Raw genomic sequence first — 128,101 nt, forward strand, 5'->3', positions numbered from 1 at the left:
GAATATTAAAACATAAATACCCATCACAAAAATCTAACTAAATCAAGCAACACTACAATGTCATCAAAAATACTGTTGTGCTCAATATTTGAACTTGCTAGAGCTAAATTAGACACAGAATTCAAGAAGTTAAAGTTGCCAAGCTTTGGCCAGCTACTTCCTGTTCAATTCCTCCTCATCAGTCACAGCGAGCACCTCTGGAACGTGTACTCATCACTCCAACACCGCCGTGTAAGCACTAAACTATTATTATTCCCGCCAATGCTGCCCCACTGGTTTAGCAGCTAGTGGGACATTCTTCCAGCGCCAGCAGCCTGCCAGCTCCTGACGGGCTCACGCACAGCTTCTGAGCACTGTACTCTCAAGTGGGAAGAGAAGAGAGATATCCCATCTTCTGGGATGCACAGCATTCATAAAAATACTCAGGTCTAAATTACTACACAGTTTCACATACTAGTAAACATTTATAACAGAGGCCAGTTTTTGCTCATGTATTCAAATTAGAAGTCTTACTATCACATTGTATTTAGTATTTACAGAAAAAAAAAGGGATTTTTCACGTAACAAAAAAGACTTGAGTTTGTCATCTGACTAGATTTACTTCTGCCAAAAAGTTATGAAGTATGTGCTGATTTTCTACTTTTGCTTTGATTTATAAGACATTCTTAGCACACTGGCACACATGTAAAAGTTGTTCAGGATAAGACTCTTACTTGTTTTGAACTTAAGTTTATAAAAGTTAAACATTTTCTAAACTATGCTTTTATCCAAACATAGTATGCTTGGGCTAACAAATACTTCTTGAAAGTCAAGACAAGAAGTCAGTTATCTTGACAGAAAAAGCTGCATTTAGGCTTCAGATTTTTTTTGTTCATTATAGTACGTGTACCAAGCCAGTAGAGAGTACTGTCATATCTCTATCCACTTTTTTCCTTTCATAGTGAATTATAGTGAAAACATGAAATCTCTCCCACAGAATTTAGCTTACTCATAAATTTATCTCATATAAAACATTAAAAATCCTGCATTAAAACTATTAGCTCTACCTTACCTCAAGGGCTGTGTATAGTAAAGATATCTATTCATCCCCAGCAAGGAAAGTATCATCTAGATCTTATAAAGAACTGGTTAGTTCAATTACCAGCCACTGCCAGCCACAGATATATGGCCTAAGATAGTGAAAACAATGACACAGGCTCACATGAATAATAGTACAACTCTGGCTGCCTTTGGATTTCTACTCTATCACAGAGAGGACAGAAACCTGCATAATTCAGATTTGTTAGAACTTTAAAGATGAGGATTTATCTGAAACCTTCATCAGGTTTCATCCCAAATACAGGAGATAAGAGCCTGGCTATGCTCAATTTCCATCAGATGTGAAAGAAGTGGGTATTGAGCTATTCATCAGGAACCAGACAGCCAATTTCACATGAATAGACTTATCACCTGCAGGACTGTCACATATATTGTATTTAAAATACACCTCTGTGGAATATTTATAGGCCTCTCAGCCTCTTTTTTAATTCTTCATCTCATATACACCCTTTAAGTTACACAAGGACTATAACGCCTGATGAGTTCCACTCTGAAACTGCAAATGATACATATTCATTCAGAGCTTTAGAAAGGTGCCAACATTTTTTCGGTCTTTTCTGCTGTTATTTACTATTTGCATAAGAAGTCATAGTAAAAATCAGACTCCATTATTCTAGACATTTGATAAATACACAACCCAAGCCACTGCAGCCTGGGAGCGATTACTCAGTAAAGTAATGACACAGACAAAAGGTGTGAGAAAAAGATTTCTTATTGTTTAAACTGAAGACAGACAAGGTTGCCTCCCGTTGAATAAGTTAAGGAATCCAGCCTCAAATCAGAAGAATCCCACGAGGTTAACTCAGAATATATCTACACAGCTGGGTGAAGCAGACGTGTGTGTTCAATGTGTCTGAGTTTAAATCAGCCAGGCAAAAAGCAGTTCGCAAGCCATGCCACTGTGTTAGTTAGGTGCTGCGTCTGCACATTTGTCCTTTCAGGCTGAATATGTGAGCTTATTCTCAGTGATGTAAAAAAACAATCAATCAATCAGCCCAATCAATCAACCTGCCTCTACAGAATGTGATGATAGTGTGAGCTCTCTGTGCCTACACTAGCTATACTAGCCCATCTATGTTGCTTCCATACAGAAGGTACCTTGCTCCTAGACAACTTCTAACCGAGGAAAACTACACATGCATAAATTTCTACCCCTTCTTGCAACCTAGTCTGAACAGGTGAGAATACAGAGCTAACACCAAAGGTAACATGAGGGCTGCCATTTCAGCAGGTCCACTAAATTATCTAGTGTTACTGTCAAACATATTTAGGAAAAACAAACTTGACAATTTCTTCCTCTTCACCAAGTACACAAATATTCTTCAAATAGAAAGAGGGTAAGGTAGATATCCTTTCTTTTCCATTCCTATTTTCTCCCCTGCTGCTTCAGCTTTTGCACATAGCTGAGAGGTCACGAAGAGGCCGCGACAGAGGACAACAGGTAAGTTCCAGCATGTATCTACAGGTGTCCCCTTACACCATAGAGGATGAACTATTTGTACTTTATATTGTTTTGAATTGTCAAAACACTCTCCTTGAAGACAGAGATGGCACTATGATGTTATAGACTCTTGTTAGTAATCATATGGTTTGGTTTTATGCCAAACATGCTTATACTGTCCCAAAATTCTAAATATACGTTCTGTCAGAAGAATTACCGGTTACTCGCTAAATGATTCATAAATGGCACAGGATTCTCAGCCAAGGGTAGGAAAACGTGTCAGCACTGCTAGTCACAGAGTACCTCCCTGGCTGTTGTGGAATGTTCACCATGAAATACCAACTGGTGGTTTCAAGGAATTAAAATTATGGAAACCAAAAGAAACAGATCAGTAAAACCTTCTGGAAGTCAAAGAATAAGAAACTATAGACACTTCTCACAAAAATCCACAGGTTCACAATGACACTTGGAATTACCTTGTACTTCTCAACGCCGAGTCTCTGCAAGTCCTTAGTTTTCACATTATTCTACTATCAGACATTATCAGCAGTGTGCCTTTGTGACAATGGAGGCTACCTGTACATCTCCAGTACAAGAAAAGTGTACAAAATGGTGTGAGTACAGAGAAGAGCTACCAAGATGCTAGGTCCTGGGGTACGAGGTACAACGAGCACCTGGAAGAGTAGAAACTGGCTACCTAACAGGAACCAACCTCTCCTCGGAGGTGCACAGTCTTCACAGAGAACTTGTGGAGCCTCTGTCCATGCAGATACTCAACACTTGACTAGACAAAGACCTGAGCAACACAATCTAACTTTGGGGCGGGATCTAACATTGTAGTTGGCTCTGCTTTCAGTGGGGAGTTGGTCGAAATGAGCTCCAGAGGTTTCTTCCAACCTAAATCAAACTATTTTGTATCTATGGTATAATGAGCATACTTCTAGTTTCCTGCCAGAAAAAAATCCACAACCTCCTCACTTCCTAAAAAGCAACCTCTCCTCACAACTCCACTGATACTAGAGGTTCCTCTCCCGCTTTCTTAGCATTAATTAGAAGTCATCTGTGACTCTACATGAGCCCTGGGAGACTGTGTTATGGCACCTGCTGCCAGCCACAGAAGAAGGGACAAATGGAAAATGATGGTTACCACCAGGCCATACCACTTATATTTTTCTGCTCATCTGTTTATAGCCTGATCAGGCTCTGTGAGCTTGGGCACTGATCCTCACCGATTTGAATGGCATCGGACAGCATTCCTGACCTACAGCCTTGCCTCAACAGCAGCACCACAGCTGTAGCACCACCAACAGTCCAAAATACTCAAGAGAAAATATGATAGTAGCTTACAAAGATGAAATAGCAACTATAAAAAAGTCGGTTAAAGGATGTACTGTGGCCCCTCTGTCTGCCTACAGTTCTTAAAGTACTTATGGAGTGACTTTTAATGGTAAAAGGAGCACTGTAATCAGCATGAAGTATCCTTAAAGAGGAAAAACATTTCTTTTTTTGTCAAAATAGCAGTTGTGCTTCTGGTGTCAGGCCTACTTGAAACATGGGATTTGGGGAATTCATTGAACACGTCTCTCATAAATTTTCAGAGTTCAGGAGGTTCTTTTAAAACTTAGTTTGGTTGGCTTTATACCTGTAAATTCTAGATGAATAAAGGATTCACATAGTAAAAAAGTACTGTTTTATCCAACTAATATTCTTTAATTTTCATTTCAGAATTTCCAAGCACAGTTGAAAAGTGAGGCTGATGAAAAATGACAGTACTTCTGCACACTTGGGAATGAAGGATATGGACAAGATGATAATTTCTTTCCTTTAAATGAATACTATGCTTTTTTGCAGAGGGCACCAAAGGAGACAATTAATCCCTTATATTGATCAGTCTTTGCCTGTCTTTCCCTTCTTGTCTTCAAGGAGCACTGAATGATGAAATATTTGATGATAGATTGTGTTAGCTCACAGTACGTGGCTGCATGAACAAACATGCATGAGAAAGAAACCTGTACAGCAGAAAGTTTGCTAGGTGTAAGAAATGACCAATGTAAGAATAGTATATACACTATTGTCAGATATATTCCATGCACGCAAACCACTGACGAATTTTTTTCTGCCTGTTTTGAAAGCTGAAGAAGAGATTTTTATCCCTTGCACAGGAAACTCTGATTATAGAGCAGCTCCTCATGTTCTCATTCTCTTTTAAAATGCAAAGGAAGAACTTCCTATTTTTAACAGTTCCCCATCTTTCCCACTATAAGATTCTGTTTCCAGCAGCCTTTAACTTTCCTAAGCATTGTCATTTTGGCTATAATTCTGCAAATCAGACCCTAGGTCAAGTAGTCTCCTCTTGCCTTTCTCCTGCTTCCCCTGTTCTCTCTCCATAATCACCCGTGAAAGGATTGGTTTCCACGACTTTCTCATGACTTGCCCAGCTTTACCCAGGAAACACAGCAGAAGTAGGGATCAGCCCTAGTTCCTTGAAAACTCTTAACCACGATCAACTGAATTAACACTGAAATTCTGCAGAAAATGAGTCTTCAAAAGCAGATTGCTTGTGAACAAAGAACATGCCTTTAAGTTGCACATGAAAAATCAGAACATAGTTTTTGAAGCCTGTGACTGACTTTGCACTGTAGCATCTCCTGCATAGAAGTATCAGCCTGTGGACTCCCTCTTAGCAGGTAACACGGACGGAATTCAGCTGCTAAAATTCAGATGTTGGAGGCGTCACCTTCAGGCGACTTTTACAGTCAATGAGAAAAGACTGGCACTTCTAAGATGCAATTCATTTCGCCTGTTTTAGACACTTGCTTTAGGGTGAGATGAATTGCACACCAGACGTGCCTATTTGCCCTCCTTGATTATAAAGGGAATAATTAGTTCAGACGTAGATATCTGAAATTAGAGGATATGTATCCCACCTTGTACTTGTATATGAAGTAAGTCAAACTAATTATATTCACCGTTTCAATAACAGACATTAATTTCTGTCCACAAATGTTGTCCTGCCTATGCCCTGAGGCCATCACAGGTACAATAAAGCATCACTCTTCTGTTTGCTGCATGCAAGCAGGAACCCACTAGTGAATGAAGGCTGAACTGCTTGATGCAAATCTTGAGAGGATGGAAAGGGAGGGAAAGATGGGACAGAGAGTTGTAGGAACAAGGGAATGTGACAAGGAGAAAAGGAAGAGATGAGATAGCAGTGTTAAGAAAGAACAGAGTGTGAAAACTGCTGTTTTCACTTTCAGACAAATATTACTCACTGACTTGGTATGCATTCAATACTTAACATTGTTTTTGGCACTCCATGCATGATTAAGTGCCAACTGTATGAACCTGCATTCAATATGAATTTTTTGTTTGTGCACCTTCCTGGATGGTTTTCACAACAGTGTTTTATAATAATAATTTCTCAAAATACCTTTATATTTTTACCTGTCACCATTTCAAAGTGTGGATCTGACACACTAAAACCAAAGGTGTCAAGACTGGCACCCAGTTTGAGTAGGCTAGAACCTGCTTTTTCACAACGGTCCTTGTTTTAATAGACATTTAACTATTCAGTACAGAACTCCTATCACTTCAATGGTACTGAGCACTACTCTGGATCAGATTCACCAGATTCACACTGTCCCTCCAAAATAAACATGAAACAACGGTACTAGCACCCAAAAAAATAAGAAAAAAATCCTTAGCTGGGAACGGCATGCGTCCATTGACTCACTTTATTTTTTAAGATAATTTTTTCTAATTTAAGGGAAAAAACATGAATAAAGAAAGTCAGCAATTCTACACCACAGAAGTCGGGAATGAGATCCCACTCCTCTCTACCAGGATCTACCTTTCCACTGACATCCAAGCAGGCTGATCAGGAAGGCACCAGCAGTCCTGCTGGTTCAGATTTTTTAGACTGTCATTTGATTTTTAAAAGGACAAAATGAAAAGGACAGCATTCTTCATACTGGTGTTTTCACAGCCACCAAACCTGTAAAATCAGCCACACAGAAACAGCAGCTGATGTTAAACTCACACAGGAGAGACAGACTACTACTTTCATGGCACAGATGTCATTATGTAGGATTTCACAGGATGGTATTTTTTACCTCTTAAGAATGCAAACAAAGTAAGTGAATGTTTTAGCATGCCATGGCTCTTATCTTAGTATCTTTCTAGAAACATATTTTTTTAATAAGCACTGATTTCCTCATTAGGTCACAGTATAGATAAAGTTTGAGCAAAAAACATTCTGCATTTAATTATTTGATCATGATAGTTTAAAAGAACTTCTTTCCACTATAAAACAAAATTAATCTAATAAATGTTATTCCTAAGGTATTATGCTTACATTACAGAGTATCAAGAATTATACTGCAAACATAATTACCCTTTTCCATTTCCACCCCCCCATAAAGTAAGTACAACAAGGAACACTTGTAGACATCCACATTCAATCTTGCAAAGAACACAGGTGAATTTTTCCATTTTTTCTTTCAACCAGACAACGCACAAATGTAAACTTACACACATAAAGTACAGAGTTGAGCATTCGTATTTTACTATTTAACACAGCTGACTGTACGACAGTTTTCTACATTTTGCTCTTGTCAATCAATCAAGCTACTAATATTCTGTATTATTATAAGCTCTGTCTTTCACAGGGTGAAACATTTGTTCTTCATCTTTCTGCAAAATGTGCTGTTACATGGGGGCTGTGAAGCACGGTTCCTTCACGTCCTCTAATACAGAAGTCAAAGAAGAGTAACTTAAAGAATATGAAAGTAGGGAAGAGATATCAGATCTTGGTCTCACCGTCACTTTCTGTACTCGCAACACGTTTCTTCATATTCAACATATCTCCTGAATGTGTGTGGTCCTCTCCGAGAGAAGGTATAATTATTCCACAGACTAACTTTCCTTGGATGTAGCCTAATGCTGTTTCCCTTTGCTTATTTTCATGATATTACTGAACCCTAATTTATTGTTTCCCTGCCAAATCGTTGTAGAATAATGGTCACATAGGTTTCTTTGCCTTCATGTATTTAGTATGTCGATGAAGATGAGCCGAGTTAAATTTAATCAAGGGAGAGGAAAATACTAAATACAAGGATTGTTGCTGATGGTAGCAGTCCTAGCATGCTCAATACCAAGGCCAACACCAAATTATCAGTGTTTCTTGAAACTGAGGAAGTAATAAGCAGCAAAAATTTTTTCATGGTGATTACATTGACACATTTTGGGCAACAATCTAGCTACTGTCATGTATGTGTTAGCCAACTTGTAACTGGACTGAAGTAACTTGTCTGGTCTTGACCATCAAATACCAAAAGCTCCAGATTCAGAGAGTAGTGCACATTGTCAGAAAGACTGCTAAACAATCACACCCCAAAGATATACAATTTTCTTAGTCCTCCTGTACTCAACTTCCTGCTTCAAAGTTCAAATCCAAGTCACCATCTTAATTTTTAAATTGCCCTTGGGTAGAGATCATTCCATGTCCAAGACATGAAAACTTCATAGGGACAGGACTTCCAAGTGACCAAGTAAAAATTGATTTCTTAATATGTTGCAGTTTTCTACAGCATGGTGACAACTGTCATTCTTTTTCATTCTTCTCTTTCACTGTACCTTCTTCTGTGTAGAGGCTCCAATTTGTATCTATTATCTCCGGGAAAGAGACTCTACAACTTTCTGCTGGAAAAGGAGACCAGAGGAGTTCATCTGGCTTCCCTGATTTAACCCCAGGCACCCATGAACAGAGGCCATACAACACAAACTTCATGGAGGCAGAATGCACACTTGTAGCCTCAAGTCTAAAGGAGTTGGGCTGCTTGTTTGATTTTTATGGTAAGATTTTTTTATGCCATATTGACTACTGCTCTTCAAGATAAGTAACTAACAGCAAGGAAAAGTATTGGCCACCTGAAAAAATAACACAAGAATAGCAAAACAGTTCATCAGATAATTTTTAAACTGGAGTATCATATAAATAGGTGTCTTCAAACTGCCAGCTGTCATGCTAGTTATGTGCCATCCATGTCTCTCTCATAGCAAAAGCCATGGCCATTTATTAAGCATCTCAAATTTTCAAACTCATCACTGTTGAAAGTATACTTTTATTTGACCTACACAGCATTCTTGCAACCATGCATTAAGCCTACCATCCATGTAATAAAAATTAAATACTTCAAACAATGTCTTTTGAGAAATGCTACCATAATCTTCAACATATTAAAAAAATATGTGTGTATTAACGGCTTTTTTTATTCCATTTTTTAAAAAATGAGGGTGGCAGAAAGCTACACAAACAAGAGAAGTTTATGCCCTCGGAACATGACCGACTGCAGTTAATGATGGTGACATACACATGTATTTCCATGTGCTGAAGCACAAGCTTAACCTGTTATCAATAGTAGAAGTATTGGTTCTCTGACCAAAAAGCAAAAAATCAGTATTTTGTAAAAGGACTTACAAACCTATTATTTCACAAGCCTTGCAATTATGAGACTTCACTTGTATTTTAGGCACGGAACTTGATAACAAATTTATGCAGCAAAAACATCCTCCCATTTTTTCAGGTGTAAGAACTGAACCCCAAATCCCACACAGCATTTCTGTTTTGGTTTGGCACTGCAGACCTAGCAAGGTATTTGGAAGAAAAAAGATCTCACATCTAGATTAATGACTTATCCCCCTTTTCTTGCCATTCATTTGACCACATGTACACACTCTCTTCAGTTTTTGGCCCCCTCATCACAAAAGAGATGTTGATAACCTGGGGCAAGTTGAGCCCCAAGATGCTCAGGGGCTGGAGCACTTGCCCTGAGAGGAGAGGCTAGGGGAGCAGGGCCAGTTCAGCATGGGGAAGAGGTGACCTCGGAAAGGACCTAACACGGGCCTGCCAATATGCACGTGAGGGTCACCAAGAAGAGCCAAGAGGCTCTCCAGTACTACACAGCAGGAACAGAAGAGGCCATAAATTTAAAGACGAGATGTTCCAACCTCGTATCAGGAGAAACTTTCTCACACGTAGGCACTGACGCAGCTTGCCCAGAGTTGTTGTGCACTCTCTGTTTTTGGAAGATTTCAAAACTCCACTGGACACAGTCCTGAGCCACCAGGGTCTGAACTCGGAGCCAATCATGCTTGGGGCTCCCTCCCAACCTGAGCTACACTATGATCCCCTTCTGTTTTATCTGGCTTTTGGAAGGCAGAAGAGGGGTCTGTTCTGGTTGAGGTCACCTGCAGCATCACCCTGAGCTTGGCCACTCAACAGCATTGTGAAACACATAATTTCTTGGTTTAATAGTTCTGAAAAGCACACTTCATTTTCTTTTTCCTATAAATATGTAAATATAAGGTCTTCTTTTTTTCTTTTATAAAACATGTTGGTGTTTAAAGTTTTCAATAATACATTTCAATACCATATACAGACATCATTAGACTATACTTTAGTCAAGTTCATACAGCTATATGATGTCTATTTTTAGGCGAGTACTAGCATTTTCTGTATAACTAACATATATATGAGCACACAGAAACACTTTCTGTAACTTAAGATTTCTCAGTCTGAACCAAACACCTGAGAAACCAATAACTCACAACGTACTTTCTTAAATCCAGGTAGCACTGACATCTTCTTGTTGCCTGGGTCTCGCTGTTCAAATCTGAGCAGTATTAACCAAGCCGATTCCTGATGTCACCCCAAGTTCACCATACCCTGCTGTGAATTACCTTCACGCCAAAAGGCTCTACTGCTCGGCAACCCCACAGTCTCCCTGAGTTTCCCCATGCTGCGGCCACAGGCTGTCAACAGCCCCCGAGGAATGCCTGTGTCCTCAAGAACCTACAAGCCAGCGTGAATTAGATGGTCATTACTCATGGCAGACTTCGAAGCACACTGCGGAGCAACAGCTATAGGGAGTATTGTAGAAAAGCGGTGTCAAGCCCTTCTCTCCCTCCTTTCCTACGTCCAGGAAAAGTGAGCGCTGAGCAAGCCCGTTGCTACAGAAGAGTAACAGCTATTCACAGACACCAGCCACACTTCAGGAAGCTCTTCTGGGCCAGGAAAGCCTCCGTGTGCTGCGGGCACGGGGTGACTGTTACTTATTCACACAGGCACGGCTGTTTGTCAACACCGCTCAGGCGCCGCTCTGCCAGAAGGCTGGGGCCAACGCTGGACGTGAAGACGGCTGCGGGACACCCGCCTCCCTCCTCAGGAGAAAAAAAACCCTGACCTCCAGCCGTGTCCTGCCCGCCGGCCCCAGGCACCGCGGCTCCCACCGGGTCCCCCCCGCCGCCCGCTCTCCCGCCCCCCGCAGCCGCTCGTGGGGAGGGGGCGCGGGGGTCGCGCTTACCGCGGGTCCCGGGAGCCGAGGGAGGAGGCGGGCGGAGGAGTCCAGGCCGGAGGGGCACCGCCGCCGTCCCCCCGGGGGTGCTGCTCCTTCCTCTTCGGGCGCCAGTGGGGGAACGCGGAGCGCCGCTTGGGCGCGGCGGCGGCGGAGGGGCGGCGGCGGGGGGGGGCGGCCGCCCCCTCGGGCTCCGAGTCCTCCGACTCGCTGCGGCCGAAGAGGCGCTGGAAGCGGCCGCGCCGCGCCATGCCGGGCTCCGCGGGGCTGTGGGCGGCGGCGGTGCCCTCCCGCCGGCAGCCGGGGCAGGAGCGGCCGCGGGGGGAGTGCGGCGCGGCCGGCGGGAGCTGCTCGGAGCGGGGAGCTCCCGGCGGTGGCGGGCGTTCGGTGAGCATGGACGGGGCGGCGGTGGCCCGCCTCGGTGTATGCGTTTAAGAAGGCGATTCCCTCCCTCCCTCCCTGCCCACCGCCGGCCGCGTCGGTCCCTCCCCGCCGAGGGAGCAGGCTCCCCGCCGGTCGCACAGGAAGGGAGCGGCCCGCGTGTGATCCGTGCCCAGGGTGCGCATTAGGGGCCATTATCTTGTTGTTGTTTTCTAACAACCCTCAGGTGCTCTCCGCGCCCCGGACACTTGTGCAAGTGGCGGGGAACGGCTGCGCGCCCGCCCGCACCGCGCCGGGGCAGCGCCGGGGACGCCGCGTCCCCCCCCCCCCCCCCCCGCCAGCCTCCCCCCGGCCCGCCCGCCGCCCTCCCGCAGAGCCGAGGGGGGTCTTCAGGACCCAGCACTCCCCAAACCCTGCAGAGCTGCTTTTTGTCCCGGTGCCCGCGACATTAATTAATTAGCTGTTTATCCCTCTCCCTGGGAATAAATTGGCCTCAACCGTCCTGCCGGTTCTTTATTCCGCCGCGGAGGGCCGAGCAAGTGACTTCGTGGGGAGGCAGAGCCGTCCCCGGGGGAAGGGCCAGGCTGGGGCATGCACCTCTGCCGGCTAGCAACGGGGAGGATCGTGTCAGGTCGTATCGTGACCAGCCCCCGCCAGGGCGTGGTGGTCCCACGGGTGCCCCGGTGCTTTTAGGAATCTTCTCAAGTGACCCCGAGGTTTTCTCCAGGTTTCCTTAGGAGACTTGCTGTTCTGCGCTGCAGGATACCGTCTGTCCTAAATTGTAACTAACCAGCACGCGTTTGTCTGGTATAAGTAGGTTTTAGGGTGTTTTGTTTGTTCTGGTTTTGCTTGCTACTGATGGGACACGGAAGTTATAATCGTATGCTAAAAATGCTAACATGAGATAATAAAAATGTCTGTGTGCTGGAAAAAACTTTAAATTCGCTGTTAGAAAATTGTCATAATTGGCCGATGATTGACAAACAGTACATAAATTGAGATGGACATAAATTAATGCTGAGGTTTTGACCGCAGGACAAGGATAAGATCAAGGCAGGGGCAGATGACGTACAGAAGGGATTTGGCTGGGCAGCACAGCCCCACCTATACTACTGTTCTACCCAAAGCAGTATGTACACCTGGATGGGGGGCAAATTCAGTTGTTTTCCTGAGTAGTACTTAATTTACTTGGCTAGTGATTAACTAAAGAGATTAACCTATGAAGAACGTGATTTTTTCCAAAATTAAAATAGGTGATGAGTACTATATAATATGTGTCATGACAAAATTGGGCACAACCGGAAAGGTAGACAGTTATACCCTCAGGAAATGCATACGGGATCAAGAAGAAATGTCAGTTTCAGTTAAGCAATTTATCTAAGTGTGGGAATCATAAAATCACAGAATCACAGAATACTTGAGGTGGGAAGGGACCTCTGGATGTGGTCTAGTGCAGGCCCCCTGCTCAGGCAGGGTCGGAAGAGCAGATTAGTCAGAACCATGTCCAGTTGAGTTTGAAGTACCTCCAAGGACAGAGACGGGAGACCTGATGATGAAAGGTAGTACGCTGTCCTTGCTGGATGGTTAAGAAGAAAGAAGGAGGCCTCTTTGCTATACCTGGATAGGATTTTTGGACACTGACTATACACTGTAAAGATCAAACTAGCTACACCTCTCCTCTTATTTTAGCCTAAAATTATTCCTATTTCCTTGACTAGAGATCCACAACTGGCATAACCATGGAATTTTATAACATTCACTGATGAAGAAGGCAGATAAATGTATTACTTAGTATTTGTACTACATTTCCGTTTAGGTCTCAGTTATAATTGGGATTCTGTTGTGCTGGAGCAAAGCAGCAAATTGGTGTTGGTGAGCCACTTCAGCTAAACAGCACTGGGGAGAAAGGAGTCTGGGTCACTGCAGTCACGGTGTCTCCTTTCTCTGCCACTGTACCCACTAGGCACCCAGAGTTCTCTGCAGGCCAGACAGCCAAGGGTATATTCAGCAGACCTGTGCTACTTCATTCCACAGCAAAAAAAAAGACATGTATGGCCTGAAAACATGTAGTTTAAATCACAGAACAGAAAAAAAGGAGAAGTACAAGGCTTGCATCTTTTCAAATCCTTTTAGATAATCTTGGCAGGGTCTGGATCAGCATTAGCATCATAGAGTACCTAGAAAACATGCAGAGTTAAGTATCTCTCTGGAGTGACACAGATAAGAAATAAGCCTGCAACATCAACTTTGAGGTATCCAGCATTTATACTTCAGTACTAACATATACTACAATATCCTGATACACAACAGTAGGTGAAGGGGATTTGGTTGATAATACTTGTTCAAACTTTGGCCAAAATTAAAGTCTGGGTGTTAAATATGGCAGTATCAGAACAACACGTGATCTCGATCCAAATAGGTTTGTCGAGGCTCATTACTTGTAATAGTACTTGTTCTTAGGCTTATTTAGAAAATTTGGACCTTTTCTTTCAGGAAAGGCATTTTCCAGACCATTACTTATGATAGAAATTCATTAGACTTAGCCATTTAGGAAACTTTAAATGATGGTCATGTTTATGGCAGCAGTCCTGACACATGCAACAGAACAAGTCAGTCTAGCTTTTTATCTGAACCAACACAGTTTTGCAACAGTTCATAGTAACTCATATCACAGAAAGATATTATGCAACAAATCATCCTTCTCCTGTTTGGTTTCATTCCAATATGGTGAAAAAGAAGATGATTTGGTATCTAGATTAGACTTTATCATATTCAATATCCACCTAGCTTGACTGTACACTGTATGTGAGATTTACAAAAAAACCCCAGATACATGCTCATTCCAAAATTAGAATTACAATGAGAATCAGACAAATGTAGACTCAAAATTTGTGAAGCTGTTACAGAAACTAAGTATCACACAAGTTGAGATAACACTACTTATTCAAATCATTGATCCTCCCTTTTTATTGTTTCAAAACAGAAACACTGTTCTAATATAAAACTGTTCCAATAGATGGCACGATATAGATGAAAAAACAATCTAAAGCCCAGAAGCAAATGATAAAAATAGGAATGGTCTATAATCAACTTTGTCACCAAGTGTTTTATCTTCTTTTCTAATACAATAGAGGTTTGAAATTTCCTACAGAAACAGTACATGCAAGTGAACATTTGAGATTCAGGTAGTTCACTGTCAGAATATATGAAGAGTGGTTTGGATTCCCACACTTGGAGCTAGTGATAAAAGAGCAATAAAGTACTCAGGGGCCAAAATCCTGCCTGTGTCCCACATAAAACATGCAAGACCCAAACTATGGACCTGAAATCCCACATTCATTTGACACCTAACCCTATGGGCACCTAAATTCCAGGGGTGCCTCCCTGTTTGCCTTGGAAGTGCCCCAGGTACTTAGGGATTCACCTCTTCACATGCCCAGAACTGCCTCAGTCTTCAGCCTTAATTCAGGAATGTCCTACGTACAAGGGGATGTTCTACCTCACAGTCATATCACCACTGTTGTTTTCTTTCTGGCCCAACAAGACTAGAGGTTCCCTGGCTACACCTGAAAAGAGGAGTGAGTCCCACTCCATGCTTTGAAAAAAGGGCATAAATGCATGTCCTCAGTAAATTATCAGACATAGTGGGATGAGGGTTATAATTCCCAGTGGTTAAGGACAGCCTGGAACCAAAAATGGAAAATTCAACTAAATATTATGACCAGGGAAAGCCAAGGCTAGGAACTAAATTAGCTCAGGAATATCCCAGCCAAAACTGCAGCCACAGCAATAGGTAGGAAGCCAGAGAAGCCAAGAGATCTTTAAAACAAATAGCAGGGCAAACCACATAAAGGTCAGCAGGTCCATGTCACAGAGAAGGGCTTTGGAAAAATAGCAAGCAGAAATCAAATGAGACTAGGACTAAGGAATCTGGAAGCGAGAAGCAGGAATTTCAGCTTCAACCAAGAAATAAATTTGGAAGCCAAGAAGAATTCGTGGGATTGCCTTGCATACCTTGTAGGTGGGGAAAAACATCAATCAGGCTCAAAGGGCAATCTTCACTTAGTCAATGTTATTGGCGTGCCAGTTGCCATGACTTACCCTGGTCTGTCTGGCGGCCGTATGGCTGGATTGCCTGGGGGATGCACGGGTGAGCACACAGGCGCTGGAGCTGAAGAAGATGGAGGCACTTCAGGCTGTGGGAGACATTTTGGAGTGGGCATGAATTTACATAACCTCATGCTCTGAATTTCTTCTTGCTTGTACACACTGCATGATTACTTCAGGCAGTACTTTAGCTTTGTGTGTTGGATGCTTTTGGTCTAATTTCAAGGTATCTCATTCCCATCATGTTCCAATTTGGGATTTTTGGCATTTAGCTCCATCTGTGAGCTGGTACCTCTGTTGAAAGCATGCAATGCCCATCTCTTAGGTGATAGTTATTTATTAGATCAAGTCAAAAACGCATGTGATCCTGATCAGGGTCAAGATTTCACCTTCATTCTTCTGATAGTTTTGGCTTAATTTGTAATCCGGTTATTCATGGATAGTTCTGCTGAACCCATTGATACTCTTAGTGAGATTTTTATTCCTTAAACTGAGTAGTCCACAGCAGATAGGAGTGGATAGAATTTGTAATGGGAAATCAGCATATTCATTTATTCAATCCAATATTAACATGATTTCTTATTCTTATTGTTGCTGTAAAATGCAAACAATTTATCTGAGCCTTTGAGTCACATATATATTCACATAGATGGAAGGTGTCATATAGACCCCCCTGGTATCTACCTCCTATCAGCTACTCAAGGAAGAGTTCTGCAACCCATCTTTGGGCATTTAAAGAGGCTTTTGCATTAGAATCCTACAGGTCAAGGGAAGGAAACAAAATAAGTCATGTATGTAGTTCATGGGGTTGTGTAACTTCAGTGCTTACCCATTAAAAGTGTCCTACAATGTGGCCAAGGTGTAGCATGTCATCTTTAACTAACATGGAGTTTTACAGTGCTATCCACAGCCATCCTTTTTTTTTTTTAAATGTAGAAGTGAACTACTTCTGCATTAGTTACTACCTCCATATAATACTCTCACTAATAGTGAGAGTGCTCTGTTTGATTTTAATGCCAAGTAGGCACAGCCCATGAGTCCAGGCAGATGGCCAAATAGATTTCAGTTATGAAATGTTCAGGAGTTCCCAGTGTAGGACATCACTTTTATTCTTGGTAATACAACTTTGGCAGTCGTTTTCATTCCTTCTCCAACCAGTTCATAAAAAAATACTGTCCCACAGAAAACATTTCTTTCAGGGGTTTCCTTCTCTGTTACCTGCTAAGTGCAATCCAATGTTACTTTTCTCTTAATGATAACTACCTTTCATTGAAGTGCAGTGTCAGTACAAAACCAGGATAACATGTATATCCCGCTTAAGTCTTGCTCTGAATACCTAAATATTGTATTCTTCTGCCCCCCTGTAAAAGATTAATTTTTCCTCTGTACATTTTTCATCTCATAGTTTCTTCAAAGCTTTCAATCTTTTGACTTGCCAGTTTGCATAAAGAGTTTACATAAAGATTCTGTGCCTGGTCTCAAGCTGAACACTAAAATCTGTAAAACACTCTGTGTATGCTGTGTTTTTTCATATGAGCTCTGTTAATGTCAACATTGGTTCACTATGGCATTTGTTTGGTATCTGAGGTTTTTCAATAAGTAGTTTTTTCCTTCCTGAAACTGTAACGGGGAGATAAAATAGCTATGAGAAAACAGACTCTATAACTAGACTGAAACAAATGCTGTAGATGCTACTGGGAGGAAAGAACATTCCACATTGTGGCAAATTTTCTTTTTCTTTCTCATGTTAGTGGTTCTGTAGACTGACAGAAACTGAGTGGGAGGTGGGAGATGCTGCTTCTCAAGAGAGCAAGATGCCATTGATTAGCAGCATCGTGCTGTTCTGTGCATCGGGAGCTCCAAGCTCCTCTGGAGTTTGATTTAAAAAAAATAAAATAAAAAAATGTTAGTTCTAGCACTCTGCTAACCTGTAGTCACACAGTCACAATTTAAAGGTATACTAGTAAGACCATAAATCACTGCAATTAAAAAAATACAAAAATTAACAAAATATTGAGGCATTAAGAGTATGATACTGGCAAATTGTTAGTTTACTGCTTAATATCAAGATGTGCTCATGTTTTCCTGAGCGCATGTAGCTCTGCTGAAATGTGTATATTTAGAAGATAATTTTTTATGGCTTTGTTTCTCTTTTCCTTTCCAGTTTTCCGCCAATTAGTGTGTATAGTACTGCTACAGTATTATGGTTGCCCAAAAGCTAGGCTATATTTCATGTTCTTACTTTGCATCCTGATCTAAATTTTAATTATTCTCAAGGCTGAAATGAATTTGGAAACCTGTCACCTTAGAGAATAATTTTTAGTTTAATTTTGACTAAATAAGCAATGCCGTTCTATTGTATTTTCCTCTTATTCTCATAGAAATCTATCAGCTTACTCTTTTAGTTTTTAAGAAGGAAAGCAGAAAGTACCATGACATTTAAAAATAATTATTTTATAGAGATTCCAAGTATATTACTTTATCAGTAGCCCTGGAAATTAAATACATAATTATTGGTTGTTTATTATTATTTATAGTGACTAACAGAGGAGCTGGGAAATGTACAAGCATGCAGGAAGGCAGGTCTCTATCTTCAGCAATTTACAGTCTAAAACCAAAATGCTCAAGATTGAAGCGTAAGCACAACTGAATAAATTGCTATGGGATATGAGTGTCCTGTGACAAATCCAAGAGCTATCCAGTCTTCTGTAACCTAGTTAGGTGCTAAAGAATCTGCAATTAAATATTAAGCTGACCAGATGTAATTAAAAGCGTAACTGTTCCTATATATCTGCAGATAATACAGGAGCATGACTAGGAAATTGAAACTGTCTGTTCATAGTTATGTTTACCAGTCACTTCTTCCTCCTGCCTCCTGTATATTACAAAGCCCTTTCGTCTGCGTGAAGACCCTGTGAAATCCATCAGCCGGCACCGCTCTGTGCAGCCATCAGCTCTGTCCTCTTCTCAGATGAATCTAAGCCTTGCACAGTTGAAGGTTATCCAAAAGAGAAGGTGTTGAAACAGTCTGATGAAGCAAACCAGTTATCGGGAGTCCCGGGGAGTAGAAGCATGAAGTGGCAGAGCTGTCTGTCAGCATTTGCTTTTCCCATGATAACCAGTTGCGATCCCAGAGAATAAGGATGTAATATTTAAAACAAGCACAGAGAATGACTGTGAGAGTGCAGGTCAGTGAATTTCTACCGTCAATAAACAATAATTAGGGAGTTATCTACTAGCTGGTCTACAAAAAAGTAGATGAAGGAGCATGAGTAAGCTGAAATTTATTCAGGCTTTATAACCATGCCCTTCCCAATTGGTTATCAAGGAAACTATATACTTATGGGTTGAGAGAAAAACAGTTGTCATAGACCAACAGAAAGAATAAGAATAATCAATGTGAGATGAAACAAGCAATGGACTTCCTTAAACATCTCTAATTAGACTGTTCTTACTTAAAATATTTATTGATGAACTATGATATGTAGCAAGGCAGTAAAATCTACATGGGATAGAAAGTTATGGGGGATAGAGAAGTTCATGGGGAACTTCAAGGGTATCCAACAAAAATCCCAAACTGTCTGGAACCGGTGCCATAAGGATGAAGTAATGGGTAACAGTGGCTGAGACTCCCTTCTCTAGGGGCCAGAGCACCCACCTGCATGTCAGACCTGCTGTCAGGAAGCTGAATGCTTGTCCTGGGCCACCAATGTGGGACACTGCAGAAGGATTAATGGGGTCTTTGGACTATTGCTATCTATTCCTGTCTTTGCACTATTACTATCTGTTTCTGCTGACCCATCTGGCCACAAGTGTTGCTGCCAAAAGAGACCTTGAGCAGATCAAAGATGATTGCTGTGCTCTAATCTGTGGTAAAGGGCCCAAGGTGGTGTTCCTTTTCAATCCTACTGGTCGAGGAGATGGGCTCAATAGGAGAGGATATATCTTGCAGATCAAAGCCAGTGTGGCTGCTGTCACAGGCAGGGCCTTTGGCTTTTATGCCCATGGACTGTCTTCTGGGAGCAAGGACTGGTGGGGAGTGACAGCACCCGCGTGAGAAAGAGAGGCAAGAGCATCTTTCCCAACAGTCTTGCTAATCTATTGAGAAAGGCTTTTAGGCAGGTTCATCAGGGTATGGAGATCAAAGCCTAAAAAGAAGTGGAGAAACAGGTTGAATTTAATATGCTAAGGGAAGTGAGGAAGGTATGTAGCAGAGTAAAGACCTGGACTTTAGGGGAGTGGACTTCATCTTGGTCAGGCAATGGGTAGGCAGGAATCCCTGGGGAGCCAAGAAAGAAAAAAGATCCTATTAGAGCTGACTTTCAAATAAAATCTCTTTGAATCACAAGAATGGTCCATTGTGACTGCACAAGAAGATGGGCAGATATAGCAGGAGGCCAGGTTGGCTGAAGAGGGAATTTCTAGCTGAGCGCAGACTCAGAAAGGAAGTACGCAGAAAGTGGAAGCAGGAACAGGATACCAGGAAATCTAGCGGCATCACCCAGGCATGCAAGAATCAAATTAGGAAAGCCACGCGTGGCTGGGGTTGAAACCACCAAGGAATGTGGAGGGCAATGAGAAGGGCTTCTACAGGTAAGCAGCCTCACAAGGAAGACGAAGGAAAACGTAAGCTCGCTGCTAAATAGTGCAGGCAAGCTAGAAAGGGCCTAGTGACAAACCATGTGGAAAAGGCTGAAATACTTAATGCCTTATTTGCCTTTTTTTTCACTGACAAGCCTGGGTCTCTGCGCCTAGGAGCAAACTAGGGGGGAATGAGGTACTGCCCACTGTAGAGGAGGATCAAGTTAGGGAGAATTTAAGTAATTCTGGACATGGGATAAGATGAGATGCATCCACAGAAGTTGAGATGGCTGATGTCTTTATGAGGCTGCTTTGAAATTATCTTTGAAAGGCTGTGGCATCTGAGGAAAGTCCCCGGTTGCTGGTAAAAGACAAATGTTACACAAATATTTTAAAAAGCCAAGAAGGAAGACCTACAACCTGGTCATCTCCTGGCAAAATTAAGGAACAAGTCCTCCCCATTTCAGGCACATGGAGGACAGAAGGATGACTGGAATCAGCCAGAAGAGTTTTATCAAGGTCAAATCATCCTTGACCAACCTAATTGCCTTCTATCATGAAATGGCTGGCTCTGTGGTTGAGAGTTACAGATATAGCCTACCTGAAGCAAGACTTTCAATACAGTCTTTCATAGTATACTGGTAGCTAACTGAGGAGATGTGGACTGGATTAGTAGACTGCAAGGTGGGTGAAAAACTAGCTGGACTGCTGTACTCAGAGAGTAATGGTTAATGGTTCAAGGTCTAACTGGAAGCTGGTTACTAGTGGTGTTTCTCCAGCATCAGTACTAGGGCCAGTGCCATTTAACATTTTTATCATTGACCTGGACAATAAGCTGGAACGCACACTTGTTGGGTTTTTGGATGATACAAACTGCGGGGGGAGTGGTTGATATGCTGGAGAGCTGTGCTGCCATTCACCGTGATCCCAGCAAAGGAGAGGAATGAGCCAGTGGAAAAATCATGGAGTTAACAGAGGCAAATGCAAACTCCTGTGCAGTGAAGGCAAAGCATATACTAGGCTGTGTTAGACACAGTGCAGCCAGTAACTCAAGGGAAGTGATTGTTTCCCCCAACTCAGCACTGGAGGGGCCACTGGTAATTATACTTCCCATGGAATCAGAAAGACTTCAGGATTTTTAGTTTTTTCCCCATCAACACTAACATCCATCCTCCTATTTTATATGCATTGTGTGCTTTTTTTTTCGTGGGAAGTCTGAATGGTTTAACAACTAGCTCATAAAACAGTTGTGCAAATACAATAAAGAGAAAAAAAAAGAAGAACTCACATCCAATATTGATTTTAAATTCACTAAAAAGTCTTTGTAAATTTAAACTTCCTTATGTACTTCATTAATGGAGAAACAAAGATATACCAGAGCTACAGAACTGGAGTTGTCAAGACTTTATTACTACAAAAAGATCAAAGTGAGTTTGGAATCACTGAGAAAAATTCTTTCCCTGGGTAAAACTGCTGAAGATGATCCAGTCATACCACAAAAAATGATTTTGTCTGGAATAGAGAAATCCTATATTTTATTACAAATCAGAAGTATTTCCTTTCAGAAAACTAAGAAAGAAACTGTGGTCTGGGCCGTTATGGTCAGACGTAATAGACACACATCATTAGGTTTACTGAGAATAGAAAATGACTTTTCTGAAGCCATGGTGACTTGCATGGGCAGGGAATCTGGCCTGCTGTACCTACGCCACACTTATCACTGTTACCCATGAACCCACATGATATTTGATACTTTATTGCAATAGTATGTCAGGTTTCATAAGTTAGCCAATAGACTGGGTTGTAATGAATATGTGTAGATGACAGTGTCTAACTCAGATGCTTGAAATTATGCAATGAAAGGATTTTAATATAAAGCTGTACAGGAAGAAATCTTCTTACCAAGGTATAAAAGATTACTTGTCAATAAACACATGGGTGCTTAGTGTCTTCTTGTACCGAGGACTGGACTGCTCTTATCTCAGAAGCTGACACCCCAACAGCATTAACAGGAGGTTTCCATTCAGATTAAGGGTGAAACGTCTTCTTGCCTAAAAATAAACAACCTAAAGGCTCTTCCAATAGCCAAACAGCACAGGATTATTACATTATCCTCCTTATATTTTTGTTTTACTTCCTGGCCATGCTATGATTCAGCACTTTAGTGGTGATCCTTGGTCATAAACGGCTAAATTTACGTATCAAACATAGATGTATCCTGTCACATACCGAGATAGTACTGATAAAGCCATTAACCTTTCTTTGTTAAATTATTCCCAAAAGAAAAAGTGGGAATCACTGGGAATCATCATTCTACTGCCTTTTGAATAGCAGGCACTCCTCTTTGATAAGTGACACTAAGTATTACTTAGTTAACATGCAGGGGGTAAAAATCTAGCTAAGTGAACAAATGGCTGTTGGCACTATTAATTCTTAAAAAAGAAAGCTTATGATCTGATTTATGTTCATAAGAAATCTCCATACATACATATTGCGAATTTTTTAAAATGGTATTTCCCCCCTCCTCACTAAGACCAAGGTGTCTTAATGGGGCTACGACAAAGTAGCAAACACAAGAAATTTTGTTCAAGGTAAATAATAAGCAGCAGACTTAGAACTAGGAGTTCCTAATGTCCAGTCACTTGTTTTAGCAATAAAAGATTATTTTGATAGTCTGAAAAATGACTTAGGAATTTTAAGCTAGACTTAAAATAGGAAGTCAGCAAAGTAAACCAGAGTTAACTACTGTGAGAGAAAAAAATTGACAGCTGTCAGCACACTTCAGTTATTTAGACAAGAAAGAGTTTAAAAACAGTCTAAAATATTTCCATACCTCTTCACCTGTTATAGTAGTCAGATCTTAGTAGGTGAAGAGGGCGTTAAAGGAGAAGTATATCCAGGTAAGAGTGATTTTTTTGCTTCCACAAAAATATAAATTAAAATTGTATCTAGAAAACATTAAGTGCCATCACACGGTACTTGTATTTGGTAATATTTCCAGACAGGTCTTGGATGAATGAATCAGCTTCTCATGTAATTAATCTAATTAATTCTTCACTGTGAGTAGGCAACAATGAACCATTTAGCTAGATATAAATAGCAGCATTATGAGTTTCATTTGACTCTTACTGTTGGATATTAAAAGGTGTACATTAATGATTCTCACAATCTGCTTTTGTTTACATATTCAAAAGACAATCGCTAAGAAATTAAAGCAAAATATGTTTTGCTTTCTGATGAAGACTGTTAGGGAAATGAAGGGAAAACATTGGTAGTGATTGCTGATCAGTTCCTAATAAAGCAACACTGAAATAATTTAAGTTTCACATATCTTCGTGTGTTTTGTCATTGATTTAACGGAGTCAGGATTTTACACAAAGAGGACCCGGGCCTGAATAAAAGGAATTTTTTGTCCGCCTGGCAGAGTTCTTTGTTGTACATATGAATGACTTATTTTGTGTTTATGTACGTGCTGTGAAGTACCAGTTCTATGAAAGCAGCATTAAATTTGTTCCATCTGATCAAATAAATGAATATTAGTTATCCCAGTATAGCAAAATATACAGGGAAATACTATTTCACATTTTATTTCAGGTGACTTTTCAGCAACCAAATGTTGGCATTATTTGCCTTCACCAACATGATCTAACTTTGTAGCTACTTCTGCTTTGAGAAGGGGTGTTGGCCTAGAGGTCAGAGAAGGACTCCAAAGGTCCCTTCCAACCTAAATTATACAGTGGTTCTGTTTACAAATTGTCATCTCCACTACCATTACACAAAAACATAACTGCCCACAAATATGTAAACCATCTGTTCCACTTCTCTCATTTCTGTTAGAATTAATGCATCTTTAATTATAATCTTGTTCTTTACAAGCATCTTCACATTCCATATGTACTCGCTAACAGGTATTTTGATTGGGGTGCCATTAGGCAATGACTCACTGAGTGTTGTCTGATGATGACATTCAAAATGGGGGAATACTGCTTGAGGATCTTTGGAATTGGAAATATGTTTGTTGAGCTTTTCCCCTTCCAATTTAGATTGGTCCATTCTGCTGAGTGATGATGCAACTTAAAGCATTAGATAACAATGTGGAAAACAATATGCCAAAGAAGGTAATTCCTTTTATATTGTACCTGTTTTGACATTCCATCCTAGCAATTACTTTTAATGTTTGGATTCAGATTCATTATTTATGGTCATATCAATAGCAAAGTTGGCATATACTTCAGATTTACTTTATTTGTTCAGTAGTTACACTATATCTCATGCATTTACCCACAACTGAGTTCCTCTCCTCAGTAGCAGAGCCTCATTTGCCTATAGAACTATTGTCTTTATAATCTCACACAGATTTTACAATGTATCTTGCTGCATCTGTGTCTAGTAATTATATCAGCAGTTTGCTAGGATGTTTAAATAGGAAGATACTCTAAATAGCAAGTTATCTCACTTACTTCTAACTTACTGTGCTTTATTCTCTATTTAGCATCTAGTATCTAGATCCAGCAAAAGACTTGGGCACTTGATGGTGTTCAATTTTCAGCCTATGGAATGGAATCCATATGCCTGAGTCAGGTGCCGATGTTCTTTATATTACACATGAGAAAATAATGCAAAAGTAAATGTTCCATCTGTTTGGTAGTTGTTATTAGTAATCCACAGAATGCTGATTACACAGTGTAGCTGGCCAATGGTGTGCTTCAAGAGCTGTAGTGGTAGAGGTTAAGTAAAATCTCAGGAGGCAAGCGCAGGCAGTGGGGAGAATGGGTCACATCCTCAGTATATACACACTATTAGTATTAGTGCTAATAGCAGTGCTGGCAGACTTCTTCCTGATCATGAGGAAAAATCAGTGGGAGCAGTTGTGCCAGTGGATGTTTCTGGGCCCTTTTCTTTTCGATACAAGCTGACATTATCTTTAGTGATGCTGCTACAATGATCAGTCAAACTCTTCACGCTACTGAAACAACCTTTTCCTGTAGAAGGTCATAGGTGTAAAGGGCAAAGAATAAACATGTGGCTCTCCTCGATTCTTGTAGGGAAATCCATATGTGCAAAGCTTTCTGAAAGTCTGTATATCTTGTAACCAGGGCAAAGTACTTCTTTTTGCAGTGGTGCTGGCAACTCACAGCAGCTCCACTAGTCGATGCATCCTCATCAGACTGGTTTCAACAGACCTGTAACATCATTAAGGGGGTTCCTTGCAGAAATCTGTAGAGAAGCCTGGAACGATGACCAGTGCTTGTGGGATGGATGCCTTTGTAATTGTGGGATCAGTTCCACACAGATCTCCATGGAAGTGTCCTTCTGCATCCAGAAGTTTCTGCCATTCCAGGTCTGCAAGACAGTCATTTCCACACCACCCACACTAGTTAAACTGTTTTAAGTGCACAGGGAATACTTCTGGAGGAACCCCTCCCCTTCCATCACCTCAGTGTTAGCATGCCCTTTAGAGGTGCTGCCCAATTCGTGCACCCAAGGCAAATGTAAGTTGCCTATATTCAGGAGCATAAGGGAACTGGTCACTTGAGAGCCTAAAGCCCTTGCAATATGGCATGTGCTATGTGCCGCCTTTCCCTATGCTTTGGGGTAGACCATACCAAATATGAAGTTTACTCCAGGTTTATACCAGTTGACTTGTTTTTTGAATTAATGTGTCACAAAAATCCTTGGAGAGAATATAGGGAAAATTTCACTGTGTACGTCCCAAATCACAGAAGTGCCACAGCTAAACTTCTTGCTTATAGAGCATTAACAAAACAAGTTCTTTGTTCAAATAATTTATAATAGGGCTTGTGTTCAGAATATTATGTTTTATCAAAAAGAGGCTATCATGACAAGCTTATTTAAACTGGAAAAAAATAAAACAAGGTGTTCAGATTTCTCTAATCTTTCAGATGACTGAAAAAAATACTAGAACTCCCCAAATCGTACGGTTGAATCAGCAGCGTACAAATTCATTAAAATGCCAGTCTGGGTAAGACCCACAAAAAGTCAGGAGTAACTGCAGTTAGTGCTTGAATTCTTTACGGTACCTTCGGCGGCAGTGGCCACTGCGTGACATCTGGTGGCCACAAGCCAGCATAGCAAGAACATCGCACTACTGAAATTGCAGTGCGTGCTACCTACATCAGGTAAAACCACATTTTATCAGTTTTCTTTCAAATTTTAACTGCCAAAATACCCGTTGTAATAATTTTGCCATGGTTGCACGTCTTGCCACAGAAGTTTTGACAAATGCTGATGTGTGACACATACTAGCAAGGAAGCTCTGACACAGATCTTCCTTGGAATTATGGCATTCCCTCCCACCTGAAAAGTGCTGACCTTCCTGTTGCTCCTACAGTCGTAGAACATCGAGATGGGGATTTGCAGAGTGACAGAATTGCAGGAGATGTTCTTTAAAATGCAGAGGTGGAATTTACTGTGAACTTGCACCCATTGGGCGGATAAAAACTGATGCAGAACGATGCTGGGGTATGTAAGAGATGACCCTGGAGGCAGCACATACTTCTCACCCTCCTGTGATCATGGTATAAAATCACGGTGTATAAAACTTACTACATAAAGAACAGGAAAAGAGAACAATCGGGTAAGAGAGCACAGAAAGCTTAAGTGGCTAGATTGCGGTCAAAACCCTCAGAAGAGCATTTAGACCCGTGACCGCCCAAAGCTTCCAGAATTGAAGCCTCCCCGGCGTCTGAGCGCTGGCAGAAGCGCGGCCTAACGGCTGAGCGACTCCGCTGACGCCTCAGGAGCGGGCCCGGGCCCAGGCCCAGGCCCGGTCACACCTGCAGCCCAGCGACCCCTCGCCTCCGGCCCTGCCGCCGCTGCTGCTCCAACAGAGCCCTCGGGGAACGTCACCAGCCGCCTCCTCGCTGCGGGGCGGCTGCGGGACCGACTCCTTCCCGCCCACAGACCTCAAACCCACCACGCCCCCGCCGCGGGCCACGCCCCCGCCGGCCGGTGTCCGCTCCGCTTTCGGCTTCCGGCGCCGTCCAGGGCCGGAGCGGGGAGGGGGGGCGCCGGAGCTTGCCCGGCGGGAGGCGGGCGGAAGCCGCGTGGCGGACAGCGCGTGCGCCTGGGGGCGGGGCGAGGCCACGGCGGGGGCGGGGCCGCGCTGTAGTTCCTGCCTGGCGCGCCCCACCCTCCGTGCGCGGGCAGGTCGCGCGGGTCGCGACTGAGGTAACGGCTGTCCCCCGCCCCGTCGGCTGGGCTGCCCGGGGCGGGCCCGACCCGACCTCCCTTCGCGGGACGCCGCTCGCCCCCGGCGGGTTGGGGCCAGGGCGGGGCGGGTCAGGGCAGGGCAGAGCAGAGCCGCTGCGGCCCGCCCCCCGGCCTTGCCGTTGCTCGGGGAGAGCACGCCGGGGGCCACCGCCGTGCGGCGGTGCGCCGCCGATTCATCTCGGGCGGCCGCCGGGGAGGGAGGGAAACAGGCAGACCCCGCGGGGCCTGGCTGGGCCGCTGCTGCAGGCGCGCAGGGCGGCCGCCGCCCCGAGCCTGCTGGTGGGCGTCAGGCCAGCGGGGCTGGCGGGGCGCCCCGAGCCTCAGCGCGGCGGTGGGCGATGCTGGGGCCCGTCCTCGGGCCTCCGTGACCCCCCCCCCCTCCTCGGGCCGGCCCGCGGCCCTGTCGGCGAGAGACCTGCTCGCTTCGTCGTCCCCGCTGCTGCCCGTCCTGCTGCTCGTCTGCGGACACCGGCTCTGCTGGGTGCCCCTGGGTCCGGGGCCGCTCGCCCGCGGTAAAGCCGGGGCCTCGCGAGGATGTGGGAGCAGCGGGACGACTACAGGGCGGTAACGGGAAAGGTCCCTTTTCCTCTGCGGTTGGGGCGTGATGCAGGCTTGGAAAATGCTCATTTACTCGTTATCCACCGTGTTTTTGTAGTTGGGAAAGTGTTAACTTGGAGGCTTTAACTCATCCCGTTCCTTGTTCAAACTGATGCATTTAATGTCTCGGTGACAGTGTCGATCATGCTTGCAGGAGCTTAGGGGAGAACCTTTAACAAGGTGTATTTTATTTGCTGTCGTGTTGAGTTGTTTCTTTTCGGGGGAGTGGGGTTACAGTTCTAGCTGAAGAAACAAGCTGATCTACATGTGCTTCACTATCCATTGGAAGAATGACAGATGACAAAGATGTACTTCGAGATGTGTGGTTTGGACGAATACCAACCTGTTTCACCCTTTATCAGGATGAGATAACTGAAAGGGAAGCTGAACCTTACTATGTGAGTATAATGAAGGTAGTCACAGATAGTCCAATGCCATAGTTATGATAGTTTCCTTCATTGTCATAATGTGTGCTGCTACATGTTGTGGAAAAAAACAACCCTTTTTTCTTATTCCTGGTACTTTCTGAAAGTAAACTGTATGACCACGCTGTGTGATTCATCTCTCTTCACAGCAGGTTCAAAACTTTAAGCTTATTTCAGCAGTGAGATAAACTTATCACAGATAATTAAGATCTTAAAAAAATTACGAAAAAGTCAGTAAGTAGGTAAAAGGAGGAGACTTTACATGTACTCATGGTGAGTTTGTGTGGTCTTAGATAATGACCAGAAGAAGGAAGAGAACTTTTGTGTTAGCTTGCTACAGAAATAACTTCAGTCAGAGCTTTATACAGTCTTAAACACTCAGATCAGTTTATGCCACCCGTGTGGCATAAACTTGTAATGAACACTGGCTCTGGTGTTTCTGCTCATGGAGTTTTTCTGCTCGTTTTCTTGAAATGTTAGCAGCCAAGAGATATCTAGCTCAGATGTAGGAAAAGCAGCTATAATGTCTTAACAGTACAGTGCCTGAACTGGATTGTTAGCTGATGATAAAAATGAGGGTGATGGATATATTTGAGTTGTAAATTGGAAGTGCCATCTGTAATAATGTGCTGTTTGTTTATAGCGTGCTCAGCAGTTTTCATCCTTTCAGCACCTAATAGACATTTGATTGATAGAGAATGTTAGTTGATTCAGCGAAACTTAAATTTGAAATGTAACAAGTGTGTGGGAGGAAAATCTTGTACTATGAGTTTTTACATGATTCTGAATCCTTAAATCTTGTTGTATCCCGTTCTACTCTTTTTGCAAATATTACTGGATAGAAATACTTTTTTTTGTTCTGTGTTTAATAGCATCCCTGTGTCATCAGTTTATGATTTACGTGTGTGTTCAGTGGGTTTTTGAAACCTAACAAAGCATTAATGCTTTTCGTTCAGTGGTGATAGTGCTCATCTTTCTGTGCTTTAGTTTCGCCGCTGGTAAAACAGGAGCACTTGTCCTGCATGTGGTTGACCTATTGCCAAATGCATTTGAGCTATCTAGAAGTCTCAGACTTTAAATGTTATATATTTTTTTATATATGTGATTAAAATATATATGTATATATTGTATAAGTGTTACATGAAAGGTATGAGTTTAAGTATAGAGACATGTAGTTTTGATCTGTTTAACATCGGCATGAAAACCCTGAAACCATGTTATTTTTGTAGTGTGGCCAACTTTCTAAGCCAAGGAGATAGTTTTAAGCAGGTAGGTTTTCTTTTATTTACTCTGCTTAAAGTGTACATAAAAATTCTCAAGACTAAATTCTCTATTTCTGCAAAATCTAGTTATTCATAGATCACAATGCTAAAATTTTAGCTTCTTCCTTTTTCAGGTTGTGTTTGAGCTGATAATATAGCTCTGCTTCTTGAAGGGACCCAGGATTTATAATAGTAAAAGGTAGAATAGCAATCAAGGTTTTAAATCATGGTTTCAGAGTGCATCTACATTAATATTTTTGTTCAGATCTGGAGTGCATTTTTGAAGCAAGTCTTCATCCTTTCCACTTACTGTGCCCAGGTTTGCATCATACAGCAGTCTTAGAGCCCACAAGCTGAATCATTTTCACATGAAGCTGAAGCAGAAGCACTTCAGCTGCTAATGGACATGTAGTGTATGGGATCAAACTGGAGCTAAATAGAAGTAAAAACCATCAAAACTGCCAAAACTGAAGTAAAAAATGTATATGTAGTGAACACTTCCAGCCTTTGACACCAAATGTTCAGCTTTACACGTCTCTTCTTATCACACCTCCGTACTTGTTAATATAGATATAACCTCTGTATTCCCGACTGCCTTCCCTAAATGGGAAGGCTGCATGGGAAGGAAATACTGGCATTGTTATGTTAAGAGGGGAAGAAAGCTTCTGCTCTGAGGAACTTGCTTTATGAAGCTGGAGGAAGACATCGACCTGGAGGGTGAGGGGTTAGAAAAACAATCCAGAATCTGTGTGATGGATTTCAGTTTGCTGTGAGTGCTGTGGCAGGAGACCCTTGTCTGTTAGATGTATTAGCACAGCACAGGAGTGATGCGTGTGTGTATCACATTATGGCACTGCATAGGGGTAGCAGAGCTAATTTAAAATGAGCTTGTCTGTCGTTTTGGAAAGAGGAGTGACATCAAGACTAAGCAGCTCAGGTGAAGCACTGTCCTGTTTCTTCCTGTAGTCAAGTCAGGTGGGTCTCCGCAGAGTTACACTGGAAATGGTGTACACATCTTATACATCATTCTTAGAATGATACTCTGCCCAAGGGACTAGCCTCTGCTGAGCCACTCTTCAAGCTTCCTCAGTGTCAGAAGCGTTGTTCTGTTCTGTCCATAATAGTGAGCAACATGAAGCCATTACAGATTAGGATGCTTTGTTTCTTCATCCTGGATGCATTGGTGATCAAATCAGTTCAGTTGTTGTTAAATCTGGAATATTTTCTGTTTTATAATGTTTTGCATGTAAAATGGCGTTTTGTTCTGCAACAAAACCCATGGACGTAGCGGGAGAGGTACTGTTTTTACACAAAGATATATTGCAAGCATTTAACTTGGGCATTAGGAATTTCTTGCATTTCATTTAACCTCTATGGAAAGCATTTCTGGTTATTACAATTAAATACAATAAACAATATGCAAAAGGAAGTTGTTGCAGTTTGTGTAATTTTGGAGGTAGCATGTTCTAACCTAGTAGGATTAATTCTGCCTACATATATTTGGAGATTTTTGTTTCCTTAATTTAATGAGGACAACTCTTAATCTTATTAGTTTACTTTTTTCCCCTGATGGTTTTGTATAGCTATATTGGTTTAAGCTGTGCATATATGAATTGTGTGCATGTTTTTCACAATTTCTTTCAAAGCTAAGATTAGAAATCCTACCAAAAGCAATTAATTGTTTTTGTGTCTCGTTTTTAATCAAGAGCATGTAATCCTTGATTTTTAAAAGGATTAGGTAATTATATTGGGTATGGCCATTGACTTATGAATTAAGATATGAATTCTAAGGTTTTTTTAACTTTCTCATATGGTAATTTTGTAATTGTTAACACTGAGTGATTTGTTTATTTGGTCTTTATTACTGTTGCAATGGTCAGTCTGATCACAACAGGTCATGAACATCTACTTGGCTTTATACCATGTACTCTGAGTGGTTTGGGGAGTCCATGCCAGTTGCTTCTTCCTACCAAGTGGGAGAAGACTTACACAACTGGTTGCTGGAGGGAAAGGCACCCAGCCTCACTTAACATTTCAGGAATCCTTACTCAGTCTTGACGCTTACAAGCAATTCACCCACTGACTGCTTTAGACTTCTCTTGAATCTTCATCTGAGTCTCTCCTTTTCTAGGGGACAAGACAGATGTAGGCTTTCAGAGCCACAAAGCTCAACTGGAAGGTGGGGTTTTCATTCAGGTTTCTTTGTTACGCAGCACAGTGAGTGGCAAGCATTATATTTGCCATTGATCAGTGGGCAGCATGGCAGAGTCAGTTGCCAGACAACTTGAATCAAAACTGGGATTCTCCTCTGTTTATTTCTGTGTTACATCATGTACTTTGCTATTAGTTATTTTCTCTTGTACACTATTGAAATTCATAACTGTTGAATCTGTGTTAAATATGTACTCAGTCTATTCATTAAAAACATTGATACTACCTTGTCTGCATATTTGCCCATGCAGTACTGTAGGTCATTTAATTTATGATGGACATTCTGTCTTTTAGCATATTATGTAGTGATTTATCAGTCCTACATTCAGGTTGCAGTTGTTACATTGCTATATTAGTTAGATGTGTTTGATTTTTCATAGTGTTGTTCTAACCTTTAGCACAGAGTCTGCTGATACAAGGTTATTTGTTTAAAAAAAAAAAAAAAAAAGGCAATTGAGCAAATCTGGCCTAGTGGAATGAGTTTAACTTGGATTAGTGTGTCTCTCTTATCTCTGAATCACAGCCATTCATTCCCAGCATCTAGAAATAGGGTAACCAAAGGGTGAAAGGGTATAGCCTCAGTGGCCTGCATGGACTGGTTTAGGAGTCAGTAGCAAAAGTGTTTGTGGGAGAGGTGTCGTTCTGGTGAACACGGCTTTGCCTAAAAGGAAGGCTGCTTGCCACATGGCTAAAGTATTGGGAGAAGCTTGTGAGTGTCTAATAGTCTAGAAGGTGAACTGCTATGTCGAATTCTGGTTTTCATATAGAGGCCTCTGTAAAACAATTAACATGATTCTGCTGTCAGAGATATTAACTAAAGCCCAGCATATCATAGAATAGTTTTGGTTGGAAGGGACCTTTAAAGATCTTCTAGTCCAATCCTTGTATAGTTAAATATATTAAGGTTTTTTTTAATATATATATTTTTTTAGTACCTTTCCTCTGGAAATACTCAATAACAGCGTTTTAAAAATATAGGATTTTGGAGTAAAAATGTTTTGCGTCAACTGGCGTCTTTTACTGAGTGTAGACAACTAGTGGAGAAGGGATATTAAAAGGGGTAACAAAATGAAAATGTCTTTAAACTATATTTTTAAAGGTCTCACTTAACAGATTAATTATCCTAGAGATTTACAAGTATACTAAAAGCTGGAAAAGTGATAGAATTGGATCCTTTCACGTCACCTGTGGAAGGGGAAGAGTGTAGCAAGGTAGAATCACAGAATCAACCAGGTTGGAAGAGACCTCTGGGATCATCGAGTCCAACCGTTGCCCTGACACCACCAGGTCAACTAGACCATGGCACTAAGTGCCATGTCCAGTCTTTTCTTAAACACATCCAGAGATGGTGACTCCACCACCTCCCTGGGCAGCCCGTTCCAATGTCTAATAACCCCTTCTGAAAAGAAATTCTTCCTGATGTCCAACCTGAACCTCCCCTGGCGAAGCTTGAGGCTGTGTCCTCTTGTCCTATCACTAGTTGCCTGGGAGAAGAGGCCGACTCCCACTTCACTACAACCTCCCTTCAGGTAGTTGTAGACTGCAATAAGGTCACCTCTGAGCCTCCTCTTCTCCAGGCTAAACAACCCCAGCTCCCTCAGCCGTTCCTCGTAGGTCAGACCCTCCAGACCCTTCACCAGCTTGGTCGCCCTCCTCTGGACTCGCTCCAACACCTCAACATCTTTCTTGAAGTGCAGGGCCCAGAACTGGACACAGTATTCAAGGTGCGGCCTCACCAGTGCTGAGTACAGAGGGACAATAACTGCCCTAGACCGGCTGGCTACACTATTCCTAATAGAGGCCAGGATGCCATTGGCCTTCTTGGCCACCTGGGCACACTGCTGGCTCATGTTTAGCCGGCTGTCGATCAGCACCCCCAGGTCTCTTTCCACCGGGCCGCTTTCTAACCACTCTTCCCCCAGCCTGTAGCGCTGCATGGGGTTGTTGTGGTCAAAGTGTAAGACCCGGCACTTGTTTTTGTTGAACCTCATGCCATTGGTCTCGGCCCATCTATCTAACCTGTCCAAATCCCTCTGAAGGGCCTTCCTACCCTCCAGCAGATCGACACTGCCACCCAGCTTGGTGTCATCTGCAAATTTGCTGAGGGTGCACTCAATCCCTACGTCTAGATCATCTATAAAGATATTGAACTGCGGGAAGACCAAAAGAAGAGTTCAGTAGGTGCTGCTGATGCTCAGCATCTCTGAAAAACAGGCAGTCCCTGTTAACCTAATTAACTGTTGGATTTTGTACTCCAAAGAGGCCCATTGGGAATGCTGGCCACGTTTTGTTAAACTCAGTTAAATGCTGTTTGGTTATTGTCTGTGGTCCCTAATTGTGTTGAAATAGAAACTGTGTTGTTCTTCCACACTACAAACTAAAGTAAAATATTTTACAGAAGTTAGTTATGCAGTTTAAAGGGTTATGTCAAACACTGTTGCAGGTTACGTCAAACACTGTTGCAATCAATAATGCTTTAGTATATTTATCAATTCCTGCTTGGCTGTGCCACATGCAGCATGCGAAAATTGGCTTTTGTAGCAGTGCAAATGGGTCTCTTATCAGAGTATATCAGCATTAATTTAACTGCAAATATCACACAGAAATAATATGGAATTATTACCAAAAATACTTGGGTTTGATTGAAAGAGCCTGGACTATATTGTCTCAAGAACAATCAGTGTAGATATGCGGAATTAGGTTAATAAAGGAAAAGACTATATTGTCATTCAAGTCATTGGCATACCAAACAATTCTCATTTGAGTGTGTACATGACTTCATTGAATTTATTAAGATTGTTCACCTTTTAAAATTGAAGGCTGTGTTTAATTACCTTGCTGAATTAGACTCTATGACAGCAGGTAGAAACAATATGATGATGGTAATAAAAGCAACAGATGGAAAAAGAAAGCCATGTGGTACATAAAAGATCAAGTGTTAACTGACTTGATGACTGTGGTAGTGGTGAGTCTTGATCTTTTGCAGCTTTATATAATTCTAAGATTTAGTTGTTTCACAGGTGTATGCAGATTAGTAACCTAATGCAGCATTATCTGAAAGACAAATCAATTCTCTTTCATAAGAACTTGCTCTTGATTTGCTCTCCATACTTCTTCCTTGTAAATCTGATATTTATAAGTAAATTCTAGTATCACGGCCAAAATATTATCTAATTTATATATCAAAGTGTGGTCTAATTGTTGGAGAGATTCTGGAAGAATGTTGCAGCAGAGATCAAGTTTTCTGTCAGGCAGAATATATCCTTACATAGTTTGAGATGTCTGTACCATAGACATACACTTAAGGCTTTGCATTATCCATATACTATAAAGAAAATACATTAAGAAACCACAATGGTTATGAGGAAGACTGGAAAACAAATGTTTCTCTTTCTCTAAATATGCAAAATATAATTTATTTCTATTTATTCCTTAGACTCATCTATTTTATTAATAATTAGGAAATGAAAATAACTTTGCAGGATGAATAAAATTAATTTAAAATGTCTGCTCCAAACCTAGTGTTACTTTACAAGGAAGTTAATCTTTTCTCATTTGGATACTGAAAGGCATTGTTCATTAAAGCTTACGGGCTGATTCATCTTAAATAAATGTGTTGTACAGTCGTCAGTCAGTACACTGATGCAGTCTGCTTAACCACTTTTACTAGCAATGAGATTTAAAAAAAAAAAAAAGGGGGTGGGCCGTGCAAATAAAAATAACATGTCATTCTGTTTTGGATAGTGCATAACATTACACTTGAGAAAAAAAGATAGTATACCAGAAAGCTGTAAGGTGTCTTGTTTCAACTGATAAAATATTGACAATTTCTTTCTGATTTTAGTAGCTGGGCAAAGGTAAAATAGTGGAAGAATCATAATAGGCTTGACTAACACGTTGAATTGGCAAACCCAGCGCAAAGAAAATGGAAGTTGCCATCTATTGAAAATACAAAACACACTTGGAAACCAAACCCTTAAGCAGCTAGTTTTCTTTTTTTTTTTTTTTAATTTTGTGGAAATTTCCATTTTGAAATAATAGGTGATACAGAGTTGCTCATAAGAAGTTAGATCGCGTTCCTATCTGTTCATGTGAAAAAGATTAAAAACTTCATTCTTTGGCCTGATTAAATACAGAATAGCAACAATTAAATTCCACTCTTCTGTCTCCCACCACATCGAAAGAATCAAGAACTTATGTTTTTACTATTTTTGTTTGTATTTGTGGATATTGGATACTGCTATTCTGCATCTTCTGAGTACATAATTTTATAGCCTTTCATTGACCATTAATAAGTAAACTGTCTAAAAGACATCTTACCTTAAAGAGGGGAAAAAAAGAATGCTGACTGAATTTTGGTTATGAAAATGCATACTTGTTACAGATTTTTATTAATTTAGTGAATTTTATGTATACTTAAAGCTTCTGTAATTTTTTCCTTTCAGTTGCTTTTGCCAAGGATAAGCTACTTGACACTGGTAACAGACAAAGTGAAGAAACACTTTCAGAAAGTTATGAGACAAGAGGAAGTTAGTGAAATATGGTTTGAATATGAAGGTACACCACTGAAATGGTGAGTTTATTTAACTTTGTACCTTTACTCAATTTATCATGTAAAGAGTTATCAAGTTCAGCACAGTGTTAGTACTTTTCCTAAACTAATCACTCCATTGGGTTTCTAAGACTGCAAAAGAGGAGGAGGGTAAGAAAAGTGTGTTGTTTGGGAAAAACAGAAGAAGGTTTAATGCTGAATGTATTTTAGATTATTCTGCAGGTACTTACTATATGTATAAGGCAGAGGTTGTGCTGCATTTATTGTTTTTGTTCTAGTTACTGTAATACGAAACGCCTGTGTTTTTTGCTTTACTGTTTCTTGCAGTAGAATCACCAAATAAATTTCGGCTTTGTTTAGCTTCTTCTGCCTTCTTAAAAGACGCCTAATAACACAGATAGGAAGTATTCTTTCTGGAGTCTGAATGCAAATAGGATATATGCTTAAAGATGATAAAACATGTGCATAACTGTCACTTCTCACTGTGCTTGCACTGTAAAACAGATAATCCAATACTGATGCACAGGCTCCTGTTGAATTCAATTAGTTCAACTGTCTTGAACTAATTGTTGTTGATACTATGTTTGTTCTGTCATATGGTCTATTAAGTGTTGTGTTTTTTTTTTTTTCAGAGAGGTTGAGGAATCAGACTGCTATTGTTTCATTTACTTAGTTTTCATACTGTTCATCAGATTTTTTTCTTTCTGCCATAGTTTTAAAGAAAACATTTTGAGAGCTGCAATGTTTGCTAGCTCTGTATAGATAGCATCAGCTCTCCAGAAAGTATTTAGTCGTTTGAATGCTGAAGAGATTTTATATCTCTATTTCCTGTATCATAATAGGAAAGAAAACTACCAGTGACTGTTTTAGCTTTCTGAACCTGGATTGTCTTGTGATTAGCAAGCATCACATCATGGAGTCCCTCTAGACTTGGTGATGCAGTAGATCTGTTCTAGTCTTTTGTTTCTTTGAGACCAACCTAGTGTAAACCTTGAAAATATGTAAATGGAAAAGCATGAAAACTAGCTTTTTTTCATTTTTTCAAAACTGTCTGGTAAAACCAGCTTTAGACATCTATTGAAATTATCTGGAATTTAACAATAATTGATTTCTTGGAGTGCCATAGTGACCATAGTCATGATGGATACTGCCTAAATAAACAGCAAGGCACCAAGTTTGTCCCAGTGTGTTCATAATTTTAGGTAGATAATGGGAGGAAACTTTGTAAGTTTTCACTGTTTTTTACTTCAACCAAAAATAGATCTGTATTTTCTGTAAGTTTTCAAATACCATCATGTTTAAACTAGAATTTAAAAAAAAATTAAATTATAGAATATAGGTATAGAGTAAAAATATAAATTATAGTTCTAAAATTAAGTGAAGAGTTAGTAAACTGATTAAACATTGAAATGAAAATGAATAGTGTAATTATGATGTGATAATTAAGGTTCTGATCTTTCAGGAAATCTAAGCATATTTTGCCAGGAACAGCTCCACTGATTTCAGAGGAATTGCTTTTCTAAGGAAAATGCTATCTGCAAAGCATTATTTTAAGAGAATGGTAATCCCCTAAATAGGCTGAAGCTTGTTCCAGGGAAGACCCAAATACCAGAACTGAGAATTAGATTGAGCTAGTAGTTTGTAGAGAAAGAATAGCAAGCATTCATGCGTAATCCTTTTAAGTATAACTTCTGCATTCAGAATGAAATAGAACTTGCTAGTAATATTGCTTATTCTAATTACTTTCTTTGCACTGTGAGGTCATATTTCTTAGTCTTGTGCGGTTTCATACCTGATTGGGATGTAGTTCATCTCCTTTCAGCTGCAGCTCTTCTGTTTTCCAGTGAGATTTTGGAGGAAGTCTGAAACATAGTTTCAACTTGATGGTCTGCAGCACTCAGACCAAGCTCCTGAAGGAGGATGCGGCTCTCCATATCTGGAGAGTGCCTGGGGCCTCCCACTGAGGTTGTTGGGGCAGGGGAAGATGGTCTCCTTGCCTGCAAGAGGTGTGTGCTGGGGGAGGGTCTGTGTCACCAAGTTAAGGAGCTGCAGGAAAAGGTCATCAGACTGTGCAGCATCAGAGACTACAAAAGGAAATTAATCAAATTTTCTCAGAGACCCTTCAGTCACAGGAGCCTAAACTTACAACTACATTGAAGGAGATGCAGGCACAGTCTGTGATTGTTGGATTGGAAAATAGTCTTCTAAGATATGGAAGGACTGGAAGCTTGTGACTTTGGCAACAGGAGGAAGACTTCTACTCCACCTGAATTTCTGTAACTACAGGATAGGTTCAGTGCTCTGGCTGCAGGTGAGGAACTGAAAGCTCTGTCTGATGATGTATCTGAGGTGGATGAGCCTGAACTGTGCAGGGATACCAGGAGGAAGTGGCGAGTGAAATCAGAGGTCTGTATTCTGCTTGCTGTCCTTTATCAGTCTCTCCAGGACCTTGAACTCTGCCATTTCATGGTCACTACAGCCAAAGCTGTGACTGATGATCACATCCAGAACTATTTTATCTTGTTAGTGAGTAACAGCTTCAGCTGCAGATGAGTTCTGGTCTGTCCAATGCCTGTATCAAGAAATCTTGACTACCTGTGTCCCGCCAGGTTGCTTTTTCAGCAGATGTCAGACATTAATAAGAACGAGGGTCTGTGATGCAGAAACTTCAAGTTGTTTAAAGAAGACTTCATCTATTTCCTCACCTGGATTGCATGATCTGTAACAAACTCAGTGATATTGCTCTTGCTAGTCTCTCCTCTGACCCTGAACCACAAAATCTCAACCAACCTGTTGTCTGTCCCATTAAGTTTCATACATCTAAGCTGCTCCCTCACACGGAAGACAATGCTCTTCCCTCATCTCCCTTGTCTGTCTTTCCTGAGCGGCTTGCATCCATCCATCCACAACAGCATTCCAGTTGTGCAAGCTGTCTCACCCTATCTCAGGTAGCCCAGCACTGTCACAGTTATGCCACTGCATGTGGTGCTCTAGTTTCTCCTGCTTGTTTCCCAAGCTGTGTACATTTGTGTACATATGCATGTGGTAGACTGTCTTCTACCCTCTTTTATCATTTTGAGATCTCCCTTGTAGCTGTCACCTTTCACCACTTGCTTTCCACCCGTGTCCTTTAATTTCTACTTGTCTGTGGGTTGTTATTAACACCTCTGTTTATGGTCTAAAGCTCTTCTCACCAGGCTGGCCAACCTGAAGGCAAAGATACTTTTGCCCCATTTAGGTGAATTCCATCTCACTCTAGCAGTCCTTTATCCCCAAAGAGTGTCCTGTGGCTGTAAAAGCCAAGTCCTTGTTATCATAGCAGCTGCACAACCAGTTATTGACCTGCAGTTATTGAGCAGCATTTATGCCTCTCTGAGCCTTTCTCCTTCAATGGCGAAATTGTGGAGATGCCACCTTGCCCCTGGAGCTGTATAGTCACTCTTGATACACTCAAGGGTTCCCTCATGGCCCTTACAATTTGTGCACATGTAGTTGAACAGCAAGGGCTGATAATCCAAGCACAGGACAAACCTTGCCAGTCTGTCTGCAACTTCTTAACAAGCAGCAAACCTCCACAAGCGAGACTGGCAGATGGGGGAAGGCTCTATCCCCTGTAGGAGGGAGTCTCCTACCGCTATGACTGCTTCCTCTTGGTGTGAATGTGCCGTTCAGGCTGCTCTGATGCTTCCTCGGAGCTTTCAGCCCCTTGTCCACCATTGGGGCAGTAACTGCAGACGGAGGGAACCTGCCTTCTCATGCCAGAGGTTGCAAGACTCCAGTCTTCTCCATCTTGTGAGTCTCCATTCAGCACTTGAATGACTGCAGGCTTTCTTTCTGTGCAGCTGGGAGTTCAGGCTCTCATCTCTGCCAGGTCTCAGTGAAGATGCCAGCAAACTCTTTATCTTCCCTGATGTTGTGCAGCCCACTGACATCTTGCAGCTCCTTAACTTGGTGACATAGCTCCTCCACTAACATACACGTCTTCTAGGCAAGGACACTGCTGCTGCTTTCCCCAGCCCTCAGGAGAGGTCCCAAGCTCTCCTGGTAGCTTGAGACCTGGAGAGCTGCATTCTTTCTCAGCTCTGCCTGAGTGAAGGCCTCTGATGTGCAAGGCGTGGTTTCTTCAGCAGATAGTAGGGGGTGACACCCTATAGCTTGTTACCATCCTATTTGAGCACTTGCACATGGCCTTCAGCAGAGTTTCTGTCCCTTTTCTGTGGATTGTGCTCTAGCCCTGGTAGTTGCAAGGTGTCTCTCTGGTATGAACTGGATGGATGCTTGACCCTTCCTAATCAGGAATCAGTATAAGCCAAAAAAAGCTTGTTTGATCAGGCATAGGTGACGTATTGTTTGAAAATGCTAGAGTTTGCTTAAGACCTCTAAAAAAAATTTATTTCTTACTGAATACTAAAGGAAAAGCTGAAACTATTTTCCGATGCAGCCAAAATTTCCCTCAATGAGACATTTGTTCATAGAAATACCTAAACACCAGATTTTGGCCACTTGATGCGCTTAGTACCCCAAACAGTTCTGGAGTACAGGATTTTTTTGTCCTGGATTTAACAGTTCATGTGACAAGTCTTACTGAATTATTGCAGTCAATTATTCTGGTCTGAAAACAACCTACCAACTCATGGTGTCACTTTCTGTCCTGGGTTCAGAAGGAAGTTGTTAGAAAAGTAGTAATTAATTTTCCTTCCTGTCCATCTGTCACTTTCAAAAGGATTTTAAGTACTTCATGTGGTGTTTTCCAGGACTTCTCTTGCACTCTGAATCCACCTTCTGTATAATAAAAGCAGTAATAAATTTACAATGGCTGGAAGTCAAGGTGCTGTTACACTTTTATAGATTGAAGACTTTCCAGAACCCATCATTATTTTAGTAACTTGTAAAAAAGGATTTGTGGTCTCTTAGACATTTTCTCTTTGATATTTTTCTCATTATTTCCTTTGAGAAAGTTCTGCACAGTCTGGCTGTCCTTGGCTTCCTCTCTAGTTAAGACCAGTTTGATTTCAACAATTGAATAATATTTTTTCAAAATGATACATTTCTGGGCTGGATGTTTCCCTTAGCTGTTGTTCTGCTTGTTTTCTCTGTTCTTTTGGGGGGGGCAAATCTTTAAAGGCTCTCTTGTTGTTTGGGTTTTTTTTGTTTTTTAATTTTCCTGGTTACTGTAGGTGCTAGAGAGCAATTACCTATTTCTTTAATTGCAATGCCTGTGTTTCAAATAGAAGTTCAGAAACAGCATTGCAGCAGTACCACTGGAAGCAAGATATTTAATGAGGGAATACTGGCTTATAGCACAAGGTGGATACATGCTTAAGAGTGGAGTGAGGGAATGTTGGGGGGTTTTTATTCCATATACAGATTGACAAGTCCTATTTTCTTCTCAGCTTCTCTCTTTGTGCCTCCCTTAATTCTCTATCCTGGTTAAGAAACCAGTCTTTATTATGAAGGAAATATAAAGAATAGCTTTAGTATTGTTATATGGAGTGCTATTGTTTCCAGACTCTTAAAAAATGCTTGTAGCTATATCTTAAAAGTAAGTGAAACACGGCATTATGTACAGGCATTACTTAAGGCTTCTATTAGCTTCAGATTAAATGCTAGCATGTGAGAAATGGAATTTGAAGCAGGTCATGTCTTATATCTCAGGATTGCTTTGCTCCTGTTGGGAACTTTACTCTTAGTGGAAGGCTGCACTTCTGAATAGAAAACGATTTCTCTCATGATATACTGTCTTCACCAATCTCGTGTGTTCTGCTGTGGAACAAAATGAATTTAGGGCTGGCCTCCTGCAAAATAAAAACCATATATCAACTGTGCAAAGCACAAGGATTTCGCTGAAGAAAGCTTGAATACATGAACTTTATTTTGTAATCTGCACTGGGTAGAAAATATAGAGGTAGGCCAAGAACTGATGCTTTTTTTTTTTTGTAGCTATCTGTTTTGTTGTATAAATTGAAAGTAATGGAAAGTCATTGTTCGTGTTCATTTAATTATCAAAGGAAATTTGTTTTTTGTTAATTAGCTCACCTGGAAAACTACTTTTTCATGGAACTCTTGCTGAATCCCTGTTGAAGTATTCAAGATATGATTGGCAGTAATAAAGTTAGTGGTAAAAACTTCAGCATTAGCAGTGAATCAAGATAAAGCTGGATATGCATTATCTGTATACTTTATTGCCTTTGTCAGGGAAACACAGTTCTAGATACTTTCTTGATCTTCTTCCTTTTAAGAAGTTACAAATGCAGTAGGTAAGTTGAAGAATTGCAGTACTGTTTTGTGAGTTTTGTTGTTTTTTTGCTGTTGTGAAATGGCTTTGTCTTAGCTTTGGGGTTAGCTCACCCGTAGAGGGTGCTAGAGCACTGCTGCGGGAGAGTTTAGCAGGTCAGGAAATTGGCTTGGCACAGGTGCTTTTAGAGCAGTGAGCTCAGTACTGCTCTCAGGACTTTCAAAACTTATGTACGTGCTTGGCTCTTTGTCCTCTGATCAGTCCCATTTAATTCAGTGGAACTAATGAGTTTACAGTTATCTGTGTGCTTATCTCTTTGTAGGATGAAAAGCTAGTAAGGCTCTTTTTAGTTAAGATTTTTGAAAGATAAGAGAACAGAGCTTGGGGTGCTGGATGCAAAAAAAGAATTTTATCAAAATCTTGCTAGTGTCTGCTTGTGAGAAAATTGCAGAAAGACCTTTTTAGAGTGCCTGTGGAAGTTTTGTCTATGTGATATGTATTCCTTATATTGTTGGAGGCTGTATCCTCTAATGAATTTAGAGGAGACAAAGCTGTAAGACAGAAGTGAGTATTTGGAGGAAGCAGCTTCTTTGTGTAACTCCTTTAATTCAGAATACCACTGAAATACAAAACTTCAGGTTTTTTTCTCCCCTTCCGTTCTTCTTAATTTGATAGTAAAGATATAGAGTTCATCTTGATCTATCCTTTCAGCCCTTTTACAGATATGTCACTTTTTAACTTTACTATTTATTCTCCACAATGACATCAGGCAGTTGGGAGAGGGAAGAGATGTTAAGGGTCAATGTGTTATAAACTCATGGCGTTTAAATATCTGAAAGCGTGTATACTTTTCTGTCAGACCAGCTATTCCTACAGTTATTAAGATTCTTTACTGAACATACTGTTTTGAAGGATTCCACAGAGCAGCTGTAGGCCACTTAATGCTGTTGCAAAACTAGCAGTGTTTTGTGGACACAGTTTGGAGACGACTGGTTTAGATACTGAACATGTAAATTCCAGACTTGATCCTGCCAGAAACTGTCAGTCATTTATACCTGCCTATATAACTTTTCTGAATAAGCAGTAATGAATGTTAATTGTGTGAGTCAAACAGCTAATTTTTTTTCATGTAAATACAGGTATGTTAACTGTTATATGTAAAATTAAATGCACAGCTCTTATGTTCATGTAATATCTCTTTATTTTTAGGCATTACCCAATTGGTTTGCTGTTTGATCTTCATGCATCAAATACAGCCCTTCCTTGGAGCATCACAGTGCATTTCAAGGTAAAATTGAAATACACCCTCAGTTAAGAACAAGTGAGTGTGGGATTATATGAAATTTAGAAGCTAGGAAAAGGTTTCATCATTACGTTATAAATAAGTGAATGGTATGACTGGAAGGGGAGAATGTTAATTTTTTGGGAATCATCTAAAGTTTTCTGTAAACCTACAGCTGTTTTCCATGAGATTGTGTGTGCTTTCACATAATCTTCCTTTGAAAATGGTTCTATTATAATCTGAAAATCCAAAATCGTTTTACAAGATAAGTTATGAGACTATGTCAGTGCAATTGAGTGGCTATAAGGGAAGAATTTTCTATAATGTTTTTAATTCAGTCAGCTTGAGTTGGCTGAAGGTTGGGAAGATTGAGAAGTGCTCATCCTTTTGGGCACATGAGCATGGATATGAGATACTGTAGAAATCCTTCAAGTCAGGGAATGCTGTTGTACTTTATGTGGGTCCCCTTTAGAGAACTGAGTGAAATGAGTTTGGTCTTGTGACAGCTTGGTCACAGGAGAGACATTAGTTTGATTACACTTTGTAAAACCATTAGGTATGACTTCATAGCACTACTGATCTTTGCTCAGAAGAGTACTTGTGCAGAGTTAGCTTTGGTATAGGATTCTTTCGTACTCTGAAATGAATTGAGAGGGTAATCCCAGTTATGTTTTGAAGTCAAAATCACAACTAGAAATCAGGGTATTTAACTTTGAAACTTTAATTTCTCCATTGCAAAAGAAACAATGCAATAGGAAAACTGATCCAAAGGAAAATACTGGGTTAATAGACTTGACATTAGTGTGTGAGATTTGAGGTGAAATGAAAAGCATATTGGGAAGCAGTTGTGTTGAATGTTTTCATTCGAACAATTCTTCTCTTGAAGGTGTTTTAGAAAAGGTCTTGCTAATAGAAGTAGCCTGATTATTTTTGGAAATGTGCACTGAAATCATACATTCTTATGATATGTATTTCCACATGTTGAAACTTTTAAAATGACTGACTGAATGAATCTGAAGATGGGGATGTTTTTGAAACCATTGTAATTGCTACAGTTCTGTCTGGTATATGTCAGAGCTGGGACATAGAAACTTCCAGAGTGTTTTGAAGAAACTGTAGGGTGTCTAGTTTCATAAATCATGATTTAATTGTTACACATTCTGAGAGCTCTGGGAGATTAACAGTGGTAGTGTGTGGATGTTGCCATCCCAAAGTAGAGACGTTTTGAGAAATAAGTTGCAGCACCCCAGTGCTTCTCAATTTCATGTAGTAATGTAAACTGACTTTAATGTCCTTATATTGCTGCTTGCCAGAAGATCAGCTAGTTTAAGTTTGTCTCACAGGTATACATTAAAGATCAGCAGAAATAATTCACGGCTAAGGCAGTATTATTTTAAAAGCTGACATAATTTAGTTTGTAAAATATAACATGTTGGATTAAGCACCTGCTTAATCTCCCTTTCTGTTTTTGATGTAATCTGAAAGTTTATTTAAATAAACCCCTCTTAATCCTTAAAGTAAAAACATAACTGAAATATATCAAAGTATGTCAAAATATTGAAGACATTTTCATGTGTTACAGTTTCTTACAGCTGAATATTTAGGTGTGGGATTCCTGCCTGGATTATTTTTGTCATTTCTATGTAGTTATTTGTCAAAGAGCCACAATTTTTATTTGGCTTAATTGAACAGTATTAGATTTTTCTGGGGTTTAACTTGTGCTGTCATGGCTTTCTCCTTTCTTTTACCAAAGCATGCAGTCAATAAGAGATCTTGAACATCTTTAAAAAGTGGGTTTTAACTTTTTTTTCTCTACATCAGTTTTCTCTGTTTAAAGTTAAAAACATGAAAAAAGGTTATTTCAGTTCAGCAGAAGTTTGAAAGTTGACAGAAACTTGTAATTGTCCTCCTGTGTGTTATATGCAGACCAAATAACAAACACTTATTCTTTGCAGTGAAGAAACAGTTTATTCATTTGTACTTCTGGTATGCAATAAAATAACATGAATTTGTATCTCTAGTAAAGTTGAAATACAGTTACCTTAAATAGTCATAGAAGGACGAGCTTGGACAGAGTCCTAAGGTCTCAATCATAAGAAGCTGTAGTCTGGGAAGTTGCTTTTGTTACCCAGGTATGGCTTTATGGAGAGGAGGGAAACTCTTATCCCATCGGTTAATCTCATCTCATGCTACTTTGTGGCATGCTTAGCGCTATTCATGTTCTCAGCATGGTAACCAACTCTCCAGATTTTGGGCAGGAGATAGGAGGTGGCGAACTACTCTGGAAGTGGTAGCAGGAGGGGAAATTTGGTTGTGCCAGGGGAAAGGCTAACATTTTCCCCTCTACTGAAGCAGTTATCTGCTGGTGCCTGCCTTTCCACCCATGACCTGATGTAGAGGAGAGACTGCATCTGTTTTTGCATAACAACAGCTGTTGTCTAGCGCTTTTCAGCTCAAAATCGGGTCAGGTGGAGTGAAAATGAAGTACGTTTCCATGTAGCATATGGATAAATTGTAGAACTTCTAGGAGACATTGTGGAAGCCAGAAGTATAAATGAGGGTTTTTTAAAATTAATCTTTTTGAAAAAAGACCACTGATGGTAACTAAACACAAATATATGGATGCTCCCTCTGCCACTCTAGATGTTCCTTATGGTTTTAATGCTCTATTATTGGTGTAATTTTGTGTAAATGTAGCCTAATGCAACTAGACTGTCACAGTATAAATAAATGTTTTGTGAACTAGAACTGATAGATAAATATGGGTGGAATGGAGTTACGAAACCAGACGGTTGAAATTACCTGTGATAGTTTTGGAACAGTTTTATGTGAGAGGTCATTTAGTGCTCCTGTCTGTGCAGATGATACCTACTTCTTTATGACCAAGTTTATGCTGCAAGTGTCTGCTGGTATGTAAAACAAAACCAGTACTACTATCAGAGTCAACCCTTAACTTCTTTCAAAGACACAGAACATGGAGGGAGTAAGACATCACCAATAAGAGTACGTTAATTAAAGCTGCTTATGAGGTCTGTTAAAACTTTCTGTAAATCTCATAGTTGTATAGCCAGGGGTGGATACCAGCTTGTTTACAGTTGTCTCTTTAGGGAACTGAATAAAGTTATTTACATTTGATGACCATTTCCTTAAGTAGAAAGTAGGCAAGTAGAATGAAAAAAAAAAAAAAAATAAAACTAGAAGCATACATGTTCTATATTCAAATATAAAACTTATTATTCTGTGCCCTAGTGTATAAATCAGTGGGGATGCCATATTTTCTGTTGGTAATCTCATGTAGGTGAAACTGTTTCATATGCCTCTTGTAGATGCAGCAGTGTTGTTTACTAAGTTATCACTTTCATGTTTAGGTTTTTCAGCTTCTATTCACAGTACTCCATAGAAATGTGTCAGTATTTTTCTTCTAAAGAAAAGAGGCAACAGTGTTGAGACTGTAGGAGTGTCTTCCAGTGTTTCACAGTGTTATCCTTTACAAGCTAGGAAAATGAATCATGCCACACCTTTACTACTGTGGCTAGATTCTTTCCACTAGCTTAGCTAGCTTTGACCAGTTTTAGGTATCTCCTTGCTATACTGCAGACCACACTGTATGTTCTCTGGAACACATCCCCAGGGAGTGACATTCCCTGTAATTTGAAATTCATTGGAGGAAAGTCAGCAGTGAGATGTCTACCTATAGAAAGACAGGAATGTCCAAAAAAGGCCCTGCTGTTCAATGTATTTTGACATATGTGTAACACAGCAGTTGTTGTAACAAACCATTTTCATAAATTTAGCTAAAACTTCAGCTTTTAACTGTGAAAGTCAGTTTCTAGGTTCCTATATTACTTGGCATTAGGCACATTCCACTGTTTTGTCTTGTTTTGAGGGATGCCAGTGTCTCACTTTGAATTCTTGCATTTAAAGAACTTTTTTGAAGTATGCTATTTCTGACTGTTCTTTTCTTCTGGATTGGTTACCAGACTTCACTTTTTTATTTGAGCAAGTAAGTTAAACTTCTGAAAGTATTTTACGGGCCTATACAGATGTCTGCTGGCGAGTAACAATCCCAGTAATGTGTTCCATTCGTCTGGGGCCCAATTATGCTGAGACACTCAGCTTTGTAGGGGAGAAAGGGAGTAAGGTCTGCCCTAGAACTTTCCTTTTTGTTCTGTCCTCTTTGATGTCTTTATACTTGGCCATCCTCATATGAGAGAACAAGCTTTATTTCTGACCTTAGGTTTCTAGTCAGCTCTACACAGATCAGTCCTAAGTAACAATAGCACTCCCTTGGCAAGTTCAACACCAAACCATATATGCTTTGGTGGAAAAGATAGTAGTAGTCTTCTCTTTCCTTTATACTCCCATTTTTGGAAGATAGTCATCCTTTTGATCCACAGTTTCTAGAGTCTGGTTTCATTGTCATAAGGAGGAATCGTGATATGAAATTCCATTATTTAATTTCCAACTCTTTTCAAGAACCTAATGAGGAGGGAACTATCATTCATGTCCTCAGAATTTCCTTCAGGTAAGGCAATCCCCAGCTCCCTTTCATATTGCCAACTGTTAGCAGTTGTTGGATGTTTTGAGTTCCTATAGTTTGAAGCAGTCTTCACTATTTTTTTCCTGGGTTTATGTGGAGGAGGGAAGGTGTGCATTTTTCCAGCATTATATTGCTCCTACTGTGACATGTTAACTATGTTGTAAAAACCTTTGAAAAATATCCTGTATGTATGTACTTGTATTTCCAAAATGGTTTTGCAGTCCCTCACAAAAGCTTTTTTAAACAGCTGATTTGTAATGGGTTAAGAGGAAAGGTCCTATTGTGGAGTAACAGATGAGAACAAAAGTGTAAAAATACATGGCAAGCTCTTGTTATGAAGGGGGATACTCCTGATGCCACTCTGGTTTGGCTCTGGGGTTTGCACTGTTCAGCATGGTCATAAGCAACTGTGAAAAGATTAATAAGGAGGGGATAAAACATGCTGGCTTTTTAAACCTTTGAAAACTAAAGACAATGAATTTGTGATACTGAATGCTTGTATTATTGTAAAATGGCAGGTGAATACTAAGTGTTGATAAAAGAAAAATTGGAGGAAGAACAACCCTAACTTTATACCTATACATTGCTGAACTTCTGATTAGTTACCTTCCAAAGAGATCTTTTTTGTACCTGAGACTTACTACAGTAATTCCTTAATAAATTAATTAGGAAAGGTAGTTGTCGTTCACTGAGGGGACAAAAGATACCTGAGGAGTGGCAACTGTGCATCCGCAACGCTGAAGGCTGTGTGCCCACTAACCAAATAAAAGGGGTATAGAATCAAGTCACATGGGGTAGCAATAGGCACATGTATTAGGTAAAGGTGGAGCTGACAAGTATTTCCAGTATCTCTAAGGAAAAATGTTTGTAAGTGGCATATATGCTGTAGTTCATATATGTGGATGATGATACTTGAAAGAAAGATTTTTTTCAAAGGCCTGTGTAGAAATGACTGCTAAACTGCCATTGAGAGTCAATATGAATTGAGTGCTTGTCACTTCCTTCTCCCCTTTTCTCCTGCTCATTTGAATTGAATGTCTGCTTGAAAACATATTAAAACTCTTCATTTCCTGAATTTTGGATATAAGGGCCTAAATACATCCACTGATGTATTTAAATGTATTTATCCAGTTGAAGTTGGGTGATTTAGAGTAATTTCTGTTTTTTCACTGTAAAACCTTTCTTGTCAGCAGAGTGAGAGAATGGTTGTTACCTTCTTCTGTAAGTAGAAGATTCCAGTGTGCTTCTTTTGTATAAATATAAACCTGATTAAAATTATCATTTATTCTTCGTCTTCTGAGGTGTGTGAATCATTTATTTCTCTTGATCTGTCTTTTCTCTTTGTAGAATTTTCCAGAAAAGGATCTTCTACACTGCCATTCTAAGGATGTGATTGAAGCTCATTTTATGGCTTGTATAAAAGAAGCAGATGCTTTAAAGCACAAAAGTCAAGTCATCAATGAGATGCAAAAAAAGGATCATAAGCAGCTGTGGATGGGATTGCAGAATGGTAAATACAATGCATGAAGTATTAATTATAGTGAGGTCTAGCATGCTAATAAATAATTTCTTAAAATTTTAGTCATGATACAGGATATGAAATGTCATTGTTCTGCACAATTTTAGTCTAATGTCACAGAAAAGATCTGTTTTTTAAAAAAAGTCACCATTTATGTGATAATCCAAATGTGGCTTGAGTTATGCAAGGAACTAAATTGGGTCATAACTCTGTTTTAACAAACCAAAACTAGCAACAAAACAAAATAAATAGATAAATATTATCTAATGTACTTTTGTGCAACTGATGGTCTTTATTTGGGAGACACCTGGGTTGTGTTGTTCAGTATCACTGTCTTGGACTGTAAAGTAAAAAAGTTGTCTCCTCTAGTTTATGCTTAAGGATTGTCACTGATAAACAATACAGGTAAACTTTAAAAAAAGTTTCCCAGTAAATCAATCATTTTACTTTTCCCTCTGCCAAATTTATTTTTTTCGTTGCTGATATTACCGTGGCTTTCACAAAGATTTCTGCATAGAAAAGTATTGACTTGAAAAAGTCAGCAAAATAATTCAGAACAGGATGTTCTAAAATAATTGGTGTTTTTACTTGCACAGATGGCATGAATCTATATTGCAGTGCAAAATATGACTTCTTTTGTTTTTAGTGTTGCCTCTTATCATGGTTCTTAGAGGCCTGTAAGTTGAAAAGCTTTGTAAGTATTTCAGAAACTGCTATCTGGAGTGGGTGGTAACGCCACTTTCGATGCATTTTCCTCATCTCCTGAAGCTGTCGTTATATTATTACTGGTAAATTTATTTTACGGAAGCTGTAAGCACGAAGGTGTTTGTTCTGTGTCGAGATACAAAAACGCTTAGAATTAACATCTTCCTATATGTTTATAAGGAAAATTAAATTAAACGGGAGAAGCTTTGAATGCAAGAAGGCTTGAGGCATGTGTTTGCTTTAGACGGTGAGGTTCCAGATTAGTGTGGGTTTAATATGTTTATTTAATGAGTGCATGGGTTTCCTAATTTTTTTTATTGTTTCGTGGTACTGCCTTTCATATTAAAGGTATTCCTATAATAATTTCAAAGGTTGAGTGCTTATTAGAAACTCTGGTTTCTACTTTTTATTTAATTGGGGGAGAGTTAGAAATTGAGGTATTATCTTAATTTGCCATTTGAGTGGTAAGTTCTTGAGGGATGCAGTACATACCTGCAAAATTTATCAGGTAAGAAATTGCACTTTATCTGGATCAATTGGAAGTACTTCTTGAGAGATTCTTTTTGTATAGATATTAGCCAGCAAACTGCTAATATATTCACTTTTGTGGATTAGCAGTAAATAAAGAGTTCTGGTCTGCTGGAAGCCAGAATTGGTATAAAACCAGATGTTTCCCTAGAGCTGACATTGTTACAAGTCAATTTAAACTGCAATTTTAATAATTCTGTGAAAAAAAAGTATTCTGCTGTAATACTGCTTGTCTTGCAAGCAGTCTAGTTTCAGAGAAGCAAAATGCTGTGCCAGCATAATTTTGTTTTCTGTTCCAAGAATTACTAGCTTTATTGCAAAAAGAAATCCTGTCACCTAGTCCCAGTGCTCATGTGTTCCCAGCAGTGCACTTCATGTGCTCTTTTTATTAACACTTTTTAAAATTAAAACTAAAAGACCTTTAACATGAGTTATGAGTATAATAATGGCAGGAGAGTTGACTACACAATGAAATGGTGTGAGTTAACCAGAAGTTATAGAACCTTGATACCCTCAATATGTAAGGTAAGAGAACAGATATGCGGTGTGTTCTTTCTGTGCTCATCTTAGGCACTATCTTTTAGTTGGTTGTTTGTGTAAGAGTATCTTCAGTTGTAGGGAAACCAGAATTTTACTGTTTTGCTTTATAATGTTAAGAACAGAGGTTGCCTAGCAAGGTTGATTTCAAGAAAGTTTCAGTGCACTTACTGACAAATCGCACCTGTGGAATCTGACACCTAAATGAGAAGATTAAACAATCTTTTGAATACTTTCAAATGCTAATTTTAATTTCTCAGCTCTTCATAAAAGAGAAACAAGAAAAGCTTGTGAAACCAAGAAAACTCTTTTTAAGCATGTTGTATCTTTCAGTATGTTTTTATAGGCTTTCATTTGAGATGTAATAATTTTAAACCTCTTTGTGAAACAGAATGAATGACCACAAAAAAGAAAAGAAAGTAGCATTTGTGATAACTGCCTTGTAAGTAATGATACATCTGCAGTCTTGTCTTTTTTTTTTTTCTGTGAAACTTCAAAAATTTATCTTCAGTTCTTAAATATAGGAAGCATCATTTGTTTAACAAGTGGTAGCAATACTTACAGGATATGTATTAAACTTATGTTTTTGGGGAAAAAAATCCAAATTTGATTGTTTGGAGAAATGTGACTACCAATTGCAAGTGTAATTTGGTATAAATGTTTCTGCTGAGAAGGAAGTACTTGAACAGGTAGCATGAGAAACTTTTCAGTTTTCGGGGAAGAGGCGTAATAGTGAAGTTGTGGCAAAATCTTGTGCTGGTAACAGCTGGTAGGTATTCATAACAACCTTTACATCCCTCCTCCCACCATTTCTGGTTTTGTGTTAATCTGCTACCAGATCAGGAAGGTAAACATACTTTTTTGTCTATTGCTTGTGCTGTGGTTTTACTTGTTCTTCAGACTTAGCCAATTTTTGTTCATAAACCAGGTATTTCTTAGCTAGAACACTTATTTGGGACGGGTACATCTGTGTTGCCCTAATTTTGACCAGTGTCATGGATGTCTGACTGTGGTAGGGAAGTGATAAAGGCAGGCTCTATAGCTATGACCTCTGTTCCTTTGTAAGAGTTGTTAAAATTCTTTCGTCAGAATTGGTGGAAAATGTTACTACTGTTCTTGCTTTAATAGTGTTATGGCCATTTTTATTATGGATAAAGAGGATTTTCCAGTGGGTGTTTTTTTTCTTCTTGCCTTTTGTGTGGAAAAATAAAGGCTTTCAGCTTTGAAACATTAAGACTCTGTGGGCCTAGTGATGACTCAGGATCAAACAAATGAAATCTCAACTGTTTTTAGGGGGAGAGCTATATTTTTTTGCATGGTTCAAAGAATTAATATCTATAGCTTCAGCATATAATGGTTCTGATAAAGGAGGGTTTTTAGATTCAACACAGCTGCTTTTCATCAGTTGTGGAGAGACATAAGCAACCATACCCTGGAATTTTCACAGGCGTCCTTTATAACCGGTGAAGACTAGACTTGGTATTTCTGATACATGAGTGGGGGAAATAAACAGTAAAAACTCATGGCCATTTTTTAAGGCTTCTTTATATATTATAAAATATGAAGTCATTATTTTACTGAAAATGTTATGGAAAAAGAATGTAATGCTCATTCATACTGTAGGGCTTACCAAAAGTCCTGGCCATATTGAAGTGCTCTTATTAAAGGAGAAAAATCCTGCAAACATGCAGAATATGCAGTATTTTATCTTTTAACACATGTGATCCCTTTCTTGTCTTACTGACAGAATTAGGCCTATGCTTTCTTGCATTTCTTTCTAAATCATATCTAAACCAGTCCTGGGTTTTTGAGGGGCAGAAGTCGTGGGTTTTTTGGGTTATCACATTCCTGTTTAGAAACGTTTGAACTGCCAAAAAGGAATAGTGTCGTACATGATCAGCATCTCTTTTGTGTTGTGTACACACGGCCCACTCATGTTTGATATGTATGTTTCTCCTCTTTGTAGAAAACTGGTGGGAGCAATGCAGTTCTTTACCTCAGTCCGAGATGAAATATAGCCATCTTCCAGACTTCCTGCTGAGGCAGGTGTGCCTTTCATCTTCAGCCCGAATCACAGACAAACTGGTTCTATACCTTTACTGCTCCCCTCTTCTGTAGTTTTTTCAGATATTTGGTAGACTTGGATTCAGATTGAGAGAATCTTTGACTGTGTTTCTCTAAATCTATTTTAATTAGGTGTAAGTGATGCAGAACCTTTATTTTTTTGCTGCCTTTTGCTTTCCTTCTTTCCATTCAAAATATGTCATTTCCTGAAAGATGTGTAAGGTCTAACTAAAGTTTGAAATAAACTATCTCTAAAAAAACGGACTTCGTTTTTAAAATGAACTTTCTTTAGTTGTTGAAGGTTTTTTGCTTTGCAGTTTGAAATGGTTCTAAATTACCTTCTGATAGTAAACTCCTGAATTTTTGACAGATGCATTAATATAAAGGTTCCTTAACTTTTAAGAAAAGCTGTATTGTAGAAAAAAGCATCGTACAGGGAAAGCAAAGTCAGTTAGGTAGTTATATGGAGATATGCTCCTCTATTTTCATGTATATAAACAGAGCATAATCAGAGGCAAAGAAGGTATTAAAGTATCCAGGCTATCTAGACTTGGGCAGAGAACTGGAGGATGGGTAAAATTGTCAGGAGTCGTTTTCCCTTTGACTTACTCAAGGAAATCTGTAACAAGCCCTGCTGCTCTGTTCCTGTACAACCTGTGGGTTATACGTTTCAAAAATGGATTATAGATTTTTGCTTAATAGTCATCAGAGCTTTCTTTTTAGCTTAAGTGACAGTACCTACTGAGATCACCTGCTTTTAGGCTACATAGAAAGCTTAAATTTGGTAGTATGTATGCATTTTTGTATAAGAATAAAGGAAAGAAAGTAGTCCATCTTGATGATTTTCTTCCCCTGAACCTTTTCCACATAAAATGATGACCTAGAAATGAAGGGGGGTAGCGTTAAGGAAACACTGTACTTAAAGTGAAACTTCTGTTTTGTGAGTACATTTAGTAAGTGAAAAGAATGTTGGTAAGGTATGGCTCCCTTGTGGATATTGAAAGAAAATGGGGGGAAGGCCTTTTGGGATCTGGCAGATAATCTGATGAGTGAAATGCTGCTTTGTCATACGGTTTTCAAAATGTCCTGTTAACCAGCAAAACTTAAGCAATATGCTTTTATTTCTTTATCTTCAGAACACTATTTTGCTATAAAAACTAATGGATAAATTACAGCATAAAAGTAAATGTGTTAAATACACTGATCTGAAACCTAACTGTACAGTATTAGGGGAGGAATCCCCCTTTGTACTTGGGTTGCATCTGTATTTATAGTATGGCTTATGAGTTAATATTTTTTTAAACTAGAATTTACAGCTATCTATACAAAAGAAAGTTTCTCCTAATTGTTCTCTGGTTGTAAACACCGCTGTTGGAAATTTGTTATAGTGCATATAGGCAAGCTGAGTTGAATTGATTTAATTCATTTGCGCTATAATAGTACTAAAAAGGGAGTGACAGTCCTAGGTAGCCAACCCTGAGGCCCATACCACTGTGCTTGACTATTATTGGTACTTGAGCTAGTTAGCATGACATTTACTTTTGCGGTAATTCCATGTCTTATTTAGCATGGACAGGCCAAGTAAAGCCTATTTGTTCTTTATTTTACAATCTCTACTGCTTTCCTGTGGTATTATATGGTAACATGCCAGCTGAATGCGAATTTGGAGGATATGTAAGATTAACAGGCACATCATGCAGTGGAGATATTTCAGGTAATGACTGTTGTCTAATTACAAGGCAAAATTATGATTACTTCAGATATGCACATTCACGTTGAATGTTGTTACTTTGCTATCTATGACGTGAAGAATATTTCCACATATTTTTATTGCTAGCTTCTGTCACTTACATTAAGTCAAAACAGTTCTAAGGTCCTATCTCTTCATATCCGATAATTACTCTTGCCTGAAGATAGTCTGAGAAGACTAATAAACTTGTGTGCCCTCTTCAGTTGTGGATTCATATTGTATACCATGATCTGTCAAAATACCCAAGTAACCTAAGCGTTTAATAGCAAGAATAATTTAACTGTGGATGGTGGTAATGTGTAAAATAGAAAAGAAAAAAAAATCTTATGTTTTAATGATGCCATACCAGTATTTTAAACTGTGTTCTCAAAAAGACTGGCACTGAACTGTAGTAGTCAGCGAGAGTCAAATATGTATCGGACTCTTCCTGAAGCCCTTGATAATCATAATCATCTGAGTTTTTATTGTACAAGAATAAGAATGGTGAGTTTAGATGGCTAAAGTCCTATAGAGACAGGTTTTTAAATAGCTGAGAAATGAGAGTAACCAGCTGTGAATACTGTTTCTCAATAGCACAGTACAGTTAGTTTTGAAGTGTTTAAAATTTTTGTCTTTCATTAACAAAGCTGCTTCATGCTTGAGGCATACCACACAAAACGGAGAAAATTCCTGCTTTGGGCTGAGACCAATGGCATGAAGTTCAACAAGGCCAAGTGCTGGGTCCTACACTTAGGCCACAACAACCCCATACAGCGCTACAGGCTGGGGGAAGAGTGGTTGGAAAGTGGCCCAGTGGAAAAGGACCTAGGGATATTGGTGGACAGCCGGCTGAGCCAGCAGTGTGCCCAGGTGGCCAAGAAGGCCAACAACATCCTGGCTTCAATTAGGAATAGTGTGGCCAGCAGGACTAGGGAATTAATTGTCCCCCTGTACTTGGCACTGGTGAGGCCACACCTGGAGTACTGTGTCCAGTTCTGGGCCCCGCACTTCAAGAAAGATGTTGAGGTGTTGGAGTGAGTCCAGAGGAGGGCAACAAAGCTGGTGAAGGGTCTAGAGGGTATGTCCTATGAGGAGCGGCTGAGGGAGCTGGGATTGTTTAGCCTAGAGAAGAGGCTGAGGGGAGACCTTATAGCTCTCTACAACTACCTGAAAGGAGGTTGTAGCAGGGCGGTGGTCGGCCTCTTCTCCCAGGCAGCTAGCAACAAGACTAGAGGACATAGCCTCAAGCTGTACCAGGGGAGGTTCAGGTTAGACATTAGGAAAAATTTCTTCACAGAAAGGGTCATTAGACATTGGAATGGGCTACCCAGGGAGGTGGTGGAGTCACCATCCCTGGAGGTCTTTAAGAAAAGACTAGACGTGGCGCTTAGTGCCATAGTCTAGTTGACACAGTGGTGTTAGGTCAAACGTTGGACTCTATGATCCCAGAGGTCTCTTCCAACCTAGTTGATTCTGTGATTCTGTGAAAATTAACTTTTTATAAAATTGGTTAAAATTGCTCGCCAGTCAGTAAAACTATGTATGCATGTAGAGTCTTAGACAGTCTTAGTGCTTGTTAGAGCATGAGTCAGTAGAAAATATACTTTCTTTAATGTTAAGAAAATACACTTTGTATCCTTGACTTGCAGCTGTAGCTCTCTGTACAGTACAGTTTATTTGATTATATGTATGTGTTTGATTAAACCCTTAGTGGGTTTATTTATGACTAAAGGAAAAAGTTGGTGGGAGCGGTTGATAGACTGGAGGGCAGATCTGCCATTCAGAGGGACCGTGACAAGCTGGAGCAGTAGGCAAGCAGGAGCCTCTTGGAGCTCACAGATGCAAGTGCAAAGTGGTGCACTAGGGACAGGAAAAGCCCAAGACATCGGGGCAGGCTAGGGACTGACTGGGAAGCAGCTTTGTGGAAGTGGGTAGTGGTGAACAAGAAGCTGAAAGAAAAGTCTGGCGTGTGGTGTTGCAGAAATGAAGATTAACCAGGGAGCTGCTTTAGCCCTTGTGTCCCTCAGAATAGAGCCCGATGGTGAGTAACTCTTCCCCTCGGCTCAGCGCTTGTAAAGCTGCGTGGGGAATGCTGTGTCCTCTTTGGGACCTCAGGACAAAAGAAATGTGAGCAAACAGAAGAATCCAGCAGACTGCTGCTAGGATGATTAAGGGGCTGGAGCATATGCTATATTAGAAGAGAGTGGGGGAACTGCGTTGTTTAGCCTGAAGTCAAGGAGGCTGAAGATGGATCTAATAGCTCCTTTCTGTTACCTAAAAGGAAGGCTTGTAGAGCAGATGGAGTCAGACTCCTCTCAAACATGCCTCCGTTGGTGGTGGAATTGGGCAATTACAAAAAAAAAAGTTACAAGTTGCAGTAGAAACAGCTGATGGGATATTAGGAGAGTGAAAGTGGTTGAGTGGAAACCTGTGGAGGTGGTCAAAACTTGACTGGGCATGGCCTTGAGCAAACTGATTTAACTCTGTGTAGACAGCTCTTTTTTTTGGGCAGGAGCTTTCGTTCTAAAGCTTGCCCTCCAAAGGCACTTCTGATCCAAAGTTTTTCTATGGTTCTGATATGTGAGTTGAAGAGTCTTTGGTCTCTTAGTCAGTGCTATGGTTGGTTCTGCCCAAGTACTCCTAGCTGTGCATCATTTCTGTGGTTCATATTGTTATTAGACAGTGGTGAACCACTGAGAATAGACAAAAGTTTTGTGTTTTTTAAACTCAAGGATTGGACACATCTTTATGCAAGCTGCAGATTGGTATTGCTTGCATAGAGCTAGAGATACAATTCAATTCCAAGCATTTTTTTTTAATTTATACAACTAGGTGGCTTTAAGAAGAAACCATGAATAGTCCAGACAAAAAATCGTGCGTATATGCTACCCTGAGGGCTATGCCTGTTTGTTCACTTTTTTACTTTCTAAAAAGATACTGGAAAATAAAAGCATGAAGTAATGAATTACCATTTCCTTTTTGAATTTGAACAATCTTTCCCTTGTTTTTGCATTAATTCTTTCTGTTATTTAAACCCTCTCTGCAGTCTTCTTGAAATATATCCAGTTCTGGAGTCAGTATTCTGATAGCAGTTGCATCAGTGTCAAATACAGAAACAAAATACTTATTATTAAGATATTTCTGTTGATAAGTTTAAAGATTAGGGTGGGTCGTCTTAGTTCTTATGCCCACTGTTCTGCAGTGGGAACTCCATTTTAACTGGCCATACACTGTGACCACTGTGTCTTGTTGCAAGTTACTTGTAGATATAATTTCTCATTCTGTGATAATTGGCCATATTTGTGTGTGCTGCTTTAAAGCTATGCTGCATTGAAATGCATATGTTGATTGAAAGCACTCGAGCAGTGCCCTTTGCCATCTTGGTGATCCATCCTGGTTACCATTTTCGTAGAGTCAAGGTGGGTGGAAGAGACGCATTTAATGTCAAGATCCACGTGAAATTTCAAGTTGTTTGAAGCGTGACAGTGCTTCGAGTTTCAGAGAATGACTGTAAGACACTAGCACGAATGAAACTGATTTTTCTGGTTATCTGAAGATCATTGCCCCCAGGTCTCAACCTGAGAAAGAGGCCCAGCCTTGAAAATTTCAGCCTGGACTACTCCTTAGTTAAAACTGCGTAATATTAGAAGGTTCAGCAGTTACTGTCTGTTAACAAGCAGCTACGACTGGAGTTACTAAAAACTTTTTAACAGTTATAAATTTGGATTAACTTCAGTGATTGCTAAAGGGTCTCTGGTCTTGCTTAATGGAGGAAGTTACAATTCTCGAAGTGTTTGCCTGTAACAGTCTTTTTGTAAACTGTTTTAAAGGATGCTTTAAAAGCATGAACTATTTCAGTGATAGATTTCTGAACATTAAATGCATAATGTGGAACGCTCTATTTGTTAATTTATGTTTGAGGTTTAATTTGTTGCTTGCTTAATTTGTGTATTCTGGATGACATGATGTTCTTGTAATTTTGCCAACTCTTACTGTTTCTAGATATGTAAATATATAGCTGTCTTTAGATTCTGTGCATCTCTATTGTACTGAGGGCTAATAATGTCTATCTGGTGTTTGGGCATGCAGTGACTGCATTTCTAATGAATGAATATTTATAAATAAAAGTGACTTAGCTGATAGATTTTTTTCAACTGGATCTCTCCTCCATTATTTGGTTATTAACTTTCTGATCTTTGACGTAAAATACAGGGAGAAAAGTTTTTTTTATATTTCACTTTAGGCAAAGTTATATAACAACCATCCTCTCTTGTTTAAGAAATATGCTTAGTAGTATCTGAAACTTTTATACTGTCACTAATCTTGATTCTGTTTGAATCTTATTGCCATTAATTTAAATATTGTTATTTAGATATGAACATCTGCCTTTTGCAAGTACTGGTTTTTGCTAATACAGAAACTTTTAACACATCGGTCAAGCACTTTCTTAAAAACAGGTTGTGGAAAACAAAAGTAATCAGATTTGACTGTTACAGCAGTTTAGATATCATGTAGACTGCATAAGCTTTTCAGGAGGGAGGGAGAAGAGTGTGTAAAGTGCTTTTGCTGATAGGTAGAGAACTCTTCCTTGTTTACTGGCTTGATGAACACTCAGTTTTGTTTTGATTGTCAGACTTCTGGCCAGCACCTTCTGTCTTTAAGGTCTGTCTAGCCAAAGCACTAATTATTCTTATAGCTCATTGTAGCATTGATAGCTTTCTTAAGTCGGTTTTGCATAAATAGGAGGTACTGACAGCCAAAAATGGGAGAATGATGAATTCTTTCACTTACATTTTCAAGGGGATTGGGGGGGAGGGTGTTGGGCAGTGTTGCGTTTTTTGTTTGTTTGTTTTAAGCTTTGAGTCTTCAGGGTTCTGCGAAAGCAGTTATTTTGGGATTCTGTATTTTGGAGCTTTAGGATTCTGGCATTCAGCCAATGCTCCTGATGATAATAAAAGCTCTTGCCAGGTCATATATACCAGTATGCAAACTGGATAGCCTTTTCCTGCTGCTTGCTTTAAAAATTTGTGTTCATTTTCTTACACCCAACTCAGTTTCCTGTAGTAAAAATATTGTATCCATGAAAAGATGTTTGGAGGACACCAATATAAGATTGAGGATGAATTAGCTTAGATGTCTTCAGACAGTGCTGCACACACAGTGGAGATGTGTCTTAAGATGTCTGACTCCATTATGTCTAGCTAATTTACTAGAAAGTTTTTAATTCACCGGGATATGGGGTGGATTGACAGAACATGATTACAAAATGCAATGTTTGTCATTCAGCTGTTGCAGATTTATTGCTGTTATATTTAGAAACTACAGAAGCTATTAAAAATTTAAACATCTTGATAAAACAATAGATTGTCTTGAGCATTGTCTGAGTGTTCAGGGAATAATCTGAGAAGTATAAATTTGTAAATTTACCTGCCTTGAATAAGATTACCTGCATGATTTCTGGGAGGTGAGGAAGCTGGAATGAAGAACAGAAGTGAGTTAGCTATACATTACTACTGTTTAACTTTTTTTGTCCTTCAAAGATTCACTTGTTTGCCATGTATGCCACAAGGGATAATATACTTAAGCTCCTACCGTAAGTCTGTTACTTGTTCAGAATTTCCTAGAAAAGAGTCATAGAATGGTTTGGGTTGGAAGGGTCCTTAAAGATCATCTAGTTCCAACCCCCCTGCCACAGGCAGGGACACCTTCCCACTAGACCAGGTTACTCAAAGCCCCATCCAACCTGGCCTTAAACACTGCCAGCGAGGGGGCATCCACAGCTTCACTGGGCAACCTGTGCCAGTGTCTCACTACTCTCATAGTAAAGAATTTCTTCCTAATATCTAATCTGAATCTACCCTCTTTCAGTTCAAAACCATTACCCCTTGTCCTATCACTACATGCCCTTGTAAAGAGTCTTTCTCCAGCTTTCCTGTAGGCCCCCTTCAGGTACTGGAAGGCTGCTAGAAGGTCTCCCCGGAGCCTTCTCTTCTCCAGGCTGAAGAGCCCCAACTCTCTCAGCCTGTTTTCTTGTTCTTCTGATCCATAAGATGTGTTGCTCATCTCTGAATTTTGAAGACAGTAAGCTGTTTACCCAGCTTTCCTAGTTACTGTAATATGAGCATTAAACAAGTAAAAGAAATTAATAATTGTTTTATTTTTGTTCAGGTAGGATGTCTCCAAATATGTAGATTCCTTATTTAAGAGTCTACTGAAGCTCACTAGCTTAAGTAGGTCTTGATTGTTTTGTTTTGTGTATCACCATAGTTTTATCAACAGAGTTTATAATCACAAATGGTAATTGAAGTATAAATCAATTAATGCCTACTGTAGGATGCCTGTCCACACAATCTGTAGTGAAAGCTGTAAGCCATTCTCAACGCTGTCTCCAAGAATGAGGGAAGTATGCTAAATCTTCACCTTCCCACTGACTGAGTTCATGAGGAGGATGCAGTCGTTCTGTGTGTCAGACATTGTGAGAGTAAACCTCTGGCTCTGCAGGCTGGGGTTCCCAAATGCAGGCTTGCTTGGGTACAGTCAGCTCCAGGGTCATCACTGTTACTGCCACCTGCTGACCTTCCCAGCCGGTGAGCTATGGGGCCGTGCCCTGCTATGGGGTAGCACCCTGCATCCAGACAGCTAGCTCCTCAGCTGGGGCAGGTGCCTTCGAGGTGGTGCTGACTGCAGCTCAGGTAAATGCTTGTCAAGAGGCACTTGCTGCTAATCAGGAAACAAGGGTGTGGAAGTACTTTCTGAGATAAGTATCAGGAAATGCTCCTACAGGATACCTGGCAGGAGTTTTACAGTTTCTTGGAAATTCCTGCCTTGTGTCACATTCAATCAGGAAAAACAACATGCTATAAACCCTGCAATGTCTATTACCTATGTCCTTTAGTGCACTGACAGGCATCTGTGCTGTATGCTGGAGTGAAGCAAATCTCAGACTTTCTTAATTTTTTGCAATTGCTTTAATTGTTATCAGCAGTTTTGGAAGCAGGAATAACCTTTGTTCAGTGACTAGATTCCTGAATTTTACCTTGCTTCAGGGGGGCTGAATTCTGTAACGGTTGTATCGCCAGGCTTCTTGGGACTCAGCTGAACGTTGCGCCAAGGAGAGAAAATCGGAGACTCTGTGTTCCATCTGAAAAAGTGTCCACTGTGTTTAGTGTTTTGGAGAGTTAGGACCTGGAAGGAAATTTATCCCTTGCTCTTCCCTGTCTAAAGCTGCCTTCTCCAGTAAGGCTAGTGGCAGCTTTATTCATCTTAGCTCTTCATGTTCCTTTCTGTCACCTTTTATATTGGTTGTTTGCTTGATTTGAATAATTTATTTGCATGTATAAAAGGTTTTACTGCTCTAGACCTATGCTGTCCTTAGTACACTTCAAGTGCAATAAACTATTCAGGTCTTGTAATGTCTGAACAGGATGAAATGGTGTGCTGCCTCAGGCTACTTTGCTAAACCTAGTTACTTGGATGATATTAACAAAAATGTGTTTCAAATGTAAACTGTTATTTTCAGGTTGTGTCATGAAACTGGCAGTATATTTTTTGATTATATCATACATTGTTGTAGATTATTTTAAGATTTACTAATCCAAATGTAAACCCCTCAAGAAGTTTCTCAACTGCTTTAGTTTCTCTGTACTTTACACCTATTGTTCATCTATAGTTAAGAACAATTAGATATTTTTAACAAACTGTAAGACAGTGTGGACCAGTAGCAGCAGAGTGTGGAGAAACAGGGACTGTTAATTGAGGTAATGAAATCCTTAATTTGTGGCCCAGTATTTCTCTAAGAGTGGGAGATACGATATGAATTCAAGTTGCTTCCTCTTTCAGTTTAGTAAGTCGCCACACCACTATTTTCATAGGAGAATGCAGTTGACTTACGTTTGGCTTCAGGCTAAATAGGGAAGAGAACTGTGGGGAAAATTTGTACAGGTCAAACTTCTGTAAGAAAAGTTTGCATGTTGTTCCAGTTGTGTCTCATTTATCCCTTTTAGCTGAAAAAGAATATATGTTATTAATATTAACAAAATCCAATTTTACCTTTACAGATAAATTTGAGCAGTTTTGGGCAATAAATCGAAAACTCATGGAGTATCCCCCAGAAGACAGTGGATTTCGATACATCCCATTTAGAATTTATCAGGTAGGAGACAATGAAATAAAACCACTTTTACCAAGCTCTTCCACTGAGGTGTCATACATCATAATCTGTTTTCAGAATTAGATGTTCCCTTTTCTAACATTATGGTAAAACTTTGCTTGTCTTTGCTGGACCCTTGAGTTGTATGAGTTAGCAAAGACAAAATAGACTGTATTTATTCTAATAGGTAATTATCATTCATTATGTGATAGGTGTGTAATACCTGAGAATGTGCTAAGTCTGGTATACATGATGTATGTTTATTTAAAAAAACTAATTCTGTCATTAAAAATAACTGCCAACTATGAAGACTGCTTTGAATGCAAAATGCCCTCTGAAAGGTCTTAAGTCAGACATTACAGGAGCAACACTTTTTCCTCAACCACCATGTAGGCTTCTTTTCTTGTTGGCATTATACAGTGAAAGTAATGGCATAGGTCTTGCATCTAGTTCTTACCTTTGTCTTCTAATTATATGTTTTACAATCCAAAACTAGCTTTGAATATTTTTTTTCTGTTTTAATACCCCAATGCTCTATTTTTCTAAGCAGTTTATTTGGAGACATATTCCTTGGAATCCTTACAGTTTTTCTATATCCGCTTAGTTTTTATAGCGTTACGGTCATGATGAAGTTTGGAATTAAGTATGGTTAAAAGCCTATACAGGCTTACATTTAAGTTTTGCACCTGTAACTATCAAAAAAAGTCCTTTATTCATAGTACTGAATAGTCTGATACTACTTTGTAACAGATTTTAATGACCAGACAAACCTATACAATCTTGCAATGGGATTGAAGTAACTTTTAATGTTAGATATAAGACATTTACCGTCATAGTGAAACCTTAGATTGAGAACGGAAGTCAGTTATTTTGTCAGAGATCATAGCAGATGGCAAGGTTTGTATAAATATCAAAAAGTATGTATCACGAAAAGTAGTTCACTCACAGCATTTTGTTTGGTTGGTAACTAAGTTGTTTGTTTGTTCTCTGATAGGTGTTGGTTTGGGTTTTTAAGTCTTTCCATAGAAATCACGTAAATGGGTTTGCGAAATGGAGGTTTCGCTGTCTGAAGAAGGTACAGACCTTTAAGCCCTGAGGGAAATTTTTTACAATATCACATGATTTCATGCTAGTAAAGCTTTTTTTAAAAAAGAAAAAAAAAAAAGAAAAAACCTAATTCAGTAATATCTATCTCTTTAGCCAGTAGTACTTCTCTTGATTCTCATTATCTTTTCAACTGGAAACTCTTACTTGCTGTAGTTTAAACCCAAAATACCTAACTAAAAATAGGAGACCAAACACAAATAAAGATGATGCTGAGACAGCCTTTGAGAAGGTTGGTGTATATTATTTTCAGTAAAGCTGCTGTTAATATTTCTAAATATTTTCAGTAATGTTCCTCTTTTTTAAAATGTGGATGCAGGTGTTTCTAGCTTTTGCTTGGTTTGTTGGTTTGTGTACTGATTACTGCTCTTCATAAAAGTCTATGTATTTGGAGGAATTTTCAGAAAGTGTTAGGAAGGGTGAGATTACAATTTGATTCCAAGCAAGAAGTTAATTCCTGTAGTTTTAATGTAATTTTACAGTACTTAGTGACAGACTTGCATATGCTGAAGTAACTGATTCAAAATTATTCTTAAGATGTATTTAACCCCCACCCTGACTGCATTTAATTTCCATTAGTGCTGGTAGAAGTCAGCTTTACCTTCTAATTGGTTGCTTGCATATCCCTACATAAATACCTGAAACCCAATTTAGCCTGGGTTTGTATTACAGTGGACATTTATTCCCTATGTGTTTTCACATAGTGGTTTTGTAGATACTTAAGGATATACAGGTCGATGGCAGGAAATCACTAGGCATTGCCTTCAGTGGGGAGAGTTTGTTCTCTTATTGCCCATACCTTCTATTACCCCAAAATTATTAGAAGGAAATTCTGTGAAGGGAACTGCCTAGATTGTATTTTGTCAGTATGAGGTGGATGAATTTGTTTTCCTTCAAAGAAATGTACTAGATTATGATACCAACTAAGAAAAATCAGTCTTAGCAACGATTAAATGTGACTGGGAAAAGTTGCTGCAGAAAAAATGCATGCAGTAAAGTGATCTGACATGCTTTTCACTGAAGGCCTGATATTTTCAGAACTCAAAGGCCCTTTCATTTGTAAAGCTTGTCTATTAAAATACATTTCTAAAGAATAATATGAATCATACCTCGTGTGGTATCCAAATCTGATGGTGTGTGTGGGAGAAAGAGATGGCAAAAATACGAACATCATACTTGGGTAAGTCAGAACTAAACTAACCACAGGTAATTTTAAAAGCCGTTGTCCAGCACCTCTTCTTTTAAGTATAGCAGCTAAGATTGGACCAAAATCCTGGCATCTACTGTACAAGATGAAGAAAAAGACTGAGTATCACTAAGGATCAACTCATTTGCAACTTTACAAGTTAGCTAAGAGATCTTGGAGATTTTATCGCGAGCTGTCATAGTCTAAACTATGTTGTAGGGAGCTTACACCAGATGAAGCTTTGACATAGGTGGAAACTTTTTCTACCAGAGACAGTTTAAAAATAGTGATTATATTTTAGTGACACTTTTACTTACAAGCGTACAAAAAAAAAACAGTGCTTCACTTCATCACTTCAGAGATACAAGCTGCTGTGTCCTCAGTTGACAGTTGCACGAAAACTTTTTTGCCTTTTGTCTGATAGTACTGTTGAATAGAGTGCTTTTTTCACTTGTTCTTTAATAGCAAGAGAGAAAATAATAGTAATGTTTTGAGTATATTATGCATTTAAGAGTGTTGCTTTTCTTGTACAGTACTAGAGCTAGTTTGGCTTGAGGACTTTCTCCCCATGTTTACAAGACCAGCTGGTTTTGCACTTTCTAATTGAACAAACTATATGGCTGATGTATGGCAGGAAGTTTTCATCAGTCTTTGGCTCCAGGCACTGTGACAGGGCGTATTAGTCAGGCACTGGAGAGGAGTTTCTACGTGCTGATAGAGACTACCCTGATGAACTACTGTTTGCTGTCTATGCTGCAGATGGGAGCACTCTGAGTCTCAGTTGTTGTGCACTCATCGCCCAGTGTCATGCTCACCCACTTGCTCGTGCTTGCTCTCTCCCTGTCAATCTTCCTCCTTTCCTCTGGAGTCTGCCCTCAGAGTATATAGGATTTAAAGTTGTAAATAGTATTTCATTCTCGAGAATAAAATTACAAAATATGTGAAAGAAAATGCATTAAAACTATTCATTAGAAAAGCTCAGAAGGACTTGTAGAGTTGCACTTGGCTTAAGGCAGGCTGGTTGTTGTGTGTTTGCCAGCCCAAAAGGGGATGATGTGGGATTGTTTATTTGCTTGTTCTTTTATTTGGGTACTGGGACATGCCATGGTACTGGAATGAGCATTTCCTTTGCCTCTATTTTCTAAGGGTTTTGATTAGGTTATTAATTTTACTGCCTAATTACATCATAGGCCTTAGCTTTGAACAGGTTTTTCCTATCATAAGTCCTGTAAGATGTTGTGATTAAATCATACAGTCACAAATTGTTGTGATGTTTATCTGCCTTATCTGCCCAGTAACATGGGTGAAATTCTCCACACTTAATAATACATCAGTTAAGTCCAACACTTTGCTCGTTCTGTCGAAGTTGCAGTATTGAGATGTCTAAATAGACTTAAATGTCTACCATGACCGGTCCTCTAAAAATAGCAAGGTAGGAGGGCGAAATGAAATATTCTAAGACGTTATTAATATCTGGCTCAATAAATGAATCAGAAGACCAAGTGTGGCCCTTTCCCAAGCAATGAAGGACTGTTTTATTCGTATTTCCACATTAATTGGCAGAGCTCAGATAATCAATTGCAAAACCCATTACAAATATGCAAATCAGCATCACAATTTGGCCCATATTATGACAACTACTCAAAACTTGATCAAAACAGTTTGTTTGGAAAGATACTGGGTCCACTGCTAAAGTTTTCAAGTAATAATGAATCCATCCTTTTATGCTAGTAGGTTATTAAAATAGGGGTTTTTTTTGGGTGAAAATCCTCCATTGCAGTTCAAGGCTGAATTTGTCTGACTTCAGCTCCAGTTTCTAGATTTTGTTTTGCCTTATACCACTTTAAAGTCATCTGACTTTCTAACCTCCAAGTTCACTTACGGAGTGATTTCAATAGCTTCAGTTTTCTTTGGTAAGCTGAATCAATTGAGCTCTTGAAGCCTCTTGTCATGAGTCTTGCTTACCAGGACTGAAGTTGTTTTTTTTAGTCATCTTTTCAAACACTAGCTGATATTTTGATAATCCTCAAGATTAGTATTGAAGCTAGGGAGACATAGAGGCCAAAAGTAAAGTTTATTTCTATAGGATTTTAGATCAAAAATACTTCAAGCACTGGTGGGATAGGGGTAAATTTAGCTGCTACTTGAAACTGCGAATCTGAAAATTTTTATGAAAGAAGTTGAAATGCAATGACTTGTCAAGCAAAAGAACTAGAAAATCTAAGTGCTGTTGACCTGAAGAGGGCAACACAACACAGCAAGTTTCAGCATCTTGTTGGCTACTGCAAAATGCTCTTGAATAGACCTGTGTGTAATACCTTATTTAACTTTTTTCTTACTTATTAAAAATGACGTTTTCATAAAGAACCTGCTGAAAATAGATCCATTTATTTCTTAAAAACTTCCTTTTACAAAGAGGAAGTTTGAGTGAATAGCAAAAAAAAAAAGTGAAATGGTGGTTGGTTTGTGTAACAGAGCTGTGCTCAGCTGAATTTCTGTGCTGAAAAGAAATGGACACTGATTCATCATCAATTGAGTACACAGAAGGACTTAATCTAATAACTGATGGTTCTGCACTGAAGAAACCCTAGCACACTGTCACCAGTTTTAAATTACTTCAAAATCAAAGCTCTATGAATGAGAAAGTTTAAAAGCTTTGGTAGGCAAATATTTTTCCTAGTGCCTCATTATTGGAAAAAACCCCAACCTTCTAATCAAGTATTGCAAATGGGCAGCATGATCCATAAGTTGCTATGAATACTTGTTTTCTGAACTTGATTGCTTAGCTCTGTGCTGAAAGTAATAGCAATTTGACAAGTTGCAACCTTGAGTTGAAGGTCACTGTCACCACGGTTGAGGTTCCATAATTGTGTCAGCTTTTCTGGTCCATCTAAGTGCAAAGTGAAATGGGCTAGCTCAAACGAATGCTGTTAAAGAATACTTTTTTACATGTTTTGTATTAAGGAATGTCTATGTAGATCTTTTAAAAGACTTAAGGAACCCATGTGAAAGATCAGCCTTGTGCCTTTAAGAATCTCAGTACAGGATGGGGGCTGTCAATCAGAGTTTAAAAGAAAAATTCTGGGATTATAAACTGTATTTGTTGTCAGAGATGTGACTAAAGTTTACATAAATATGCCCAAGTTACCTGTAAAACTGTCAGTCTGCCTAGTTCAAAGCTATTGTAAAAGTTGCATAGTGCTCAGGGAAGGAGGCACAGAGGAGATGGGGCTATAAAACCTTCACTTGGGTAGCTTCTCTGAGCCGTGGTTGAACTGTTACCAAGCTGGATAGTTTTAAGCTAGCTCAGGCTTGTCGGTAGGAACTACAGTAACGCTTCTGAGTTGAATGTAGATGTAGCTTGTATATAAAGAATAAAGTAGTTTTGCTTGTGTGAAAAATAGTTTGTTTGAGGTTCTGAATTACATTATAACTAGTTTAAAACAGTTTAGGGATATACTGGATTCTGCGTATTGGGGAAAACTGGGTAGTATTTTGTTTTAAATCCTTTTTTTATCTTATCAGATACTCCTAGATCTTAGAAGAATCTAGGTGTATCAAACCAGTAGCATCTCAATAGTTAATAAATTAACTTTGTGTAAACAGTTATATAGATGATATTTTTGTTAGCAAAAGATAAATCAAAATACATTGAGTTACTATGAAATAATGAACACTTTTGGTGGAAAAAGTCTATTCCTAATTTGAAAATGCCTTAATCTTACCAAATGTCTTATGCACTCCCTAATCATAAATTGGTAGTTACTTTTTTAGCAAACTATTTTTGTATAAAACTCTAATTTGTCATCTTTTCTCTGAATTGTCTTATGATAATGAAGTTTGATATAAGTAAGTTTATCTAAATGTTCGTGCTACATATTTGAATTTAAACCATGAGGTTTGAATTCTTGTGGCTCTATTTCCCTAAACTGTTTTATTGAGGTAGTACTCTTGTGTATTTATATATCATCCTGAATTTGTTATGAAAGTTAATATATGCATGCAATTTTTTAAAAAAATTGCATTTTTTTCACCTCAACCTTATTAATTTTCACCTCAACCTTATTAATTTTCACCTCAACCTAAGAATTAACCAGAGTATTAATTCATCAGAATATGAATATGTTGAGAGGCTGGGATGAAGACCATGAATGAAGCAGTAGTTCAGTTGAATAGGTCTGTGTAAAGTTACTGTTAGATCTTGTAGTTTAAATGTAATGCCCTAGTATATTGCTGCCTTGTTTTTGATCATTAAAGCTGATCATTTTACTTCTCTGTTTCACTTGGTTTAGTCAACACAAACTGATTTGCCACTTTCACCACATACTTCATTATGTGGTCAGGTTCTTATTTTGTAGCAAGAGGGATTTTTGCTACCTGAAACTTGCAATCCGGAGCTGTATTCCTCTGAGATTGGCTCTTGTACTCTGATGTAGTAGCAAAAACCCAAACCAAAACAAAACAAAAACAAAACAAAAAAACCCCCCCAAACCTGTTCGTGAACTGCTTTGCATTCAGAAAAAGAGGAAAAGCAGATATGGAATTTTTTCTTCACAGGAATGAAGAATGTCCTCTTTGAGGATTATTTCTGTGGCTGTGCAGCATATGCAGTGCCTATTGCTTAGGAATTAAACTAGAACACGGCCTAGCCTATGATGATGATGCAAAAAGTTAACTCTGCGTAGACGAAAATGATAGCAGTACCTGTTTTGATTTGTCAATATCAGTATGCCATCTTATTTTTCCTTTACTTATTTTTAAGTAAAATAGGTAAATAAAGCAGGTTAACTTTTGCACAAAATTGAGGATTGAAAATACAGAAAGTGTTCGTTTTTTTGACTGGTAAGTGTGGAATGGAACAAGCCTGTGAAGAAGTGGGATATGACACCATACTCTAGGAATACATTATGAATTAACAAACCTAAATTTCTGAAATTTTGCTCTACTTGACTATAGGAGTTTCTTCTAGTTAATAATTATTGTAGAAAACTAAGGAGAATTACCGGTTTTAATGCTTTTAAGTAGATTGAAAGTGTTGTATGAAGTATTGTACTATTCATTGCTCCTAAGCAAACAATGTAATGTTTGCTTTTGTGCATGTAAATCCATTTCTAAAGTTGTTTGCTTCATAGGTAGTCAGTACTCAATTACGTGCTTTTATGTGAGGCTTAGGTCTGCATATGTACATAAGGAACTGCAGCTGTGAGAAGCACTGTTGATTTGTTGTCACTGACTCTTCAGATACCTTGGTATTTTACCAATTGCAAATACAAATCCTTTTCTGGGAAGGAAATTTAATACTTCAAGGCCATGCTTATGTTGTTAGATGTCTTTGTCTTCTCAGTGCTCAACAAAACTGTCTCTTGGAACTGGTTCTTCTATTTAGTCTCTGTTATTTCTGGCCCTATGACTGTTGCCTGCTGCCTGTTTTGTGTGTTATCACTCTCTTGAATGTTGACTGTCTTCTGCTTCTACAATCTGTACAATTTACCTGAGATTAAATAAAGCAAATTCAGTTGTTCAGAGAATAAAGGGCTACTTTCCCTGCACAAGCAAATTTAACTGATCATTTGAAAGACCAGGCTACAGCCAGAATGTGGTTCAGCCATGCTTGTTAGGTATTTTGACATGAAAAGTGGTTGTGCGTGGTACTTCTGCAACTTTTGGTACGGAACTAGTAATGGAACTTCTGGTAATATATACTTTTGCTAAAAATTATCCACAAGGTATAACAGGACGTTTGCTTTGGATAATGTTTGTTCCAGGTTGTCCTAAAAACCTTTGATTTTTTTTTTTTTTTTTTTTTGATAAATTCTGCCTCTTGATTTCAGTGCCCAGAACTCTACCTGTTTTTCTTAGATGCTTCTTCTAAAGCAGCTGGATCATCACCACCTTTCAAACCTTTGTTCCCTTTTTCTTGCAACACAGACTCTGGATACCTGTCATAGTATTACAGATGTACTCTTTTCCTGTCAGAAATGTTGTAGCACATATGGCACCCAATAAAATGCCTATTTAGAGAAACAGTTTGAGTTTTTAGATTGTTGTGAAGCAAAATTGCTGCCTCTAGGTAGGGTATCTGCACTGTGTTTTGGATTACAGCATGTACGCCTTTAGTTCTAGAGGGTTTTAGCCGTTTCTGGCAAAGGTCACTTAGTTGGAGGTATCTCCTGTATATCTGCAGTTGAAGAGTTTTTCAGGGTTTTTCATTTACTTAGTTACTGATAGGCTTCTTGGAGATCTTGATTTCTTTCACCTTCCTCTTTTGTGAGAGATCTTTTTCCTCTATGGGAATCTGTTGAATGAACGAGTCTGTTCTTGGTGTCTTTATGTTACTATTTATTATTAAAGCTCCAAGCAATTCTTTAAACCAAAAGAGCCAGACTATACAAGCTCTTATTGATGGTCATTCTTATATTGCTACTTGTAAGAACAACACTGTGTTTTGGACAATCATAAATACTTTTCCCAGGTCAATATTCAAGATGCTGTGTTGCCAGAATCTTGTCCATAACTGCATGCATCCCAGACTGAAGCTTTGCTGCATATTTTTGGTATATTGTGGGCTTTATCTTTTGATATTGACTGGGGAGAGTCCTTTAGAGTTCTTCATCTGTTTGGCAAAAAACCCAAAGCACCGGCCACTTTAACACAGCTTTTTTAACCACATATTCAGTTAAGAATCTTATCCAAGTTGGTCAGGATACAAGCAAGTATTGATTAGGGCTGAGTCTCCTTGGCTCTAGCAATGTCAGCGGCCATCTTGCAGGCTTAGGGAGATTCTTCACACATTTGTTAATTTTTGTTATGTTATGGAAACCAAAATAATGTGGCTTTGGTGCTTTGGCTTTCATTTAACAAGGGCCTTTAGGACCATTCTCCAAGTGGTCATGCTCTGTAACGAATACTGCTTGGAGTCACAGTATAATGGGCATTTTGATATTTGGGTGTGCTTTCACAGAATCACAGAATGTTAGGGATTGGAAGGGACCTCGAAAGATTATCTAGTCCAATCCCCCTGCTGGAGCAGGATTACCTAGATCATATCACACATGAATGCGTCCAGGCGGGTTTTGAATGTCTCCAGAGAAGGAGACTCCACAACCTCTCTGGGCAGCCTGTTACAGTGTTCAGTTACCCTCACCGTAAAGAAGTTTTTCCCTCATATTTATGCTTTAACACACCTTGAAGAACAGATTTACATTCCCAACCCATCATCTGTCTGTTTTCTCACAGAAACCTTGAAGAAATACAAAATTCTTGGTTGAGAAATGAAGAGAGAGTAAACTTCCATAGATGATTTGGCAGCGTGCAGAAGAAAGATTATTTTTTTGTGTGTGTGTGTACATAAAACACAATTCAAAGAAGAGTTACTGTTAAATAATCCATATTTTCCAACAGAAATGGAATTTATCAAACAGTTTCAGACTTGCTCAGGAACAACAGCATGAAAATGCCTTACTTTTAAAGGGATGTGGTTGTTGTGGCCTTTCTTAACAGGTCTGCAACCACTTAATGCACAGTAGACTCAAGTGGACCCAGTGGGACTGAGGTTCTGCAATAAGAACTTTTTATAAAACAGATCCACTTCAGATGGAAGAGAGTACAATCTCTGAACATCTCAAAGGGTCTCAGTGTCTACACTCATAAAGGTGAAGGTTCTCCTAGATAACCTTTGAATTCAAAGAGTACATGGAGTTCAGTAGTGGGACCTATGGCAAGGAAGGCTAAACGGTATCCTGGGCTGCTTTAGGAGGAGTGTTGGCAGCAGGTCAAGGGATGTGATGCTTCCCCTCTACTCAGCACTGGTAACACACCTGGAATACAGTGTCCAGTTCTGGGCTCCCTAATACACAAGAGACATGGAGCTACTGGAGAGAGTCCAGCAATGGGCCACTAAGATGGTGCATCTAATATGAGGTGCGGGGGCGGGGGGCTGAGAGAGCTGGGACTCTTCAGCCTAAAGAAGAAAAGGTTCAGGGCGGATCTCATCAATGTGTATAAATATCTGAAGGGAGAGTGCATAGATGGAGCCAGGTACTTTCCAGTGGTGCCCAGTGACAAGACCAGAAGCAGTGGACACAAACTGAAACACAGGAGGCTCCATCTGAACATCAGGAAATACTTTTTTACTGTGTCACTGAGCACTGGCACAGGTTGTCAAGAGAGGTTGTGAAGTTCCAATCCTTGGGGACAGCCAAAAGCTGCTTGGATATGGGTATCTGTCTATAGATGGTCCTGCTTCAGCGTGAGATTTGGACCAGATGTCCTCCAGAGGTCCCTTCTAGCCTCAACCATTCTGGGATTCTGTGATTCAGAATCAACATTGATAGCATGCTGAAAAGCCATTTGGAAAACCCAAAAGTCACAGAAGCTTAAATTGTTCCTTAGGAACCATTGTTCTTATGAATTCTGTGACAGGCTCCTACTTTATGCTACAAAGCTAAAATACAGGATTCCTAGAGGGATCTAAGAGAAGTTTGTGCCTTTTTTTCCTCCTTTATGCCCTTATGCAATGTGATGTGAATGTTTGACATGGACACAAAATCAATGTGGACAGCATGATGCATCTTAGAAACAGTTACTGAAACTGAAGCAGTATTGTCTATTCTGAAGTGTTACAATTAAGCCAACCCATTAAATTTTTAATCACTTGAATTTGGTAAAGGATGTGTTCTAACTAGGCATACCTTTTTCAGATTAGTAGAACACGTGCTAAGACTTCAACTTTCAAATGTTTTACATGGTTGTTATAGCTCGTTTTGTTGCTATTACATAAAGTTTTTTCTAAAAGATTGTAAGGAAGCACATTGCCAGTTTAAATAATATGGAAAAGGGTGGTATTTTAAATGGTTTTTTAACCTTTTTAAAGATGAGCAAGTAATGGCCCTCAACAACATGTGTGGGAGAATTAACTGAAATAGTTGCCATATTTGTCTGTAGGTTTGTAATAATGCTAAATTATTGTTAATTGTGTAGGAAGTTAGGACAGAACTGCAGTTGCTTCATACAGTGTGCTCTGTTCAATGAAAGGCTTCAAGGAAGATGCGAGTTGTTGGCCACGCATGATTAGGAGAATAGTCCTTAACCATTCATGATGAAAAATTGTTCAATATTATTGTCTAGACGTAACTGTAATAAGCCCTACTACATGAAAATTTAACCTTATTCCAGATGTTTATAATTCTAGTTGTGGCTTTAATTTGACTGCAGTCTCAACTAAGATACTAGATAATTCTGGCATTAAGTATTACTTGCATCAATTCTTGACATAACATTTGCCACATAACAGACCGTAAGAAGTTAAAGCTTCCACCAAGGGAACACATCATATAATTGTTCTTCTTTTTAAAACAGCGATCATTAATGTTCAAAAACTAAAGGATTTCCAGCTTGTGTAATACTGTCAAGAGTGCTTTCAAGAATAACAAAATTTTCACTTTACCTGATATGGGTACAGGTTATAATTTTGACTGCAAGTTTATATTTTCTTGATCATGTACAGTATGCAAATGTAAGAAAATCAGTTTGAGGCAATTTGGATAAACACTTCTATAGGAGAAAAATGATACACTGAGTAAGTTTGTATGTCCTTCATGTTATGCAATATTCTTTTAACAGTATATGTTATTTTTGTATCTTATCCTTTCATGTTATTTCAAATCTTAGGAGTAAGAAGTTTTAACGATATGTCCAAATACACATTTATCATGGCCATATTAAAGCGTATGTACAGGTATTCATAGAATTATCTTAAGCTTCAACCTAGTGATATACTGCTGCATTACTGATTTATGTGACTGCTGTTAGTGTGAATTAAATATATAAAGTGTAATCTGTTTGTTTATTTTTTTTGTTGCATGCCTCTTAAAATTATTAGGGAGTATAAAGTTCCTGTTTATCACCATAAAGACTTTATCTTCATGAGGAAACCAAAGCTTCCTTCTCACCACATAACTGCAGAAATCCTAATACAAACTCAAGAAAAAGTGAAAGGATGCATTTTTTTCTGTAGGTTGTAATCAGGTATATATTGTAATTTTTATGGCCACTGAAAATATGTAATTTATTAGAGCAATTTAAAATGTAATATGGGAAACACGAGTCATTTGATTTATTCTGTATGTTGACTTTACAGCTAGTCCTGCAACCCACATCGCATCCTGTCAGTCAATTTTTCTGGTAATTCTAGATAGGTGTGTTGAGCATGTTTATACTTCTTTTTGTCTTACAGTTTTTAGTTACATATTGAACATATAAAACCATTACTTAGTTTTTATTCAAAAAAATTTAATTAGATCTATTTTGTAATGAGACATACTTTATTCTCTGAAGAGTGATGTGACGTTGCAGGTAAGCAGTTCAAAATTCTGAACGCTAACAAAAGCAGTGCCAACCTTATTCAAAGCACACAAAATCATAACTAGAGCATCTATTAGATGGAGTTTGCAGAGATTAATTAAAGAAATACTAGAAATAGTATTTTAATTTTCTTGGAACGTTGTTCCAGTCCTAACAACTTGGAGAGTACGTGAAATAGAAAAACCATCAAAGGTATACAATAAAGCAGTAGGGTGTCTGGGAGAAGCCCTCTATAGCTTGGAAGATTTGAAGGAGGGGAGAGGGGCAGTGATTACAAGATAAAGATAAATCATGTTGTCGTGTTTTATGCCTCTCGTAATAGAAGCTCAAAAAATACTGATAAAATTTGAAAGGTGACAGATTTCAAATGGATAAAACAAGATGCTTTCCTTTTTTTCTGTGTGTATGTGTGTACTTGAGCTTGTTGAGCTGAAAATCAAGGGTGAACTTGCTGCCTTATGAAACAGAAGTAGTTTATAGGTTTTTAATAGATGGTTGAGGAAGAGCAAGTTCTCTGAAGCTTCTTTCAGCATGTTTCAGTATTTCTTATTGAGTTTAACTTTAGCCTGTTGTTCTTCATGTGGTCACTGACTGCTTGTGGTGGGATTTGATTGGGGGGAGAGTTGCTTGAAATGCAGAGTAAGAGCTGTAACTTTCATTTTGTTTGTTTTACTAGGGCTCTGTGGGTGCCTCTTACAGCCTGCTGTTTTAATATTTCAAATGAAGGCTAGATGAGGGAAGTGGATGAGAGCAGTTACTGATTTTTAGCTTAGTCTCTGTAAAGGTATGAAAATAAAGGTTAAATCTGAGTAATCAGTTTGTGAGGTCTACTGTTGAGAGAGTTCCTTTAGTCCAAGCTGCACTAATATGCTTTCTAAGAGAATGGTATATTCCTTCTAGCAAAGAAATTGGCAAGGATAAATTATATGTGCTGGCAACAGTTCTTCTAAGGAAATTATTTAAAATAAGGGGAGTATGTTCTTTTTAAAAAATAAATAGATAAAAATAAAAAAATATATTTTAGTGTTTCATTTTGATCCTGGTTGAGCGTCAAGTTTCCTGAAGATAACTGCTCATTTTGTCCCTGGAAAGTTCCACGTAGCGTGACATGCTGTGCTCTGTAGTGGCAGAGACAACCTTGCACTTCGGCTGTAAATTAGGCTTTGTGTAGAAATAACCTGGTTTTACTTTTTTTTTTTTGTTAAATGGTACAATCTTGTAGAAATGCCTTATTTCAGTATTCTAGTAGAATAAATATTATCAGCATTTGAATTTCCTCTATTTTGTGTGTCGTCATCAGAGATCAGTGATTTGCAAACAGGCCCTTAAAGCATTAGTGGAGAGTGGTGGAGGGTCTTGAGCGTTGGAGCAGTTACAAAAGAGTTACCTTGCATCCTTCTCACAAACTAAGCCGAAAAGAAAGGTATAAACTTGAGCCCATCTTTTTCTGAAAGCTTCCGTTGGTTTTCACAATGGAATTATTTCATTGTAAACCTATGGGCGTAAAAAGTGAGAGAAAGGTTTTTCTTGAAACTCCTTGCATTCTAGCAGCTTGAGAGCTCCTACAGAATCTTTGGAGGGAACAGAGATAAAAGTCAGTTAAAATGGTTTAGTAGCAGAATTACAAATTCGATCTACTTTTTTTTTTTTTTTTTTTTCCCTGGTCTGTGGTCTGTTAGCATTGAATTTGATATGTTAAGTAAAATAATCACTTGAGGAAATAGAGGGGGGGATAATTAATACTATTAAATGCAGAAAATCAGATAACTTTAAGATTTAATAAAGCAATATGAATATTCTGAGCAGCTTATTTACTTAAGTTTCTATTTTTCTAGAAGTCAGCTTTGCTGTTACCACAACACCTATATATTGAATTTTATAACTGCAGCTTGGAGCAAGTCTGTGATGAATAATACAATGATTTTAAGGACAGTGATAAAAGTTCCTTGGGGCACAGAAAAAATACTAGACTAATATGAAAAAGCGATCCAGGAATATTTTAGAGGCATTTATTAACCTAGCATTCTCGCATTAGATTTCATTTTTTTTTCAGTTGGTCGATATATTAACACTGTATTTTCTCTCTTGTATTGTAATTCCAGTTGCTGAGGACACTGAATGTAATGCATTTATTTCATTTTTTGGCTTTATTGCATTCATTGTGGTAAAACACAAAGTTAAACTGTGTATAATTTAACAAAGACATATGGTGACTAAAATTATTTTCCTCCTTTGGAAAACTTTGTGATAATAATTTCAGAGTCCATGGGAAGCGTCCCTCTGTTTTAGTGTTCCATTTGTATCAGGATTTTCGTTTAAATGGTCTTGCATTTTGCTTCTAGCGGGTAACTTGCTTTGAGTTGTTTTAATAGATGTATTTTGGGGTGTAAGATTTTTGTATCTTACACTGAGATTTTTAAAAGCCAAAGTCAAAAAGTGTTGTCTTTGAATCATGAGTATTATAGTTCTGTCTGACACAGTAACCATTTTTGAGTCTTGTTTGCTATCATACAAGATGTGGACAGAGACATATCACTTCCTTATTTTTTTTTCCAAACTTCTAATGAAGATGTAAGAATCAAACAGGTTTTTTGCTTTAAAAATGTCTTGTATCAGAGAGGAATTTGTTTTTTTCCTCCTGCTTCTCTTTGAGTAATGGCAGCTTGTTAAGAAAAGGCTTCATTCATTTGGGTTGCAATGAATAAATGACCTTTTATTGAATTATTTGGGAAGTAGATGCAATTTAAGTCTATTGTCAGTAACAAACATGGATTATTTTACAGAATTTTTAAAAGAAAAACTGTAGGTTTGTGGCTGACTTACTGGAATGTAGTGTTTGTGTAAGGTATACTATACTACAATGCAGTAGTGAAAATGAGGTTACCTTGATGTTGTGTTTTGGTATGTAAATAATGGATTTCAAGTTATACTGTAACTTGAATCTCTAGCCTTACAGTGTATAAATGTATTATTTCTTAGCACACTTTGAAAATACTGTTTCAAGGTTATCCCGACTGAAGCAAGAAGTGATAGCTTATAAAACGAAGAAGTAGGAATATAATAATTTTTTGAAATATTTTTTGAAGTAAAATACCGAGACTTCAGCTGACACAACTCTTTCAGAATTTATTTATTTAGAAGCATACACTGGAAGGTATGCTGGGAAATAGCAGCGATTGTGAATAGGGAAATATGTTAAGGTTAAAAACACAAGTTAAAAATAAGATTGGACCATAGGAGAAGTTTAACATCACAAGTTTGTGCCTGAAGTAGAATTTCCTTCAATACATGCTTGCCTAGCTCTTTTGGTGAGCTTTTATTAATTGAATGGTGAAATAGGAATCACAAGTATCAGTTAAACAGTATTGATATTTTTAGCTACATGATCTCCTTTTCTCTGTTGTGGAGTTAATTAGGATGTGAGTATCACACTAGATTATTTTGTCATCCTTGTATAAGCTTAAGAAGTCTTGATAGGTGGAACGTAAATTAATACTTCAAAATATTAAGTAGGTTGTATGAACAAGAAATATGCAGGAAAGTGTAAAAAAGGAATGCTATAGATATTGGCCAGTTAGTTATACAGAAATATTTTGCAGCTTTTAATTTAACTTATAAAATCGATTTAATCTGTTTGAGTTACACTGGCCATTGCAAAAGCAAATAGTTGGGTTTTAGTGTTGCTTTTGTTTAAGAAAGAGCATGATTAGAGATGGGAAGCTTAGAACAGCAGCACTGAACGGGAGGGGAAGAAGTAGAGGTCTACGTACACACAATTTTGCTTATAAAACATTTTTTTAATTATCCGTTGTGATCGCCAGCTTATGCAGCCTGCAGGCATCCCAATAATGCAGAATAATGAATGTGAGTTGGACTAAATCTGCCCTTAGATTTCTTTACTGTATCGTCACCTGTTTGTTTTCTAGATGACGATAGTCAATGTTTGCCCTGCTATTCAAGTGTTCTCCCTCCTACATCACTGATGCTATTTGTTGCATTGACTGCTTTGTTGGCTAGTTTTGGCCATCTAGTGTTAGCTGTTTACATATGTAAAAGCGCTCTCTGTGATTCTGTGATTCTGTAATTTTTTTGTTAATTGGTGATTTTTTTTCCAGAGGCCAGTCAAATGTTTCTGTTGGCCTTATTCTGCATGTATCAGGATATATGAAATGAACTTAAAAACCAAGTAACCGCTCTTAATATGTGACTAGTTTCTGAATGAAAGTCAAAATAAGCAGCAGTTGAAGCAACTGTAGATGACATTATTAAAATTGTAAAACTTGGGACAAGAGGTAGGGCAAGTTCAGGAGGGCCACCTTAGAACTTGCTTTTTCTACACACACAGAAATAGTTCTTTCCCATTGTGACACAAATTCTTTCTTACCTGAGTTTATTGGTGATTTTCAGTCTTAGCTACCACTTCCTTTTAATCTTTCAGTCTGATAACCTGCCTGTCTAGTTTCCAGTGAGTAGAGTCTTTTTAAAAACAAACAAACAAAAAAAAACCACACAAAAACCAAAGAAACAGTGCTTGTGCCTTTTCTGCAATGAAGTACTAGGTGATTCTGGTCTAATATTGAGCAAAAAGAAGCCAAACATACACACCCAGAAATACCAGCAGAAAAACTGCATTTCAGCACCAGTGAAAGAGCAGTATTTCAGATGGGGCTTTTCAGTATCTTGCTTTCAGACAGACATGGTATTGTGATGGTTCTGACTACAGCAATTTGTCATCTTTTCAATTAGTCACTTTTTCATTGTGCACTTAGATTTTTAATTGAAAACATTTCTACAAAGCAGAAGACATCTTAGAAAATATACAGGAAAATGTACTTTTGAGTAAATATTTAATAACATTTATATAATTAATTTTATTTTCAGGGAGTAGCTAATTTTCCTGTACTTTTTATACAAAAAAAAAATTATGCAAATTCATTACTTTCAAAGCTTCTTGGTTGAATTTAAATCAGTTTAAACAAAATTACACTAAAAAACCTCATAATTTAAATTTATAAAGTAGTTCATTACAAAACAGCAGAGACTATGAACTTGACAAGTTACTGAAAATATGATGGAGTATGTAGGGAAGTCTCAAGTTTTATGGTTTTAGGCTGCCAGCTTATGCACATGTGGGAATTTTAAGGAATTCTTTTTTTACTTTGTGGGCTCAGTATGTATGGTAACCTTTATTTGTTTGAATACTGTTAGAGTAGCAGCAGAGTGTTCAGGCAGAAAATCCAAATCCCTTCCTCTAGATGGGAATACTGGTTACTCTGTGATTTTTCCAGATTAAGATGCAGCAGTTCATGAGTTATGTTTTTCATTTTAAGATGCATCCTGTATAAAATATCTGACTAATTAAATTGTGGATTCATGCAGTGTTTGATGTTCTGTTGATTCTGAAAAGGACCAGGCAAGCTGACTACTCTTTTTTTTTTGGCAGGATGATGGGGAAGAAAAAGCGTTATAATTGCTGGCACGATATGTAACTATATAGCTTGTCTCTGATCTGTGAGGCTTTATGCTGCCTTAAAGGGCCTCTTAAAACTTCCCCTCACCTATAACTCTTCTTAATGCCAGTATACCTGAATAGGTAATTTTAATCTATTTTTTCGCACTGTAGTGTAATTTTGTTTTCACTGTCACTTTTCTATTACTGTTACTGTTCAAACTTTCTTTAAAAAGAGTAAAGTCTTCATTTGTTCTGCAAAGCACAAGATTTGTGGTGCTATGTAGTAGTATAGAAGAACGAGAAATTTCAGTTGCAATAAATAAGTGCAACTTCCTAGAAAATATGTTAACTTAGAGTTGAATATTTCCTTTCACAAAAATTTGATTTGATACTAAGTTGTGGACACAATCAGGGTAAAATGCACTGCGAATTTCGGGCCAGGTGATTGTCTTCATATGGTCATATATTTGAAGGCATTTCCTTTGCAGATCTGTCGTCAGCAATTACTGATTGACTCTCACCTGTTGTATCCTGCAAACGCATCTAGCATCTTCTGAACAGCTCACAGCGACATTGGGGCTAGGCTGTAAAATAAAATAATTTTAAAGCTCTATATTGTGTTGAAGCTATAAAAATCTTAGTAGGAAAAAATGATGGATACTGTACAAATACATGCATTAGGCCTGATGTATATTATTTAAAATTGTCAGTTAACAGTTACGCAGTGATGTCTTTGTGTGTTAGATTAGAGATAGTACTGTTTTACATGATTGATTAAGCAAATATTGTACAAAACACAACATCATGTAAGCAGTTACTCATGTTGGCTATTCCTTCATGTGTTGTTGTAGCACATACTAGAGTAGAAAGTTGTAGTCAAGTTGGGCTTATATTACTAGCTACTACACTTTAAAAGGGGTGATGGTAAGATATTTCTAAAATTATTTTTGCTTCTATATGACTAAGATACTTTGAGAAGTTATCCTATAAACATTCTAGATTGTAGGATGGGACTTTTCTTTTGACTCTTAATGCGTAAAGCATCTGCTGCATGGGAGGGAAGAAGCGTAAGCACATTGGGGTAATACTCTGCCTGTAGGATTATATTTGTGAACCACAAGCTCTGTATAAACAATATGCAGTTACTTTTATCATTTTAACATTGATGGAGACCAGTGATTTTTATTTACATTACCACATCTGTATTGCTTGACACTTAAAATATAAAAATGAATTCATTTTCTATAATGTTTCATGATAGTGACTGAGGATATTGCTTTGCAGCAGTCGGCAACTATGTGGGAGACTTTAGAAAACACATCTTTGTCTTTTCCCTCTGGGCATTAAATTATGATAACTAGGAAAAAAATGATTGTAATTTATTAATAATAATGAGAAACTGCAGTATGCACTTGTGAAATTCTTATCTTAAAAGCCTATTGATGATAACTACCTTTGCCTGCATCCTTCTGCTGGTGTTTATTTCCACTTCTGCTACTTCAGATGGTAAGCACTTGGGAGCTATGATTAGACTTCTGTGAATAATTGATGATTTTTTTAAAATAAACTCGATAGAAAATTGTTTTGGCTATAACAATGTTTTAGGGGTTTTGTTGGTGTTTTTTGGTGGTTTTGTTTGGTTTTCTTTGTTTTTAATGTTTTGGAGGTACACTTCTTCAATTTGGTGTGCTGGAGTTCACTTTTCTAGTGTGGATCTGTCTGAGGTGGGTCCTGCTGGCTATGTGCCTCCCATAATTTTTCAAATGTTCAGACATTTCATTAGCACTGTTTGTATCCACATTCTGCTACCCTGAGGACATACAGAATTGAATACAGCAGCTAGTCAGCTCTTTCTCATCAGTCTTCATAAGAAAAACTGGAAAAAGACTATTTTTCAATTTTTGGACACTGTTGGCAAGAAGTAACAAGTAGCTGCGTGTCAACAGTTCTGCACTGTACTGTCCTGGAATTACTTTGAGGTAGTGTACCACTCTTACAAAAAGACGACTCGCCCTGTTGTTTCACAGAGGTGAAGAGAGGTGAATGACAATTAAGTTGTCATGGTTAATCTACTGCTTGTGGCTTTTCTTGTAGGTAGGTGAGAGACCACATCGTAACTTCCTTTCAAAATTAATTTCTAACTTTCAAATTTTTTACTCTACTTGGTGGTTCTTTTTTTCCCAAAAACCTCCACCAGGAGATAAAATACTTCTTGATGTTGAGTTGTGTTGTTTTGTTTCTATTTTTTAATTACCGTAGTAGGACAGGAAGCACTTTGTGAGCAGTAGAAAACTTAAATTTGAAAGGGGCAGTGGCTTGTATTGCTTTTTCCAATTAAGATAGTATGTGGTGAAAGTGTAATTTGCTGGAGCCCAGTCACCCGTAATGCAGGCCACATCAGCTGCTTTCTGGAGTTAGCTGCTAGCAGAAATTTGTCGGCAACAATTTAGAGCTTGATTAAAATTTTTGGGTTGGTTGAATATGAGGTTTTTAACTTCTGTTTTCTGGCTCGGTGCCCAGTCTGGGAGGAGAAGACAGGTTGTCAGGAAAAAAAAACTTTTTCTGTCCTTTTAATATCAGATGCGTACTGACCCTGGGGTTGCTTATACAAATACTCGAAGAAGGGTTTATCTTAACCTAACCACAGTTCTTAAATAAGTGCATCTGTAGATCACATAAGCTACTTTGCTGCTTCTGCAGCATTGGGAGTTTTATGGCCGATGTTGTGGACAGTGACTGGCAGTAGTTACTGATGTCCATTTGCTTTTTGTCTCCAAAAGAAATTGTGATGTGCAAGACCTAACAAACCCATAGTTGAAATCATTCTGAATTCCTGTGCATATCTGCAGCAGAAGTTGGGCATATATGTTCTTTACATGTGACTAATTCCTTAAGTAGGCAGAAGACTCTAGGTTGTCTGTCAAAGCACAACATTTTTTTTTAATTGTGCTCTGCTTCTTGTGGCTGAAATAGTTTGAATTTTTCAACATAAAATCTACTGGAAAAAATTCACCTGGCTTGAGCTATAAGGGTACTTGTTTGCCATTGAAAGTGCTTAATGTGTTTCTGAAAGGAGGAGGACAGACTATTGCAGAAGGTATTGGATGTTTGTTACAGTATTGCTTTGACTTGGCAAAACATATAGGCGTATGTTGAGCTCCTAAGTTTGCGCTCACTGCTTGTTTTACTTAAACTAAGAATATATTGAAATGTTTTGTTCAAGCAGATCCTAGTCCCATAACAAAGTTTTTCTCTTTTTTTAATGAAAAAAAACACCTCACACTTTTATATCCATTACACAGTTCATAAATTATCTTCACATTTTTCTGAGTGTCAGCTTGCTTTCAATTGTTAACAAACTCTCCTGCATTTCATGATATGAACGGAATGCAAGGGGGGAAAAAAAGCTAGATGTTGTTTCTGCTTCAACCTCTTGTTCTGTCGTATCTTCTGCCTGTCTCAAATAGTAATACTGCATATTTGCATGGTACTTAAATTGTTGGTTTTGCTAATTTTGTTATTAAAACAGGCAACAACAGAGAGACCTTTTATACAGAAGCTATTTCGACCAATTGCTTCAGGAGGACAGTTGCATACTTTGGGAGATCTTCTAAAAGATGTGTGTCCTAGTGCTATCACCTCTGAAGGTACTGTAGAAATAACTTTTGTCCAATAAGATAATTTTTTCTGTTGATTTACTGTTTGTTTTTGGTTTTTTTTTTTTAATATGGGGATTTTGGAGGTGGAGCTATGTCTCAGTACCAGAGTTTCAGATTTCACTCCTTCCTGGTCCTTTAGTGTGCTCATTATGCATCATCTGCACTTTGGCACTCCTGAAAAATTAATCTCTGGGAGTTTTATTTTAAAATTTGTATACTCCTTTGCCATCATGCTGTTGTTAGGAAATAACATGTGAATGTTTTTGTTGCATTTTTAACAAATATTTTTAAAGCAGTGTCAATAGAAGTTTTAATTTAAGTTACCTTTAGTGTTATATTGCATAAAGTTTTCGTATGTAAAATCTAAAAATTGATAGAAATTGAAGATGTTTTCTGAACACGTTTTTCCCCTGTTGAAGCCCAACCTTTAAAAATGTACCAGAAAAGAGATTGTTAGAAGTATGTAATAGTTTATATATGCTTACTAAGTAGTATTGTGTGACAAGATACCAATTAGTTCATGTAGCATTATATCATTTCATACAATAGCATTTGTTGATCAGCACTTATTCAGAAAAATAAGCATTTCTGGATGTTACTTTAGCCTCAAAGATTATGACTATTGGAACTCTGATATACCTTCTAGGTGGGAAAAATTAAAAGTGATATACTCTGCAAACTGAGATCAAAATTATTTAATGTGAAATGTTTTTCATCTTGTTCTTGCTGTTGTCTTACCAGTACCTGTAAATGGGTATTTTTTTTTTCAGTTAATAAATCACAATTTATTTTGAGAAATGTCTGATACTCTAGAGAAGATCTTGGCACAGAATCTACTGGTGTAGTATCAGCACCTTTTGACACTAAGCACTAAATTTGAAATCCGTGTAAAAATCTGTAAGTTGTACACAGAGTTGTGTAATTCAAAATCAAATAGCTGTCATGGATTTCTTTAGGTATGATGATCTTGGAAATTGACTGGAATCTCAAAGTTTTTTTTACCCGTGTTTAATACTTGTTAACACATGGAAACAATTTCCAAAAATAACAAAAGGTAAGAAAAATATGGAATGTTGTTAGCCATGTGTCTATTTTTCCTAAAGCTACTATAAATTTTAGAGCATAATTTTAGCTAATGCTTTCAACTAACTGTCCAAAAGATAAAGCAAGATACAAATGGATACTTGAATGTTAGCACAAGCAAGTTTAACCATCTTTAAGTATTTAAGTGTGAAGGATCTTACAGACACTAGTGAAAAGGTACAAAGTGAATTTAAAAAAAAAGAATAAGAAGAATGATGCATTTTGACTTGGAAGGCAGTCGATAGCACAAATTAAATGAAACTCAGAAAGCGTTTATGCAAAAGTTATTCCAGAATATAATAGATGATAATTTTTATGTGGATTTGCTAAAGCTGCAGATGGAGAATATGCTAGTTACTGCCTTTATTAAAAGTGTGAATGTAATGTAGTTTTTATCTGAGTACTAGTGACTTGATGCTTCCCATTAGTAGGTCTCCTTTTCAGATGTCAACAAATGCGCCAGCCTTTAATAGCAGAATAGAAATGTGCTATGCTAATTGCTTGCTTCATCTTTGTTATAGGCTAAAAAAACCCTTATACTGTTTAGTCAATGGGGGCAAAAAATTGTGAGTAATAGTACCTATTTTAGTTTCTTTTTCTATCCTTACACTTAGGAGGAGCTATTTGAAATTTGGCAGAAGGGTTTTCTTGTATTGGAATATACTTGTCTGTTCCTCAATAAATCTGCTTAAATTTGGCCAAGTTTTGATCCTTTGTATTCTGCTGAGCAACTTGCAAACTTAAGTTTAATAACTTAGCTCACACCCACATGATGGATCAATCTAGGATTCAGAAGAATTTCTCCTGTAATGCAGCTTTGTATTGTTGCGTTGTTCAGTTGTTCCTCTTATATTCTGAGTGTTCTTCTCCTCCTCTGGTAGGTGACAGAAGGAAAGCTGTCTGAGCTAAATGCAGAAAATAATGTGAACTCTTGGGGAGATATGAGAGTAGACTGATACATAGAGACAGTGGACGGGCTTTCTTCTACTGTAGTTGTACCCATTTGAAGTTGAATACTTGAAATTTAGGAGGTGTCAAAGTTGTAGACTGCCAGTACAATCTTAATTTCCGTACACATGCACACTGATCATTATACAGTTTACAACCACTCCCCACCTCTCATCTCCCTTTGTTTTCTGTGAGACTTTTTTCTTCCTGCACAGGCTGGGTGTATTTTAGTGTCAGGGCTGTGTAGTGAAAAACCATTGTCCTGATAGTTGAAAGGATGGATGGGGAATGAATGTACTTCAGGAAGTGTTATAATTTAGGCAGCTGAATACTGCCTTTGGGAATTGAATTCAATTCTTTCTCCCCTATATGTGATACTAGGCAAGCTGAGTGTTACAAAACCACCCATTTTACAGAGAAGAGCACCAGAAAAATCCAGTGATCAGCGTGAGTGTTCTGCTGAAGAGCTTGCTTGCTTGTACTTGGAACCAGGGAGAGCTCTGGGACTTTGAGTGAGCAAACACAAGGCACTCTCTAAAGTCAGGTTCTAGGTCTCTCATTACTCTTATTCTCTCCCACCCTCAAAAAAAATTGATACTTCTGGCCATAATGTCTCTTTGACTTCAGTGTGTGATCTATAAAATTATGATAATACAGTCTCTTTCCACAGGAAAATCCTGATGAAACAGTTTCTGAAAGAAAAATAGCTTGTGGTCAAGACTGGTTGAATTACATGATACTAAAAATTGTCCTCTTTGGACCTCTTTTTAATCTTCTCATTGTTGTTCTTGTAAACTTTTATGTTTTCCTTAATCTACAATTTATTCTTGTCAAGGCATTAAAATAGTGTTGTAACAAAATAGAAATCATTATCGAAGGTATATTAGAAAATGATAGCAAACTCTTTTCCATATCTGGATTTTCAGACTTTATTCAGTGTTATCAAAGTTTAGATCTACTTAACTTTTCTGAACAAAGGAAATAAAAAAGTAGTATCTCATCAAAGATACGCTAACGACATGGTAGATATTGGTGAAGCAAGTTGTTTTCAACCTTTTTCACTCTTGTTTTAAAAAAGTAATTTAGATATTTTTCCAAGACTCTTTTTTAACCCCCCTCTTTAGTGAATTAATGCATCAGTGACATTAGCTGCATCTTTTTGTCAGTGCAACACAATGAATATGAGCTGCTTTTTCTTTTTCCATCTGTTGAACTTTTTTTTCCTTTTTCCTCTATGGTTTTCTCTTTTCCAATGACTTTTCATTCAACTGGAAGCTTCATGGTAATTGTGGTGATTGCTTGTCTATGGTGACATCCGTAACTGAGCTTTGTGCCGTGGGAACACAGAGAATATATGATTTTCAGACTCGGCATTTGTAGCCATATATGTGAGCTGTTCCTGCTGCCAGATACTTAGGGACCACCACAAGAAGAGGGAGGGAAGGCTTTCAAGAACCACCCACAGTGTCTATATGCCTTTGCTTTAGGAAACGTGGATATAATTAAGTCTCTCTTTTAACTGTGCTGAGAAAAAATATTTCAATGAAAAAACATATTTTTATATATGTGGATTGAATATATATGTTAATTACCGACTGCTGAAAACATGATGTAAAGAATGTTGTCAGAAGTAGAACAGGTTGAATACTGACATTAAAACACTGATAGTGAAATGGTCTTTGTAAAATACTGTGTCAATATTACTTTGGACTGTTACAGACAGTGGGTAACTGTTTAGATACTGCATTTTATTTAAATTAGCTTATGAAACTATTTATTCAAGGCTTTTATTGTTTGTTGAAGTGCTCTAAAAAATAAAAACATGAGCAATTATCCCAACCCATACTTCCCTGTCTCTCCTCAAACTGGTCCTTTATTCAATTATGTATATATTATCCTGCTTAATGAACATGTACATTGCTCACCTTTCTGGATTGCTAAACAGTTTAATCTCCTTAAACTCTTCATCAGAGGCAAACTGATGGATAAAAGTTAAAGGCTTTTTGTCACGGGCATTGTTAGATCAAAGGAAAGAGTGACTTCTGCTAATAGTCTGTCCTTTAACTCTTCAGACTGCAAGGAGTGTTAGCTTGATCTTTTTTTGTCCTTAATCACTGCAGCGGTGTTGTCACGGAGAGTATAGCAGTTTGGAACCCGTTTGTCAAAATGCATATCAAGCAAGTTATACATTCCTAGTAACGATCAGAAAGTGTGAAGAAAAGCAGTACTTTGAATTAGAACAAGAACTAAGAAGCCAGTGTTGTTCTTAAAACTTTTGGCAATTACATTAATTGTCTTGACTGTAAAGGATACCCTGTTCCTCTAGAACAACAACGAAAATGGCTACCTTTATTAGTAGCAAACATCTTTAAGAATAATATAATGCTGAGAGAGCCTTCAGAGAAGATGCTCTCTTTTCACCTTACAGTACTCCTACTGCAGTACTGTGCAGTACTTTCTGCTGGAAGACTATGTTAGAACTGATCAAATACAACCCTCTAATTTTCTGTCTAAATGAGTATTTAGACAGCAAATGTGTTAAATCAGATATTTTCTCATTAGCTGAGTAGTTTTTCCTTGGTGCCTATTTAGCCACTTCACAGGCAGCAGTTGCGGTTATGTGGCAACAGAAATGGTAAGACCAAGTCATCACAGAAGGTGCATCACCTTGCACTTAGTATAACTTGCGTTTAACTTGTTTAATTTTTTTTTTTTTGTTCTGATCCTCCTGTGTTGACATGAAGTTTGGGAAGCAGCAAAGTCCAACTTGACATGTTTAATAAATATTAAAATTAATATTCTCAAACACAAACTAATCTAGTAATCACTTCCTCTGTATTGCAGCCTACTGTAATCTCTCTTTAAGGCATGTTATTATTTGGTTTTCAGTTATTGCAATAATAAATCATAATTTATCAGTTACACAGCAGTTCACAAATGAAAGAAAGACACCTCAGTCTGAAATTTTACTATGGGTAAACCTGTGCTCTATATTAGTACATTTTGTTTACTTAAATTCATTGAAAGGCTGCATACAATGAAATCGAGCTGGGGAGTTCTGTGGTTGTATAGATAATACTTAGCTTGCTATTCATGGACTATTATTCCTGACCTTCTAGAGTAATTGGGAATCCTTACCAGAAGATGTGCCATTTCATTTCAGTTTTCAGTCTTTTACAGTAAAACTTCGCAAGTTCTGCCATTTGAGCATATTAAACTGTGTTTAGTTCTCAGTTGTCGTCATCCCCTGTTAGAGGGGGGGTGTGCTTGGTTTTGTTTTTATGTTTGTTTCTCCCTAGTTGTTCATACTTAAAACTGAGGAAAGCTGGTCTTTTATGTTTTGGGCAATGTTTAATTATTTCAGAACTTGATCCCAGCATCGTGGAAGAGTGGCACTTATTTTTCAGTTCTTTTTTCAACTTATGTTGACCCATCTTATTTTCTTTCATGTCAGTGGCTCTCCAGCTGTTTCCTTTTTTCCCTGCATCATGCTCCTTCAATACCTCTATTCTAGTCATACATAAGTCTTGCTGTCCTTTGTTAGTCTTTTAATATGTGCTTTTGCATCCTTTAAAATTGGCTTTTCTACCTCTTTGACTAAGCTCACCATAATTTTTATAACTATTTTTGTAGTTTTTCAAACCTTAGCTGATTTCCTAATAGAAATAGACCTAGGTCTTCAGGGAAGTAGTTACTCATTGTCACTTCTGGTTTAGTTCTTCTTGCTTTCCGTCCTTTTGTCCTGTGGTATTCCATTATCTATACTTGTACTTCAGTTTCCTTAAGTTTTCCAATAATTTTTTGTACCATTGGATATGAAAATCTAAGATATTTAGATACCTAGGGACTGTCTCTCTCTGTCAACATTTTTCCATTTCCCAGTTTAGATCTCTTGGTTTTCATATGTCCTTCAAGAAGACTGATGTCCTGGTTACTAAGAGAAGTCCAGAATGAAATTGTCCAGTGTCTCCCTTTTCATTCACCATTTTACACTCCTAAAATTGTACAAAGATCCTTTCCAGCCAACAGTCCAAAGTCCTAGTTTTACTTCTCATAGACTGTGCAACATGTAGTTTTGAATCTAAGCTCACGACAGGTGTCTTTTTTATTTTAATATGAAACACCCATTCAGGAGGACTCCAGGGTTAGAATCAGATTATTCTGATTATTCATGCTACAGCTTGTAAACTCGTCTGATCTTTTTTCCTGTGCTTGTGGATGCCACTTGCACAGACAAAAGTTGATCCTTTAATTGGACAGCTCTTGTGTGGTAAAGTGGAATAGTCAGCAGTAGTTCCAGTTCCAGAAAATTAGGCGGTCTTTCAAATAACGTGAGAGTTGTTACTATTTGTGAGAAGATTTAGTGTACAATGGAGGAACAGACTAAGATGAAGCTTGATATTGCTTGTGGTCTCTTAGACTGCATAGTTATACTTTCTATGCAGGTAAGGAAGAGAAGATGTGAAGACCGTGTTGTTGCCTGCAAATATAGCATAAGGTCACATAGCTGATATGGTAAACACACTACTTATCAGTATTCTTCCCCAAATTGCTGAATAACAAAATTAGTTATCTGTGCCTGAAGGAGATAGCACCATGGCTATTTTTCCCTACTGTCTAATAACCTCTGTCTTACTGAGATTAGGTAATTAGACTACCTGCTTACAGCAACAATGTTGTTTATGGCAGATAAATAAAATTGTTATCTATCTGTTGCTGCTAGAGAGGTCGTGCTGCGTTTCCCCATGGTTTTATGCATCTGATGATAGGTATTCCTGTTGCCCATTAAGGGGCCTTTGTTTCCAGAAGTAGTGATACCAGTTATGAACTTCAGAGCTTATCAAATTTTAAAAAACCCACGTGACTAATTCACAGCAATTAAAAATTAATTTGTTTAGTAGACATTGATGAGGTTCCTGTAAAAGAACATCCTGATATTGTAAACAGTTCATTTAGAAATGGTGACTCATCTCATTAAGAGAAGGGGATGAACACAGTATGATCTTAGATAACTACAGAGCAACAACTGCAGGAGGAAACACTGTTGAGTTCAACAGAATGCTATGAAGAGGCAAAGGGTTAAAATGATAGAAAACAAGAGTTGTTCTGGGGGGAGGGAAAGACTTCTTTCCTCTTCCACACTAGAAATTTAAGACATTGTGCATAATGCAAAGATAAAAATTGTATAATGCAGAAGGAAACAGTTTTCTTCCACTGCTATCATGTCTAAACAATTCTGGATACAATTTTAATTTGCCAGTGTTGTTGAAGTCTTCATAAAACTTGTTTTGATTTTTGTCTCATGCTTCCTTGAAGACTCAACTGGTAAACATTTGGACATAATGACGCAAACAGTAGGCTATCAATCAATCCCAGTTTTCACAGCATTGTTGTTCATTCAGAAAAGCTGTGTGAACTGACCTCTTTCTACAGCAGTGTCATTAATTCTTTCAGAAATAAAACAAGGATCAAAAAGACTTTCAGGATTTTTCTCTTAAGACTTGCTGTACTGGATGATTTTGTAAAATTAGGGATCAACTGTTTTCAATTAACTCTCAGCTTTTTTTAATGTATATTGTATGGGAGACTACATATTAATTGGTTTTGTTCTCCCTCAGTTTTCTAAGCATTTACTTCTAGTAAGTTAGTCAAACAGAAAATTGAATTTAGATTAGGTTTGCTGTGTAGGCTTCTAATTTTGATGCAAGTGACAAATAGTGCAATAGAAGGAGGTAAATGTATGCAGTGTGAACGTCTTTGGATTGACATGAAATGTAACTGGGCTTGCTCTGTCTGAGGTCAGAATTAGCTGGACCGTGGGAGCTGCACAGCACCATCCCAGTCCTTGCTGCTCCAGTGGTGAGCAAACTTAGGAAGCTTTTGCTCCCCTTGTCTACCTAGTAAGTTTGACTGCTTGTGCTCTCTGCAGGCTGGTCTCTGTTTTTCAGTGCTGTGGAGGTACAGCGTTGAAATATTTTTCCAGACCACCTAAATTTAGAAACATAACTAGCCCTGGTCGGGTTTAGGCAGTTTATTAGCCACATTTTCATAACACATGGATATGACAATATTGTGAACAGGTAGTGTGCAGGCATACTAAAAGATGATTACAAGCTAGTCCACTGTCTCTTCTGCTGCGAGAGTCATCTTGCAGGTCAGAACTGAACTTCAGACCAATACTTACGCTATTCCGCGCTCCTTGTATCCTTGACTCAATGGTGCTCTCCATGTTAGAGGAGGTCATCATGCACATCTCCTTTCTGGTGTGAGTCATTATTTGTGCCTGTTATCTTTTCCGAACTAGGCCATCTGCTTGGATTATCCTGCTGCATCTGCCTTTCATCTACTGGCAGTCCTGGTTAACTGGAGAAGTTCCAGCTGACTGGAAATTAGCAACTGTAACTCCCATCTACAGGAAGGGCCGGAAGGATGATCCAGGGAACTATAGGCCTGTCAGCCTGACCTCTGTGCCAGGCAAGGTGATGGAACAGATCATCCTGAGTGCCATTACACAGCACATACAGGACAATCGGGGCATCGGGGCCAGCCAACATGGATTCATGAAAGGCAGGTCCTGCTTGACCAACCTGATCTCCTTCTATGACCAAGTGACCCGCTTAGTAGATGAGGGCAGGGCTGTGGATGTAGTCTATCTAGACTTCAGTAAGGCATTCGACACTGTCTCCCACAGCATCCTCCTAGACAAACTGGCTGCCCAGGGCTTGGATGGGTGGACTCTTAAATGGGTTAAAAACTGGCTGGATGGCCGAGCCCAGAGAGTGGTGGTGAATGGGGCAAAGTCCAACTGTCGGCCGGTCACTAGTGGTGTTCCCCAGGGCTCAGTTCTGGGGCCGGTGCTGTTCAATATCTTTATAGATGATCTAGACGTAGGGATTGAGTGCACCCTCAGCAAATTTGCAGATGATACCAAGCTGGGTGGCAGTGTCGATCTGCTGGAGGGTAGGAAGGCCCTACAGAGGGATCTGAACAGGTTAGATAGATGGGCAGAGACAACGGCATGAGGTTCAACAAGAACAAGTGCCGGGTCTTACACTTCGGCCACAACAACCCCATGCAGCGCTACAGGCTGGGGGAAGAGTGGTTAGAAAGCGGCCCGGTGGAAAGAGACCTGGGGGTGCTGATCGACAGCCGGCTAAACATGAGCCAGCAGTGTGCCCAGGTGGCCAAGAAGGCCAATGGCATCCTGGCCTCTATTAGGAATAGTGTAGCCAGCCGGTCTAGGGCAGTTATTGTCCCTCTGTACTCAGCACTGGTGAGGCCGCACCTTGAATACTGTGTCCAGTTCTGGGCCCCGCACTTCAAGAAAGATGTTGAGGTGTTGGAGTGAGTCCAGAGGAGGGTGACCAAGCTGGTGAAGGGTCTGGAGGGTATGACCTACGAGGAATGGCTGAGGGAGCTGGGGTTGTTTAGCCTGGAGAAGAGGAGGCTCAGAGGTGACCTTATTGCAGTCTACACCTACCTGAAGGGAGGTTGTAGTGGAGTGGGAGTCGGCCTCTTCTCCCAGGCAATTAGCGATAGGACAAGAGGACATAGTCTCAAGCTTCGCCAGGGGAGGTTCAGGTTGGACATTAGGAAGAATTTCTCCTCAGAAAGGGTTATTAGACATTGGAATGGGCTGCCCAGGGAGGTGGTGGAGTCACCATCTCTGGATGTGTTTAAGAAAAGACTGGACATGGCACTTAGTGCCATGGTCTAGTTGACATGGTGGTGTCAGGGCAATGGTTGGACTCAGTGATCCCAGAGGTCTCTTCCAACCTGGTTGATTCTGTGATTCTGTGATTCATCTGTCTGACTTCTGACTTTTTGATTTTATTTTTTTTTTCCATCCACACACACCTACCTGTCCCAGTTGCTTTTTTTTTTTTTTTAAGGTGGGGTGGAAAGATTATTTTTTTTCTGTGTTAAAATTGCATGCCTTTTGATTTAATAGTTCTTTTTGATCAAAAGCGGGGGGAAGTCCAGAGGTTGGCTTGAGATTGTAGAATTAATAGTCACGACTACAGAATTAATTAATATAGAATTAATTTGTCATGACTACACAGAAAGGTGCAGACAATGTGAGATTCAGTAGTGCGGCAGCTGTGCTGTTTATATGGCTTCTTGTTGGCCGTCTTCATTTCTAAACAAGCTCTTTGCATATTCAGAGAGGGCTTCTGTGTATGCAGAATGTTCTGGCTTGCTTGCTCTCAAAAGAAAGGAGAAAACATGGTGAGGATCTGGGTCTGGTTGTGATTTTTCTGCATGGGATTTCTCAGGAAACAGCAAGAATAATTTGGTTTTAAGGATTGCTCTAACTTACCTCAATTGACTCTACAAGGATTATCTGTTTGGTAGCTTGTGAGCCCTCTGCCCCTTTGGTAGCAGCAAATGGGATGAAATTTAGCAAGTCCAAATACAAGATTCTGCACCTAGGATGGAGTAATGCTGGGCACAAGTATAAACTGGGAGAGGAGCGGCTGGAGAGCAGCCCTGCGGAAAGGGATCTGGGGTGCTGGTCGCCAGCAGGCTCAATACGAGTCAGCAGTGTGCCCTGGCAGCCAAGAGGGCAAACCGCATCCCAGGGTGCATCAAACACAGCTTAACCAGCTGGTCAGAAGAGGTGATTATCCCACTGTATTCAGCGTTGGTGCGGCCTCACCTTGAGTACTGTGTGCAGTTCTGGGCCCCACAATTTAAGAAGGGTGTGAAGATCCTTGAATGCATCCAAAGGAGGGCAGCAAAGCTGGCGAAAGGGCTGGAATGCATGATGTCTATAAGGAACAGCTAAGGGCTCTGGGTTTGTCTAGTTTGCAGAAAAGGAGGCTGAGGGGTGATCTCATTGCTCTCTACAGTTTCCTGAGGAGGGGATATGCAGAAGGAGGTGCTGGTCTCGTCTACCTGGGATCCAGTGATAGGACGTGTGGGAATGGTTCAAAGCTGCATCGGGGAGGTTTAGACTGGATGTGAGGAAGCATCTCTTCACCGAGAGGGTGATCAAACACTGGCAAAGGCTTCCTAGAGAGGTGGTCAATGCCCCAAGCCTGTCAATGTTTAAGAGGATTTGGACAATGCCCTTACTAACATGCTTTAACTTTTGATCAGCCCTGAATTGCTCAGGCAGTTGGACTAGATGATCATTGTAGGTCCCTTCCAACTGAAATAGTCTCTTCTATTCTAGTCTTTCCTCTTCCATCCAGCAATTTTCCTAATATCACAAGAGTAATGTGCTTTTTCTTTGTGAGTTTGAAGTGGTTTCTGGGCATGCACATGCATGCACATTCAAAAGGGTAGAATGTAGGAAGAGGTAGAGCAAATAGGGAAATAATCCTGTTTCTCGGACAAGCCTTTGGAATTTTGTTCAGCTTCAGCTAAATTTGTTCTGTCGGCCACCCAATAAGTTTTATTAGTATCAGACTCCAGACTATTCTCTTTAGATTTGTCTGAAGGCCAATGACTATTCAGGCACAACAAAGTTTAAGTCTATTATTAACAGTAGTAGTATGAAATGGAGAAAGTAAAATCCTCCACAGAGCAAAATAACTTTTTCAAAAGTTAGCTTATTCTGTTTGGAAATCACAATCCAGCACTTCTAAAATTCTTTGCAGAAGAGAGGTGGGATTTTTCATCCTAGAGCAGTCTGCTTCATAGGCTGTAGTACAGCTGCACTTCCTGGGAGCATCAGCGTCCTACCCCCAAATCCCTGATGGAATGCTACGGATCTGAAAATCTAGGCAGACAAGAAAAGGTGGTGGAAGATTACTAGAAAATGGGCAAGTTCTCTGTCAGTAAGCTGCCATGCATATGAGTTTTAGGAAAACTGTTGGAGTCAAAGCATCTTGACAAAATATTTTGGTTGTGGTGAATTTTCAGTTTTAAAAGGAGTATTTTTTGTGTTTTAGGAGGAGACCTCAGGTTCTTTATGCACTGTACAGACATTGCAGTGTGTTCCCACAGAATTTATCACTTACACAAAAGATGAGTGAAGAGAGACAAAAAGGAAGGAGAAATTAGAGGCACAGAGGGGTGATGTGGCACCTGCTCACACTGAGGTCAGTAGCAGAGTTAAGAATTGGATTTTTTTGAATCTTGATCTAAATCAGTCTGTCTCACCCCAAGGAGATCCCAGAGGTCACTCAGTATGACTGAGCCATCAAAAACTTCAGAGAAAAAAAACCAAAACAAACCTTTCTTCTAGTTTCTCATATATCCTTACTCACAGAAACAAGCATGTCAGCAACAGCTGAAGTATATAGACTTACAGGAGATTTTTTTATGGTTAGTTTCATAGAAAATGTGAGAATGCTCTAAAATTTGGGGTTTTTTTCAGGAGGGCTCATCATCCTGTTAACATTCATATACTGTATAATCACTGCTGCCTTTAGTGCTGTAACTGGTGAAAGTGGAACTGGAGACTTTAGTGGGTCTACCAAAGCTTTCAGGAGACAGCAGTAAATCTCTGTGAAGGTTTGCAACGTTAAGTTCTCAACCAGGACACTGCAGTGCAGAACTGGATTTAGACATTGTGGTGTCAGTGTTTTTATTTATACTAGTTGACAAAAGAGGGCTAGAACATCTGTTGTTTGTGCTGCATGACTATTAGCAGTTCTCTGGCCTAATTTTTGTCTAGGCCAGTTAATACTCTCCCAGAAAATTTGAGCAGTGTTCATGGATTAACAGTCTGGGGACTGTTCTGAGTAAGCAATATGGAGGGGGAGATGGCTGAACAGGCATGAGCTGTTCTCTGGCACTTGCCCTGAGGTCCAGAGTGTGGGTTCTGGTCCATTTTATGAGCTATAGCTATACCTTTAAATTAGGTATATGTACTGTATCTTTAGGAGAGGGATGAGTAAAATCATTCCTGTCTTCCTTGCTTCTCTCTTGCAGTCTTGTTCTGTTCTGCCTTGATGTATATAGGCATAACCTGATTTTCCCAGGAGATAGATATCTTACAGGGCTAAAAAGAAGAGAACCTGCAAAACTAAAGGACCTACAAAAAACAATTAGGAGAAAAGTAGCAGCCTTACCAGTAATGTAAAGCAGAATAATCCACTAATAAACACTGTCCTACTCTCTTCTCTAAGGATTCAGCACCACTTGTTAGTAGTTGCCTCCTTTTTGAATGCCTCATTTTAATCAGAGATATTAATAACTTCACATTCAGTGTATAAATTGTACTTTCTATCTTATTTGGCACCTGTAGCCATTTGAAGAACATTTGTAAGAAAATACAAGGTAAAACCTCTCCTTATGTCAAAGCCAAAGTCTTATGCAGTGGCTTGGCATGTGCACAGAGGTGCTACATTCATTGAAGATTGGAACGCCTCTCGTGGTCCTTGCCATTTTTCCTGACTGTATCTTCATCACACTTAAAATGGCAAAATACAGTGGGTGTCTACACTTTGAGAAGCTTCACTAAGTCCAGTATCTTAATGCAAACTGTTACTCACTGGCCATTTAAGCAAAGAAGCCAGATGTATGGACCAGATAAACAAATAGATGCCATTCTGCCACTTGTGATGCTGGGGATCAGTATTCTCAGATGGAAGGGTGGTTGCAAAGCCAGTTCTCTTTAAAATTGCAAACTAACGCAGCAAAATTATCTGTAACTCATTTCAGAGCTATGGACTTGCAGTATTTTGTCCACATAGCTAATGATTCGTAGTAATAGTGCTGTCTAATTACTGATACTAACTTAGCTAATTCTGTTTGCAAATGCTGTGTGTATGCAAGTTTTATGGATCTACTTTTCTGCTGTGAAGTGGAAAAATACTTTCTGAACTCTAAAATAAAAGAATACTTAAGTTACTAGTCAAACTCTCTTTAAAGATTACATGATAATCTGTCAGCTTTGAAGCTAACTCTCTTGATATTTTGGAGTGGAAAAATGAAAATGAAGTTTTGATGAAAATTCACTTCCAGTCTTAACTCTGAACAGGTAGCTGTTTTATGTGGGGTTTTTTATTATTTTTTTTAAGTCACTGTTCAGTATAAAGAGCCCTTCAGGTATTCCATTACTCCTTTATCCATTCTTTCTTGAATTTTTCAAGGCTAAATTATTTAATTTTACTATAGTAGAGATCTCTAAATACTTTAATCTACTAGCTGTTCAAAAGAATTTACAGTACATGTACAGAAAAAGATATTTCATGTGTGCAAATTCTATTGCTTACTCATTAAAGAATTTATTTTTCAATGAGTAAGGGCCCGGAAGAATCTAATGTAAGTATTTTAGCAAGGGTTTGTATTTCTCTGATAAACAGCACTCCCCTTCTGTTTGTGATCACAGGATGAAAGCTTTCTAAGCTTGTATATGTACATTTTTACTGCTACATCATGTAGTGTGCTCTTAAGATTGAGATCTCATTCCTCAGGAAGCATTTCTGTCTAAGATTAATTGCCCTTTTAAAATCAGTGTTTGATGTATTCCTTTGGCTATATCCTGACTCAGTTTAACCCTCTTTGACCTGACCCCACTGACTATTACCGCCATGGCTGAAGCAGAAATCCTTCAGCTTGATGTATGCAGTACAGACTTGAGCCTGTGGTTTTTCACATCGATGGATTCAATTAGCCAAGTTTTTACTGATCAGCTTAGCAGAGGTTGAAGAATTTGTTAGACATGGAACAAAACTGTCCGTACTTTGGGGTTAATGGAATAGCTCATCTCCATTTTCATGTTTAGTTTGCTTGTGAAGTTGTTTACTTTGTTAAATATCACAATAATATTGCTGGAGGTAGCATTTTAAAAAAGGCAAAACCAGTTTATTTTTCTCCAGTTAAATGGAGAAAAGTACAAAACATGAAATAGCAACCATTAAGCCTTTGATCTGTATATATCCCTTATCACTTTTCAGGCAAACGTTTTTAAATTGTAATTATGTCCGAATGTCCACTTTTGAATTTGATTTATTAAACTGGGCAGATAAACAAACAATTACCATTATGGATTGATGAAAACAACTAAACTTGCTTGTCTTTTCTGTATTGACAAGGATTTTTCAGCAACAGTAATCCTTCTTTATTTTGCCTTGCTACGAATAGTTCATCATTTGATTAGCTGAAAAGTTCATTATAAAAGATGGACGGCCGTTAGAATTGAAGAATATTTGCAGGCATGATGTAAATTATAGTAACTTGAAAACGAAGTAAAATAGAGGTTGAAAGTTCAAGAATGCCATTAAAAACCTTTAAAAGTGTATGAATGTGCATATGCATAGGGAATATATAATATGATTGTATAGAGAATTTTCTATTTAATTGTTTGGCATAACAGTATTTTGAAAACAATGACATTATAAAAGTTCTCATGAACTATTAGCAACAAGAGGTCTTTTACAGCAAATTGATTTGCTTATATCAGTCTTCATAGAGAAAAATATCAAATGTTTCTTTTTTTTTCAATAACCATATTGATTACATTTAGCTCCCTAGCTATATACAGAGATAGCCTTAATTCTGAAGGTCAGTTGTATACAGTTTAGAGGGAAAGGAAACCTCAGTCCTACTTAAGGGCATGGTGCATGAAAGGATTAACTTCTTGTAAGTCAAGATGCCCACTGTTTAAAAAAGCCACACTACTTCTTAAAGTGATTTAGCTCTCCCTCAACAATGGAGAACTTCATGGATGAGTTGGACTCAATTTGCCACGCATTCAAGCGCTTTGCTTTTAATGCACACCTTGCCTGTTCCTTGTATATATAAATGTATTGTGTCCTTACTTGTTACATGGAACAGCAGCATCATTTGCACTGAACTTTGCCGCTTGGTTCACATGTGCATAGTCAAACTTAAACATATTGCAGAAAATCGTTTTATAAGCTTCAATTGCTAACCCCAGTCTTATAAAACTAGCACAGGTTTATTGCTGGTTGAGGGCTGAGGCTAAGGCACTGATGCTAAGGAAGAAGGGGTATAAGAATATTTCCTGGGAGTTTCACCTTATAAAATTTCTTTTTTTTTTTTTTTTTTTTTTATGCCTGAAGCTAGATATTCGATGGGAAGCATCTCAGGCTCAGTCACTGTAGGGTTGTCTAAAACATTTTAACTGCTAAAATGTTAGATGTTTAAGAAAAGTATTTTAGGGTTCTGTCATAAATTAGTTTGGGACCTATTACAACAACCCCATTAAAAAGCTGCTATTAAATACATAAGAATAAAATTTAAAAAAACCAAAACAAAACAAAAACAAACAAAAAAAACCCCAACAAAACCAAAAAACAAAGTTTGGTTAAGTAAAGCTTTCATTTCCATACTCTATCTGCTTTTCCATTGAGTGGCATGAACTCTTACAGCAGGAAAAATCCCCTTGATTGTCTTAGATGGTATTACTGTCAGTGTTAACTGTTTTGGACTGCATGGACAATTGTTAAAAATAGTCTGCTTAGGCAACCTGGACTTACTGGTGTTAGAGGCCAAATTCACTTTCTCTAAAAACTTTTTAATAGAATAGAAAAAAGTTTTCTAGTCTGTTTACATACTTTCTGGCTGCTGTGAGATTAGAAGTGTAATCCAAGTTCTCATAAACTGCTCCAAAGTTCAATAAACTTTTGCTTGTGGCAATTAGTTTAATCCACATTTTTTGTTATGTTTCAGAAATATGGCTGGCTAACCTGAGGATAGACTTGAGGTAGATGACAGGAAATAACGAGAGGAAAAATTGCATGGAGAAGACAATGATGAATAGGGATGATGCCAAGTATTTGATTTGATCGCAGTGTTTAATGATAGTTAATGTAGATTATAATGTTGCATATTCATCTGCTTTCATTTTGGGGATAGAGAAAGCTAGGACTGTGCTGGAACATAATCCAGGGAATTTAATCATACTAAGAACTGTGACAAATAAACTTTTTTCCTCTGCTTTAAGTCACAAATGTCTGAACTCAGGTAGGAGATGTTTTTGCCACAAGATCATACAGAGATCAGACAACTGGCCTGTGTCAAAACATGTAAAGAAATACAGCCGTAATTAAAGCCAAATCGGTGAATATGGACTTCATGACAATGTCGCAATGGAGGAATACTTGAGATATCTTGCATGGAGTTACACTTTTGTAGTCAAGTACTCTGCAAGAACAGACGTCAGTGAGGTTGATATAGGTCTAGTTCTATCATAGCATTTTGGACTAAGAAGCAGTGGTTCTTATGAGGGGCTCTGGTAAGATGACATCAAGGTGCTGTAAGGGTGAAATTGAGATGTAATATGAATGACAAAACACTCCAGGATGGAGAGGGACTTATGTTTTGAACTGTTTATTTTGGAGAAGAATTAAAAAAAATCAAAATAACAAGATAGAAAAGATAGGTTAAACACTCCTGTTATCTGTAAGGGGTTGTTCAGTAAACCTATTAAAAATTAACATTCCTTTACAAAGAGATTTTTAAGCAAAATACAAAGTTGTGGATTTTATTTACTATTAGTTGTCTTCGAGGCCAGAAACTTGCCATAGTTAAAAGCTGTCTGGGATATTTGTGTGGGTATCAAGAATATCAAGAGCTGAGAACATACATTTAGGAAAACTATGACCGTCAGTTTGAGCAATTGAACTCATGTTACTGCCAATGGTTAAAATGAGAGAGATTCTCACGTTGCTGCCAGTTAACAAGATCTACCTGATTGATTATTTATATTCATACCAGGCAGTTGGATTATATCCAGGAACTGAAGTTCTTATTCCCCAAACCACATCTTGTGTTTGAAACAATGTTTATTTCAGATACAGAATAATTTTGAGGAACACGATGACTTGTTCTGACGGGTGTGTTGACCATGTATTTCTGTGTGCGAGTTCTTCACCTGAAATCGGCATTAGTGGCTTTCCCCAGGGCTGGCAGGATATGTAGGCAGGAAGGAAAAGTCAATCCCGTGCTTTCGTGTCATGTATCAGCCTGTAAATTTTTGAGGTCAGAGGAACCTTTTGTTGTGGCTAGGCTGTTTTAGAGTCAGCTTTGCGGAATCTTTTGTGTGTTCTTGGTCAGAGGATACTGAACAGCATATCTTGCTGATTGTGATCCAGTATATCATTTATGTTTCTGTTTAAACTGATAATTATTCCAAATTAGGGGAGAGGAAGGGAATAAGGATTTTGGTAGTTTATGTGCGATTAAAGTGAGGCCAAAGGTGTGTTAAGACTGCTATGGAAAATGAGTCACTTCTAGCAATGGAGTCTGCCACTGTGATGAGCAGCGTCCTTTTTGCAATAGGGTGGAATTCACAGAGAAGTAAGGAAAGCCTGGGATATGATGGCTGAAATAGGCTAGTGTGGAGCTTCTGAAAACTCATACCGAGACTGTATTCTGTTTTAAAAATTTTAACTAAAAACACCTTGGCTTGACGGAACGTATAGTAACCTTAGACTTTGAAGCTATCATTTCTTAAATATAAAACATTTTGTATCATTAAAGAGAACTTCAGTGTTCACTGTCTGAAGTACCTGTGCTGAGCTTGTTCAAAGAGCAAAGGCCAAGAGATTTGACCAAGCTCAACTTTTTTTGTATGCACTTCCCATAAAATTGCATAGGTATTGAGTACCTGTTAGTAGTCAGCTGAGTAGGTAAGATTTGTTAAAAATAGAAATTTGTTTTTCCATTTGAGACCTTTATATTGAGGTGATCATTACTGTGGAATCTGAACATCTCATCATATTTCTGTACTTCGATTGCTATTACACATACACATGCTAGAAACTGATTGCAGAAATGTTCCGGTTAGATTTGAATTTATGAATGGAAAAGCCTGAAATAATGTTTTAACTTCTAATCTTCTTTTTAAAAAATATGATACCTAAGAAAAGCAAAGTGTGAATATTTGATTTATAGATGAGTTGAATTCATTCCATAGCTAAGCTTGCTTACTGAGCAAAGAAATGTTTTGCCGTAAATTAAAAAAGATAAGGTATCTGGCTAAAATAAATATTACAAAAGTGATGTGAAAATGTTCATAAATACCCCTTAGCTTAATTTTTAAGTTTATGGATATTTTATGAGCATATGTGATTTTTTTGTAGCACACGCAATGAAAACAATTGTGAAGCTTGTTTTGTTGTAAATGGTATCCAGTCGTCATTTTTAATATGAGACATGAGACGGAGCTGTTTTCAGGTTTGGACAGGTTGTTATTGGAGAGAGATGCTGTTCATCAGTTTCAGCGCTAGCAGTTGAAAGATCCCTGTATCGAATTGAATGATAACTGACAATATTGATGTTTTGGGTTTTTTAGAGATGTTACCTATTTAAAGTGCAAAAAGGGAAGTACGTTCATCAAGTGCTTTTTCATTTATATTCTACTACTGGTGCAGAAATCAGGGGAGTACTACTTCTTTAGACTATGAGGCTTGTCTGGGGATGTGTCTTCTGTGTATGTCCTAGAATACCCAACTTGAGGTGCCTAGAGAGGGGAAGGATGGCTTCAACCACTGTCCAGTTCTTTCTTACCAACAGTGGTTACAGGTTAGAACATAGTCTTTGAATTTACTTGCTTATATAGTGTAGTCTTTTGTAAATAATTGCACATAATTTCATATGCAATCCCTCTGTGCTACACCAGAAGTCTAGCTTTCAAGAAGGAAATTTTCACCTTTGCTTGCCAGGACTTAGCCCCACCCAGCTTTGGCTTTAGGCATTAAAAATTGAGTCAGCAATATCTGTCAGTAATGAACTTAGTGGTTGCATCTACACATGAAGCACATTACTGAAAGCTAGGTATCTCTAAGTAATTTTCTAAGAGATCCTGAAGAGGTAGATGAAAATCTACCAGTGAAGATGTTGGTGTGTCTTTTCAGATTCAGAGATGTCCAAGGCACCAGCTGCTGAGCACGTGCTGTCAAGGAGTGCTCTGGCTGCTTCTTCAAGGTATATGCACCTAAAGGCCTGTTCTCCTGCCTGGTAATCTGAGGAGCAGAGGTGTGGAAAGGAAAGCAACCACGCCACAGCCACAAAAGGAGAACTCTGCTCCTTGTAACACTGACCCAAGATGAGTTTTCTTAGTGTGGTATAACCTATTGTCAGGAATACCTTTAGTATCATCTAATCCAGAACATATGATGTATTCTGAAGATAAGGAAGCAAATGTTTATGGACCACTTCACAGCTGAAAAAACTGGAAACTGGTTCTGTTACATTATTCATAAGGCTGCTACTGCATGACACTTTCCTTGATTATGTTTACTCTTTACACTTGTTTAGTATCCTTGTCCAGTATAGTCCTGTAGCCTTGTACCATGCAAGAAGTGCATTGCTGGCTCCTAGTTTGGAGCACGGGTTCCATTTCGCTTTTTAGGGTTTTGAAGCCAATCTTGTAAGTGGTGCTGCCCTGAGTACAAAGCTGTGGTTTCTGTGTTGTCCATTTTGATGACTACAGGCAGGTTCTGGGACTTGCTGTGCAGAGGACTTGCATATGGAGGATTCTAAGTGAAGTACTCTAGGGATGTTTTTGCTAAATCCTGAATATCTTGTATTGTCTATCAGTGAAAGAACTTAAGCCGGCTAAATTGCCCTGACAGGTGATTGCTAGAGGCCACAGATTGGAAGGGAGGTATTTCATCCCACTAAAGAATTTTAAGTGGTGCATCACAGATGTAGGCTGGCTAGAGAAGCTGGTCTTGTGTAGGTGAAAGGGAGGATGTAGCTGCAGCATTGGTGAGCATTGTGGTGCTAATCTGAGTGAACAACGGCTGAAATACGCACTTTTACCAGAGGTAGTGCCTTCTCACTATTCTGCTCTTAGGCACTTGAATCTATCTCAAAAACAATCTTTTCTTTTCCCTCCATCTTTAATTCTATCTTTCTAAATAAAAAGATAATTCAGTAGAAAAATGTATTTAGATTGCATCAGGGGTATGTGTAACAATCTGAATTGATCCTATATAAGCTAAATAAATTCTTTTGTTTCCTAATATTGAATGGTTTACTTTGCAAGCAATAACTTCTATAGCTAAAGGAAATAGAAAAACTTACCATGGGATACCATGATGTTACACATCTTCCTGCCTTCTCTGAAGACTACAGATTTTCTCTTCTTCGTGTCTCACTGATTCTTGAACATTGAGGGATTTTAGAGGAAGCTTGAGATTAGCAACAGCGAATACTGTAGTAGTTAGGGCACTCTCCTTAAAGAAGGGAGAGTGGACTCAAGCTGCCTCAGGTTGAGGAGAGCTTTGAGCCACTGCCTGGACTCTGTTGAGATGCAACAGCCACTCTCTCTTGCTTCCTTCCAGCAGATGCCTATCTGCAAAAGAGAGTCCTTTGCCAAGACTTTCTTTGGCTGGATCAAGGTGGCTTCCTGGTCAGGAACGCTGAGCCACCTTACAGATGATAGAGAAGCAGACCTCTTCTTAAACTCTTCCCTCCGTTTTCTGTACAGAGTTGGAAAACTCTTCTGACTTTACATGGTATGACTTATTAGCCTGGGTCAGGTACTGACTGTGTTTCAGCCTTTGAGTTAGTGTCTCAATTAAGTGATCTGAAATGTCTCAAAAATGTCTTAGTACACAACATGTAAGCATAGTTATCTGCCTTCTGGAGACAGATTATTAAGTTTTACCACAAAGCTTTATAATCTGTGCTTATCACTTGCCACTAGTGACTCTAAGGGGCTATAGTGCCTTCTGCATTCATGGATTTCCACAAGGAAACCAAATAAAAATCATTTAATCCTGGGACAACCACTCTGATAGGAGATGACTTAATTGGTTTTGAGGCTTTTTTTTTGTAAATGCCAAAACAGTATTTATTATTTGTGCATCACTTCAGTAATATAAAAATACTCTGATTTTAAGTAAATAGTTACTATGTATAGACATTATAAAAACTTGCTCTGAAACATGTATTGCTATGCACTTCATCATCTTCCTGAGAAGGCATCTTTAGGTCATATGGTAGCTAACATGTAACTCAGTTCTATCATGATTTTTAAAGGAAAAAAAAAAAGTCAGTGAGGTGACTGGAAAATTTAAACTTCTTGATTTTGAGGAAATCCTGGGGTTTTTTTACCTCATTACTGAATATTGTAAAATGGGTATTGACAGTAATGTTAGTGTCAGGTCTGGGCCCCATGCACTACAGGTGAGCAGAGTTATTTGCCCTAATTTTTATGGTCCTGGTCCAATGATATAGAATGGCATTAATCTTCTTTGTAATTAAGTCATTTAAATCTTACACCGCTCATTTAAATATATGTTGTTTAGCAACTTGTACACTTTCATAGAGGCATTTTGTCAGTCTAAAAAGACTTTTTGATATCCTAGAATATGGGGTGGGGAAGAAGAGGACAGCATTTGGTGCGTCAAGATCCATACAAAATAAGCTACAACTCTTAAGACTGTGAACAATAATGGAAGGAACAATGTTATGTAAGTCTGTCTATAAACCAGGTGGATGAAGTTTCCATGATAGCTGGCAAATCATTCAGAACCCAGATCAGAGTGTTAACAGTGGATATGAATTAGCTGTTGAGAAAACAAGAATATTTTCCAGTAATTTTTTTAGTGTATTTGCTGTTGACAACTTCTTGCTACATAAAGCAGAGGAGCCATCTTTAGGAGAGGGACTCTCTATATGATTCAAAATAGGGAAGTTACTGAAAACATTAAAGTTGAGGAAAGGTTTGGGTGAATGTGACTTAAGTGAGAGTTTATGGTCCCTAGTAACAAAAGGAGGGAAGAATGCTAAAGTAAAAACAGTGGATTTTGTGAAAGAAGGCTACAGTAAATACAGAATTGGTAGATAAGATCTCTTTACTCAAGCCTCAAGGGGAAGAGGAATTAAGAAGTGATGCTTTGTTGGAGATAATACTAAAGCACAAACAATGCTAATGCAGAGATTTAGAATTTAATTAAACTGTAAATTCTCCATTGACCTCTGAGACTTTCTCAGTTTGCAGAGGAACAGAATAAAAGTTTTGTATGAGAAAGGGACAAAGTTGGGTAGGGAGCAGGGAATGGGGACAGCCAGATTAACGGCATTTCATTTTTAAGCAAGAGGCATCGAGTTAGTACGTACATGCACACACATCCAAAAATGTTTTGTCACACAGTAAAAGAGGCAAAGAAAGTGTTTATCATTTATAAGCCTTTCCTCCAATGACAAGAAAATGATACTGAAGTTCTAAAGCTTTTTATCTATTTTTTGTGCAAGTGTTTGCTTAGAAGAGTCAGCTATGTATAGGTGGCTAGCACAGTACTAATGCTGAAACAGCATTCTGCCATTGGTCTGTGTGTGCAGATTAGTTGTTGCTGAAAATTAAATAATATTATGAAACGTAAAAAAAGTCACCAACTCTGTGGCCAATGTATGGAGTACCATAGATAGATCTTTAATTTGAGAGTGTTAAATACATATATTTGGGAGTTACTTTAATATTAAAAATATTTAGATGTTCCCTAACTTCTCGGTGTAAGAACTTGGTTTCTGAGATCTTTTCTTTTGTAGTTTATACTCTTGACAATCTGACTGGTAATGTTTCAGCCCAATAAATACCTGCTTTGGTTGGAAAAACCAGAAGTTTATTTTTAAATGATGTGCTGCGTTCTTCTGACCTGTCTGCAATAAAACTAGAAACCAGCAATTGTTTATGCTTAATTTAGTGTGGTAATGTGTATACTATGCTATTTAGAGAATCAAGCTTTATATATTTAATCAAGAATTTGTACAGAATATGATACCATGTGTAGGTAACATTTAACTAATGTATAATGCTTTATTTTACGCAAACATAACTGTCTGCTTCTGCAGGAAGAATTATTACTAGCGTAAAGTCAACAGCATATTCAAGGATGATTCTTCCTAGTCTAATTTAGCCTGTGCTGGCACAGATACCCGGTTATAATACAAACTTCTTCAGGCAGCTGTCAAATCATTTTGGTTACCAAACAAATCAGATTTTATCTATGTTATAAAATAGGAATTATGCTACCACTGGGGTAGCTGAATGAAAATGCCTGTAATGGTGCCTTCACTTCTAGATTCTGCTCTCTTCCATGCAGCTCTTGGGGAGCACGGTGGTTTGTTCTGTAATTAGACAGTTGAGGAGGGCATAAAATGCCAATTAGAGAAGGCAGTGGTATTTTTGAGCACTGAATGTGGATTTCACTGTGGTAGGTCCATGTGAGAATGCCAGAGCATAGCATAAAAACAGTAAAAGGTCACTGCCTACTCTTTTTTCCCCTAACCATTATTTGGAGCATATTTCAGATGCTCTTCTCATCTCAAGGCTCTGAAATAAATTTTCATTTTTTGTTTTTTTAGTTCATTTCATGACAGTTATGTCAGTTGCTTTAGCTGGTTCCCATCATTTGAATCAAAGGATCAAAGTACTTGCATCCTCCGGGACAAGTATAAATACAAAGAATTGAAATATTCTTAGAAAATATTCTTGTCATACTGGGAATCATTTACTAACTTAGCTTTTCCAAGAGATGTAACTAAGTGAGAACAAGCTGGTGCCAACTCGGCCTTCTGAGTAACTCTGAAATATTGCTAGAGACTTAAGTAAATTATTCTTAGCAAAACAAAATTACTTCAGGAATATTACATATATTATATGTGTGACATATTACATGTAGTCCAGCTCTTTCAGGAGATCACAGTATTAAGAGTACAACTTTATTAGTACATTTTAGGAAGCTCAACATCTTAAGCATGATCTGTGTAAAATTCATATGGCTTATAGCCAGGCGAGATGGATATGCCTGAACCGTGTTGACACCAAGCTGTGATCACTGTAGGAAAAAAACCTTGTAACTAGGAAAGAAGAGTGGCACTTTCATTAAGTTTCATTTTAACCCAATTTTTTCCTGGAATTAATTTTAACTCAAAGTTTCTGTTTTAGATGATAGAAATCTCAGCTTTCTCCATACCAATATTTCCTGCTTTTCGTTCTGTTAAATGTTGAACTCTGTAACACCAATTAAGTCTACCGTAAATTAAGTATAAGTAAATGTTTAATCTTTCTGTGAACTTTGAATGGTATAACAGTGGTTTCTCTTTTTCTTTGAATTAGATGGAGAGCAGAAGACTCAAGTGGTGATTCATGGAATTGAGCCAATGCTGGAAACACCCATACAGTGGCTAAGCGAACATATGAGCTATCCAGATAATTTTCTCCACATTAGTATCATTCCCCGACCTACTGATTGAAACTCAGCTATATTGGTATAAGGAGTGTTCTCAAGCTGGAATTATAAGGGCATGTCAACTCCTTGCTTCTGCCAGCCTTACAGAGGCAGCCTGAAAAAAAAAAAAAAAACAACAAGACAAAACAAAACAAGAAGTCCTCACTGCTGCAAGCCGAACAGGAAGAGAGATCCTATCATCAGATAAGGGCAATTGGGCTGATCTTATTTTGCATCACCGCTGCTTTTCTTCACCGCTATAATTAAATCAGTTGCGGTATGAAAGAATTTACAGGACCTCTGCAAGTCTGCTGTTTTCTTGTAAAATATAATGAAGCTGAAACTGTCAGCTGAAGAGCAAATGGAAATATGCCACTTGATTGTATTTCTGATTAACAAATAAACAGAGCTGTTTCCTAAAGCGGTAGTGTTTCAACTTTGAGAGTGGAAACATTGGTTTAATTTTCTAGAAAGTTAGACACTGAGAGATTCAGTTACCAATAGCTTTTTGTAAAAGATCAAATTACTGTAAACGCATCTTTCCTTAATGAGAAGTTCATGTTTACAGTATGTCTATTGGTATGCAAATGATCTTTTAACTTTGATAACATGCAGTGAGATATTTTAAAGTAAAGCTGTGAGCATGTTTTGTCATTTTAAAACATGCACAACTTAATAATTTACAAATACTTTTGATTTGTGTGCTGTCACTGAATACTCCAGTATGTTTATTATTCAAACCAGTTTTCATAGACTAGCAATGATGTAGGATAATTTGTCTCAGGATTTGTCGTGGCATTTCTTTGTGCTCATCTAAATTATTTTTTCTGTAAGAATATTTTCTTAATTTAGTTAAAAAAAAAAAGTAAACAGATGCTGCAAATGATTGTATCCTGCTCTTTATTCCCATAGACTAGAAAACAGTTAAATCATAGAATGATGAACAGATGTATTGCTTTTTTAATAATTTTGAATTTTGGAAAGCTGAGGCTTTTCCAAGCTAATACTTCCTTACATCAGAGTTTAGTTTTCTACTGTGGTCCCTGAGCAATCGGTCCGAAATTTGGAAGCTTCTAATCTCATTGCACAGATTTTTCCTTGGTTTAGCAGATATATTTTTAGGTTGTCGGATCGCTTTGGTTTCTAAGTGTTTGTTACCATTGCAGCTGCTACTAGGACTCTACCATTTTTCTGTGTTATGCTGAAATCATCAAACGGTGTGCTATATTGCTTTGTCTGCAGTTTGTGACTGTTTGTGGCACAAGACTACGTTTGTAGTAGACATATTATCAAATATGTCAAATATTATGAAATATAAAGAAAGCATGACATTTTCTTTCAAAAATAGTAGCTGTTGAAGTTCCTACTCAGTCTTGGCTTGCAAATGTCCCAGTAACTCCCAGTGCTGTTCCCATTTGTTTCCATGCTCCCTTTATGGTAGGATACTTACCTGTATCTGAAAAAGAAGAAAATGAAGATCAAACAAACAAAAACCTCTTTAAGAAGCCAGAGGGGAAGGATCTCCTTGGGTGAGGATAAAATTGAGGCTAAAAAAGGCCCTAAGGGCAGAAAAAGTCGGTAGACAAATTAGATAATGTTTTACATGTAAATGAGGAAACATCATTAAGGAAATGGAAGGGGAAAGGTAATAGCGAAATAAACCCAGGCTGTATTCTGTGGGTCATGAAGAATTTTTAGGACAAAACAAACCATGCTGATCTGTGTTTATGCAGAACTGAAATATAATATTCTCATAGTGGGATGATTTGGTTGAGTTATTCTGATTTCCAGTTCTGTTTGGAATTTTTGTTACAGGGTTGGATTGGCATTTATAAACTTTCTTAGGCAGACCCATCTAAATATTCTAGAGAATTTCAAAGTCCTGCCAATGGATAAAGCAAATATTTTGTAGAGTCTTCATATTAAAAAAAAAAAGAAAAAAAGTCTTTTGTAGGGATAATTTTTCCATTAATCAGGATAAGAGGCTGTACACTTAAAAAACTGTAAAGATTGTGCTTCCTTTGTTTTAAGGTAAGCTGGAGTAAGTCACTGGCTATTTTAATATAATCTACACCAGCATTTTAAGTATACAGCTTTCTTCTCATGGCCTGTATTTGCTAGTAAAGCCAACTTTTAAGGCCTAGCATGGAACAAAAATAGCTTGGCTTTAAAACATATTATTTCCTCTTATTTTAACTATTTAAACTTTATTAAAAAATAAAACAAAGTTTGAGTCTGTCTTTATTTCCAGCTAAATAAGGATCTTTGTCATGGAGTGACAAAAACATTTAATTTAATACTTAGTAAGTAGGAACTTCTTAAAGAGCTGGTTGGGTGATGTATCTAAACAAAAGCACATCATCACAAAAATGAAGTGGCATCTTTGCTTTACCTGATTTAAATCACATTTTTGTAGTTCCTTTTACTTAGTGTGTGAATAACAATAGCAACAGAAGGTACATTGTTAATTAAATAGTTTTCTTCACTTTGAAATGCTGTAACTTCTGGAAAAAACAGATTTGGTCTAAACTGGTCAGAATCTAACATAGCGCTCACTAAAGTGATCTCAATGCTAAGGAAAAGTGCCAAATGCACACACACTCCTCTGCATTTAGAATTTAAGTGTATCTGTTGAGCGAGTTAAGTTTATAGTTTAAAAAAAGGGGCAAAACACAGAGCTTGTTGTTGTCTTCACTTATTTCATGTCGTTTGGCAATGGCTACCTCCATTTTTGAGTGTTCGGTGAAGAAAGAGTGAATTTTCCAATGATTTATTTGATACCACTGGCTGTCACTCAGCCTGCTGTCAGTCAGCACACAGAATCACAGAATGGTTGAAGTTGGAAGGGACCTCTTATTTTATTTTTAAATTCATTTCCATTAATTCTTTGGGGAAAAAAAAATAGCAGCATACTAAAAAAAATAAATTTCTACTGGTAAAAACTCAGATGACATTGCCACTACTGGAAAGAACATGAACTTGACATCTGCAGGCCTGGTAACCCTGAAAAACAGAGAATGGGAAAAGATGTTGAACTGAATATACAGAGTGGGCACAGGGAGTAAGGAGAAGGATTTCTGCTGGGAAATGAGTTGAGCTTGTACAATGGGGTGTTATGTTGCTAAAGCACCTGTGATCCTGGGTACTCATTAGGTACAGAAAATTCAGAAAAAGGGCAGGGAATTATTTGCCTGCAGGGGCAGTGGTTCTCACATGGAATATTGAGGGGGGTTTGAATGCCTCTGAGCAGAAAGGAGAGATTTGGGCTGGTATAAGGACTGTGCTGCCTTAGTGGCAGAAATGCGAATACTGCTGGGAATATGTATTGGTGTGACTGGGAGATCTTGCAGGAATGTGAAGAAATATTAAATACTAAGGACAGATCAGGCACAGGAACATGCCATTTGAACTGGCCATTAATATATGTATGGAAAGGACAAGTACTGAGCTACTTTAAACCAAGTTACTTCTCCAGTAAGAGTTCTGGGAGCTGTGGAGCGAGCCAATACAAAGGTTAAGTCATAAAAAGGATGAGAGCTGGTTGCCTGCGATAGTCATTGGACTTAGTGACTGGGAAAGTCCTTTCAGTTCTGTGTTCCTGCATGTTTTGCTCTGACAGCCGGATACCTATCAGCTGATGAAGACTCTTGATCATCACTTCCAGTGTTATTTATATCCTGCATAATAATTATGACCTCTTTTTTTATTTCCTTATATGGTGAATGATGTCTGAGTGACAGCTTGTTTATGCACTGACTATAGCGGGAGTTTCTTCAGTTTTGATATTTAGGAAAGTCTGCGTCTTGGCTGTACAAGTGTATTAGCACACTCTTAGAAAACTTCTAGGGCTAAAAATGACTATTCATTTTAGAGACTGTTTTAAGCAAATCTCCCAGCTTGCCAGTGATAATTTACAAATCAAGAGACTGGACAAGAAAAGGATAGATTAATCCTTTTTAATAGGTACTCTTCAAATTGAACGTTTTTACACGTAATGATTTTAAACTCTCCAAAGAACCTAGATGTTAGTTTGCTTGCAAATTTAGCAGAAGCTTACAGAATGTATTTATTCATATGCTACCCTATATAGATGTTAAAACTGAGTACATACTTGTATATGTCTAATATTAATATTGATGATTATCACATTGTGCCAGAAAGTGAAGGGTGTTAGTGATCCTGAGGGCTCCCATGGGTGCTGTTGTTCTGGTGCTGCAAATAGATGAAATGTGGAGATTGAGTGGATCTCTGGCAAGTACTACCACTTTTTCCAGCTTCAGCCTTCTAGCAAAACCAAAATTACTCTGTCTTTACTGAGAAAATAATGTTATTTTCTTGACATGGCAAAAGTGTATTTCAGGGGAAAATACTCCCCCCCCCCCCCCCCCCCCCCCCCCCAAAAAAAATATTTTTGATTCAAAATTTGCAGCTGTATCAGAATAATAAGGATTTTGGAAAGTGACTTCAGCCACTTATTTTAGCAGTCCCTGATTATTTGGACAGGAAAGATATTCCTGAAGTGATTTTTTTTAATTTCCTTAGGATGAGAAAGGGTATGCGGAGAGGTTCTTAGAATATCACATCACATATAGAATGGATTTCTGAATTAAAGCAGGTAGGTGTCTATTACGTGTTAAAACTTCTGGTTTTGAGACAGGGATGGTGACATTTCAAAATGTCACACTAAACCTGAGTAATATCTCTTGAGAGAGAGGTAGAAAGATGTGAAGTTTCAAATGCTCAGAAGTAGATTTCAGATTTCTGTACTTTCAAGTTACACTAGCAAATTAGCTTGTGGAAGAAGAGTTTAAAACGAGAGATGTTTTCTGTCCTTCCCTTGCCTTTCATGTCTCCAAGATTCAAGTAATTAAGTTCTTTTAACTGTGAAATGAAAAACCAGTTTCTCTAAACAATAGATTAAAGAACACAAAAGAATACAAAACTTCTTTCAAATACAGCTATGCAAACAGGTACATGAAGAGGAGTTTTGTGTAGTTCAGGTGTTTATATGTATAAAATAACTAGTAATTATATGAAGTTTAAAGGTATGGTTTTCCACGCGGTTTTAATAGTATTTATATGGATAAAAAACACTTAGGGTAGGAAGAGAGGCAGTCAAACACTGTGTTAGGGTTGGAGGTTGGAGGAGCTTGACTTTACCGCACTTGAAACTGCAAAAATGCGTCAGATGTTAAAATAGCACTTTCCACTGAAGATGTTTGAAGCCTTTATCCTTGCATCATTTCACTAATATAGGTCAACAGATACAATAAAATGAATACGTTGTGGGAACTAATGTGTGATCTAGTTACTAATACACATTATATTCTCATCTTAGTGTTCACAGTAATTGTGAGTATCGTACAGCGGAAAGGGTAAAGCTGATACACGATATAGCTCCGTCTCCCAGAATTCGGAGGATCACTTGCTAGACCTTGTCAAATATTTTTGCAAGTTCACATGCACGTCTTTAAAAGCTACTAGCAGTTAGGTCCTTCCTCTTTCAAAGAAAACCGGGCTGTGGTGGGGAAAAAAAAAAATCAATAGCGTTGTTAACTAAACCTCTCCCTTCAGGGTGTGCCTTGCAGTGAAAGGCAGGCGGAGAATGCACCTGTGAAACCTGGTGCTGTCTTATTTCATACAGATATGTATATAATTTCTCCTTGTGTATACTGAGATTATGTTCCTTAGGGTCACTAGTGTCCCAACTGCCCTAAAAAAGACAATTTGTAATTCTTTCAGCTAGACAGAGGCACTCACGAGTATTTTCATCGCTACAGAATTAAAGATCAGAATGGAAACTATCTGGCTGAAACTTGCACCTTACATGCACTTCTAGCTATAATTACAACAATCTGCACTTCAGAGGTTTGATTTCCATCAGTCACATGTACACACGCCCTTACTGGATTTTTTTTCCGCAGTTTAAAATTAGCAAAATGAGCTGGTCTTCCTTCATTTTAAAGTGTATCCGAGCCTGTGCGAGGCGGGGACCAGGCCGTGGGGGTGGCCCTCGAGCCCTGAAGTGCCGGCATGACCCAGGAAGTCATACACGGCTTGTTTGCTATTTCCACTGAGACAATTATACGAGTTTCGTCCCTTACTTCCAAACTCTTCTTTAATTTGCGGCTTCTCTTTTTTTTGGCCCTTCCCTGGCCTCGGCTGACTAGAGATGAGCTTGAACCTGCCCCTCGCTCTCCAGGGCCCATCTCTCCCTTACGGGCTTGCTGTCAGCGCTGCGAGTGTGACTAAAACCCCGATCTCTGGAGCACTCCACGACCCTCCTCACACAGCTTCTCCTTTGATATCTGAGGTGTGAGGTCGTTTCTGCTGGCTGTTACCACAAACTGGGTAGTCCTGTAGGAAAACAGTGAGAGAAAGACACAGAGGAGGGGAGAGGGAAACGAGAAGAATTAAAAAACAGTGAAGGTGGGGCTCGAGAGAAAAATACTTTGTGGGGAGTGAAATGACGGAGCTGGATTCTTGATCTCACCCAGGTTTCTCATTCACTCATCATCTTACAGCTCCCACCACGTGCTATCCTTTCCATGAACGTGGTGTACTGGCTTTCACCTGCGAAGCGAAACGTCTGGCACCTCTGGTGTCACTGTCTGCCTTTGCCACCTTCTCCTTGGAGGGAGCAGTGCCCTGGAGAGGGTGCACTTGACACTGTTGTTTTAGCACGTTGCTAAAGAAGGCCTTTATTTACAAAAATTGTTTCAGAGCTTCCTCCTCTGCAGCAGATTCTGGGCCTGGGCCTGCTTCAGCTGCGAGGAATCAGGAGGTCCTGCACAAAATGGAGACATGGTTTGCACAAGCGCCTCTTGTTACTGTTTTAATGTGTTGTGTTGTGGAAAACCAAATCATTGGTGCTGGTTTTTATTCAGGGAATGGATGATGGGAGTCACTCGAGGACCTTTGTGTCATGAAAATTACTGTTTCATGGTTCTGAAGTTTTACTTTATACTGTTATGAATGTTTCATACAGAACAGCAGAATACATTTTCAACATGTGTAATAAATACCAAACCCAGTTTTGGTCACAAGCCTTTTCTGTTTCATTTTCCAGTCAGAATAAGATTACATTATATTGAGTTTAGTTGTAGAAAAATACGTCGATATTCATAATCAGGCTGTGTAGACAGTAGAAGGAGGACGTGTCGGTTTTAATCATCAGCATTTCTGCACTTTATATCTTGACACCTTCGATAGGAAGACACAGAAGGACTTTGCCTTTCTGCTGAGGCGTGTTTTTGCTGAACCACCCAGGCAGTTTCTCCGCCAATTTGGGGGATCTGCTCCTCTATGGAAACTGTCCAGTTTTGGTTTATTGTATATAAATTTACACTTGACAGCTGTTGAGGAAATAACTGGAACAATAGCCATAATGGCAATTAAAAAAAAATCAGCTTAAATTATTGCTCAAATGTCCTTCAATAAGAAATCATAATGTCGGTTTTTAGTGAAATTAGTGATGTCCTACTTCCAGTTGTGCATTCAGTTATTTCGATGGTAAGAGGGCACAATCCTAATGGGTCAGCTTACAATTTCCTTGAAATATATTGTGTGTTTTTAATTAATATGCCAATAAGAGGAACTACTTGGTCTTTATTTTATCTCTCACTGAAACTTGAATGCATTCAAGGGTTCTGCTGTGATTGGCTTCCTGAGAGAGGTGCAGCAGAAGTTGTATCCCCTCTGGCCTCCATAAATCATGTGTCTTCTAGGGGCATGGGGGAAAATATTTCAGTTCTCTGAAGCCTACCTACTTGTACTCCGCTCTCCCTCCTTCCTCAAACCAGAGGAATTTTTTTGTTGCATACTTTGAACAACGAAGCAGGTGAACTATAGCTAGTGGGCCTAACCATTAATTCTTCAGCTATCATTTCAGGGGGCTCTGAAATGAAGGTCTCAAGTTTTTGAGCCACACCTCTAACAGAGACTTGGTCTGGCGTAACCATACAAGCTTCCAGCAAGATAACACAAGGTATAAATTAAATTCTCTTCAAAAATTGGCACTCAAGTAGATTAAGTACCACAAAGGCTGAAACCTACCTTCGTGCACACTTGTTTTGCTGTCTCTGTGCAGTCAGCTTTCTGTGTACTTTCAAAAAGCAAACCAAATCAAGATCGTGTGATGGCGTATGGAAGAGGCCTGTTGCACAACTCTCCCTCTCCTCCTCCTGCCCGCACCCAAGTCAAGCCTTGATTGTGTCACTGCAGGCAATTAACAGTGCTTCAAAACCACATGTAGTTCCTATTCCAAAACACCATTTGATGGTATCAGGAGACCTGAGAATTCAAGAAAAAAAAATAGTTTTTTTTAAAGGGAATTTGTTCTTCATCATGGGAAGATGGTGAAATAATCAAAGGCATCGAGTGTGCAGCATCAGCAAGTAGATCTTTGCTGCAAGGTATTGTCTGGATGGAATAAAAATGCATTATTCACGTTTAATATAACATATGCTTGAAATGAACTGTAACATATTTAGGCGTTCTACTTTGATCCTAATGGGTTGTGAGGCGCTATGCTGGAATGGGTGCAGATACCATCGATAAAGAAGATCCTTAACATCTTAACGTATGGGCATGTGCCGCAGTTGTCACGTAATAAACAAGGGCGTGAGCTTTTCAGAGCTGCCCCAAGATAGGGAACTTTTACCTCCTGCTGTCCTGGGGTAAACAGGTTGCTCGTGTCTCTGAGAGCAGCAGGGTGCTTTCTCTGGCATTGGCCAGGGAGGGAGAACGTGAGGATGAATAATTACTGCGGATTTGCTGGATGCTCTCTAACCACACATGCATCTTGACCTGATAGTAATGAATCTGAGTGTTCATCTTTACCTGCAGGATTTCTTCTGAGTGATTTTGTTATTTATATTAAACAGGGTTTTCAGGGATTTGAAGTAACCTTAGGACAGGGATCATTTTGTTGTCAAGTGTTGGTGCTAATTATTTGAAGCAAGTCAGTGGCTGGGATTTTTATTTAATTTCCGTGTGCAATGAGATAACATCAAGTCTGAATGGTGGGGCTGGAAATTTCTTGAGAATTATTTGAGTTTATTTTGCAATGGCAAGTAGGATCACAGGAACAAGAGAACGCTCCTGTTTGTGCTGTCTTTCTGCTGAGTGTTTTGGTGGGTCACTGTTTGCCTGGAGCGCTGAAATATCCCTCTGCCATTCAGATTGTGTAGTAAGGGTGTTGTACCAGTGGAAAAATCTTCCCCAAAATAAGGGCTGACCTAAACCTGAGTCTGGTTCTTCTGAATTCTGTCACTAATACACTCCCCAAGCACAGCCACATTGTTGCTTCCTCAGCACAGTCTGCAGCTTTATCTGGATTCATTGCCTTGCAGAGGTAAAGCGTGCTATTTAGTCAAAAAAAAAACCTACCTCAACAAATGAAGAACATCCTAAAAATTTTTTTAAATAGAGGCAAAAGCCAAGAGCTAGGAGGAGCTAGCAGCAACTCCCACGATGTACCAGAAAGAGAGGAACGCACATCCTGAACTTTTCATCACTTCACAAGCTTCTCGATGCAACAGAAGAGAAAGATTTCTCGATGAGTTGTCCGGTGTTCACATAGGGAAGATAACCTGGGATCTTACTGCTGCTTATGTTGATGTCAGTACCTTCCACTTTGCAAGCAGAGTTTCTCAGCTTGTGCCATGAAATCTGCTGTCCTTCCTCTGCAGGAATGTGGAAATTCAGCTTCTAGGAGAACTGTTATTTCAGTTTTACTGGGGGAATGAATTGGTAGAAGTTTGGAAATAAGACAAAGTTTAGAAGGCTACTTATGGCAGAAGCTCCTTCTCAAAGCCGAGTTTAATCCTGTTGTGGAGCAGGCACTGGTCAGAACTGTGGTTATGTTGAAGCATCCGCTGATGTGTTGGGCAAGCCTGTCAGTAACATCTTGGTGATGGTTTGGAGCTCAGAAGGGACAGGTGCGATCATGCTTTGCAGTGCAAAGTTTAAAGGGCGTGTGATATTGAATTCACAAGGTGGCACAGTTTGGTAAATGATGCGCAGCCCGTATGGTTTCTTTATGGGACGACGCTTTCATAGCATGGTACTCCATTAACATGAGAAGTATTGTTTTAATTATCTCAGCTGATGTTCTTCTGAAACTGCTTGATGGGTAATTTTAATGGACGCGGTATGGAAATCGTTGCACTGGCAGGTACAATATCTGTTCATCTTACTTGCTTACAAATGTTCCAGGCAATCACGTATGACACCTTCCTGCAAATGAGGTAATTCCCACTTGGCGCTTAGGCCTCTAAAGAAGAAAACTTTTATATTGTAACATTAAAGGCAGACACTTTGTTTTAATCACTTGCCAAAACAGCTGAAAACAATTATTAATTAATAGGAAACGTTGGCTTTTAACTTCGCAAGCTCTCCAAAGAAGTGTCCGTGACAACTTGCATCTGGATTTATGGATTATTTGGATACAGTGAAACTAGGCATCATACTGCAAAGGTTGACTGCTTTAAATTCATTTAAGTGTACACATAGCGCTCTTAAAATTAATATGTTTATAAACCTAAATTGGTTCAGTTGAGTGTCTTTTGTTCTCTTTCTGGCTTCATTTGAAGCAACAACAAAAAGCTGTGCTTGTTTGTGTGTTTAACCAAAATGTTAAATGCAATTAATCTACCAAAAGCACACAAATATTTTTTGAATAATAGAGGAGCCCCTTTCACAGTGTCTTTGGTATTTAGCACTATGGTTTGGAGAGTAGAAGGCAACTTTTTCACATCTCATAAATAAAATTTAAAAAATCTTTTGCTTGGCTTGTTTAATTTGAACCAACACAATGCAGCACCCTCAGATTTTCTTGAGTGCTTTGATAAGACTGAGGTTAGTATGTATGGTTAGGGGGAGGCAGAATTCCTAGTATTTTAGATTCTGGATCTAACTTTTCCTTCTGGAAAATATTGTGTCTGGCAAATACAGCTTCCAATAAATAAGAAGGAGGGGGTGAATATTGCAGTCTGAGACAGAGCTCCTCTTTGATCTGACTCGGAGGGTGATTATGTGGGGATTCATCATGGAGATGATCTGGTTTTGCCTCTTTTGTCAAACAAAATAATAGTATTCCTTGGACTGTCAGAAACAGAGAATATCCAAAATATTTCAACAAGATCAGACCACAAGAGTGAGTTTGTGATCTTAATTGAGAATCGTGAGACATGCCAATTATTTTAACAATGGAAGAGTGGCTGCCTAGCCTGTCTGCTTCTAGCCAGTCCACTTCTCAGTTATTGAGAAATTCATGGGGAACGCTATGACAAGTTTAGTAACTGCAGATTTTTCATCAGTTAAAATCTCTTTTCTAGCAAACATGAGAGCTTTGCTTTATGTATTTGCTACTGAGACTCTTCTCTTAAAAAAAAAAGTGTGTGAGATCATCTTTTATTTAAAATTCTGCTGGTCCTGCTAAACCAGCAACTCGCTCTTTGCCAGGTAACTCCATCTGAGCTCGTCTTCTGTGCATGGGACTGAGCCTTAACTGCTGAGGATTGGCTGGTCACACCGTGTAGCTTGGGAGACTGACAATTTGGGTGCATACAGAGTCTGTGCCTGGGTACGGACAGCCAGGTACCAGACTGCATCCATGTCATTTGAAGAAAAGTCATCTGTTCCCCTCTTTAGCGTGCTTACTTCTCAGTAGTTTATAATGACTTGGAATCTGCTTAGCTGTCCTTGTCCTTTTGATCAAGATACAACATTCATAGCTATTCACCAAGCTATGGAAGACAGAGAGATGGGTCTATACAGTCCTATATTCATGGTTAAGAAGAAAACTGGCACGCTGTTCAAAGGTTAAGTTGTGCCTTCAGATAATAATGCTTTGCTTTTCCTGGAGCGTTCTGCACAAAGAGAGCAGACTGGTCCTTGTTTTAACAAATAGTTAGGGCTTAAATAGCTACAGAAATGATGCTGACAGTTTCCCTTTCCCTTCTCTTCCTCACCCAGCGCTGTGCTCCTGTTCGAAAGGGAGGTGGGTTGTTCAGACATGTGGCTTAAAATTCAGATGTATAGGAATGAAGGACAGTGCTGGTGCACTGATGGAGTGACATCTCTGCTCTCATCGATAGTGGTCAATAATCTCAGTATCAGTGACCAGTTACATATCTGGGGATTTTATGGGCTGAACTATAGCAACTGCACTACTTAAGTTGATGTTTGTACCTGCTGAAGTCCTACACATTTATCCAGAAATTACTTTTTATTACAAACGGTGGCTGTTTGCACAAAGAACTTCATAATCTCAAAGCACTTATCTTTCTGCAAGTAGTTAATTGGGTCATTACCAGCTTTTCCTCAAAAGAAAGGGAAAAAAATGACTAGTCTGATACTTTTCAAATGCAGACAGAAAGGAAAGAGTAATTTCTGCAGTGGGTCAGCATTTTATGTACTTCTGTTGTGTTCCACCTGCTGCTTGATACACTGCTCAGTCTGGAGACCAGTACTAAACATCCACCCTACCAGGTGTAGCAGAATAGTGAACTGCACTTGTGGCATCTCTAGAGCATTGTGACCATTCACAACAGAAAGCAGTAGGTTGCTTCTGGTTACTCGCTGGTATATTAGACTTCTACAAGCAGAACAATTTTCATGTTTCTAGGTTGTAGGTGGCAGATGGAAATAATTGCTTTCAGTATGCTCTGGGGTATTGCTATCTGAACAAGAAAAAGGCAGCGCTGCTTCCCTCTCCTGCCACACAGGGTTTAGGGTATGCCTAGTTGGAGTGCAAAGAGGATCTGGGTTGATTCCTGGCTTTCATTTTGGTGTTTTTCATTATTTCCGCAGAAGTGGTTGAAGGATAAATGTAAATTCCAAATGTCAACTTCCAGGGAAGGTGTGAATCTGATCTGTGATGGCAGTTGCTGAGAATGAATTCAGAGTACTCTTAATGTTTGGTTTTTGCATGGGCTGCGATGATTCAGGGTTTGTACAGACCAGTGAGGCTCCTTTACGCCATTGCTGGTTTGTGCCTTTTGAGCGATGTCCTTTCCAAAGGCTGTGCCTCAGTGCCTAATCCCCGTTACAACCCCCATGTAGCACAAACCTGCCCCAGCTCTTGAGTTTTCTAAACACATTCTGGGATTGCAGCATCCTCTGATGCTTCTGCACGTAAGAAGCTATTTGGATTTGGTCTGTTCCTCTCCAACTCTTTGGATCTGCCAGCTCTGTGAAAATAATGGGATGTTAAAATTTAAAAATCAAAAAAACAAAGCATGAGGAAATGATTAGATATGCCAACTTCAGAAGACAACTGCTGATTACAGTACACCTTTCTGTGCTGCCCTCTTTTTGCCTGCTGTTTTCTGTTACTATGGTGCATGAAATTTGTGTTATCCTCAGTGTCACCCTACACTTATAGGAAATGGGAACCAGCAGATATCGATGTGTAGAAATCCAGCATTAAACAAGCGATTTGTTCATTTTCTGCAGTTGTCCAGAAGGTAAAATGTGTTCTGCTCCTGCAGAGGAGTTCTCACAGCACTCCTTTAAGTCAACAAGCTGTTTATTTTCATTTGGCCATCTTGCTTAAGATACAAAACTGACCACTGAGTCTCCTTCATGGCTTTCGTCTGTATTTGTGGAGCATTTTGCAAATGAAAGCTGGCGGTTTTGCCATCCTTGTAAACAATACTGCAAACCCCAATTCCAGAACAGGGAAATGCCTCCCTGTCCACACAGGCAGAATTCAACAGATGCTGAATTTTGCAGTTGTTTTATGTCTTGCAGCATAAAAGCCACAGTATGAACATCGAGCAAAGGCCTTTTTCCCATCAAAACTCTCAAGCAGTTTTACCAGCAAAGCAAAGCTGCTCCCCCTGTCCTGAAGAGAACATTGGTTGGAGGCAGGGACTTGCAGTGATGAATGAATGAGAAGGTTTGGTGTAACTGGTCTTTTTCCTTCCGTAAGATCAGTAGAATACTATTTGCTGCGGTATGTTGTTGAAATCTTCAGTTATTAGGAGTCAGAGCTAAAAGAAGCACCAATACTTGTTGTTTTTTTAAAAAGAAAGAAAGGCTGATTTGAAGAAAATCAACGGAAAAGAACGCAGGAAGCTGCTGATGTGGAAAATTTTCACACCATGCCAAGACAACCTTTTTATCGAGTTTTTTTTCTTTAAGGTGTCACTTCGCAAGGTTCTTGCCTACTGCGTGCTGATGATAATGTTTTGCTGCTAAAGCTGGAGGAAGTGAGGCTGATGAAAATTTTCTGTGTGAAAACCCGTAGAAGTTGACTTCAAACAGAGAAATGTCCGTAAAACACAAAGGTGGCAGAGATGTTCCACAGGAATGTTTCAGCTATCAGGAATATGAACTCCGTTGTGAGCATTTCCTCTCTCAGATTTGCATAAATGGAGATACGTTGATTCAAAACAGAAGGATTTTGATCAACAGATATTAGCTTCAGCCATAGCCGAGTAAAGAGGAAAAAAGGTAGGTCACATTCAAAACAACGGAAACTCAACAGCTTAATTATAAGCTATGAATGGTCCTACTTCTTCAGTCAGCGAAGGTGGAAAAGTCCTTTGTTAAATGTTATTAGTACAGACGAAACTGCGGTCTTCAAGCCAATGCCAACTGCTTCTGAAATCGCAACAGCGAATACAGCAAGCTATGCTGCAATTTCTTTTCCTGAAATCATGTGTTTTAGCCTGCAAGTGAAACTTAATTGGGTCAAATTAAAAGGTTTGGATTGGATAAGAGTTGGTGTATATTTTGTGAACTTCTGTTGCTGTTCTGCCTTTTCAGTCAAGAAATACTAAAAACTTTGGACAAGATGAGTTAGTGAAAGTAATGCAACAGCTTAGCTAATGTAACTTTCCTGATGGCTAAAGGATGGCTCAACATCAATTATACACGATCAGTAATAAGAGTAAGCTAAAATTATAGCCTGACAATGCTTAGGAGGGGACTTGGACGATGTGTGTAATACATTTCCCTCCTTCCAGAACTTGTTGGACTAGCAACCTGCCTACAGGAAAATCATTGTAATTTAGCTTTTGTTGGCAGTATGGGTAGTGGAATCTAGGGCATAAATACATTGCTTTGTACATATCTCAGCCCAGATCTAACACAGGAGTAAGTGAATATGGGAAAGTTTGCACAGTTGTGTCTTCTCCTTTTCTTAAACAGGAACAGGAACAGCTCAGATTTGGTCATGCTGGAAAGCAGACGTGCGCTTAAAAACATTACCTTTATTTCATCCCAGATATCCTATTGAACGGAGAGATGAGCCCACGTTTTATCTGATCTAATGCAGGGACGCTCTGGCAGACAGCAGGGCTGCTCTCAAGCTGCCTTGGAGAAGGCACATGGGGAAACTCATGGTTCAAGGTTTCAGGCTGGGCACGGGAAGGCAGCTCCCATTGCACCCAGCCCCCGTCTGGGATGAAAGCAGTAATCACTGCTCTCCAGACTGTCCCCATGCCTCAGGTCTGACACAAACATTCCCATTTCCTTCAACCCAGTCACTCGGAAACATCTGATGCAGCTCATGAGCTTTGCTTTGTGGTGTGTCTGGGGCAGAATTTGTTTCTTACGGTAGGTCGATTCTACAAACAAGGAGTACTGTGGGTCTTGGTTTTAAAGTTTGGAAGAGTACGGTAGCCAAGCTGTATACTGGATGCATTTGGTTCCGTCTCCTATGAGCTAAGGAAACACTCATGGTGACACGTTTTGCCAAATAAATCAGTGTAAGCAGACTCAGGCCAGACCCAAGTGTGTCACTGGCTGCTTTGGTGTCCCTTTTTTGCCCCACTTGTAAGAAACCAAGGAATCACTGTAATCTGAAGAGCCAAACATTTGACTTTGTGCCAGCACACACCTGTTAACAGGGCTTTGTTGAGGTCTTTGACCTCCAAACATAGATAAGCTGCTCTTGAGGGTTAGGAGATTTGAAACCGCCGGGCTGAAATCCAGCATATTACAACCCAAGCTCTTTGCCTTTTCCTTGGTTAATAGGTGCTTGAACTATTTGGCAGGCAGCCAATGAGGTCTGCTAGGCCTGTGATGGGGCAAGGAGTTACATTAAGAGACCCAGTTTCTAATTAATCCAGGGCCTTTGTAACTCTATAAGTGGCTTGCCCAGAGTCACGCCAGTGCAGGGTCACCCTTGTCTTCTGAGTGCGAGATGGAGTAGATGAGGCCTCCAGTTCTTCTAAACACTGAACTTCAGAGCAGATCATTAGCATTTTAAAACTATCCATTGAAAATTGCTAGAAAATTATCTGTGTGATTGTATCTTGAGGGGCAGAAGCCAGAGCAGAGGTAAGTGGCTGATGTTTCTCTCTTGGGCTGGAGTTCAGCATCGCCCCGTGCTCTCTGCTGTGGCTGTTTTTTGAATAAAATAGTAGTTTGCATGGAGCTGTTCTTGGTGTAGCTTTTGTTTAGAGGACACAAGAATGAGGGAGAATTCATAACCAAAATGATCCTAATGTTTTTTCTGCTTTCTGCATTTCTGATGGTAGGTACTGGATGTGGGGAAATTGCTTTGCTGCACCGGTCTGGAAGCATTAGTATAGCTTTGACCAAGGTTGCAGGGGAAGGTCCTTGCTGCAGATGTACCTTGGGTTTACTAAGCCACGTGATCATTTTTGATCTGCTCTTGGTTCATGGCAAGTATCTTTCAAAAGTAATCTGTACCTTCTGGCGCTGAAGGACATCACGTGTGAAAAGATGATGACCTGGTAACTCTAATATGTGACAGAGCTTTTTGGTGTAGTAGTGTCATGATGAATAACCCTTTTCAGCAACTGGGATGGGGTTTGCTAGCAAAAGGCCTGTTTAACACGATACTTGTCTGGTCAATTGATCAACAGATTCAAAGCCACAATTAGCAGCGCAGTGCTGGCAGTGCAGATTGCTGCTGGTTGTGACCAAAACAGTGATCACCTGCAATAAATGGCAATTCAATGCAGACCCTTGATATACCTGCTCATTGCTTTAACAATTCACCCTTACAGGGGATTTCAGGTCCTGCAAATTTTACTTGCTCAAAGAGGATTCATTTTAAAAAAAACAGGCCAATAACAAGCCTCAGACAGGAAACTTATTTTGTTCGCTAATATAGTCTTTGTAAATATACTGTGTCTGTTAATATGGTATAAATTGAGTTGAGATAGAAGATCTAAGAAACGGAACTTGGGTTGCCTGAGTCCTGTGTGGTGTATGTTTAATGAATTTTCACTTAATCAGCCATTAATATGTATGATAAAAATAAACATGGCAATTGAACAGCACAGTACTAAACACTGTTCTGAAAGAAAACCACATTGGGTAAACTAAAACAACTGCATTTCTTACTAATCTACACAATGCATTTCATTTAAAAGGAGAATTTATAGTATTTGAAATATCCTACCACATACTGAAACTTTTAGTGTAAACTGCCACTTTCTGACTATCACATATTGAAATACTTGTGGCGCATAGTGAAATTTATGTTACATAGTGTAAAATATATAGTGAAACTGAACTGATGTATAATGAGACACACATGTGCCTGCAATGACTTATCAGTTCCATTATTTTCTAACTAACATTATTTTCACAATCAAGTTTTTCTGGGTCAGAGGCAGACAATGGTGAAGACCAGGACTGGCATTACAATGGAAAGTGTAGACCCAAACTTCCACAAAAAC

General features: G+C 38.9%; 1 protein-coding gene across 7 annotated transcripts; it reads left to right on the top strand.

The window, feature by feature from the left end:
• The first annotated feature begins 27,065 nt into the window (after nucleotides 1-27,065).
• ATG5 (autophagy related 5) lies at nucleotides 27,066-110,868 on the top strand. 7 transcript variants are annotated; one of them, XM_068402053.1, is made up of 9 exons: nucleotides 27,076-27,153; nucleotides 28,019-28,190; nucleotides 36,136-36,263; nucleotides 43,687-43,765; nucleotides 49,647-49,809; nucleotides 63,439-63,533; nucleotides 85,164-85,281; nucleotides 86,250-86,347; nucleotides 110,321-110,406. In XM_068402053.1, the coding sequence occupies exons 2-8, from the start codon at nucleotides 28,083-28,085 to the stop codon at nucleotides 86,303-86,305; spliced, it is 747 nt and encodes a 248-aa protein (XP_068258154.1). In that variant the 5' UTR covers nucleotides 27,076-27,153; nucleotides 28,019-28,082; the 3' UTR covers nucleotides 86,306-86,347; nucleotides 110,321-110,406. The 7 variants fall into 7 exon arrangements, with proteins under 7 accessions (XP_068258114.1, XP_068258154.1, XP_068258144.1 ...); XM_068402043.1 differs by lacking the exon at nucleotides 86,250-86,347 and adding an exon at nucleotides 107,568-107,672; XM_068402013.1 differs by lacking the exon at nucleotides 86,250-86,347 and having other exon boundaries at nucleotides 27,066-27,153; nucleotides 28,030-28,190; nucleotides 110,321-110,868.
• Nucleotides 110,869-128,101: the final 17,233 nt, after the last annotated feature.

Source organism: Nyctibius grandis, chromosome 1, assembly GCF_013368605.1.
Source record: "Nyctibius grandis isolate bNycGra1 chromosome 1, bNycGra1.pri, whole genome shotgun sequence".
Lineage (NCBI taxonomy): Eukaryota > Metazoa > Chordata > Aves > Nyctibiiformes > Nyctibiidae > Nyctibius > Nyctibius grandis.

Bases quoted from the DNA above. Each gene is read 5' to 3' on its own strand.
- ATG5 (XM_068402013.1), top strand. From the start codon at position 28,083: ATGACAGATGACAAAGATGTACTTCGAGATGTGTGGTTTGGACGAATA. The intron at 49,810-63,438 runs GTAAATACAATG...TTACCTTTACAG, and splicing joins GTGGATGGGATTGCAGAATG to ATAAATTTGAGCAGTTTTGG. The intron at 63,534-85,163 runs GTAGGAGACAAT...TTATTAAAACAG, and splicing joins TCCCATTTAGAATTTATCAG to GCAACAACAGAGAGACCTTT.